The sequence below is a fragment of the Hyla sarda genome, chromosome 4, assembly GCF_029499605.1.
Source record: "Hyla sarda isolate aHylSar1 chromosome 4, aHylSar1.hap1, whole genome shotgun sequence".
NCBI lineage: Eukaryota > Metazoa > Chordata > Amphibia > Anura > Hylidae > Hyla > Hyla sarda.
Window position 1 is genome coordinate 94150236 of NC_079192.1, and position 144179 is coordinate 94294414.

The window sequence follows — 144179 nt, forward strand, 5'->3', positions numbered from 1 at the left end:
TTATTTTGAATGCATTGATGCAAATAAAATGTATAAAAAAATGAATGCACTCTCAAAATATTTACATCCGATTGGATCTGTCCAGACCAATTATATTGGCAAGCCACTGTACTGAAATACATAATGCAATCGTAAAATAGAGTCAAGCCGGGCACTTCTGCAACAGATCAATGCCGTCTCAACTTTTTTGGATCTACCAGACAAGGGAGATATAGAGCCAAACAAATCTGGAGTGCTGCATGCAGGAACTCAGTCTAATGATAAATCTAAAAAAAAGATAGATGAAGCATGGCATTTGCTGTATTGTAACTTGTTTCTTATTATTTGAATTATATGCAGGTATAACAGCAAGCAGGGCATAGGGCGATGGACCTTTTGGGGTGGCGTAGTGAATAGAGACTACAGACGTTTCACGCCACTGAGTGCTTTTTCCTACAAATGGTGTGAAACAGCTGTTGCCTCTATTCACTACACCCCTACAGAGATCCATCACCCTCTTCTCCGCTTGCTGTTGTAGTTGCATATGATTTGTATAATAAAGAAGTAACAATACAGTGAGTGCCACACTTTGTCTATCTTGTTTGAGATTAAATAAGTCAACTTATCCTCTATCCAAAAGATAGGGAGGTCAACTGCTGGGATATCCTGCAGAGCACAGCAACATGCTCGTATGCAGAGTGCTCCAGCCCCCACCCGTGGAGATGAGCCGGAGTGACAGCCTGCTCAGCTATTCACCGGATTTACAATTCTTTTCTCTAATCAATTTAGTGATACAAGCTTCTGCTACAAATAAGAGTTTTGGGGCCCTAATCTGTATACAAATAATTGCAGATATCATTGTATTTTTCATTTTTTCATTATTTAATTTTTTTCATTTTCATTTTGCCCTTTGTTTTATTTTACTATTTTTAAAACCATTTTCAATGAAAACTTTTTATGAAAAACTAAACATGCTTATAATTAGAGATGAGCGAAGTTACAGTTATTCGATTCATCACGAACTTCTCGGCTCATCGGTTGCTGACTTTAGCCTACGCAAATTAGTTCAGCTTTCAGGTGCTCCGGTGGGCTGGAAAAGGTGGATACAGTTCTAGGAGAGAGTCTCCAGCCCACCGGAGCACCTGAAAGCTGAACTAATTTATGCAGGCTAAAGTCAGCAACCGAAGAGCCGCGAGGTTCGTGACAAAACAAATCACTGTAACTTCACTCATGTCTACTTAGAATTGCCCTATTCTAACCCCTACAACTTTTTAGTTTTTTGTTTATGTGGCTGTGTGAGGGCTCATTTTTGCAACTTGATCTGTCATTTTTATTGGTAGAAAATGAAGTATTTCTCACAGAAAAGGATTGCAGTAACACATGTTTTCATATACACATGTTTATTCTCTTTGTGTGTATTGGAACTAAACAAAAAAAGGGAGGAAAAAAAGCAAATTGGACATAATGTCCCACCAAACTCCAAAAATGGGCTGGACAACATTTTTGGCACCCATTACTTAATATTTGTTTGTACACCCTTTGGAAAAAATAACTGAAATCAGTGGCTTCCTATAACCATCAATAAGCTTCTTACACCTCTCAGCCGGATTGTTGGACCACTCTTCCTTTGCAAACTGCTCCAGGTCTCTCTTATTGGAAGGGCGCCTTTTCCCAACAGCAATTTTAAGATCTCTCCACAGGTGATGGGATTTAGATCTGGACTCCTTGCTGGCCACTTCAGAACTCTCCAGCACTTTGTTGCCATCCATTTCTGGGTGCTTTTTGACGTATGTGTGGGGTCATTGTCCTTCTGGAAGACCCAAGATCTCGGACGCAAACCCGGCTTTCTGACACTGGGCTGTACAGTGCAACCCAAAATCCATTGGTAATCCTCAGATTTCATGATGCCTTGCACACATTCAAGGCACCCAGTTCCAGAGGCAGCAAAACAAACCCAAAACATCATTGAACCTCCACCATATTTCACTGCAGGTACTGTGTTCTTTTCTTTGTAGGCCTCATTCCATTTTCGGTAAACAGTAGAATAATGTGCTTTACTAAAAAGCTCTATCTTGGTCTAATCTATCCACAAGACATATTCCCAGAAGGATTTTGGCAAAATGTAGTCTTTTTATGTCTCTGTGTCAGCAGTGGGGTCCTGGGTCTCCTGCCATAGTGTTTCATTTAATTTAAATGTCAACGGATAGTTCGCGCTGACACGGATGCTCCCTGAGCCTGCAGGACAGCTTGAATATCTTTGGAACTTGTTTGGGGCTGCTTATCCACCATCCTGACTATCCTGCGTTGAAACCTTTGATCAATTTTTTACTTCCATCCACGCCCAGGGAGATTAGCTACAGTGCCATTGGTTGCAAACTTCTTGATAATGTTGCGCATTGTGGATAAAGGCAAATCTAGATTTCTGGAAATGGTCTTGTAACCTTGAGATTGTTGATATTTTTTCACGATTTTGGTTCTCAAGTCCTCAGACAGTTCTCTTCTCCTCTTTCTGTTGTCTATGCTTAGTGTGGCACACACACAGACACACAATGCAAAGACTTAGTGAACTTCTCTCCTTTTTATCTGCTTTCAGGTGTGATTTGTATATTGCCCACACCTGTTACTTGCCCCAGGTGAGTTTAAAGGAGCATCACATGCTTGAAACAATCTTATTTTTCCACAGTTTTGAAAGGGGGCCAATAATTTGGTCCAGCCCATTTTTGGAGTTTGGTGTGACATTATGTCCAATTTGCTTTTCTTCCTTCCATTTTTGGTTTAGATCCAATACACACAAAGGGTATAAACATGTGTATAGCAAAACATGTGTTACTGCAATCCTTTTCTGTGAGAAATACTTCATTTTCTAGAAGAATTTCAGGGGTGCCAACATTTACAGCCATGACTGTATATGGTGTGACCAAAACTCAGTAATTGTGGCAGTTCAATTGGTGCCCTGCTTGTACAGTCTATCTGAAGCAGGCTGTATTAGTAGAACTAATATGGCAGGTAGAGAAGCCTTTGGAAGGCCTCCAGCTGTCATAATTGGTACCCTGCTATTGTGTTGCAGCAGGCTCAGCTCCTGAGGTCACTTCATACAATGCATTCGGAAAGTCTTCATACTCTTTTGTTATGTTGCTCCTTTTCTTAAATAAAAAAAAATAAAAAATCAAGTTTTCCCCATCAATCCTATCTCAATAATCCAAGAATGTGAAAACAGAATTTTACAAATCTTTGCTAATTTACTGAAAAGGAAAAACTAATATATTGCCTTGACATAAGTATTCAGACCCTTTACTCAGTTCTTAGTGGATAATTTGGCAGTAATTACAGCCTCCATTCTTTTGGGGATGAGACCACAAGGTTTACACACCTGGATTTGGGGATTTCCTGCCATTATCCTCTGCAGATCCTCTCAAGCTCTGTCAGGTTGGATAGGAAGCACCGGTGAAAGACATTTTCAGGTCTCTCCAGAGATATTCAATTGGGTTCAAGTCAGAACTTTGGCTGGACCACTCAAGGACATAAGCCACTCCTGTGTTGTCCTGGCTGTGTGCGTAGGGTCATTGTCTTGCTCTAAGGTGAATCTTTGGCCCAGTCTGAGGTTTAGAGTACTCTGGATCAGGTTTTCATTCATCTAATTTGCTCAATTCAGCTTTCCCTCAACCGTGACAAGTCTGCTGTCCGAGCCGCTTAAAAACACCCCCACAGCATTATACTGACACCAGCATTTTTCACTGTAGGGTGTTGGGGCAGGTGATGAGCAGTGCTAGGTTTACTCCAGAAATCTTATCCCCTATCCAAAGGATAGGGGATAAGATGTCAGATCGCCGGGGTCCCGCTGCTGGTTCGCTCTGTGCGGAATGACGGGCGATATAGGGGACAGAGAGGCGTGATGTCATGGCTCCTTGTGACATCACGGCCCGCCCCCTTAATGCAAGTCTATGGCAGGGGGCGTGAAGACCGCCACGCCCCCTCCCATAGACTTGTATTGAGGAGGCGGACCGTGATATCACGTGGGGTGGAGCCGTGACATAATGATGCTCCGGCGCCTATATTGCCAGTCATTACGTGCAGAGCGAACTCGCTTCGTGCAGTAATGATAGTGCGGTGCCGCAGCGGCGATCCCGGGGCTCCCCAGCAGTGGGACCCCAGCAATCTGACATCTTATCCCCTATCCTTTGGATAGGGGATAAGATGTTTAGGGGAAGAGTACCCCTTTAATGCCAAAAAGTTAATGTTAGTTTTATTAGACCAGATAATGTTTCTTACAGTCTTAGAATCCTTTAGGTACTTTTTTCCCTCCATACTCCTGTTGGGATTTCATGTTTCTTTTACTATTTTGTCTATTTTTTCCTTTTTATAAATTTTGCAAAAATTTCTAAAATTATGTTATTACTTTGTCATTATGGGGAACTGAGCGCAGAATGATTTTTTTTTATTTTTTTTTATTTTTTTAGTTTAGCACATGGCTCCTAGAAAATGGGAAAAAATGTAAAGGGTCTGAAGAATTTTCAAATGCACTGTTGGTACACATCAGGTATCTGTACATTATGTGTTGGGAAGGGGTCTATGATGTTTTCAATTCAGGTCGTTAGATCCATTGTCAGACAGAACTTCCATCCATAATATGGAATGCAAAAAATTGGCTCCTTTACAGGTGAGCGAATCTACAGTAACTAAGGCCAAGTCCGAATCTAATGGATCAGCTGTTGATTAGTTTAGCCTGACCAAACTAGTTTTGCTTTCGAAGTGCTCTGGTTGCTACGCAAAGTCCAGTATGACTGTCAGAGGTTTCCTAGGACTGTATTAATCTTTTAACCCCTTAACGACCACGGACGTAAATGTACGTCCTGGTTTGGTGGGACTTCCCGCACCAGGACGTACATTTACGTCCTGTGTATGACCACGAGCATCGGAAGGGTGCTTGCGTCATACACGGCAGGTTCCGGCTGCTAGCAGCACCCGGGGACCTGCCGGTAATGGCCGACATCCGCGATCGCGTGGATGTCCGCCATTAACCCCTCTGATGCCGTAATCAATACAGATCACTGCATCTGCGGCATTGCGGCACTTTGATTGGATGATCGGATCGCCCGCAGTGCTGCCGCGGGGATCCGATCATCCAGCATGACAGCCGGAGGTCTCCTTACCTAGCTCCGGCTGTCTCCCAGGGTCTTCTGCTCTGGTCTGCGATCGAGCAGACCAGAGCAGAAGATCACCGATAATACTGAGCAGTGCTGTGTCCTGCATAGCACTGCACAGTATTAGCAATCAAACGATTGCTATAAATAGTTCCCTATGGGGACATAAAAAGTGTAAAAAAAAAAAAAAAAGTTGAAAAATTTAAAAATAAAAAGTGAAAAATCCCCTCCCCCAATAAAAATGAAAATTGTCCGTTTTTCCCATTTTAGCCCCAAAAAGCGTAAAATGTTTTTTTAATAAACATATTTGGTATTGCTGCATGCGTAAATGTCCGAACTATCAAAATATAATGTTAATGATCCCGTACGGTGAATGGCGTAAACGTAAAAAATTCCACAAATGCTGCTTTTTTGTCACATTTTATAAAAAAAAAATTACTAAAAAATTATCTAAAAGTTTTATATATGCAAATGTGGTATCTAAAAAAAAGTACAGATTATGGTGCAAAAAATGAGCCCTCATACCGCCCTATATACAGAAAAATGAAAAAGTTATAGGTGGTCAAAATAGGGAGATTTTAGATTACTGATTTTGTACAAAAAGTTTTAGATTTTTTTTTAAGCGTTACAAAAATATAAAAGTATCTAGCCATGGGTATCATTTTAATCATATTGACCCACAGAATAAAGAACACCTATCATTTTTACCGTAAAGTGTACAGTGTGAAAACAAAACCCTCCAAAATGTTCAAAATTTTGGTTTTCATTTAAATTTCCTCCCTCAAAAAAAAAATTTGGGGGTTCGCCATACATTTTATGGTAAAATGAGAGGTTTCATTACAAAGTACAATTGGTCATGCAAAAAACAAGCCCTTATATGGGTCTGTACATGGAAATATAAAGGAGTTATAGATTTTAGAAGGCAAGGAGGAAAAAACGAAAACACAAAAATAAAATTGGCCTGATCCTTGAGGTGAAAATGGGCTTGGTCATTAAGGGGTTAAAGGAAGCTAGAACACGTTGAAAGTGGAACTAATTTGGCTAATTGACAGCCGATCCATTCGATTTGGATTCTGCTAAAGTTACTGTAGACTGCAAATGCTCTCCTCTGGTCCCCACCAAAACTAGGACAAACTGGATCTGCCAGAGCGCAAGACACTTTTTTTTTCTGTGGGCTTCCATCCCATGAATGAGGTACCCGTGTTTATGATGTCCATATGCCTTAAAGGGGTACTCCAGTGGTCAACATGTTTTTCCGTTTTTGACTTACCCTATTTGTTTTGTTTTATTTCTATACTTGTTGTTTAGCCTACTCTATTTCCGTTCTTTGTTGTCTTTTTATCCCCCACTTTGTTTTCCTATCTTTGCTTCTATTTCCTGTTTCTTGCTGTGCTGAAAACTACAAATCCCAGCATGCCACATGCCTTGCTGGTTTGGGGCGGCTCCTTTTTTGTTTTTTTTGTTTTTTTGTTTGTTTTTCACTGTAGGGTGTTGGGGCAGGTGATGAGCAGTGCTAGGTTTACTCCAGAAATCTTATCCCCTATCCAGATCGCCGGGGTCCCGCTGCTGGTTCGCTCTGTGCGGAATGACGGGCGATATAGGGGACAGAGAGGCGTGATGTCATGGCTCCTTGTGACATCACGGCCCGCCCCCTTAATGCAAGTCTATGGCAGGGGGCGTGAAGACCGCCACGCCCCCTCCCATAGACTTGTATTGAGGAGGCGGACCGTGATATCACGTGGGGTGGAGCCGTGACATAATGATGCTCCGGCGCCTATATTGCCCGTCATTACGTGCAGAGCGAACTCGCTTCGTGCAGTAATGATAGTGCAGTGCCGCAGCGGCGATCCCGGGGCTCCCCAGCAGTGGGACCCCAGCAATCTGACATCTTATCCCCTATCCTTTGGATAGGGGATAAGATGTTTAGGGGAAGAGTACCCCTTTAATGCCAAAAAGTTAATGTTAGTTTTATTAGACCAGATAATGTTTCTTACAGTCTTAGAATCCTTTAGGTACTTTTTTCCCTCCATACTCCTGTTGGGATTTCATGTTTCTTTTACTATTTTGTCTATTTTTTCCTTTTTATAAATTTTGCAAAAATTTCTAAAATTATGTTATTACTTTGTCATTATGGGGAACTGAGCGCAGAATGATTTTTTTTTATTTTTTTTTATTTTTTTAGTTTAGCACATGGCTCCTAGAAAATGGGAAAAAATGTAAAGGGTCTGAAGAATTTTCAAATGCACTGTTGGTACACATCAGGTATCTGTACATTATGTGTTGGGAAGGGGTCTATGATGTTTTCAATTCAGGTCGTTAGATCCATTGTCAGACAGAACTTCCATCCATAATATGGAATGCAAAAAATTGGCTCCTTTACAGGTGAGCGAATCTACAGTAACTAAGGCCAAGTCCGAATCTAATGGATCAGCTGTTGATTAGTTTAGCCTGACCAAACTAGTTTTGCTTTCGAAGTGCTCTGGTTGCTACGCAAAGTCCAGTATGACTGTCAGAGGTTTCCTAGGACTGTATTAATCTTTTAACCCCTTAACGACCACGGACGTAAATGTACGTCCTGGTTTGGTGGGACTTCCCGCACCAGGACGTACATTTACGTCCTGTGTATGACCACGAGCATCGGAAGGGTGCTTGCGTCATACACGGCAGGTTCCGGCTGCTAGCAGCACCCGGGGACCTGCCGGTAATGGCCGACATCCGCGATCGCGTGGATGTCCGCCATTAACCCCTCTGATGCCGTAATCAATACAGATCACTGCATCTGCGGCATTGCGGCACTTTGATTGGATGATCGGATCGCCCGCAGTGCTGCCGCGGGGATCCGATCATCCAGCATGACAGCCGGAGGTCTCCTTACCTAGCTCCGGCTGTCTCCCAGGGTCTTCTGCTCTGGTCTGCGATCGAGCAGACCAGAGCAGAAGATCACCGATAATACTGAGCAGTGCTGTGTCCTGCATAGCACTGCACAGTATTAGCAATCAAACGATTGCTATAAATAGTTCCCTAAAAAAAAAAAAATCCCCTCCCCCAATAAAAATGAAAATTGTCCGTTTTTCCCATTTTAGCCCCAAAAAGCGTAAAATGTTTTTTTAATAAACATATTTGGTATTGCTGCATGCGTAAATGTCCGAACTATCAAAATATAATGTTAATGATCCCGTACGGTGAATGGCGTAAACGTAAAAAATTCCACAAATGCTGCTTTTTTGTCACATTTTATAAAAAAAAAATTACTAAAAAATTATCTAAAAGTTTTATATATGCAAATGTGGTATCTAAAAAAAGTACAGATTATGGTGCAAAAAATGAGCCCTCATACCGCCCTATATACAGAAAAATGAAAAAGTTATAGGTGGTCAAAATAGGGAGATTTTAGATTACTGATTTTGTACAAAAAGTTTTAGATTTTTTTTTAAGCGTTACAAAAATATAAAAGTATCTAGCCATGGGTATCATTTTAATCATATTGACCCACAGAATAAAGAACACCTATCATTTTTACCGTAAAGTGTACAGTGTGAAAACAAAACCCTCCAAAATGTTCAAAATTTTGGTTTTCATTTAAATTTCCTCCCTCAAAAAAAAAATTTGGGGGTTCGCCATACATTTTATGGTAAAATGAGAGGTTTCATTACAAAGTACAATTGGTCATGCAAAAAACAAGCCCTTATATGGGTCTGTACATGGAAATATAAAGGAGTTATAGATTTTAGAAGGCAAGGAGGAAAAAACGAAAACACAAAAATAAAATTGGCCTGATCCTTGAGGTGAAAATGGGCTTGGTCATTAAGGGGTTAAAGGAAGCTAGAACACGTTGAAAGTGGAACTAATTTGGCTAATTGACAGCCGATCCATTCGATTTGGATTCTGCTAAAGTTACTGTAGACTGCAAATGCTCTCCTCTGGTCCCCACCAAAACTAGGACAAACTGGATCTGCCAGAGCGCAAGACACTTTTTTTTTCTGTGGGCTTCCATCCCATGAATGAGGTACCCGTGTTTATGATGTCCATATGCCTTAAAGGGGTACTCCAGTGGTCAACATGTTTTTCCGTTTTTGACTTACCCTATTTGTTTTGTTTCATTTCTATACTTGTTGTTTAGCCTACTCTATTTCCGTTCTTTGTTGTCTTTTTATCCCCCACTTTGTTTTCCTATCTTTGCTTCTATTTCCTGTTTCTTGCTGTGCTGAAAACTACAAATCCCAGCATGCCACATGCCTTGCTGGTTTGGGGCGGCTCCTTTTTTGTTTTTTTTTGTTTTTTTGTTTGTTTGTTCCGCCCTTTACCCACCCTACTATTTTCCCAGGTCAGCCCCCTATACACAGCACACTAATATAATCAGCCTTGGTTGGGATACACTCTCATACACACACAAAAGGGACTACAACTCCCAGCATGTGTCATTCAGGAGTCTACAGTCTGTGGTATAACACCAGCATGCTGGCTCTGTAGTCTCCTGGGGGTTGTAGTTCACCACACCTCTGTAGGGCATACACCAGTGTTTCCCAACCAGGGTGCCTCCAGGTGTTGCAAAACTACAACTCCCAGCATGCCCTGACAGCCTTTGGGCATGCTAGGAGTTGTAGTTTTGCAACAGCTGGAGGCACACTGGTTGGGAAACACTGGGGTAACATGATGTGTATGTTGAATAGGCTAGAACAGTGTTTCCCAACCAGTGTACCTCCAGCTGTTGCAAATCTACAACTCCCAGCATGCCCAAAGTCTGTCAGGGCATGCTGGGAGTTGTAGTTTTGCAACAGCTGGAGGCACACTGGTTTGTAAACACTAGAATACACACACACACTCAAGGACTACAATTCCCAGCATGTGTCAATCAGGAGTCTCCCCTTCACATATAGGGGGAGATTTATCAAAACCTGTGCAGAGGAAAACTTGCCCAGTTGCCCATAGCAACCAATCAGCTTGCTGCTTTCATTTTTAAGAAGGCCTGTGAAAAATTAAAGACGCAATCTGATTGGTTGCTATGGGCAACTGGACAAGTTTTCCTCTGCACAGGTTTTGATAAATCTCCCCCATAGGGATCATTCCCAGTATTTCCCTGCAGTCCATACATCCCCAACCCGTGCACCTTATCATCCTCCCCTTCAGATAACACTTATCTTCTCTGTGAGGTCCTTCTCCTGTTCAGACCTGTGTCCTTAGAATACAGAGCAGGGGGGAGGGGAGGAGCTGTGTACTCAGCTGGATGAGATGAGGGGGCGTGGCTTATTCCTCTCATGCAGATAGAGAAAAAAAAAAGCTGTGACATCTTGTCCACAACAGACTCAGAACTGTGGACAACAGTAAAAGAAAACCCTCTGAACTACAGAACTTCCTGCCCAACAAACAGGTAAGAAAAACACACACATGCTGCCAAAACATATAACACATGTATATTGCAAAAAAACAAAACTTACAAAGAAGATGCCAGATAGTCAAAGAAGTTAAACACCGGAGTACCCCTTTAAGGCTAGGTTCACACTATGGAATTTCCGCCTGCAATTCCGCTTTGAAATTGTAGGCAGAAATTCCACATACTAAAATGTACTGTATAGTGAATGGGTTTCCGTTCACAAATTCATACTTCGGAATATGTGAAGTTGAAAATCCTTTTGAAAATTTCCGCCTGAAGAATGGCGTTGCTCATTCTTCAGGCGGAAATACTTGCGGAATACATTTCAGTCTATTGGAGACTGCAGTGTCCACGCGGTCCTAGCGCCGACTGATTCAGTCAGCGCTGACCGCACTCGGAATCTCCGGGCAGAAATTTTCTGCCCGGAGATTCCTTAGTGTGAACCTAGCCTAAGGGTCTATTCACACGGCAGAATTTCCGCTTGCAGAATTCCGCCTTAAATTAAAGCCCATAGACTTCTATGGGATTCCCCACTCCCATTCACACTTCTGAATTCCGCAAGCGGAAATTCAGTAGTGTGAATGGGAGTGCGGAATCCCAGAGAAGTCTATGGGATTCATTTGAGGCGGATTTCCACAAGTGGAAATTCTGCCGTGTGAATAGAGTACGTGAAACTAGGTTGTCCAGATTGTTGCACCAGTTGCCACATCTCTTTCAAAAGAGGAATGTGAAATTCTCAGACTTTGGACAAATATGGTTATCTGGTATTAGTAAAAGAGATACTTATGTAATACCACCCTTTTCCACTAAAGTTATTAGCCATTTTACTATGTTTAAGGTGATGGGTTCACTTCAAAGTGGTGTTCGTCTAGTTGTGCCTGGATCACCATGTATTACATTGTATATGCACTCCAGCTTTTCTACTGCACAGGATACAAGTAGATGAAACACTCTTTAAACAGTAGGGCTTTTGTAGAGTGAAATTCTAGGGATAGAACTGTTTAAGTCATGAGGAGGATGAAAAAGGCCAGTGTTTATGAGACTGCGGAGGAAGCAAGGAAGGCCCGTCAGCTCATATGGGACTGTGTCCTTTGTTTCTTTATTTCTTTCCATATATTTTTGCACATCCGACTAATCCGGAGCTTTGTAAAGCTATAAATACACCTATTGTGTGCCGAGTGCTGAGCCCTGCTCCTCTGAGAATCAATGAGTGATCATCCTGTGTCCCAGCTGTGGTCAGAACCTGACTTCTTCTGGCGGAGGTCCAGTCATACACACCCAACACGAGGAGAGCAAAGATTAGAATAATAAAAAAGATCATGTACTTGCAAAACAGAAATTATTATTCACTGGATGAGGTGAATACCTCTTTGGAAACAACATCCTGTAATAACAATGGGTTTATAATGTCCTTATTTGCAGGACATAAATGGGAAAAAGGATCATTACTCCGCAGGTTACTATTTAGAAATGATGGTGTTGCCCATAGTGACCATTCACACAACTATCATTTCAAGTATCATTGTAACATGTGCTTATTTTCAGCCTGGATACTACTGTATTGTTTGCTAAAAATGATACAAGAGAAGAAAGATGTCTGTCCCATTTTTTGTACAGACATGATAAAGGGAATCTGACAGTAGGGTAACTTGCACTAGATTGTATATAAAGGCTGATAAATACAGGATCACTGCACTAACACTGCTTACTGGGTGAAAGTCGGTGCAGCCGTTATGGAGATATTGATCTGATTGCTAATATGTTTATTACTTCTTCTGCGCAATAGAGGCGGCTGCTACTGTATGAACAATTCTTTCTCCCGCCCGCAACGACCAATGTCACCGCCCCTGTAATGCAATGAGAGTGAAGTAGGGATGAATATTCATGTCGAGGGTGGTGACATTAGCCAGAGCAGGTAGGAGAAAGCATTGCTCATATTTCAGTGTCCCACCTCCACTGGGTGAAAAAAATACCATATAAGAAACCAAATGAATATCTCCTAAACAGCTGCTCCTATTTCTCCCGGTAAGAAGCTTTAGACCAATGTTTCTCAAGCGCGGTCTTCAAGTCCCCCAACAGGTCATGTTTTCAGGATTTTCTTAGTTTTTCACACGTGATATAACTGTGGTGATGCCGGATTCACTGACTAAAATTATATCACCTGTGAAAGACTAAGGAAATACATGACCTGTTGGGGGACTTGAGGATCGCGCTTGAGAAACAATGCTTTAGAAACAGGGTCACCCACATTCAGGTTAGTTTGGGTGACCTTTAATAAGATTCTGCACCTGAAGGTTTAAAGGGATTATCCACCATAAGGTGATTTTAGTACATACCTGGCAGACGGTAATGGACATGATTAGGAAGGATTTGCACTTGTCTTGGGGCTAACTAGCTGTTATGAGATTACCATAACACTGTGGTTAGCTTTTTGTGAACTTGTATTTAATGTTTGAATTTTCTTTTTTTGACTACAAATCCCATAATTCCATTTTCCTACCTCCCACACATCAGCCACCCCACCCATTGAAACATAAATGAGCTGCATCCATTCAAAAGACCTGTGGTTTTCAATCAGGGTGCCTACAGCTGTTGCATTAGTTGCAGATTGATCTCTCTCCCACCAAGCGATCTCTCTACCCATTGAAGCAGACAGGCTCCCTAACTCTACTCTAATCAAAAAAATGAGTATTGAGCTTCTGTTCTAGTTTAACTCTAATATCCCATCACCCATCACATCTCAGGTGTTCCAACGAAAAGAGACACCTGTGATATATTTTTCCTAACAAAAAGTTTCTCTGTTTTTGACCTTCTGACCCAGCCTTTTATAGAATTCCCTAATTTAATATCTAACATTTAATGTTCCCATACATACATAATTATATTTTAGTAAAAACATGACCAAAGCCACTGACTTCATCTGGACTGTGTAAAGTGTATATGAGCTTTTCGACTCTCCAACAGATGATGTCAGGGAAAAGAAAGAACGGACATGTTGGAATTTGACTGCCCAACCCTAACCTCAGAGAAACCTCGCTGTAGTTTACCTCTTCTCTCTCCAAAGAAAGTGCACTAATGTTTATGTGTATGGGAGATCAGGAAAGCATCTGATAGATATTGAAAGTGTATGGCTACCTTTCCTACTTACCTTACCTACTCACATAGAAACCGCAGAACATCCAAGGTGTGGCTGCAATGTGTTAAAAAACACAATGGAGGACATTTACTAATCTAGTCTATTCTGGGTATGCTTATAGACCAACGTATGTGGTATTCTCCTGTCTATTGTGCTCCTAATTTATCAAAGGTCTCACAGCCCTTGATAAATTCTGTGCTCAGACTTCAGGGTCTACAGCTTAAACTGCATTTAGACCTGCTCCAACATGGTCTGACATTTCAGCGTATTTTGGGCAGATGCGACTTGTCGCACAAAAGTCGCACTTGATAAATTCTGCACCAATGCATTTTCCAATGCATTTCCGTCTAAAATAGACTTGCATGCATCATATTCTAAAAATCCTCTACAGCAAAAGTCGCAGAAAAGTCGCACGTATTTAGACTGCGACTTTCTGTGCGACAAATTTAGACAGGAAAAAACAATCTAAATCCTTTGATAAATCTCCCCCAATGTCATGCATGTTGGCAGAGTCCTGCTTGAGATAAAGTCAATTCAAGAATCCTGTTGACTGGCATATCAGTGCCATTTCAGGCACATTGAAGCCTCCATGTGAAATCCTAGCCTTTAAAGGGTACCTCTCATCAAAAAAACTTTTGATATATTATAGATTAATGTATGCAGAATAACTTAACAATTGCATGTTATTAAAAAATATGCTTCTTTCTATTTAATTTTCCACTTTGAAGAAATGACCACTAGGGGTCTCCCTACCAGTCCTGGCAGCAAGCATTTCAGACTCATGCTGGAGTCCTAAACACCAAGAGCTGCCAGTCTGCTTTGTTCACAAAGGAGCACACTCAGAGCTGCCAGCCTGCTTTGTTCACAGCCTGTTTGGCTGTGAACAAAGCAGGCTGGCAGCTCTGAGTGTTTAGGACTCCAGCATGAGTCAGAAATGCTTGCTGACAGGACTGATCAGGAAAAATACAATAGAAAGAAGCATATTTTTCATTAACATGCTATTGGAAAGTTATTCATTAATCTAAAATATATCAAAAGTTTATTTGATGAGAGGTACCCTATAATGCCCTAAATCAGTTATTTCCAACCCAGGGGTGCCGAGGATGATTATTATTATTATTATTATTATTATTTTTCTAGTACTCCAACCATAAGAAGATGGTGGACGTTTCTTCTTTTTTTCCCTGGCCTCGGCTACTTTACCACTGCCCCCTACCCTCATTCCCCCCCTTCCCTTCACAACCCACCTCTTGTGTGGGGCGTGAATGAAAGCAGTGACAAGGAGAGGGAATGGAAGCAGTGGCGGAGTGGGGTGGAGGGGGAAGCAATAGCAGAGGGTGAATAGAGGAAATAGTGTCTAGTCAGGAGCCAATGTGGGTGGCTAGAGGCAATGTGGGTGGCTGGAAGCAATTTGAGTGGCGGAAAGCAAAGTTGGAGGCAATGTGGGTGGCTGGAGGCAATATGGGGGGTTTGTTGGCTGGAGGCAAAAGGTGTGAGTGGTTGGTTGGCTGGATGCGATAATGGTGGGTGGATGGCTTGGAATCTGGAGGCAATAGTAGTGAGTGGGTGGCTGAGAGTCTGGAGGCGATAGGGGAGTCTGGAGGCAATAGTGGTGGGTTAGTGGCTGGGAGTATGGAGGCAAAAGGGGTGGGTAAGAGGCTTGAGGCAATAGGGGTGGGTGACAATCTGGTCACTTTTGGAGGCTGCTGGAGGCATTGTATGTGCATGAGGCTGCTGGAGGCTTTGTGTGTGTGAGGCTGCTGGAGGCGTGTGCGTGTGTGTGTGTGTGTGTGTGTGAGAGGCTGCTGGAGGTATTGTGTATGTGTATTTCTGAGGCTGATGGAGGCATTGTGTGTGTGAGAGGCTGCTGGAGGCATTGTGTATGTGTGTTTCTGAGGCTGCTGGAGGCATTGTGTGTGTGTGTGTGTTTGTGAGGCTGCTGGAGGCATTGTGTGTGTGTGTGAGGCTGCTAGAGGAATTGTGTATGTGTGTTTGTGAGGCTGGTGGAGGCATTTCGTGTGTGTGTGTGTGTGTGTGAGGCTGCTGGAGGCATTGTGTGTGTGTGTGTGTGTGTGTGAGGCTGCTGGAGGCATTGTGTGTGGTGGCCCAGTGTGGGAGGTGTTACCCTGTACCCTTGCTGCCCTGTCAGGCAGCCTCCCTACAGCAGTGTCCCCGAGGGTGGTATCGAGGATAAACCACACCCTGGTGTGACAAATACAAGGGGCTAATGCCATCTGACCATTGGGTAGTTCCATCTGCCCTTTGCATCACACCCTCTACCACGTGTGTGTGTGTGTGAGAGTGAGAGAAAGAGGCTGATAGAGGCATTGTGTGTGTGTGTGTGTGTGTGTGTGTGTGTGTGTGTGTGTGTGAGGCTGGTGGAGGCATTGTGTGTGTGAGGCTGTTGGAGGCAGTGTGTGTGTGTGTGTGTGTAAGGCTGGTGGAGGCATTGTGTGTGTGTGTGTGTGTGTGTGTGTGAGGCTGCTGGAGGCATTGTGTGTGTGAGGCTGCTGGAGGCAGTGTGTGTGTGTGTGTGTGTGTGAGGCTGCTGGAGGCAGTATGTGTGTGTGAGGCTGGAGGTATTTGTGGGAAAAAAGGAGAGAATGATGCTAATAAAGTGCTGAACCTAATATGTCATATTTTTTTTTTGCAGGTTCAGCGGTAAAGAGTTGTTACTAGAAGAAATTAACACGACAGTCTCAGCCAGATGGAGAAGAAAAAGGAAAGTGATTTACATAGCTAACAGATCTATAGGTATTGTGGATTGCTTCTTTATAGACTTTATTTGTCGCACGTCAAAAATTATTCGGTAGGGGTTCCCCAAAAAAACTTTTTGCGAGGGGTGCCCCAAGCCGAAAAAGATTGGGAACCAATGCCCTAAATAATGACCAATCTCCACATACAAGGCAAAATAGTCCAGAAAGCAGAATAGTGATACAATAGGTGATTGATCAGTCAATAGGTCCAAAAACTATTTCAGAATAAATAAGGTAACCAGCTGTGTATGTATTTATGATAGAGAGTAATGCATTGACAATTCAAAAAGTTTAAAGTATTTAATTGGCATACAAAAATGTTTATTGAAAATGGGGCAGGTCAAATATCGGGTAATGGCACCTGGAAGATCCACAAAGAGCAAGAGAATCCCTTCACCAGGTTAGTCTTCTTTATAAAGGATGATGATAGTGGTCACTTCATAATTATAGCACCAAGTTCCGATGGGGTTTATACAACAATTCACCTCTTAGTGCACTTCAACCTCCATCCACAACAGTGTAAGATACATGGTTGTTTCCATTGCTTTGCTACATATCTGAGTCCCTTACACAAATACACTACAGTCTTTATGCCATATACTCTGCCAAATGACCACAAGTCTTCAGTGCTACACAGACTTGTACAGCACTATTTTCTATGGATTATTCCTTGAGGTATGGTTCACTAGCGCTATGACCACAAGTTCTAGTACAGCCCAGGCTTTTGTGACTAGGAGGCCAGTTCTTGGTTCAGACAGACAGCACCATGGGATGGTTAGAAGTGATGTGTATGGTTGTATATAGCGGTATATGCACTTGCTGACCTATAAATACTTGTAAATGGCAGGTGGAAGACTTCTTATGTTGGATTTGTCACTTTTAAGATCTTCACATTCACAAGTCCTTATTACTCATTTCACTCTTCATTCTGGACGTTTTCAGCAGTGGCACACTCATGTAGCAGAACCCACAACATGAATAGTGCAAAATGCCACAGAAGTAAATAGTACAGGTCAGAAAAGTGGACATTGACTTCTTCTTATCTTAAGGATGCAACATTATTATAGGTTACACCATAGTTGTTTGTAACTAATCCAAAGAAGAAACCTACAGCACCAAGAAGCAGAATTTTATAAGGAGCATCAGATTCCTCCACTGGCCAGCCAGTGAATCATCAATAGTTTTATTTGAGGTCCCTTGAAGACAAAAAGCACCAAAAATCCAAAGACTGCATTTTTGAATAGGATTCCTGCGTACAGGGCAATGGATGTGAAATGTTAAACCATTCGCAGATGCAGTGTTGCTCACCTCTATCCCTTTTAGGATGCAAAAAGGATGCAAAAAAAAAAATCTGCAGGGACGGATCTGTGGACTTTCTTCAGCAGACTTTGAGATAACCAATTACTGTACAGTCATTTGGTTCCTGAGATTAGAGACATGGCTATCATCCTCACCTCCTGGACACCCGCTGGTTACTCTGTTCACGAGAGCTTTGAATATGAGACTGGCAAGTCTGGCAGCATTGAGCTTGGACTGTAGGCAAGGAACAACGGCCAAGGATTCTCAATGTCCGGCAGAAGCTGAATGTGAGACGGTCACGGGTGCACTGAAGACCTGCAAGACAGTAAATGTATTTATTGAAGGAGGGATAGGGCCGCATGCGATATCAATGATATGACCTATATACATTGCAGAAAACAGTGGTGCAATGAAAAAGGTGGAGCAGGTATCCGATAATACCCATTGTATCTACTGCAACCATTTTGTGATTGGAACTAGCAATAATGCTGTGATTTTGCTTCCATCAATTATAAAACCCCAGAGGCTCAAAATCAATTAATTCTTGTTGTATTCCTTGGCTATGGTACCCTAAAGAGCAGCATTTAACTGATCATGGAGGGAACATCTTGCTTTACAGGATCATTAACTCCACAGGTAAGTATTACCTGGGGCCAATTGCAAAACCTGAATTGACCCCTGTCCCACATGACCACCATCAGCATTGAGTGCAGAACAAGACGAGCCTTCTTATATTTTGGTCTCCACAATGCAACCTGTCTTTCCAAATGCAAGAGAACAAAGAAAGGCATTATATCACAAAGGGATGGAGCTACAGCAAATGAATCACGCACACAGTGATGTCACAATAAAATAATGCCTACAGTGACATCAGGTATTTCACTGTGCACATATACCGTATATACTCGAGTATAAGCCGAGTTTTTCAGCACAATTTTTCGTGCTGAAAATGCCCCCCTCCGCTTATACTCGAGTGAACTCTCCGCCTGTCAATTCCTTCTTCAGTGGTCTTCGGGTGTCCGGGCATGCTGGGAGTTGTAGTTTTGAAACATCTGGAGGTCCACAGGTTGAAGACCACTGTGGCCTTCGTCATCATCATAACCCCCGTCATCATCACCCTGTCATTTTTACCCCCCGTTATCATCATCCCGTCATCATCACCCTGTCATCATCCCCCCCTGTCATCATCCAGACCCCCCCTTTAAGTTTTCTACTCACCTCCCCTCGGTGGGAAGGAAGGGTGAGCTGGTCCGGGCCATCTATGCTGCAAGGACCGTCTGGTGGGAGGGTTAGTCGTTCCGGGCTGTCCATCTTCACCGAGAGGCCCTCTTCTCCGGGCCGGCCCCGGACTAGTGACGTTGCCTTGATGACGACGCACAGGGACGTCCGTGCGCAGTAGACGTACCTACGCATGAACGTCCCTGTGCGTCGTCGTCAAGGCAACGTCACTAGTCCGGGGTCGGCCCAGAGCGGAGAAGAGGGCCTCCCGGTGAAGATAGACAGCCCGAAAAGACTAACCCTCCCCACCGGACGGTCCCTGCAGCATAGATGGCCCGGACCAGCTCCCCCTTCCTTCCCACCGAGGGGAGGTGAGTAGAAAACTTAAAGGGGGGGGGGTCTGGATGATGACAGGGGGGGATGATGACAGGGTGATGATGACGGGGTGATGATGATGGGGGGTAAAAATGACAGGGTGATGATGACGGGGGTGATGATGATGGGGGTGTTAATGACGGGGGTCTGGATGATGACAGGGGGGATGATGACATGGGGGGATGATGTATTTCCCACCCTAGGCTTATAGTCGAGTCAATAACTTTTCCTGGGTTTTTGGGGTGAAATTAGGGACCTCGGCTTATATTCGGGTTGGCTTATACTCGAGTATATACGGTAGTTGTCTGCTCCATAGCAGAGAATCACATTAGGGATCGCTACATTTAAGAAATATATAGAAACATTTATAAACAAAAGCGGCATAACATACATGTGCATATTTGATGTAGCAATGCTTTTTTTCCATGCCACTATTGCCCAATGTAAGTGAAAGTACTGCCAAACCCAAGTGCAAACCTAGCCTGAGGGCTTTTCCCCTATGTTGTTTTATTACACACCAAAAGTAAAGACATTTAGTGTAATGATGGAAGTGTCACGTTAGGTGATGCATTTGACATCTGTTACGCGGTATATTCCAGCCCGATGCTCTCTCACCCAGTTTCCCACTGACAAACTTGTCTCTTTCTCTGAATGTAACTTCTACAAACATACACATCTACTGTGGTGATCATGCCTTCCAGCTATGACTGTTAAGACTAGTGGATTTGTTGTAAAATTTCCTGAAGTTACACATGTGGAATTTAAACAAGCATGAAGGTGTTTATGTTTTCACGGTCTAGTGGTGATGTAACATGGTTAGTCTTTTTTAGGAATGTCAAAAAGTGATAGGGACTAACTAGAGAGACATGTGAGTAATGAGCGATAAAGATGGGCCAAGACTTAAATCTTCAAGCAGCATTCGGCAATTTTTTAACAGGATGATGGGTATTAAGAAGGTATATAAACAGTGCAACAAAAACTATGATTATCGGGGTGTGGCTTGACATGCTGGAGGGAAGCCATGTTTAAAAGGGTACGCCGGAGAAGAAAAATAGGTTTTACATCAACTGGTGCCAGGAATTTATACAGATTTGTAAATTACTTTTATTTCAAAATCATAAGCCTTCCAGTATTTATCAGTTGTTGTATGCTCCAGAGGAAGTTTTGTAGTTCTTTCCAGTCTGACCACATTATTTTGGTCCTGCTATGGACAGTTCTTGATACAGACAGAGAGCAATGTAGTCAGAATGGAACAAATTACCCAATTTTCTCTAGAGCAGCTATCCATTTCATACAGCAGCTATTAAGTACTGGAAGGATAAAAGAGGTATTCTGGGATTTTTGGTTCTTTGAATGAAAGACGGGCATAAAAGTTAGCTTAGTTATGTCCCTGATGTGTACTTTACAGCGGTTTTCTCTCCATAGTTACCACAAACTTAACCCCCTCCAAGAGTGAAGCTCTGAATGTCACTCTGATCCCACATCAGAGGTTTGCCATCTTAAAGACACATATTCCCTCACCTGGCAGGCTAAATACTCAAATACTTAGGTGTACAAGTAACCTCACACCTAGCTGACACTTTCCAAGTTAACTTTTGTCCTCTTTTGCCATTCCAGGTGGGAGTGCGGAGATTTCTCGCGGTGGGGGAGGATTAACATTCTAGGGATGGACATTCTGACCAGGCTGCTGTATCTCTTTTCTGAGATTCCAGTTTGCCTGCCTTCCTCTTTCTTCACAGTCTCTTTTTGCTCTTTTCTGGCTTTGTTTGTATGTGAAAACCCCCTAGACTCGCTCAGCACATTCCCATTGGGAGGAAGACTGATTGTGGGCCTGCACTCCCGGACTTTCTTTCACACTACTTGGCTACGGTTTTGACACATCTGCAGGATTCTTTCCAGAAAAGCAGTAAGTAGGCCTTGAGAGCTGTGCTGCCCAAGTTCACCCCTGATCCCTCCTCTGGCTCCCAAAGCAGATACTCACCAAGTCTTACATAACTTCTTTTCTGTCGGTGCCTTCCTTTATTGAACATTCCCACCTCACATACCTGTCCCATTTGCCTCTACTCTCAGCGGATTGTTTTCTGATGCCTGTTTTAGGCAATTTAGATCCCCGCCCCCCCCCCCCCCTGCTTTCTCTTTTCCTGGGTCTCTCGAGTGACTTGCTGCAGACAAGTTGAAACCCTTTTAGTCCGAGATGTCGTTCCTCCCTCCTCCTATTTGTTCCAGTATCTCCAGCTGAAACGTTTCTATGACTCCTCCAGGACCGACTTGCTACTCAACGGCACTTTGTTGCCATTTGAAGACCTCTGGTGTCTCCACATCGCCAGTATTTAGACCTATTAGTGCCCTTTATATGCTACTTCTGGACTCCTTTCATGACTGCCCGCTTTCTTTTCTTGTAAGCTAGGAGAAGGAATGGGTTGCTCTTCCTTGACTGAGGACTGGAGTAAGTTTTTGGCTTTGCCTCTGCTTTACCTCCAGGTTATTTTTCTTGATATGCCATCACCACTGTGTCCAGATTGAGGGGTGTGCTTTCGAATCCCTTTTCTGTAGGAATTGCAGCTGCCATGTATCGTGTGTTACCTTTTGTTCTCCTGTATAAAACTAAATAAACCTTTTAATTTCAAAACAAAAAATGATAACCATTGGAAAATGATGTACATTGCTTATGGATATTGACGAGTTCTTCCAGTGATCTGCCTAAAAACCTTTATAGAATATGCCCATTAGTGTGTAAAATAAGTTTATAATCTATAATAAAAAATAAAAAAATTGTTCTATACTGTTTATTAGCTTCATCTTCTTGCAGTGCAGAGAAGGAAGAGACTTGATTTACTACAGCTCCTTATTTTTTCTCTTCCGATGGAAAGACTTAACTAGAGTTGCAGGAAAAATAACAAGCAGGTATATTTACCTAGCCCACTCCCTGCACCACCAGTTTCCCGAGTGCCTGATACCTACCACAGTCTAGTTCTGGTGATGTTTCATGCGGACAGGCTATGCCAGCTCAGTGGCTAATCTTTATTAATTCTGCCTAGGGACTGATGAGAAGAAGAGGCATCTGATGGGGATCAGATGCTTGAGACACTGGCAGCGGTGTTGGATCAGGGCAGGTAAGTATACAGATTTGTTATTTTCCCTGCAGCCTGGTTAACATATTTAAAAACCCTCCGAGCCCAGACAATCCCTTTAAAGGGTGTTTTACACAGGCCAATTATCGGCGCAATGATTGTTCGCAGAATTGTTTCTACTCAATACTTGATCCATGTAAAAAAGCCACCATTCAGTTGACGAACATGAAAATGCATGTTCATCGGCTGATGAGACCATGTATTCAGGCCTAAAAACCATTGTCTGTCAGCTACACACTGACTGTGCAACCAGGGTATGTGACGTTTACAGTTATGAAATTGAAGGGCTGAACATAAAGCAATAGTTCATGAGGCCCTGCCTGAACACCAATTGAGCCGTGTAAAAGGCTCCTTAAATGAGAGCTGGTCTGTTAGGTTGGCCTGTCTAAAAGACCCTAACTCAAATAGGAAATTACAAGGTATACTAAAAGCTTTTCACCAAACACCAAAAGTAAACAGGCCCTCAACCAGACTATGTGAGAGGATAAAAAAGTGGAGAAACTGCTATGTGTCCTTGCAGGTTTATCGAAACAGTGGCCATGACCGAGCTGGAGCTTCTGACATTGTAGTCAATGATAACAAGTTGTTGGAAGGAGAAGTCTTGCGCACAAGTGGCTCCAAGAGAAATGCTTCATAAAGGTACTGCCCATGGTACCTCAATTCCCATCCTCAAATCTCAAATTAAACCCCAAATAATGATTATATACTTTTTAGTTTACTGCTAAAAGTTCTAACTTCTGTCCTGTCAAGAATAATTTCTGGGGGTCTACAGAATAACAGAAGGCCATTGCTTTAATGGCTCATAGTTTGGAAAGTTCTATTTTCTGTGGAGCTTCTATTAATTCATCTGAATTGGGTTTGTATAAATCCATCAACATACTGCTAAAAAAATTTTTTTAGAAACTTCTGCAACAATTATGCCATGTGTGAACAGGTTATGTGGCAAAGGGGTGCAAGACTCAACAGAGCTGTGCCATTAGAGTGTTTAACAAGTCTATTAATTGTACAATACAGACCATGTAGAGCTCTGCTATAATATAATTAACCATTACCTGGGACTTTGATCTATAATTATGACTATATGTTTTGTTTCTTTTTTGTTATTCTCTCAACAAATGAGACATTTTAACCTTGCCATCTGTAAATGCATTCAAGTCTTAGTTAGGAGCTCAAAGTGAAGACATCCACACATCCCCTGATACCTGGCAGCCTTTACAGAACTCTATTACGACAGAAATGTGCCGTGCCTCGAATGTGTGAAAAGGACCGGATATATTTCCTGTGCTGGGAATCTGAAGTTTACATGGGGAGAGTCTTCAAAGATTTCTAATCCTTCCCATTGTTTTTCTTCATTATTAATGGAAATAATAACTGGGACAATTTTCATTCTAAACAAACACTGAAAACTAGAGTAATTGAAGAACCTTCCCTGTTGTAAGTAATGACGGTCTAAAGGTTCCTACGCATTCCTTTAGTTTTTAAATGTTTATTTTTTTTTTTATGACAAGAATTTAATTATTTTTCATTATATTTGTTAATATGTTTTTCCTAATTTTAGTATTTATACCTGTGCTTTTTTCAGATTTTTAAGTCCTATGGAGTGGCTAATGGAAAAAATACTATAAAAGACAGTGCATGCTGTGTTAAAAAAAATAAATACAAAACCACTGCCCTGCAAAATTCCACAAACCACAACACTTTGGGAGTGTTTCATATGCTGCTCTTAAAAGATGTTCTAAAGTAAGACGCTCCAAATTTGTAAAGGAGGCACTTTATTTATTTATTTTTTTTACAAAAAAGCTTTTTCCGCAAAGCACAGTTGGTAGCAAATATGATAAAATTGGTAATGTATCACATACATATATGTAAGGGAGTACTAATGCTTTTTTGGGTAAAATGACCTACATCCCTGTACTGTTGCAAAGTGACATAAGTGACACAGATGGTAAAAAGTCATAGTTTTTGTATAAAATTCAACTTTTTTCCAATATTTTTCTGCAGACTTTAAAGTAACATATGGTCTAAAAATGCTATGCAAAATACAGTGTATGATCACAGCATCAATGTAATTATTAACATTAAGTAAAGTAAAGCAGTAAGTAAAGCTATTTTAAGCTGCCAAAGTTCCACCAAAGCTTCGCACCAGGTTTAAAATGGTATAATTGTAGGCAAAAGAGTTAAAGCTTTACAAACTACTTTAAATCTGCACAGTTTGAATAAGGCCTCAGAAAGAAGGCTCCCACTTTGAAAGGCTCTGCATGCCAATAAATGACATGGTTGCTCATTGATTTAAATGGATACCATGTGATGCTACATATCATGGCTGGGGAAATAATCAGTTCTCAGCGATAACATTCGCTTACTGGGGAGTGTCAAGAACTAGTCACAGTGATCATTCAATCCCTTGGGTGGTTTGATTTAGAGAGGTTGTATAATTGGAAGACCCACTTTAAGGGGACACTCTGGTAGGAATTGGGCTCCAATATTAATTTCAATGAAGGTTTATTGCCTACAAACCTATTTATTTGTGTTAATCTATGTTCACATCAACGTTGAGCTCCGCTAGTCAAGTCCGGTAAAACTACGGGAGTTGAGTAAAAAAAAATATCAGCATTTCCTAATTTTTTCTGTGCTCAGCTCTTGTGAAAGAACACACCCCAGGCGGAAACCTGATGGTGTCTGTTGTTTGGGAAAGGAACGTATTCTCCAGCGGATCTCAGTTCTGATGTGGACCCAGCCTTATTGGACTTTAAAGTAACTTTGTATGACACTGTGTAAAAATATGTTATCATATTCAGGCTGCTTGTCTGCAGTAATTAGAATGTATTTGTCACGTATGGGCAAGGAAGGAGTGCACACTATTCTTGCCCTCTCCCTTGTCCCTGCCAACTTACGTACCTGCCCTAGACAACAGGTCTGTAACCAAGGTGACAGTCCCTCCCTAGACAAGTGAGGGATGGTCAAAACAATAAACTACAAAACTGACAAAACGTCAGGAAAGGCTGGAGGCTGTGTTTGTTTGTTTTTGTTAATTCCAGGGACAAAAAGAATGGACCTTGAATGTTTTGGACACTCTTCCAACAGTTTGCTGAAATGTCTTTCCCTCGAGAACAAAGGTTATTTTAAATAAATTGACTTTTGACTATTTATAAATGTTGTAGTGATTCCAGAAATGGGAAAATAAATATTTGCAAACAAGCTGATTCTTATTTAAGGCATCATTTATTCATTAATGCTGACAGATAAGGGAGTATTATTACAGCTCCTTGCCCTGTTTGATGCCCTTTCTTCCAAGCCTCCATGCCTCCTTTTCAAAACACAGACAGCACACATTTGCCCCTTAGCTTAGCTTTTTTTTTTTTTGCCTGAAACAGTGGAGCAGTTTTACTATTCCAAATGCAGCAGAATTCTGTAGTTATTTGTACCACCAAAAACTGGCTTACATAACTTTAAAGGGGTATACAAGTGTTATGTTAAAAAAAATAATAATAATATTCTTCTGAGGAGGAATGCCATTACTTCTGGCCCCCTGATCTTCTGTAATCTTCCTGCTTTGGTGCAGGACCTTCCACTAAACCAGTCACTGCTTGAGACACCGCTGCAGCTAGTGATTAGCTGAGCCAGCAGGTCCTGCACCCATCACTTGTCTTGGAAGCAGAAAGAAGAAAGAAAATTGGGGAACTGCAAAAAACAAATGGTAGCTACAGGGGACCAGCAGGATATTAGAGCTAGGTAAGTAATACTTTTTTTTCTATTTTTTCCTTTGCCCCAGCAGCATATTATCTTTAACAAAATGCTGGAATATCCCTTTAAAGGTGCAATTTTCATGTCTTTATTATTTTCAGTACCGATGTTATGCAGTGTTCTGTCTGCTCCTAGTTTCACACTGGATGTGTATTTTGTGAACCCAGAATGCTGCTGTCTCGGGTAGCGTTTATATACTAGCACATCTCACATTTCTTTATTGCCTTCTACTTCTACAGCACATGAGGGGTCTCTTCTACTTTCTGCTGATGGACTGATGCAGAAAAGTGTTTAATTTTACCCCTTCCTTCCCCTGAAGAGTCTGCTGGTGGAGTTCTCTGTGGTGGCCCAGTGCAGGAGTTGTTGCCCTGTACCCTTGCTGCCCTGTCAGGCAGCCTCCTTCAGTGTCCCCAGGGCAGCTTGCACCTGTCCCACCCCCTCCCCCTCCATGTACATATATTCTACAGTGTATTATAAAAATGTGTTGTATCTTTAAGAGTTATGTCATGTGATTGTTACCCAGGAGGTACCAGTGACCAGGTCATCCCAAGAGTGACCTATGGGCTCCCTGCTAGTCTCCCCCATATAAGCCCTGGGTGGAGCTTCTTCCCTCCTCTTAGCTCCTGCTTCCTGCTGAGGTCCAGTGCAGTCGTGCCTAGTGTGTTTGTCCAGAGTGTTGGAGGCCTCAAATTCAAGTCCTGCAGCCACCATCAATTCAAGTAAGATAAAGTCACAGCTTTATGAGTCAAGTTAAGTCAGTCCCTGTCATCTGTCAAGTCAGCGTGGTCTGCATTCAATTGTCCAGTCCTACCACAAGTCCCAGCAAGCCCTTAAGGACTCTGCATCACTGGTCACCTCCTTGGGCCCTGGCTGAACTGTATAGACTGTCACGATGCCGGCTGGCAGGTAGTGGACCCTCTGTGCCAGAGAGGGATTGGCGTGGACCGTGCTAGTGGACCGGTTCTAAGCCACTACTGGTTTTCACCAGAGCCCGCCGCAAAGCGGGATGGTCTTGCTGCGGCGGTAGTGACCAGGTCGTATCCACTAGCAACGGCTCACCTCTCTGGCTGCTGAAGATAGGCGCGGTACAAGGGAGTAGGCAGAAGCAAGGTCGGACGTAGCAGAAGGTCGGGGCAGGCAGCAAGGATCGTAGTCAGGGGCAACGGCAGAAGGTCTGGAAACACAGGCAAGGAACACACAAGGAACGCTTTCACTGGCACTAAGGCAACAAGATCCGGCAAGGGAGTGCAAGGGAAGTGAGGTAATATAGGGAAGTGCACAGGTGAAAACCCTAATTGGAACCACTGCGCCAATCAGCGGCGCAGTGGCCCTTTAAATCGCAGAGACCCGGCGCGCGCGCGCCCTAGGGAGCGGGGCCGCGCGCGCCGGGACAGAACAGACGGGGAGCGAGTCAGGTAGGGGAGCCGGGGTGCGCATCGCGAGCGGGCGCTACCCGCGTCGCGAATCGCATCCCGGCTGGCAGCAGGATCGCAGCGCCCCGGGTCAGAGGACGTGACCGGAGCGCTGCAGCGGAGGGAGTGAAGCGAGCGCTCCGGGGAGGAGCGGGGACCCGGAGCGCTCGGCGTAACAGTACCCCCCCCCTTGGGTCTCCCCCTCTTCTTGGAGCCTGAGAACCTGAGGAGCAGACTTTTGTCAAGGATGTTGTCCTCAGGTTCCCAGGATCTCTCTTCAGGACCACAACCCTCCCAGTCTACTAAAAAAAAATTTTTCCCTCTGACCTTTTTGGCAGCCAAAATTTCCTTGACCGAGAAGACGTCCGAGGAGCCGGAAACAGGAGTGGGAGGAACAGATTTGGGAGAAAAACGGTTGAGGATGAGTGGTTTGAGAAGAGAGACGTGAAAGGCATTAGGGATACGAAGAGAAGGAGGAAGAAGAAGTTTATAAGAGACAGGATTAATTTGACACAAAATTTTGAAAGGACCAAGATAGCGTGGTCCCAACTTGTAGCTAGGGACACGGAAGCGGACATATTTAGCGGAGAGCCATACCTTGTCTCCAGGGGAAAAAACGGGGGGAGCTCTTCTTTTCTTATCCGCGAACCTCTTCATGCGTGAAGAAGCCTGTAAGAGAGAATTTTGGGTCTCTCTCCATATAATGGAAAGGTCACGAGAAATTTCATCCACAGCGGGCAGACCAGAGGGCAAGGGGGTAGGGAGGGGGGGAAGAGGGTGACGGCCGTACACCACGAAAAATGGGGATTTGGAGGAAGATTCAGAGACCCTGAAGTTATACGAAAATTCGGCCCATGGAAGGAGATCTGCCCAGTCATCCTGGCGGGAGGAAACAAAATGTCGCAAATAATCACCCAGGATCTGGTTAATTCTTTCTACTTGTCCATTGGACTGGGGATGATATGCAGAGGAAAAATTTAATTTAATCTTGAGTTGTTTACAGAGAGCCCTCCAGAATTTAGACACGAATTGGACCCCTCTATCCGAGACAATCTGCGTAGGCAACCCGTGAAGACGAAAAATGTGTACAAAAAATTGTTTAGCCAACTGAGGCGCAGAAGGAAGACCAGGAAGAGGGATGAAATGTGCCATTTTGGAGAATCGATCAACGACCACCCAAATAACGGTGTTGCCACGGGAAGGGGGTAAATCAGTAATAAAATCCATACCAATCAGAGACCAAGGCTGTTCGGGGACAGGCAGAGGATGAAGAAAACCAGCGGGCTTCTGGCGAGGAGTCTTATCCCGGGCACAGATAGTGCAGGCTCGCACAAAGTCCCCAACATCCGTCTCCAGAGTCGGCCACCAATAGAAGCGGGAGATGAGTTGCACAGATTTCTTGATGCCCGCATGACCTGCGAGATGGGAGGAGTGACCCCATTTGAGGATTCCGAGGCGTTGGCGTGGAGAAACAAAGGTCTTTCCTGGAGGAGTCTGCCTGATGGAGGCAGGAGAAGTGGAGATCAGGCAGTCAGGTGGAATGATGTGTTGCGGAGGGAGATCAACTTCTGAGGCATCCGAGGAACGAGAGAGAGCATCGGCCCTAATGTTCCTATCGGCAGGACGAAAGTGAATCTCAAAATTAAATCGGGCAAAGAACAGAGACCACCGGGCCTGGCGAGGATTCAGCCGTTGGGCCGACTGGAGGTAGGAGAGGTTCTTGTGGTCGGTGTAGATAATAACAGGAAATCTTGATCCCTCCAGCAGATGCCTCCATTCCTCAAGTGCTAATTTAATGGCTAGAAGCTCTCGATCCCCGATGGAGTAGTTCCTCTCCGCTGGAGAGAAGGTCCTAGAGAAAAAACCACAAGTGACAGCATGCCCGGAAGGATTTTTTTGTAGAAGAACAGCTCCAGCTCCTACTGAGGAGGCATCAACCTCCAATAGGAAGGGTTTGGAAGGGTCAGGTCTGGAGAGCACGGGAGCCGAAGAAAAGGCAGACTTGAGTCGTTTAAAGGAGTCTTCTGCTTGAGGAGGCCAGGACTTGGGATCAGCATTTTTCTTGGTTAAAGCCACGATAGGAGCCACAATGGTAGAAAAATGTGGAATAAATTGCCTGTAATAATTGGCGAACCCCAAAAAGCGTTGGATAGCACGGAGTCCGGAGGGGCGTGGCCAATTTAAGACGGCAGAGAGTTTGTCTGGATCCATCTGTAGTCCCTGGCCAGAGACCAAATATCCTAGAAAAGGAAGAGATTGGCATTCAAACAGACATTTCTCAATTTTGGCATAGAGTTGGTTGTCACGAAGTCTCTGAAGAACCATACGGACATGCTGGCGGTGTTCTTCTAGATTGGCAGAAAAAATTAGGATATCGTCCAGATATACCACAACACAGGAGTATAACAGATCACGAAAAATTTCATTGACAAAGTCTTGGAAGACGGCAGGGGCATTGCACAGTCCAAAGGGCATGACCAGATACTCAAAGTGTCCATCTCTGGTGTTAAATGCCGTTTTCCACTCGTCCCCCTCTCTGATGCGGATGAGGTTATAGGCGCCTCTTAAGTCCAATTTAGTGAAGATGTGGGCACCTTGGAGGCGATCAAAGAGTTCAGAGATGAGGGGTAAGGGGTAGCGGTTCTTAACCGTGATTTTATTAAGACCGCGGTAGTCAATGCAAGGACGTAGGGAGCCATCTTTTTTGGACACAAAGAAAAATCCGGCTCCGGCAGGAGAGGAGGATTTACGGATAAAGCCCTTTTTTAGATTCTCCTGGACGTATTCGGACATGGCAAGAGTCTCTGGGGCAGAGAGAGGATAAATTCTGCCCCGGGGTGGAGTAGTACCCGGGAGGAGGTCGATAGGGCAATCATAAGGCCTGTGAGGAGGTAGAGTCTCAGCTTGTTTTTTGCAGAAAACATCCGCGAAGTCCATATAGGCCTTAGGGAGACCGGTTACTGGAGGAACCACAGAGTTACGGCAAGGGTTACTGGGAACCGGTTTTAGACAGTTCTTGGAACAAGAGGACCCCCAACTCTTGATCTCCCCAGTGGACCAATCCAGGGTTGGGGAATGAAGTTGAAGCCAGGGAAGTCCAAGGAGAATCTCCGAGGTGCAATTGGGGAGGACCAAAAGTTCAATCCTCTCATGATGAGATCCGATGCTCATAAGAAGGGGCTCCGTGCGGAAACGTATGGTACAGTCCAATCTTTCATTATTTACACAATTGATGTAGAGGGGTCTGGCGAGACTGGTCACTGGGATGTTGAACCTGTTGACGAGAGAGGCCAAAATAAAATTTCCTGCAGATCCAGAGTCCAAGAAGGCCACTGTAGAGAAGGAGAAGGCAGAGGCAGACATCCGCACAGGCACAGTAAGACGTGGAGAAGCAGAGTAGACATCAAGGACTGTCTCACCTTTGTGCGGAGTCAGCGTACGTCTTTCCAGGCGGGGAGGACGGATAGGACAATCCCTCAGGAAGTGTTCGGTACTAGCACAGTACAGGCAGAGGTTCTCCATACGGCGTCGTGTCCTCTCTTGAGGTGTCAGGCGAGACCGGTCGACCTGCATAGCCTCCACGGCGGGAGGCACAGGAACAGATTGCAGGGGACCAGAGGAGAGAGGAGCCGAGGAGACGAAACGCCTCGTGCGAACAGAGTCCATATCTTGGCGGAGTTCCTGACGCCTTTCAGAAAAACGCATGTCAATGCGAGTGGCTAGGTGAATAAGTTCATGTAGATTAGCAGGAATTTCTCGTGCGGCCAGAACATCTTTAATGTTGCTGGATAGGCCTTTTTTGAAGGTCGCGCAGAGGGCCTCATTATTCCAGGACAATTCTGAAGCAAGTGTACGGAATTGTACGGCATACTCGCCAACGGAAGAATTACCCTGGACCAGGTTCAACAGGGCAGTCTCAGCAGAAGAGGCTCGGGCAGGTTCCTCAAAGACACTTCGGATTTCCGAGAAGAAGGAGTGTACAGAGGCAGTGACGGGGTCATTGCGGTCCCAGAGCGGTGTGGCCCATGACAGGGCTTTTCCGGACAGAAGACTGACTACGAAAGCCACCTTAGACCTTTCAGTGGGAAACAGGTCCGACATCATCTCCAGATGCAGGGAACATTGGGAAAGAAAGCCACGGCAAAACTTAGAGTCCCCATCAAATTTATCCGGCAAGGATAAGCGTATCCCAGGAGCGGCCACTCGCTGCGGAGGAGGTGCAGGAGCTGGCGGAGGAGATGACTGCTGAAGCTGTGGTAGCAACTGTTGTAGCATAACGGTCAGTTGAGACAGCTGTTGGCCTTGTTGCGCTATCTGTTGTGACTGCTGGGCGACCACCGTGGTGAGGTCAGCGACAACTGGCAGAGGAACTTCAGCGGGATCCATGGCCGGATCTACTGTCACGATGCCGGCTGGCAGGTAGTGGACCCTCTGTGCCAGAGAGGGATTGGCGTGGACCGTGCTAGTGGACCGGTTCTAAGCCACTACTGGTTTTCACCAGAGCCCGCCGCAAAGCGGGATGGTCTTGCTGCGGCGGTAGTGACCAGGTCGTATCCACTAGCAACGGCTCACCTCTCTGGCTGCTGAAGATAGGCGCGGTACAAGGGAGTAGGCAGAAGCAAGGTCGGACGTAGCAGAAGGTCGGGGCAGGCAGCAAGGATCGTAGTCAGGGGCAACGGCAGAAGGTCTGGAAACACAGGCAAGGAACACACAAGGAACGCTTTCACTGGCACTAAGGCAACAAGATCCGGCAAGGGAGTGCAAGGGAAGTGAGGTAATATAGGGAAGTGCACAGGTGAAAACCCTAATTGGAACCACTGCGCCAATCAGCGGCGCAGTGGCCCTTTAAATCGCAGAGACCCGGCGCGCGCGCGCCCTAGGGAGCGGGGCCGCGCGCGCCGGGACAGAACAGACGGGGAGCGAGTCAGGTAGGGGAGCCGGGGTGCGCATCGCGAGCGGGCGCTACCCGCGTCGCGAATCGCATCCCGGCTGGCAGCAGGATCGCAGCGCCCCGGGTCAGAGGACGTGACCGGAGCGCTGCAGCGGAGGGAGTGAAGCGAGCGCTCCGGGGAGGAGCGGGGACCCGGAGCGCTCGGCGTAACATAGACTTTACCAACTGTCTACCCTCAGTAAAGCTACCACTGTCAGTAACTTGGCGTTGGAGTCTTTATTGCCCCCGTGCCTAGCCCAGGATCCAGCAGTATACCTTCGGGTGGTTTTAGGCTAAACCAAGCCCTGGCATCACGAATACAAGGGGTTAATGCCATCTGCCCCTAGGGTAACAACATCTGCCCTCATCACACCCCGCTACCACATCTCTATACTCTAAAATCTCTTGTGCAGTACAGATCAGTGATCTTCCCTTCTGAAAACATCCATGCTTTCCTGCTCTCTAGAAATTCATGGGCTGTCTACAACCTCCCTGCTGGTATTTCTAAGACCAAAAGAAGAGAGATGGCAAGCAATCAGAGCTGACACAACCAAAATCAGTGTGCTGTCAGATCTGTAAGAGGCAGCAAGACAACCCATTATGTGTACTCATTGTACAGACTGTACAGTTTTAAAATCATAGGATATGTTTCAGGAAGCGAGTTGTTTGATTTTCCTTTTAGAATGCAAATGAACAATATAAGGTGTACAGGTGTCTAAATAGGTGTCCAAACCTTTTAAAGGGAACCTGTTATCAGTTGTATGTGCGGTGTCCCGGTACAGGACCTTATCCTGTCCCTGTCTAAAGTCCCCTCAGCTAGAGTCCCTTAATTTCCACAGGGCTCTCCTGGAGGGCTTGCCCCTTGATTGTCTCATATAAATATGTTACTGTCTATTATTTAATGTATATAGAGGTAATTTAAATGTAAAGGACCTTCCTAGGTCATGTGATATGTTATATTGGTTGTACAGATATTTAGGACCTTCCTGGGTCATGTGGTAATGTCATGTGATGTACCCAGAGTTCTCTGGGTTCAGGACTTACAGGCTTTGCAACCAATGGGATTAGTCCAGCCCCCTAGTATATAAGGGGCTGCAGTCTGTAAATTCTCTCTCTTCCTGCCGGACTAGCAAGCAAGCACAATCAGCATATCTTCATTCATCTCAACTAGGCAAAAGCCTAAAGGAACCGCAGCCACTAAAACCGTGAGTTATAAAGCTTAACCTACAAATCCTGTGTGACTACTACTATTCCACTCAAATCTTATAAATAGTAGCACAGTGGCCTGCTTAAAGCTAAAGACTATCAGTGCCAGCAAAGCCTGTCAGGAACCTGCATCCTGGTTACCTCAAGAGACACTGGATACTTGTAAAGACTGTTGCATAAAAGTTCAAGTAAAAGTTTCCAGTTATCTCATAAAATCTGCTGTGGACATTCCGTTTATTATCCCTGCCTTTTGTGGGCCGGTTGGCGGCAGGACCTCTAATGCTAAGAAAATCGCACCCTGGTGTCACAACAAGTAAGGGTTAATACCACCAGACCCTGTAATATCATTGCAACACCCCAGACACCACATATGCTACCCAAACTGCAGGAACCATAACACTGATGCAGACAGCACAATGCTAGGGCTCTATGAATATACTCTGTAATTCTCATAGTTTAAAAATGCCAGGTATCTAGTCATGCGGGTGGGTCCTGGCAGTTGCTCTCCGCCTTGCCAGTTGTGAGTGATGTGTCTCTCCCTATACACAGATAGGGAGAGACACGTCACTCAGGCCAGGCGGAAAGCAGCTGTCGGAATCCACCCCTGTGACTAGATACCTGGCTCCTGGTGCTTGAAATATATGCAAAGCAAAACATACAAAGCGCAACTATGTGCCGTTACTCTGGTGGAGCGGTGGTTGCCACTAGCAACAGAGAAAGAAAGTGCTCACCTTTTGGTGTTATGCTAAGAGCACCACCCGATCCACGGGTGTGATGTCGGGTAGAGAATCGGAGTGCAGCGTGGATCGTGCTCGTTGCTGAAGCTGTTTGGACGGTCAAGGAATCCACACGTAGGAAGTTGCATATGGCAACTCAAAGAAAGGCGATGACAAATAATAACCCAATAAGGTCGCAGATGTAAGGATAATAATAGTACTTTATTGTAAGCGCTTAGACTACCTGTTTCAAGGGGTGGGACCCCGTCTTTATCAGGTCATCTGATTGGTTACAGGTCATACACGTCAGTTATATACAAAAAAAGAACCTCGAAAAAAGCTTATATTGGTTAAAATAAATATCCCATATAAATAGCTTATAAAACATTTTAAATATAAAAGAGTGTAAAAACATCAATAGTGCATATTATATAACTATGAAATTACTAAAAATTAAGTCCTTAGACAAATAGCATATTGCATAGAGACCCCAGTGGTAATAGCTACACACGAAGCATGTGGTGCAACTAATGTCCCAGGGGAAACTAGGAAGGAATGTGCTGAAAAAGACATACATCTCAAGCAGCGGCAGCACAAGTGGATGGGAGACCACCACCCTGTGGAAAAAATCTGTATCCAATGCATGGTGAGTAGTTAACTTATTAATCTCTATGACAAGTAAATAAAATGTGACATAGGACTTTCCAATGTAATATAAGTTGTTTATATAAATAAATATGTAGATATCAGCAGACTAATTCAGTGGCTTCATTTAATCCAAATGGCTGCAGTGAGTGCAAAACAAAAATCCAGTACATTTCCTTGCGGCAAATTGAAATTGAAATTCTTTGCCGCAAGGAAATGTACTGGATTTTTGTTTTGCACTCGCTGCAGCCATTTGGATTAAATGAAGCCACTGAATTAGTCTGCTGATATATAAACAACTTATATTACATTGGAAAGTAAACAACTTACCGTATATACTCGAGTATAGGCCGAGTTTTTCAGCACGATTTTTCGTGCTGAAAACACCCCCCTCGGCTTATACTCGAGTGAACTCCCCCACCCGCAGTGGTCTTCAACCTGCGGACCTCCAGAGGTTTCAAAACTACAACTCCCAGCAAGCCCGGGCAGCCATCGGCTGTCCGGGCTTGCTGGGAGTTGTAGTTTTGAAACCTCCGGAGGTCCGCAGGTTGAAGACCACTGCGGCCTTCAACATCATCCAGCCCCCTCTCACCCCCTTTAGTTCTGAGTACTCACCTCCGCTCGGCGCTGGTCCGGTCCTGCAGGGCTGTCCGGTGAGGAGGTGGTCCGGTGGGATACTGGTTCCGGGCTGCTATCTTCACCGGGGAGGCCTCTTCTAAGCGCTTCGGGCCCGGCCTCAGAATAGTCACGTTGCCTTGACAACGACGCAGATACGTCGTTGTTAAGGCAACGGCTCTATTCCGGGCCGGAAGCGCGGAGAAGAGGCGCCCCCGGTGAAGATAGCAGCCCGGACCACCTCCTCACCGGACCACCTCCTTACCGGACAGCCCTGCAGGACCGGACCAGCGCCGAGCGGAGGTGAGTACTCAGAACTAAAGGGGGTGAGAGGGGGCTGGATGATGTTGAAGGCCGCAGTGGTCTTCAACCTGCGGACCTCCGGAGGTTTCAAAACTACAACTCCCAGCAAGCCCGGACAGCCGATGGCTGCCCGGGCTTGCTGGGAGTTGTAGTTTTGAAACCTCTGGAGGTCCGCATGTTGAAGGCCGCAGTGGTCTTCAACCTGCGGACCTCCGGAGGTTTCAAAACTACAACTCCCAGCAAGCCCGGACAGCCGATGGCTGCCCGGGCTTGCTGGGAGTTGTAGTTTTGAAACCTCTGGAGGTCCGCAGGTTGAAGACCACTGAGGGCGAATGATGAGAAGAGGATGATGAAGGGGGGGGGGGGGATGATGAAGGGGGGGTGTGGGATGATTACAAGGGGATGATGAAGGGGGGATGTGTGGGATGATAAGGGGATGTGTGGGATGATGACAAGGGGATGATGAAGGGGGGATGTGTGGGATGATAAGGGGATGTGTGGGATGATGACAAGGGGATGATGAAGGGGGGATGTGTGGGATGATGACAAGGGGATGATGAAGGGGGGATGTGTGGGATAAGGGGATGTGTGGGATGATGACAAGGGGATGATGAAGGGGGGATGTGTGGGATGATGACAAGGGGATGATGAAGGGGGGATGTGTGGGATGATGATGATGACGGGGGGATGTGTGGGATGATGACAAGGGGATGATGAGGATGTTAATGACGGGTCTGGATGATGACAGGGGGGGATGAGGTATTTCCCACCCTAGGCTTATACTCGAGTCAATAACTTTTCCTGGGATTTTGGGTTGAAATTAGGGGTCTCGGCTTATACTCGGGTCGGCTTATACTCGAGTATATACGGTATATTACATTGAAAAGTCCTATGTCACATTTTATTTACTTGTCATAGAGATTAATAAGTTAACTACTTACCATGCGTTGGATACAGATTTTTTCCACAGGGTGGTGGTCTCCCATCCACTTGTGCTGCTGCTTGAGATGTATGTCTTTTTCAGCACATTCTTTTCTCGTTTCCCCTGGGACATTAGTTGCACCACATGCTCCATGTGTAGCTATTACCATTGGGGTCTCTATGCAATATGCGATTCACACCAGATGCTATTTGTCTAAGGACTTAGTTTTTAGTAATTTCATAGTTATATAATATACACTATTGATGTTTTTACACTCTTTTATATTTAAAATGTTTTATAAGCTATTTATATGGGATATTTCTTTTAACCAATACCATACCGCCAAAACTTTTTTTGCGGTTCTTTTTTTGTATATTACTGATGTGTATGACCTGTAACCAATCAGATGACCTGATGAAGAGGGGGTTCCACCCCTTGAAACGCGTAGTCTAAGCGCTTACAATAAAGTACTATTATTATCCTTACATCTGCGACCTTATTGGATTATTATTTGTCATTGGATGATCGCCTTTCTTTGAGTTGCCATCTGCAACTTCCTACATGTGGGATACCTGGCTCCTGGTGGCATTTTTAAACTATTATTACACTGAAACCCCTAAGTGTATCAGAGTAATTCATAGTGTCCCAGCATCGTGGTGGTTACATTTGCTTTATGGTGCCCACGGCTTGGGCAGCATAAAACTGATGGCAGGTTCCCTTTAAGGAAAACTCTGGAAACAATAAAAATATATTAATTAAGAAGTCTTTAAAGTGATTTACTATGTTTCTTAGTTATTCTGTTTGGCAAGGAGTTCTTAGTATTATCAGTAATAAACAGAAGGGTTGGTGGTACAGAGGAATACCCGCTACCAACACTTACTGTCTCTTCTGCCATTGGAGGATCACGAAGACCAAGGGCTGGATGATCATGATCATCACAGTCTTGTGATAGAAAGATGGAGGATGTACAGGGTGACAGCAGAGACTTTACTCCCAGAGGTTTACGAAACTGGAGATTCAGCACCCGAGGGAGATCGGGGGGGTCTCAGCAGCGGGCCCCCCACAATCAGACATCTTACCCCCTATCCTTTGGATAGGGAATAAAATGTTTTTGTCCGGAATACCCCTTTAACCCTTGATCTGGCTAATGTATTTTACTACCTGCAGTAGCTCAATTGTTTTTAACAAACAGAAGTAGAGTGTGCCCTCTTTACTGATCCTGTAATCTGCTACTGCAAAAAAAAAAAAAAAAAAAAACTAGGTCACAGTTCATGTGTTAACAATTTAGGTATAAACATTAACTATACCGTAATATTGGCCACTCAAGCAACAGCAGGCACTTGAGTCAGAGAATACAATCTCTATTTTCCCTTGGTTTGCTGCATGACTTTTAGAAATGCTAATACTGTACACAAAATCAAGCCCAGAAGGACAAATACTGCTGCTATGAGCACAACATAAGCACGCCAAGCATTGCCACACTGTGCCCACACATTACATTATCTGTATCCTCAGGTCACCTTCTGCCTACTCCATTATGGCCTACTCAGCATGGGACTAGACCGTACTGAATGTCATAAATTTTCTCCATGTAGCTAAAGTCTTTGAATTCATTTTATTAAAGGGAAAGTAACACGTGAGTATAAACAGTATGCTTTAAGTGTGACTATGAAGGCTCAGTGGCTATGTATTACTGAATCACTGCCAATGTGAGAGGTGGAATTGCAAAAATAAATTAGGTTAGTTCCAGGCAATGTGGTTGCCCACAATTTTAGAACTACTACTTATAATGTACTGTAAAACGTACAGCCTGCAGCCTTCATTAGCATATTAATGATTGTGGCGGATGGAGAATATGGAGAAGGCAGGGGAGCTGGGTGAGCCAGTGTGAGCCCCGTGCAAACTTGCTTCTGCTCCTCTCCTCAGCTCTCCGAAGATTTCCGAAGCTAGATCTGGGGGGAGGGCAGAGTGAAGACAGAGCAGGGGGAGAGAGGACGTACACGCCTCCCTCATCTCCCCTCCCTCTGCTCCGCCTGCCTTCGGGGAACGCAGGTTTGCATGGGCATAGCTAAGGCAGAGCAGGGGGAGAGAGGAGGTACATGTGACTCCCTCCTCATCTCCCCTTCTTAGCCCCAGCCCGTGCAGTTTGTTTTACACAGACCACTTATAGAAATCAGACCCAGCCCCTGGAATTTGTCCTCCCCCTGGCAGCCCATGCAAGCCTGCTTTCAGAGAACGCAGGAGGGGCTGAGAAGGGAGATGAGGAAGGAGCCATATGTTCTTCCGTTCTCCCCCTTTATCAGCTACTGTATGCTCCACAGGAAGTTCTTTTATTTTTGAATTTCTTTTCTGTCTGACCACAGTGCTCTCTGCTGACACATCTGTCCCTTTTAGGAACTGTCCAGAGTACAAGCAAATCCCCATAGAAAACCTATCCTGCTTTTGACAGGTCCTAAAATAGACAGAGGCGTCAGCAGAGAGCACCATGGTCAAACAGAAAGGAAATAAAAAAAATAAAAAAAGAACTTCCTGTGGAGCATATAGCAGCTGATAAGTACTGGAAGGATTAAGATTTTTTAATAGAAGTAATTTACAAATTTGTTACCTTTCTGGCAGCAGTTGATTTAAAACAACATTTTCCAGTGGAGTAACTCTTTCAATAGATTTGTAAAGTACTTCTATTAAAAAATCTTAATCCTTCCAGTACTTATCAGCTGCTGTATACTACAGAGGAAGTTGAGTTGTTCTTCTCTGTCTGACCACAGTGCTCTCTACTGACGCCTCTGTCCATGTCAGGAACTGTCAAGAGTAGGGGCAAATCCCCATAGCAAACCTCTCCTGCTCTGGATAGTTCCTGACATGGACAGAGGTGTCAGCAGAGAGCACTGTGGTCAGACAGAAAAGAACAACTCAACATCCTCTGGAGCATACAGCAGCTGATAAGTACTGGAAGGATTAAGATTTTTTTTTAATAGAAGTAATTTACAAATCTGTTTAACTTTCTGGCACCAGTTGACTCGAAATAAATTTGTTTCCCACCGGAGTACCCCTGTAAGCACTTGTACTTTTTTGTCATTCTGCTCATTTATGTATTCTGTGCTTTACGCTGCACTATTCTGTTAGGATTTTTGACGGAGCCTGCCCTTAAAGACTATTTGACGCAGATATGGACAGATTTACTGTGGTAATTTCTTAGTACAGTCCAATATTTGTAGTTGTTAGGACACCTAAAAGCTCTTCTTCCATATTACTTATATGCCGACTCTTTATGGCTATCGTGGTCATAGTACTCTCATGTTAAGCTAACATTTCATCTATTTTTATAGGTGCTCTGGAGATACGTCAGGTTGGACTGCTGAAAAGTATTTGTAGTTATCATTAACAGATGTGGAAAATATACATTGCGAACATGCTACAAAGTGATCTACTCACACATTAGTCCAAGATAAGCGTACAATATCACTAGTTATACATTTCAGTGTAAGTTTCCCATTTTGAGTTTGGTAAAATAGAATATTATTTGTGCAGAATGTTTGCATCCATATTTGAAAAAGCACCATAATTAATTAAATCGACACATTATCATTACTATTCATGTATTGATATACAGTGGGGGGGAAAAAAAAAAAAGTATTTAGTCAGCCACCAATTGTGCAAGTTCTCCCACTTAAAAAGATGAGAGGCCTGTAATTTTCATCATAGGTATACCTAAAATACATAACATCACATTGTCTGATTTTTCAAGAATTTATATGCAAATTATGGTGGAAAATAAGTATTTGGTCACCTACAAACAAGCAAGATTTCTGGCTCTCACAGACCTGTGACTTCTTCTTTAATAGTCTCCTCTGTCCTCCACTCGTTACCTGTATTAATGGCACCTGTTTAACTTGTTATCAGTATAAAAGACACCTGTCCACAACCTCAAACAGTCACAATCCAAACTCCACTATGGCCAAGACCAAAGAGCTGGTGAAGGACACCAGAAACAAAATTGTAGACCTGCACCAGGCTGGGAAGACTGAATCTACAATAGGTAAGCAGCTTGGTGTGAAGAAATCAACTGTGGGAGCAATTATTAGAAAATGGAAGACATACAAGACCACTGATAATCTCCCTTGATCTGGTGCTCTACGCAAGATCTTACCCTGTGATGTCAAAATGATCACAAGAAAAGTGAGCAAAAATACCAGAACCACACGGGGGGACATAGTGAATGACCTGCAGAGAGCTGGGACCAAAGTAACAAAGGCTACCATCAGTAACACACTACGCTGCCAGGGACTCAAATCCTGCAGTACCAGACGTGTCCCCCTGCTTAAACCAGTACATGTCCGGGCCCGTCTGAAGTTTGCTAGAGAGCATTTGGATGATCCAGAAGAGTATTGGGAGAATGTCATATGGTAAGATGAAATCAAAGTAGAAAGTTTTGGTAAAAACTCAACTCGTCATGTTTTGAGGAGAAAGAATGCTGATTTGCATCCAAAGAACACCATACCTACTGTGAAGCATGGTGGTGGAAACATCATGCTTTGGGGCTGTTTTTATGCTAAGGGACCAGGACGACTGATCCATGTAAGGGAAAGAATGAATGGGGCCATGTATCATGAGATTTTGTGTGAAAACCTCCTTCCTTCAGCAAGGGTATTGAAGATGAAACGTGGCTGCATGACAATGATCCCAAACACACTGCCCTGGCAACAAAGGAGTGGCTTTGTAATAAGCATTTCAAGGTCCTGGAGTGGCATAGCCAGTCTCCAAATCTCAACCCCAAAGAAAACCTTTGGAGGGAGTTGAAAGTCCATGTCCAGCGACAGCCCCAAAACATCACTGCTCTAGAGGAGATCTGCATGGAGGAATGGGCCAAAATACCAGGTGTGAAAACCTTGTGAAGACTTACAGAAAACATTTGAACTCTGTCATTGCCAACAAAGGGTATATAACAAAGTATTTAGATGAACTTTTGTTATAGATCCAAATATTTATTTTCCACCATAATTTGCAAATAAATTCTTTAAAAATCAGACAATGTGATTTTATGGATTTTTATGGATTTTTTTTTTTTTTTGTCTCTCATAGTTGAGGTATACCTATGATGAAAATTACAGGCCTCTCTCATCTTTTTAAGTGGGAGAACTTGCACAATTGGTGGCTGACTAAATACTTTTTTGCCCCACTGTAGTATTTACAGATGTGGACAAAATTGTTTGTGCCCTTCCATTAAAGAAAAAAAAAAAAAAACACAGAACACAGAAAGTAATAATTAATTAAAATTTACTAAAAATTATCTAATGAAAATTGTCTAAAAGACATTGCTTTTAGATACCCCCTCCCCCCAATAAAAGTTGAAATCACCCCCCTTTTCCCATTGTCTGAGCTATTAATTATGGCATTCCTTATCGTGCAAAGTAAACGGCGTAAACGCAAAAAAATTCCAAACGCCAAAAAAATGACATTTTTTGGTTACATCACACCCCAGAAAAAATGTCATAAAAAGTTATCAAAAAGGTATATATATGCAAAAGTGGAAAAACTACAGCTCATGGAGCAAAAAAGTTTTTTTTCTTTTTCAAGCTATCAATTTTTTTAAAATCCAAGTTTCATATCATTCTAATCATACTGACCCATAGAATAAAAATAGCATGTCAGATTTCCCGTGTTGGGAACCCTAAAAAATTATTGACCACAAAATTGCGCAATTACATATTTTTTCCAATTTTGCCTTACACATATTTTCTTCTGGCTCCATAATACATAATATGACAAAAATAAAGTGCGCCAATGAAAAGTCCAAAACAAAATAAAATAAAATAAGCTCTAATACAACTTTGTCAGTAAAAAAATCGTGAGCCAAAAAACTAAATCACTGGGTCATAAAATTCTGGGGTCCATTTTAACTGCGTTTTTATTGCATTGATTGCACTCACATACAACTTGCATTGAAGTCAATGATGGCGAAGTCACGTGCGACCTGCATTCAAAAATCCATTTGCAACTGTCGCATCGCAGTCATGCTATGTGACATGTGACACCATTCACTAACATTATGTGCGACATTGCAGTGCAACACTCTGATCTTCATCTTGTACAACCAGAAGTCACCATGTAGCCCTAGTCTAATGAATGAGCACCTCAGGATGCCATTGGATTCCAGTGGAAGTCTTTCTCTCTCTAAAACCCTAAAATCTTTATATACATAGTCACAGCTTTAGCTGGAAGAGGGTAGTCTGGCACAGTAGACCTTCTATATTGGTATACCATTATTAATTAATGGGAAGGCAAACAAGATGAAAGCCAGCTCACCCCGCCCCGGACAGTAGAGCGCGGATCCAGGTGCTGGACGGCACCAGCCAATGGTAAGAAAATGAAGGAGATCGGATCCAGCTCAATGCAGATAAAATATGGTTTAATCCATAGGACAAGGAAGGAACAAGTAACGCGTTTCAAGCGCTATAGGCGCTCCTTGTCCTATGGATTAAACCATATTTTATCTGCATTGAGCTGGATCCGATCTCCTTCATTTTCTTATTATTAATTAATGTGGCATAGGCAGAGGAATTGCATATAGCCCTTGGACCCCAGTGCAAGATCTGTACTTCACCCATTAGCAGCTTTTTTTTGTTGTTGTAAATTTTTACAATTTGTAGGATCTAGAATTTATCATTGGTTTTACTCTGTTTTTTATTTGTTATTTCGTCACAGAATTTGTCTCAGTTGCTGTTTAGAGATTTTTCATTGCGACTTTTGTTTTAAAAGCCTTTTCTACAGCTATGTAGCTCTGCCGAATACTGGTTAACTTTTAGCAGGGGTCATGAATTCATCATAGCAATTTGTCACACAATTTTTCGCAAGTCCCTCAGTTTGTCGCAAATCTACACCAGCCCTGACCTGGCTTGCACATATTTTGTCACACGGTTAAAAAGTCGCAGAGGATGCATCATACAAAGTGGAGTACTGAAGTAAAAATGTTTACCAGTCCCATATTTATCACATGACTTGTACCATTTAATAAATATGGCGCATGTATACATTTTCCACCACACAAATTAAAGGGGTATAAAGAGGTTTACCTACACCACTCTTTTTTTTCCCCAATATGTTTTGAAATTGAGATACTCATTGTAACATAGCTTTATCTACAAACATAACATTACTGTAAAACTGTAATGAAGCACCATTACCCTTCTGTTATTAACTTTTATATTGCTGATCTATTAGATGGTAGACTGGCAACTGGGCCATCACTCAACCACCACACACCCTATAGCAGTGTTTCCCAACCAATGTGCTTCCAGCTGTTCCAAAACTGCAACTTCCAGCATGCTGGGAGTTGTAGTTTTGAAACAGCTGGAGGCACATTGCTGAGAAACACTGCCATATAATTCTGACCAACAACTCTATTAAAGGGGTTCACCAACACAAGGTGTCAGCCAGTAATAGACATCCTTACCAAAGATCCGTGCTTGTGTTGGTAGTAAATGGCCATGTCCTGTGTCTCCCATCACATGCTGGCTTGTTTGTATGAACTGGCTATTTCCTGTTTCTGTGCCCTCAAACTACAATTCCTTGTTTCCAGATTGGAGGGGACTTATTTCCTTCCCACACATCAACCACCCCACCATTGCAGCACGGCTAGGCTCCCTTCCATGCAAGCTGTGCTTGAAACTACAAATCCCTGAGGCCCTGTGGAGAATGATCACTTTCCCACCCAGCGGTTGCTCCACCCACTGAAGCACAGACATGCTCCCTTTAAACACCTGACTAGTGATGTAATGTCTTGGGTCGCACTGAAACCAGGGAAAAGCCTCAGACAACATTCATTTTGTATGCTGCTAAAAATGAACATACGGGGCAAAGACCACATAAGAATTGCGAGACCAGCCATCAAACACTGATACAGACACTACATTACTTTACAGCCCCTGCAGCACAGTAAAAAAAAAATCCCAGAATACCCCATTAAATAACAGTGATTTTGTTTTATCTGCTTTATACTTGGGAACATTCTTTTTATTTCAGTAGTATTCACCCAGATATTCATGTGACACATCCAGCTTGAAGTGACACTTACAGATATGTCCTCAGCACATACTGTCTGGCAATCATTGGTGTAGGCTATTACTATATTAGACTTGACAGTGATGCCAGTCTAAGATTGTTGCAACAGTAATTTGTCTTGTCACAGAAACATTGGCAAAAGGGTATAGCCAAATTAGGAGTGATTCAGATGCCAGCTGGCCAGCTTGACATCTGTTACAATATTAATAATTATTGTCTGGAAATAATTGTAGACATTTTGCAAACTATAAAAAATCACTCTGTCTCAGTGTTCTTGTACTCTTTAGCCTCATTTCTTTCTTATATTAATTTTCATATAAAAATCGTGCTGGTTTGGTATCTTACCCTTAAACTAATACTATGCAAAAAAACATTTCTATCACAAAACAGTAGAAGAACATCAAAACTAGTGTCAACACATTTATTATCTAAAGCTACATATAGTTGTAAGGTAGTGTAATATTGGAGTTTATATGTATGGATTACTGCAGCTTAGCTTTTTTTCACTTCAAAAGAGGCCTAAGCTGCAGTAACCCAGCCCGCCACTAGTCAATGTATGGAGCTGTCTGCCACCAGCCACTGTGCATGCCGGAACCCCAACTCAGGTAATGAGCATATCAGTAGGGTAGCTGGGTTTTGGCACCCACATTTATTGTTCAGAATGCCCGGAGCCGGAGGCCGTGATCGTGATGTCATGACCACGTCCTCTTGTGACGTTACACCATGCCCCCTCCATTCATGTCTATGGGAGCGGGCGTGTCGTTCGACACGCCCCCTCCCATAGACATGAATGGAGGGGGCATGGCCGTGACAGCACAAGTGGGCATGGCCCTGACGTCACTACCACTGCGGCAGGAAATCGTGGAGGGCCCCAGTAGTGGGCCCCCCCCACAATCAGACATCTTATCTCCTCTCCTTTGGAGTACCCCTTTAATGCTATTCAATTATATGTATGTAAATGTCGTTGGAGTTTTTCTAAAAATTGCTGAGGATCCTTCACTTCTATCCTGTCTTTCCTACCTTAATGATTTCCCCTTCTCCCATACACTACATCTTGTTTCCTTTGTATAATGTACATCTATCACTACAAACAATAGTTCCTTCTGTGCACAGGACCACAAGGCTTAATGTTTCCTGCTCAGGATTATACTTGTTAGGAGGAATGTGTTAGGAGGGAATAAGGACGTCTCAGAAATAAGGGGAACTTACTGGAATTGTTTTGCTGGCAGTCCTGTGGGTTACATTTCTGGAGGTTTTCAGGCCACGGCTCGTGGTCACACAGATTATTATCTTCCTCAGCAGCCCCAGTTCTTTTGTTCACGCATTTCACCTGACGACGCTGGATACCTCCTCCGCAGGAAGCTGTGCACTGTATGCAGCCAAAGCGTGAAGACAGCCCAAACAGTAAAAGTGAGCATAAAAGGACTATAATGGACACGTGCATGCCCCCAAATGCAATGTATCATGAAAGAAGTTGGTTAGTACAGCAGCCTTTTGATAGAAGGTTAATATGGGGAAGTATGGCATCAGTATTCCAATGCCTTGCTGACTTCCCCATCAGTAAAGTAAGAATAAAAAAAGTTTGTGGCACTTACCTGACCCCAGGGCCCCACAGCCCATGTAGTACATGGATGATCATTGCAAGAACGGGTGTTGTTAGGCTTTAGACGTTCTTCACAGTGACCGGCCAGGGGACACGTGACCAACCTCTGCTGCAGGCCCCCACCACACTCCTCTGAACACTAAAATGACAAATAATATTATGTTTAGTGCCACGTGACACTGTAGGCCACAAGTTCATGTATCCTATTTTCTACTAGTGATTAGGGACATGATAAGCTAGCTTTGTACATAGTACTTCTGGTTATTTTGTAATATCTGAGCTGTATGTCTGTCTAGCTTTGTCCTTTCCCCGAGAACTTACCTCCCGCCAAGACGAAACATACCACTCCATACACTTCTGCTCGTGACAAACCATCTGGACCCGTGGTTTGTAGACAGTACTCTGACAATGGAACGGCCTCAGCTGCCTCTTGTCCCTTGTGTCCACACACTGGACATCTCTCAGACGAACTCCAGTCCCACAACTACTTGAGCACTATAGAAATGAATGTGATTTTAATCTGTGTTTACATAAGTAATATTTGGGGGGGAAAAAATATTAATTTAAAAATTATTTATTTGAGACACCCAAGAATAATATTCACTTAAGTATAGTTAGGTAAACGTAAAGTAAATAGATTTGTTCCATGACTTTGTTAATAAATCTTTTTGCTGTGCTACTGTATACAACTGTAAAGCCCTTAAATGAGCACTGTCAGATCCAAAAGCCTGAAAATCCCACCACTAGGGGTCCCTATACCTACCTGGACACTAACCAGCAGCATCAGCTTGTCCATGAGTCATAGACAAGAGATGACTGATGGACAAGGCTGCATGAGCAGATGCACCAATCACCTCCCACCACAAGGGAGGGACACATCCCCTTCCCCAGAGAGGATTTCTAACACTATGAGCTAATGAAAAAGGGGATTTTTATAATAAATATAGGTAATAGGGGCATAAAAACTAGATGTACATGGTCAGGATTAGGTACTGGGTAACATTTTTTTTTTTTGTGGGATCAGGTACGCTTTAAGAACAACCATTTTTAAGTACAAAAAGAAAATGTAATTTGGTTTATTTACAAACCTTTGTTCAATCTCCACTGCATGGATGTAAATGTATGGTATCCGTAGGTGGCAATTACTTATTGGCAAGTTTTCACAGTGTAATATGCTGTTCATTGTATCAGGTTAGTTACCTTGCTCCAGTTTCCCACTGTCCAGTATGCACATGGCCGTAGATGGCAGCGCCGAGCAGGGGCTGGCTTGGTTTTGATATCACATGTACCATTGTCATATTCTCTACATATAACCGTACGCCACATGGCACCAAGACCACAAGAGGTAGAACACTACAAGACACAGACAGAGTACATAGTGAATGTAATAAAACATATCAGGCCAGATGTCTGCATGCAGTATAGGAGTTACTTGCCAATGCATCTATGTTTGGCCCCAATTATATAGTCAAGCATGTGTATTTGTAGGATTATAATAGCATCAACTGCAGAGTTCAAAGTTTTCCTATTGCATCATGAAGCGTAGGGTGTTCCCCCCCCCCCCTTTTGAATACATTTGATGATTTAAAGGAGAACTGTGGCAAAAATTTACTTATAGGGAATAAGTAGCTGATTTCAGGGTGTCCGACCGCTGGGACGGGACCCGACGCTCAGTGAGGAGCGTGTGCTGCAGATGGCACGCGCTCCATTTATTTCTATGGGAGCACTGAAAAGATCCGAGATCACGGGGGGTCCTGTGGATAGGGGATAAGTTAACTTTCGCTGGAGTACTCCATTAATGTTCAGCATATTAATTTGCACATGCCAAAAACACAACAGTATTTCATTGGTTTTAGGTAAAATGATAGTTGGCATGCATTTTTTCCAAACTTTTTCTATAGGGTGAACCATTCTAAATCTTATTAGAATATCCTGACACAAAAAGTAATATTTTAGAATCACGATTTTGCATCAAATTCATTTCAGTAATAAAATGATCTGCTTGTTCGTATTTCATATAGTGTAGCCTTGACGCAACATTCTCCATAATACTAAATAATTGTGAACATCAACCGGCCAAAGCAGTGTTGCCAAATAAACCACTGACAGCTATGGGACATGGAATGGTGTGGTCCAATGTCAAGAGACTACTGTCTGGGATTAACATTTTTCAATTACTGCAAAGCTTTGTTTATTCCAAGAAGCAACCCTTAAAATGTGGAGTAACACTGGTATATACTGGCTCTAGCCATCTGATTCCAATACAAGCCATGGAAAGAACTCCTGTTTGTTTCTTCTTATAGTGGAAACTTGTGTTTGTGTGGTTTGGTATACATTAGCAAAGAATGACTAAAAGTGTGTAACTACAATATGGAGGAAGTTCACTATAAACTACTCATACACTATCATGCTATGTTAACCAAACACACAAAGGTAAGCCACCTGGCCATAATAAAATAGTAATATAATACAATATACTATTACACAAATATATTAGGACACATTACAGTGCAGACAGTGACTCATCAGTGGACAAATAGTCTTAAAAGATAGGCAGACTTGCCTTATACACATGACACAGATATAGGGTCCCCCTTAGCCCTAAAAGGTAGTTCTCACCATTAAATGGTGTCAAATCTACGTGTACCATGTTATAGAGAAGAAGTTGAGAAAAAGTTCAGTGGGCAGTCCGCATCAATGACAGACAGTTATCTGTCTATTTATCCTTATGCAGGAAATCTGTCAGTCATTAAGTAATACCGCCCACTGAGCATAATAAAAGCAAGGATTTCAATAAATGAGTTGCAAGTAAATTTTTTTTACATACAAATATATATATATATATATATATATATATATTTGTATGTAAAAAAAATATACTTGCAACTAATTTATTGAAATCCCTGCTTTTATTATGCTCAGTGGGCGGTATTACTTAATGACTGACAGATTTCCTGCATAAGGATAAATAGACAGATAACTGTCTGTCATTAATGCGGACTGCCCACTGAACTTTTATACAAGTTATACTAAATATTTTCCCACAACACTGCATGTCAATTTACTATTTATCAATTTACCCAGCTCTTTCTGCTCATTAATATGGTGGCAGATCAGACTGCTTGTTCAATATGACAGGTTCCATTTAATAATTTAAAAGGTTCATTATATACTCAAGTTATTACTTCTTGTATGGTATAGTAAACTCTAATGATGTTTTAAAGCCTGGGAAAGTTTAGCCAGTGGACTAATAGCCATTTGGGCATGCCAGAGGGCTCATGGACAGTTGAGTAGACCTTTATGACTTAATTCTAATATATGTCCTATATGTTTGATAGGTTGAGGTCCCATTGTTGTGACCTCACCTCCCATGTAAAAACAGGTGTTTGGGAACCCTTGCTCTGCCTTTGGCAAAACCTGTCGTAATTCCATTTTCTATTAAGGGTAAGGTCACGCATAGCATTTGCAGTGGGTTTCCTGTAGCTGAAGTTCCGCTTGTTAATCTTCCGCTGCAGACTTCTGCATGCAGATCCGCAAGCGTATTATGGTGCTACCCACTAAAATCACTAACCACAATTTCAGTTGTGGGACACTCACTGTGCATGTGCTACATGTGACCCTACCCTTAGAGTCTCTCCATTAGAATTCAGTTTGTTGACCCAACCCAACTACATCATGGCTCTAGTGGTTGGAAAGGGGCCCATGACCTTTATTGTCTGGGGCCCAGATCATTTTTATTCAACCCTTGCCTTCTGTATTAGGTTTCCTCAGGGATGGCTCCGCCTATAGGCTAAGGAGGCAGCCGCCTATAGCGCACTTTTGATGGAGGAGCACTGCCCGCCGTAACAAAGTTTCTGCAGTGTCACATGAGCACTCCTGCATAGAGCACTAAGACATCAACCTACCCCAGTAGTAATGAGATTACATGAGGAGGTTTGATACAGTGTGTCAATCCAGTAGTAAGGTAATTACATGAGGAGGAGTTTGTTATAGTGTGTCACCACAGTAGTAAGGAGATTACATGAGGAGTGTTACGCCGAGCGCTCCGGGTCCCCGTTCCTCCCCGGAGCGCTCGCCTCATCCTCGTTGCTGCAGCGCCCCGGTCAGATCCACTGACCGGGTGCGCTGCGGTACCGCCTCCAGCCGGGATGCGATTCGCGATGCGGGTGGCGCCCGCTCGCGATGCGCACCCCGGTCCCCGTACCTGACTCGCTCTCCGTCGGTCCTGTCCCGGCGCGCGCGGCCCCGCTCCCTAGGGCGCGCGCGCGCCGGGTCTCTGCAATTTAAAGGGCCAGTGCACCAATGTTGGTGCCTGGCCCAATCTTCCCAATTACCAATTAGTGTGATCACCTGTGTACTTCCCTATATTACCTCACTTCCCCTGCACTCCCTTGCCGGATCTTGTTGCCTTAGTGCCTAGTGAAAGCGTTCCCTTGTCTGTTCCTAGCCCGTGTTCCTGACCTCCTGCCGTTGCCCCTGACTACGATCCTTGCTGCCTGCCTCGACCTTCTGCTACGTCCGACCTTGCTTCTGCCTACTCCCTTGTACCTCGCCTATCTTCAGTATCTTCAGCAGTCAGAGAGGTGAGCCGTTGCTAGTGGATACGACCTGGTCACTACCGCCGCAGCAAGACCATCCCGCTTTGCGGCGGGCTCTGGTGAAAACCTGTAGTGGCTTAGAACCGGTCCACTAGCGCGCTCCTCGCCAATCCCTCTCTGGCACAGAGGATCCACCTCCTGCCAGCCGGCATCGTGACAGTAGATCCGGCCATGGATCCCGCTGAAGATCCTACACTGGTCGCCCAGCTAGCCCTAAAGATCGCCCAACGAGATCAACAGCTGGCATACTTGACCTCCGAGGCACTGCGTATTCAGTCACAGATACAGCAGCTGCAGATACAGCAACAGCTACAGCTGCAACTACCATCTCCTCCGCCGGCTCCTGCAACTCCTCCGCAGCAACCGGCCGTTCCTAACCCCTGCTTGTCCCTGCCGGACAAATTTGGCGTAAAGATCGCCCAACGAGATCAACAGCTGGCATACTTGATCTCCGAGACACAGCGTCTTCAGTCACAGTTACAGCAGCTGCTGCCGCAGATACAGCAACTTCAGTCACAGCAGCTGCTGCCGCAGATACAGCAACTTCAGTCACAGCTACAGCTGCAACAACCATCTCCTCCGCCGGCTCCTGCAACTCCTCCGCAGCAACCGGCCGTTCTTAACCCCTGCTTGTCCCTGCCGGACAAGTTTGATGGGGACCGCAATGATTCTGCCACAGTCACAGTCCAGTCCTTCTTCGCTGAGGTCCGTGGTGTCTTCGAGGAGCCTGCCCGAGCTTCTTCTGCCGAGATTGCCCTGCTGAACCTGGAACAGGGTGTTTCTTCCATTGGCGAGTACGCCATTCAGTTCCGTGCTCTTGCTTACGAGTTGTCCTGGAATAGTGAGGTTCTCTGCGCGACCTTTAAAAAAGGCCTATCCAGCAACATTAAAGATGTTCTGGCCGCACGAGAGACTCCTGCTGACCTACATGAACTCATTCATCTTGCCACTCGCATTGACATGCGTTCTTCCGGATGGCGTCTGGAGCTCCGCCTGGATATGGACTTTGTTCGCACGAAGCGTTTTTTCTCCCCGGCTCCTCTCTCCTCTGGTCCTCTGCAATCCGTTCCTGTGCTTCCCGCCGCGGAGGCTATGCAAGTTGACCGGTCTCGCTTGACACCTCAAGAGAGGACACGACGCCGCATGGAGAATCTTTGCCTGTACTATGCCGGTACCGAACACTTCCTGAAGGATTGTCCTATCCGTCCTCCCCGCCTGGAAAGACGTACGCTGACTCCGCACAAAGGTGACACAGTTCTTGATGTCAACTCTGCTTCTCCACGCCTTACTGTGCCTGTGCGGATATCTGCCTCTACCTTCTCCTTCTCTACTATGGTCTCCTTGGATTCCGGATCTGCAGGAAAATTTTTTTTGGCCTCTCTTATCAACAGGTTCTACGTCCCTGTGACCAGTCTCGCCAGACCCCTCTACATCTATTGTATTAACAATAAAAGATTGGACTGTCTCATGCGTTTCCGCACAGAACCCCTCCTAATGTGCATCGGACCTCATCACGGAAAAATTGACTTTTTTTTCCTCAGGTTCTTTGGCCCCAAGAAGAGGGGGAGACCCAAGGGGGGGGGTACTGTTACGCCGAGCGCTCCGGGTCCCCGTTCCTCCCCGGAGCGCTCGCCTCATCCTCGTTGCTGCAGCGCCCCGGTCAGATCCACTGACCGGGTGCGCTGCGGTACCGCCTCCAGCCGGGATGCGATTCGCGATGCGGGTGGCGCCCGCTCGCGATGCGCACCCCGGTCCCCGTACCTGACTCGCTCTCCGTCGGTCCTGTCCCGGCGCGCGCGGCCCCGCTCCCTAGGGCGCGCGCGCGCCGGGTCTCTGCAATTTAAAGGGCCAGTGCACCAATGTTGGTGCCTGGCCCAATCTTCCCAATTACCAATTAGTGTGATCACCTGTGTACTTCCCTATATTACCTCACTTCCCCTGCACTCCCTTGCCGGATCTTGTTGCCTTAGTGCCTAGTGAAAGCGTTCCCTTGTCTGTTCCTAGCCCGTGTTCCTGACCTCCTGCCGTTGCCCCTGACTACGATCCTTGCTGCCTGCCTCGACCTTCTGCTACGTCCGACCTTGCTTCTGCCTACTCCCTTGTACCTCGCCTATCTTCAGTATCTTCAGCAGTCAGAGAGGTGAGCCGTTGCTAGTGGATACGACCTGGTCACTACCGCCGCAGCAAGACCATCCCGCTTTGCGGCGGGCTCTGGTGAAAACCTGTAGTGGCTTAGAACCGGTCCACTAGCGCGCTCCTCGCCAATCCCTCTCTGGCACAGAGGATCCACCTCCTGCCAGCCGGCATCGTGACAAGGAGGGGGTTTGTTACAGTGTGTCACCCCAGTAGTAAGGAGATTACATGAGGAGGAGATTTGTTACAGTGTGTCACCTGAGTAGTAAGGTGATTACATGAGGAGATTTGATACAATGTGTCACCACAGTAGTAAGGAGATTACATGAGGAGGGGGATTGTTACAGTGTGTCACCCCAGTAGTAAGGAGATTACATGAGGAGGAGATTTGTTACAGTGTGTCACCCCAGTAGTAAGGAGATTACTTGAAGAGGGACCCGGTTTGTTACAGTGTGTCACGCCAGTAGTAAGAAAATTACATAAGTAAGGCAGGGCTTGTCAAAGGGTGGAGCCAATGAGCGGAGTCAAGGGACGGCATAATTAGCTTTTGCCTAGAGTGGCAAAACTCCTTGCACCAGCCAGGTTTCCTTAAATGAACAGATGTATATGTAAAAACAGTGAAACAGGTCTATGTCTTAAGAATAAGTCTGTGTATCTTAGCGCTTTCTTTATAAGGTTTACAATAAGTATTTGTTCTGCTATTCACTAAAATTAATAGTCTTACCTCAGTCCAGTTTCCAACTTCCCAGTGACTTCTCACTAGTTTGTCACCTCCATGAGATAAGGAGAGATTGTAAAGAGGTGTGACAGAATCTCCTGATACTTCCTCCTTGAGATGAGGATAAGTGCTTCCTCCAGGATAATGGTCTGGAATGTGTGTTGTGACAGACATCAGGATGTTTCTCAGGTTTGGGGTTGTCCAAGTGGGTGAAGATGTGGTAACTTGAGGACTGCTATAGGTTATATAGTCATTTGTTTCATGCAAGGTGGACTTTACAGTAAGTACAGGATCAACAGAAGTTGACATTGGAGCAGTCGATGAGAAATCCTCAGCCTCCAGTAAAGTAGTTAATATCCCATTCAGCAAAAAATTATTCAGTGAATTGCTTCTCTCTTGTTTAGATGGTAGATCTGTTTCAGATGATTCAAGATCCTCTAATGTTTGGTCTGTAAATGTTTCCAACTGATTGGGTGTGACTGGATTTTCAGAACTTTTGTAAGCTGGGTCTGGTAAAGAAGTAGAAGAAAATGGTGCTTCATTTTGTGTGGTATCTAAAACCGAAAAGTAAGAAGAGGTATAAGGTGACAGGAATGATGTAACTATTTCTGGTGCACCTGTAGGCTGTTGTGTAACAAGATGAGGTAGAGTTGGATGTATGTTGCTTGGCAATCCTTTAACCATGGTCAGGGTTAAAGCTGAGGTTTCGTCTGGCATGTCAGCTGTTGGTATTATGTGATCTGGATATCTTGAATCACTGATGGTATGTCTTTCCTGTATGTCACTGGATGATGGGGTGTATTGGTCCATTAAGAAGGATTGTTTTGTAGTTGTAGGTGATTCTTCAGGGGCACTGACATCAGTTTGGTCTTCTACTGATATAACAGGGTTTTCTGAAGTCCTCCAACTCTCACTAGAAATTGTGGTGAGATATGGATTATGTTTTGACTGAATATTTTCAGTACCCTGCTTTTCGTTTCCTATTCCCAGATAAGAAGGATGTGTTGGGAGGTACTCTGGCTCTAATTCTTCCCCTCCATTAAAATTATTGTCTTCTACATGTTCATATGTCAAATCCTCATGAAAATTTATAAAGTTGTAATCATAATAGAAGTCATCAACAAATGTCCTTCCAACTTTTCCCTGACTGCCATCTCCGGCACTGGAAAAGTCTCCTTCAGAGATAGAGTTGTCTTCCAATGAATGCTGGTTGCCATTAGAAGATCTTGGAAGACCTGGGAATATTTTGTTCAAAATCTCTTTGCTGAACCCTCCACTTCCAGACAAGTCAAATGGGTTCAAACCAGGAAAACATAATGGCATCACACATACTCGCTTGCTGATAGGACGCTCTAAAGGATTACAGGTGCCACCTTCGATATCATTATCACAATACACATCTCGATACTGGAACCCATCTCCACACGAGACAGAGCACTAGGTCACAAAAAAACAAAATGGAAATAACATAAATACTTTTTTTTTATAAGTCACCATTTTGACTGATCCCTCTATTTTGTTGCTGTTTGAACATTTTTCCTTCCTGACTAACCTGACTCCAGTTTCCATGGTGCCAGACAGCAGGGCAAGGTTCACGGTGGTTGCAGGTAATACTGGGTTCAGGTTTAGGAAGGTGCTGGCAGTCTGACGGTAGCAATGCACGTTGTTCATCCAGTCCCACTCGCTGAATACATAAAACTGTTCTCTTCTGTACACCTCCCATCCCACACGTGATAGAGCACTGCTGCCACTCTCCCACCCACCATCTGTGAAAATACATGTATGGCTTGCATGATTAAAATGAGCTGTTAGCTCATAAAAAATTAATTAAAAAAAAGACTATTATTATTTGTAAAGGATCATAAAGAAGTAACTGAATGGATCAGAATCTAGTGCAATATGTATTTGTTTAAAAAAGCAAGAGCTAAACGGAGGTCTAGGTCACCTTGGAGGACAAGGATCCTCATTGCAGTTCCTCTGTCTGTCATCCGGTCGTGTTAGTGAATCACAATACCTTTCTTCCACAAGACCGGCAACTTTTTCAACACAGTGAACTAGCTGTCTTTGTACCCCTAAAATAAAAATATAAAATTAAAAACTTATGCATTTATTTCTGTAAGACCAATGATATGCTCCAAGTAATGGACACTATACATTTCTTGCAAGTGCTCATATGCTTGTCCCTGCTGCAGCTCCATACAAATTATAGGCAGCCATTATATTCTAAATGTAGACGTAAATAGGACCCTTCTGTACTTTTATATGTTTCCAATTTCATACAAAAACATACAGAAGCCATGAGGGCAATATCACCATAATACATTGTGGTAAGTAGGCACCACATGGCAGTACACAACTTTGCTATATGGAGCCACCGGGACTGTGTGGTGCTATACAGTTTCTTAAGGGGATCAAAAATTATGGAAGGAAAAAAAGGTCATAAACGCTATAGGAATATAAGCTTTCACCGCTAATCCTCTTACCAGTGCCACAAGTGGCAGAGCATTCAGACCATGCGCCATATCTCCATGAGAAATCTGGTGGTTGAATCTCATTGCTGCCATCTAGATCCCTCCTGATGGTATACTGGTACCGGACTCCAGGATTCTTCTCCTGGAACAGGAGCTAAAATCACAAAAGAATACTTTGGTTTGTCTATGAAATTCATGATTGTTTATAGTTTTTATGGGAGTTTCTGTATATTGTTAAATGTCTGGAGATATCATGACTGTACCCATACCTGTCAGATCCAACAACATTTTTTTTTTTTTTAATATATCACTCAGTATCTAATCCTGACCATGTAGATTAAATTTTTATGAGTCTAGCACCTTTATGAATTTTTTTATTCCACTTTTAATTTAGCTCACTAGTCTGAATTCCTCTCAAAGGGAGGGGTGTGGCCTCACTGTGCAGGTCTCCGCCCCCTCCCTCAGTATGCTGTCTGCTCACATCTCCCCTAGCATTAGCAAAACTACAACTCCCAGCTTGTCCTCACTGACAGTATAGGGATACAAGCTGACAGTGGGAGGATTTTTCCTCCAGCTGTGAGCCCTGTACTCACAGCTGTCAATCAAGGAAGTGTGTCCATGACATAGGTGATGATGCATGGACACAGCAGGACTAGTATGTGTCCAAGCAGGCATGAGGGGCAGTTGTTTGACTGGCTTTTTCAGTATGAAATACTGAAAATTTCCTAATGAAAGCGATTGCAAAACCTATTTGTTGTGCATGCTTTACAACATATCAAAAGTTTTTGATCAAAAGCTCTATGCAAATCAAATTTTAAGTGCTACCTGCACCTTATTTCTCCCTATTATCAGCCCATGAGAGGTTGACTATTGTGTTCTTTAATGGGGTGACTGCCCAGAAATCTTAAAAAAGGTATATTCCTAAGATCACTACTGTATCTGCCATATCTCTAGTTTTCAGGCCATCATGTCACATGACACTGATATAAGCAGCCTGTTTTAAAACCTGCCTTTTATAAGTTTATTGCATGCTCAGCGAATCTCTCAGAAGGTAATCCATTAGGGATCAGTATGAAGCCCGACCATTAAGCTGTCTATCCAAATATAAGTATATGATATCAATATGGATATATGTATTGCTGATTATATTACCTGTATCCACACAGGCTCATATGTGGGTCCAGGTGCAGTAAGGTTTTCCAGGTTGCCAGTGCGAGTATAGGTGAAGGTTGTCCCTGCAGCTTGATAATCTCCATTCCACTGAATGGTCCATTTGCCATTTAGGAAATATTTCTCTGGATCTTCACTTCGTAACGCTAAGAAGTTTCCTGCCTCAGCTACTTCCTCAATCTGGATCTCACGAGCACCCGGTGGGATCAGACCAATGTCAACATACCCTGAAAGAAAACCGATGCTATAAAGAACAGATGATGTATGATGATTCCAGGCAGTAATCCTGACTATCCATATTTATGTCCCTCACCTTGTCAATCTGTCTAAAAAATAAACATCAAAGTCTGCTGCACCTAAAAGCACCTACGTATCTTACACTGTGTTGAAGAGTATTTACTCCCTTGGATGTTAAATTTAGTGTTTTTGGTACTGTTTACTGTTGACATAAAAGGTAAAAACAAATACCTACCATGTGATCTATGATCTTTCCTAAACTTGAATGATCCAGCGGAAGGCAGAAAAAACTTTATTAAGATGTGCAATAATCTAACCCTTTTTTAAGGAATCTATTCTTTCTGCTATGGCTGTGTGGTAGAATATCACAAAGCTTCACTGCCTCAAGCTACAGTTCTCTCGTAGATGACAGGTGTTTGTCAAGGATTTACATACATATTACTGAATTCATTTTATAGTCTACACAAGCCTTCAAGGGTCTACAGCAAAGACTAATCCCCACAGTGTAATGGATAAACCAGCAGCCCTTACATACAGGCTGGTGTGTTGTTGGCAGTGCATAATGGTTAAAGGTTTTTCTATGGTCATAAATCTTTTTCTCATCTAACTACAGAAACTGTTCACCTCCAAACTATAGTAGAGGAGTCATATAAGGGCTTTTTCAGCAATGGCTTATTCTTTAATACCCTCAAAGCACTGTGAAGCACTCAACCAATAAATGTTTAATACCGAGTTATACCATGTCAAGTGTGTAACATAATATAGGAACTTTGGGGAACATTTATTATGAAGGAGTTTTGGGTGCAACAAGATTCAATTTTTTTCACTTGTTTCACGCATTTTGCATCTGGCAAATGTTCTTACGTTTTTTAAACACATGGGAAATTTTAACGGAAATGTTAACCACGTGATGTCCCTCACTTTCCCTCTGTGCCTGCAATAAGCTGATTCACTGCTCCATCAGCACACCTCCTCTCTGCCTCTCTTACAGCAGAGAATCTAGGCAGGGAAGGGGGCTTAGGTTAGGTTACTAAGGTGTACATTACTAATCTAGGGCTTAGCGTAAAAGGGCTTTAGCTAACCCCTCTTTTTATTACCCCAGTAACCAATGCCACCAGGGGTACCAGAAAGAGCCAGAAACATAAAATATGTATGGTCTGGGGCTGGATGGTAGCAGGCTGGCATTATTTAGGTTGGGGGGCCAAAATAACTGTCCCTTGCCACCCTTGTAAAGCTAGCCTGCTAATGCTTGTTTTATATCTGGCTGGTTATAATAAATAGGGGGACCCCACAATTTTTTTTATTATAAATAAATGTAAAAAAAAAATGCATGGGGTCCCCCCTATTTTTCATGAACAGCCAGATACAAAACAACTATAAGCTGGATACAGAGCTCTCAGTGGGGAAGGGGGGATGAAAGTAAGCAGCCATCTATACAGATCGCTGTTTACCATTGTTCCCAAAAGAATTATGTAGCAATGCACTGCATCACCACTTGACTCCTTTCTGGCTGGGCAGGAGGCATGCCATATATACCCCCTGTTTAAGTTAAGTTGTGCCCGCAGCTGCATAGCCGCCGGAACAGCTCAGCCATGTGGAGCACAAGGACTCTCGTCAGTAAAGTTAAGTGAGTGTGGGCTCCTGTGCAGTATATAGCGGTGCACTCTGTACTGCCAACAGAGATAAGTAGTGCTGCTATGCATCACTACTTATCCAGTAACAATCAGTGAGCCGGGCATGTGGCACCTGACCCACTGAGTGACACATGTGGTGTGGAGTTTATAGCTAGCATGATACAATGAGCTGTGTCTGGTCCCGGCTGGTGTGGCCTTTGCGCAAGTGTTTGAATTTTGTCAACATCACATGTCATACATGAGGAAAAATGAAATTATTTCTGCTCACTGACGAAAAACTCACCCTGTCCATTACTATCCTCAAATGTTTTCTGCACAGTGTGACACGAAGAAGAGTCCCCATGGCAGACACCGCAGCGATCCTCCACTGCATTTGAGTCAATCTCATGGTCACAGCCAATGTTCTGAAATCAAAGATACACAATGTAAATTAAAATGTGTTATCAAGAAGGAAATATTCAGTTACCACTTACCTAACAAAACTGGTAGATGGGGCATTTCAGGAGTTTTGTATCACAGGTTAACATCATCTTGAAATTTCTTCTCTTTATCAAGTTTGTTTAAGATTTATATTTGAATTACTAATTTGCAACAGAAATGTGATGTATAAGAAATGTATCACTAAATCCCTAATGCTTCTCTATGAGATGTTGATTCAATTTCAATCTAGACAGATATACCTAACTACTACATACAGTAAGTAATAATGAGAAGAGGAAGAGTAGAAATAGTAAAGATGTATGGTGTCTATCACATAATTCATACCTTACAAATGCCATTGATGCACATATCTCGGCTTGTATTCCCTTCATAACATGGTGTTCCATCAATCACTGCATCTCGCAACTTCTCAGCAAAGAACAAAGTATCTGACTGGCAGTGAAGTTCACATGGATTTACTTTAAGGAAAAGGAGATATACATCACCAGGGGCATAAATGGTGGCCTTGGGGCACACAGCAATACGTAAAGCAGACCTAGAAGCAAATACACTATACATATAATTGGGTTCCTGGGAATTTTGATGTGCGCCCCCTGGAGACAGGGGTCTGATTGATATGATTACAACCATTGTACAATGCCACAGAATAAATATGAGTTTGCTGCATCAGAATTTTTACAGTGATTATAAAGTTATTAAGCTTTATTCATTTGAAACAAGAAATCCACTTCAATAAGGGTGCCTGTTGTGATCCCCTAAATCTCCTGGTTCTATTTTATATGCCCTAGTGCACAGCTGAACATTTATTTTAGGGTATGTAGGTATACCATTCCTAGTATATTTGGCGGTTTCTTGGCCTAGGGCAGTGGTCTCCAGACTGTGGACCTTCAGCTGTTGGCTGTCCGGGCATTTTGGGAATGGTAGTTTTTCAACATTTGGAGGTCCACAGTTTAGAGACTATTGGCCTAGGGTCTTACCTAAACAAAAGATGATATGATGTCAAAGTATGTGCAAAGCGGATTTCTGGTGCCACCTTTTGTAACCATTTGTCCCTTCAAAAGTGGCTCTAGAGAGCTGCTTTGCATATTCTTGTCCCCAGAAGAATACGTCTTCATCGACTTTTATGGTGCTATCCTCAAAGAGAAACATTACCCCTAAGGTCCAGTAATGTCATAGTGTAATTTCCTGTGTATGTGTATTGTAATTTCCTCATGTTAAATAATTTAGCCAATAGTATACAATATAAATACACTGTACACAAATAAAGTGCAACTTGTCCTGCATGTACTGCAGAATACAGAATGAAATAGTGTTTATAACTACTTACTTGCCATTAACACTGGACTCCAGATATGCAGCTTTCCTTTGTAAGGAACTGAATCGAACAGGGAGCACTGCATCTGCCTGAAGGAAGGGACTCCTTGGGCACAGGGCAGAACATTGCACACACGGTATCTTTTTCTTTCTCCGAGACAGTATTTCCCTCCATATCTTGGCCTGATGGGCAAAGAAAAACATGAAGTCAATTCCATTAAATTGGCAAATATGCACCCATTCCCTTATGTGATGCTGTTATCCGTGTTGACCTTGTTTATCAGTGCCAACTAGGCCACATTCTGTAATGGCCAACAGCACATACATGCATGTGTGTGTGTGTTTGTTTCATCCCTTAAAACAACCCCGAGCCCTATTTCCAAATCTTGTCTCCATGCCATGCATACTAGACTAGGAAAAAGATTTGGAAACAGGGCTCGGCTTCCAGCTGACTGTCACTCAAGAAAGGATAAGGATAGGAGTGGTAGAGGCAAGGTGTTCCAGGTGTTTCCAGGATATTGGAAAGCACCTCTATTACACTTAATGCAACAGAATAAAAACATTTTTGTACATTATGAAAAAGTAAAGACTGATATCTAAAAGGTACCACATTATTCCATACTGTTACAACTATCTAACAGTGTCAGCAATTTTGAACATGAATTACAGAAGACGGTGTTGCACTCCTCTTTGAGAACACAGATCCTGTTCCAGCGGTCGGGCCCCCCGTGATCAGATACATAATCCCTATCCAGATAAGATAGTTTTCACAGGACAAGCCCTTTAAGTATTTATTATCTGACAAACAACTCCACCTTCAGTTTGTGGCTACACATCTGGCACCACCCTCCTACACATATCAAAGTATCTATAAATTAAAGAACCAGGAACACTTCAGGTCATATGTTTGCGCTGATTCTTCTTAATCTTTTTCATGGCATTCCTTTTATATGTGTAAGCCTCCATTTGGTTCTACTGAACCAAATTTATATCACTATAAAGTTCGTTGGCGATCAAGGTTTGGTTCCAGAGAGCCGCCCATGTTTTGACTAATCTTGAAATGGCCCTGGAGGTGTCCTGTGGGAAGTCCTACACGTTACAGCTAAATATGCTTGTCGATAAAGGAGAATTATGGCAACTGAACAGCTTTTACGTCCCAGTACCAACATGCAACATGTGACACTTTTAAGTTAATGCTGTAAATCTATACAACACATGGCTCTGTTTATAATAGATATACATTTAATCCCGTTCTGTCTATAATTTAGATAAACACAGTTCTTTATAGAGATACAAAACTATGCAAACTGGATTACATGAAATGCTCACTAGAAGAAGCAGATATCACTTAATCTTTGTGAGTATTTGCTAATTTCAGTTCTTGGTGTGGCCCGCACACGTACGCCCTATATCCATTACTTCCCTAGTGTGTATATTACATAGATACCCAGATATGAGGCCTTTGATCATTCTCCAGCCACTTAATCAGTTCTCACTTTTTACTAGTATAATCGGCAGAACACAGACTCTCTCATTCCTTCGCACTAATTACTCTAATGATACCCGTCTGATGGAACCCACATTCACCCAAACAATAGCAGCTTTCAAGGCACAACTTGGCGCATTCATGAAAGATGGTGTAATTCAATAATAGAGCACAGTGTCGTTTTGACAGCAAGCAGCCGGATACAATTATAGCACTTGATACCGAAAAGCTGTAGCAACTTCAGGCATTCTTCATGACATTTCCAGTGTTGGGTGACGTAAAACACAATTATTTACCTCATAACTTGTCAACCATATGTACAATACCATGTTCACAGATAAACTCACCATCTAGTTTATGTGCTTTATTTAGATAACAGTGGATATGTTTCCTCACTCTCTGATCTAAGAGATTTACAGCCCCAGATCCCAAGTATATGAGGCCTATTTACAAGAAACATTAGTGAAACTGGGCACAGAAAAAAATTGTTTAAGGGCAGAATGATGTAGTGTTTCAGCATCACAATAGCTGGATCTTCCAACATAGAACAATTTAGGCCTTCTATAAGTACCTCAAGATAGGGTACCCTTTCGGCCTCTGCAAGTGGTAAAATTGTTACTTTCCAAAAATAAAAAACAATCCAAATGGATGAAACTTTTTGTGACGGTCATCTATAGCACTGTTCTCCATAAGGACAAATTCACAATAATACCATGACCTGTGGGCAACCAAAAGGTTTAGGGACTAGACCTATATACAAATTACTAATATAACTCACAAGATTGATTCACATAGAGGGACATTTATCAATGTTTGCTTATGTATTCCTTTTTTAAGTAATTTTTTCCTTACTTTTTTTTTTGCTTATGTGTGACTTATTTATCAACTGGTTTCAGCCTGTTGATGATTTTCTTTCACGTAAGCAATTTTTCCTTTCTTACTTTGGTAGTAGCTTTTTCTGCTCCATGTTTGAGCTGGAGTAAATTTAATCAATTTTTAACCCTGTTGCGACTTTTTTTTGCGCAGTTGCGACTGTCGCAGTTAATAAATACCTGACTACCTGTAGTCCATTTTAAAATTATTACTACGTAGTTAATTTTTGGAAAACTTGCTTTTCTCGCTTTTCAGTCAAAATGTCACATGAAAAATTGTGTAGTCGCAGTTGCGACAAATTTGCGACAATTATAGTAAAGAAAACCTTACTAAACCCGTTGATAAATGTCCATAATAGTGTCTAGATTCCTCACTCTGGGCTTCTGATCCACAAAGAATACTTTGTTAAAAATGAAAGAAGCGATCTGATTGGTTGCTATTTGCAACTAGGCAACTTTTCCTCTGCACAGGTTTTGATAAATCTCCCCCTATATGCACAGATAATGTTGCTTTATACCGTAAACCTAAATAATGCTGCCATATACTGTACACATAAATAATGCCTCCACATACTGGAGATATTGTTACCATTAACCTTCATATATGTGAATTATGCCACCATAATCTCTATACAGTATGTTAATAAGGTCAGTTACACAAGATTGTTAGAATATAAATAATACTATCTGTGACTAGACAATCAATAAAAAATAAGTTTTCCACATAGCGAGGATCTAGTGTGGTGACTGGGTGGTGCAAGTAATAGTGTAGGGTATGTTGGTATTCAACCCTTAATTGTCGTGACACCAGGGTGAGGTTTCCTCAATGTAATAGTCCTACCGCCAACCGTACCACACACGGCAGGGAGAAATAACGGAATGTCCACAGCAGATTTTCTGAAGTAAACTTGAAGAAACTTTACTGTATATTTTATGCAACTGCAGATAACACAACAGTCTTTGTATAGAGGACCGTAGTTCAGGTTCCTCACAGGTTTGCTTGGACTTCTAAGAACAATAAGCTTTGGTTTGCTAGCCACTGTGCTACTGATTTGAAGATAATTGAGTTGCAGTAGTCACACAGGATTTTAGTAGTTTTGAGCTGGATGACTCACGGTTTAGTGGCTGCGGAAGATAAGGCTTCAGGCCTATGAGTTGTGCTTTCTCTGATAGTCTGGAACTAAAGAGAGCGAATTAAGTGGCAGCAGCCCCTTGTATATTAAGGGGGAGGGACAAAGCTCATTGGTCAGCAGAACCTATCAGTCCTGACCTCTGGAACTCTGGGTATATCACATGACCCAAAGGTCCTTAAACCATAGCATAACATAAATTAAAGGCACGTGACCTCTAAGGTCCTATACAGAGGTATTCTACATTAATTAAATATATAAATATATACATTGAATATCAACATTTTTAGAGGCGACTAGGGGTTAGCCCTTCAGGAGAGTCCATTAGCATGGAGGGACTCTGGCGGAGGGGACTCCAGACAAAAGGGACAGGACATGTCCTGTACCGGGACACCACACTAGGATATAGACCGTCACTTGTTTCTCTGTAATACCAGAACCTGGTTAGGAATGGAACTGTTTTTGGGATTCCGAATTTAGTTGGAGGAATTGGGTGGATGAGAATTTGATGTTGTAGTTTACTTTGTCTTTTTCAGCAAAAAATGGTCTAAATAAAATTAAAAAAATCACATTACCAGGCCAGAAATGAGTCATGGAGACATTTTCCTAATCCTAAAGGAGAGCTACACCCAGTAAAGAGTTTGTATGGAATTATTAGTTATACATTCTTAGTTTCCTCACAACCTGAAGTTGGCTCTAAAGATATATTAACAGGACATCAAACCAGAATACATATTCTCCCATCAGCCATAAGGGTTTACACGGACAGCTTCACCAAACAGAATGTCAGTTCTTTTCTGCATGATTTCATTGAAGTCAATAGGAGCAGGGCTTCAGATGTCACACTGTTTGGTTTTTGCTGCAGAAACTAGCTCGGTTTCCATTGCAAAAAATAAATACACTAATATTTGCTGTTTGAACTTGCCCTGATATGAAGCAGAGAGGGGCTACAAAGAGCACTTCTGCCCATCGTAGGCTATGTTCCCACTCTCATTTCGAGCCTCAAATAAAAAAAAAAAAAACAGAAAATGTCTTTTTGCATTTGGGCTGTTTTAAAACTTTATGTTGGCCATATTTTCAGCCGTACTTTTGGGCTACAAAAAAAATTGTTGCTTTCAAGGAAGACATTTTCGGAGATTTATAAGTGCCATAATAAGGGCATATTTTGGTAAATGGACAAAAAGAATCCCTGGCACCTAATTTTAGAGGATTACCAATTGCGGCCATAAAATTGAACTGGCTGTTGTCATAGAGCTGTTTTCTTGTTAAATTAAAAAGAGATCAATGGTAAAAATACAGTGATATTTTTCTAGATTTTTTTTTTTTTTAGAAGTAGAAAGGCAGTTTTTGACCTATTTTACATTGCAAAAAAATGGCCAAAAAACATAGAGGGAACACAGCCAAAGACCTGGGATAGTAATTGTTGTGGGAGTTATGAGATGTACCCACTTTTATTTGTTTTAAGATTAAATTTTTTCACTGCGTAGTTATAATGACAAAATGGCGCTTGAATCCTGTACACACCCTGTTAAATCGAAACTAGCAAGTGGCCTTGAAGGTATTGAAGCCTGAATGTACTGGGTTGCTGAGCAAACAATAAAGTTCTTGACCAATGAGCTGACAGCATTACCCACTTATCAGTTATGATGTCATCTGCTTGCTTGCTATGATAAAAGATGCGGAATGCCTTAGCTCAGTGGGATTCTTCACTTGACTTTCTCTATGTAAGGATCGCCCATACATCGATTTATCTACTGTATTTTTCGCCGTATAAGACGCACTTTTTCTTCCCCAAAACTGGGGGGAAAAAGTCGGTGCGTCTTATACGGCGAATACACACCTATCGCGGCGGTCCCTGCGGCCATCAACGGCCGGGACCCGCGGCTAATACAGGACATCACCGATCGCGGTGATGCCCTGTATAAACCCTTCAGACACGGCGATCAAAGCTGACCGCCGCGTCTGAAGGGAAAGTGACACTAACCCGGCTGTTCAGTCGGGCTGTTCGGGACCGCCGCAGTGAAATCGCGGCGGTCCCGAACAGCCCGACTGAACAGCCGGGTTAGTGCTTACAGGACACCGGGAGGGACCTTACCTGCCTCCTCGGTGTCTTCTCCGTTCAGGGATCCCCTGTATGGCCGGCGCTCTCCTTTCTCGTCATCACGTCGTCGCGTACGTGCGTTGCGTAAGTAACGACATGATGGCGGCGACGGAGAGCGAGGATACCCGGCCAGCAGCAGAGATGTTCTGGAGCGACGGCGACAGCGATGGAGCAACATCCAGGGCATCGGTGACGGGTCCGGAGCGGCGGGGACACTTGAGTATTACCTCCTATGCAGTGGTCTTCAATCTGCAGATCTCCAGATGTTGCAAAACTACAACTCCCAGCATGCCCGGACAGCCAACGGTTGAAGACCACTGCTGCTGGCCGGGTATCCTCGCTCTCCGTCGCCGCCATCACGTCGTTACGCACGCAACGCACGTACGCGACGATGTGATGACGAGGAAGGAGAGCGCCGGCCATACAGGGGATCCCTGAACTGAGAAGACACCGAGGAGGCAGGTAAGGTCCCTCCCGGTGTCCTGTAAGCACTAACCCGGCTGTTCAGTCGGGCTGTTCGGGACCGCCGCGATTTCACCGCGACTGTCCGGGCATGCTGGGAGTTGTAGTTTTGCAACATCTGGAGGTCCGCAGGTTGAAGACCACTATTGGGTTAAAAATCTTTATTTTTTTAGATTTTGCACCTATAAATTGGGTGCGTCTTATACGCCGGTGCGTCCTATAGGACGAAAAATACGGTAATTAACCTATTACCTTGACGATATCGGGAGTCTGACTGATCTCTGGGAGACTGTTTCCTGTCAGTAATGCATTACACAGGCTGCTAGGTAGACTGTCAAATACCATGTTGTAATGCTTCATTTCCTCTACAAGGGTATAAAACACTTGCTGCCATGTGGATGTGGCTTTATGATAACTTGAAACAGTTGTAATTTCTACAACAAACTATGTCATAGATGGAGAGGAAAAATAAGCACAATATACTACACTAATCCTGGTCACACCTGACAAAATAAAATAGACAAAAAACGACATATTAATGTTCTATACCAGGCAGAGACCCTGTAAGTGAAGGTCTATCAGTGAGTCACATCATGGCTTTAATATCCTGGGAACAGCTTAAATAAGAGGGAGCATAAACCCTATATCACGGATGTAATTCATCTTAATTGTGAGCAGATGTTCAGCAATAGTATCTGTATGTGGGATCCTATTTTCAATTACTTAAAATGACATTTCTGACCAATGAACTGCAGCCCTTCATTTCCCTTCATCCTGAGAAATAACAACTACTTCATGAGATTTTTTCTACAGTATACATAATGCTTAGTTACCATGTTGTACCAACTATTAATGTATTTTTGTATATATGTTTATGTTTTCTATATTAATGCCACTGTTTATTTTTTAAAGAAATTATTTCAGTTTAAGTCATTAAAATTTCTGTATATTAGGAAGGCTGTGACCTAACAATGGTGGAGTAGAAAGGTGTTCTTGCAGGAAGCTTACTTGCTTGTTTCACCCCCTTTTACCTGCTGATTTATGGCTCTATGCACACAAAAAGAAGAACTCTTTCCCCAGTGCCCGATGCTTGTAGTCTTTAGCTCAACAGGGCAGATTGGATGGTTTTATCCACTTGGGTCTCCAGTGGGGCCCTGCGAAGCCTGCGCAAGCTGTTTTTCCTCACACTGTTTCTCAAGAAGGAGACTTCCTGCATCCACGAGCCAGAGCACTGGAGACAGCTCCCCTGTTGGTGCTACTGTGCTGTGGTGTTCTTTACCTGGTAAAGCTCACAGCACGAGTCTACCATCTGGTCAGTCTCTTCAGGCTTCCCAGTTCAGACTGCTCCCGATACCTCTCTGACACCATGCCTGCTACTTCTTCCTAAATGCCCGATGTCTTGGGCTCTGCCACAGCTCCTAATGTCGATGAGCTTGCTTTTGTGTGCCAGGCCTGGGACTGGTAGGCATACATAAAACTACTTCCCACTTGCCAGGAAATAATGAGGTTTGTGCATAGACTGGAGAATTCTTATGAACTTAACAGTTTTATTAAGTCTTCAGTGCAAGTGGTGGAGACCAAATTGGAGTATTTATCCTCTGACCATTCAGCCCTCTCTAAGGTGGATGACTTAACTACTCGATTGTAATCCCAATACTATAGTGCCCTGTCTCTGGTCAATTTGAAATAGACACCTGACTGATTTGCCCACTTAGCCTTCCATTGTAGACGAGGGGTAATACTTAGTGGGCCTGCTTGCTATTGAGTTCTAATCTACCTGCAAGAGCGAGTTTAGCAACTCAACTGGAACTACCTACTTCTAATGCTGTTCTTACTGGTATAATTGTTGTGGTCTGACATTTGTTTCCTGATGTTGGGGGGGATTTAGTTGGAAACTGCTCGTGTTTGTTTATTTTCTGAGCCTTCATGACTGAGGAGTTGGGAGGTAAATTGACTCCTATGGGTCTATGTGTACCTCAGAGTAGGAATCTGTGAGATTTCTGTGCTCAGGTTGTTTTTCTTCCTTTTTCAGTTCGTCTGTTGGTTTCTCTAGCTTTCTTTCTTTTTCCATCATGGTCTCTCTCCACTTCTATTTTCCCTCTTTGCCCGCTATATCTCCTTTTTTGCCTCTCTCCAGTAATATGAATTGTCAGCAAATTAATGGAGGGAAGTATTAAAGCCCAATTGGTCTTAAAAGCAAGGATAAATAAACATCAGACCTCTCTGTCCTAGGTACGCCCCTTTAGAACAATAGTGCAGTATAAAACTCTACTGGAGGGCAACATAAGTGTCATAAAACTGTGCAGAGCGGCTCTCCTACACTCTACATTGTGACCATTTTTAATAAATAGCAGACTTTCTTAATCAGAAGCCCTAGCAATATCATATACATCACAACAGAAAAAGAGATTGGAGACACTTATAAATGATAAAAATTATATAATTTTATTAGGTATGCATTAAAAAGTTAATTTTAAAATTACATATAGGGAGAAACATCCACAAAGTGGAGAGACAAAGGCATTGCTCACAGACAGATCCACATTAGTAAATTACATAAGGAAAAGTGACATGGTGCATAGTCACACATGTGTGCATGTAACAGCACATATATAGGCAATATAATGCTCTAACTGTCATACAGTACAATGCACACAGTGAAGACAATAGGCATACAAGGCTATAACATCCAATTCCTATCAGGGTCTGCTGGAGCAACGCCACCCCAACGCACGTTTCGGCGAGTCCTTCGTCCTGGGGGTGGCGTTTACTCAGCAAGCAATCATATTTAAGGTTATGTCCACCAATCAAAATGTGTCATAAAATTACCTTGGGGGGAACACCTGTCTGTCTGCCATAATCGGCGCATGAAGTGCAGCCTCGGCCGAGCGCCGCCACTTCCTGAATCTGCGTCACACGCCGAGTCACATGACGCAGTCACATGACCGCATCACATGATCGGCCCTACAGACACAGATCCGGAAGGACGCCGTCCACCGGACCGCGCTCATGCACACAGCAGACATAAAAGTACTAGGTTTATTGGTCGGCATTAACCCCGACGGCTCCAAACCCATTATTGGGCGGAGTCGTCGTGTCCAGGCAAACCAAGAGACCCAGCACATAATAGACTTAAACTTCATATATACCAGTAAAGGGACTGACACTAGGGGTATATAATATTCATTAGAAAATAAGAAGGTTATCATTATATGCTGTCATGATTGATTGATAAATAAATACTGTAAGAAATTAATACATGTATACTTATTATACATAAAAAAATTATTAATAAAAAATCAAACTGTGCATAATATATAATATTAATAAAAAATATAAAAAAGATAATTAATGATAATGTGAGTGAATGGTGTGTTCACTCACATTATCATTAATTATCTTTTTTATTAATATTATATATTATGTACAGTTTCATTTTTTATTACGGTATGTTAATTTTCGCATACGCGAATATTCGCATATGCGAAAATAAAACGCAAATATAACGAATATTCGAATATTCGCGAATATATGATGAATATTCGTCCATATATTAGCAAATATTCGCGAATTCGAATATGGCCTATGCCGCTCAACACTAGTTATAGCCTGGTATGCCTATTGTCTTCACTGTGTGCATTGTACTGTATGACAGTTAGAGCATTATATTGCCTATATATGTGCTGTTACATGCACACATGTGTGACTATGCACCATGTCACTTTTCCTTATGTAATTTACTAATGTGGATCTGTCTGTGAGCAATGCCTTTGTCTCTCCACTTTGTGGATGTTTCTCCCTATATGTAATTTTAAAATTAACTTTTTAATGCATACCTAATAAAATTATATAATTTTTATCATTTATAAGTGTCTCCAATCTCTTTTTCTGTTGTGATACATTTGTGTAGGAATACACAATAGGTTAATTGTAATAAGCACTAGCTTGATATATTGATACAAAGTCGTGTTTGCTGCTTTGTCAATATCATATACAGTAGATGTGATATAACATCCATGTGTAGTTGCTTTTGTTATGGAAACGTGAGAGTCTATAGCCAGGCCCAGGGGTCATCGGATACATCATTTACTTTGATGTCTCGGACCATGCTGTCAGTAAAGGGCCAACATCTACCTTTGCTTTCTGTTAAATGAAGAATTGTTCAAAGTTATACAACATCTGCTGTAAAAAGGAGACAGTCCACTTGATGGATGGTCTATTGCCAACATCTGGTTTTCCCTGTTATCAAAGACAGCTTCAGGCTCAATGTGAAGACTGCATCCTCTCCAGTAATTTTTATACTTTCTGCCATCTGAACATCTGCAAAGGCTCATTCCGTGTCTTACACAGGCTTTAGTACTACTGCTTCTGTGAGGTGGTTAGAAAGTCCTTGTGATCCTGAGGAATCCTGGGTCCATTCTGTTCTAGTCCCCTGCATGTATTAACAAGAATTAAGCCCACACTTTCCCAGACTTTCTCTAGATAATCATGTTGTCCAATTTTTCACTGATGAGGTGTTTCCATATAATGTTCCATGTGTGGTCCTTTCAAGATCTTGTTCATCTATAAATAATTCTACTTTCATCTTTCTTGTGACACTTTGAAAAAATATTTGTGCTCAACCTTCAAGAAATGTGAGGGCTGAGCAAAAAAGGCAACCAATAGACATTGTTCTAAAATGTCTGCACCATTTTCTACAACGTTCTATGAATAGGACCTTCCACCTATTATTTGCCATTCATAATACTTGTGTCTTGTTATGTGACAGCGGACCCACTATAGGCACTAGGATCCATCTGCATTTGCCTAATACCCCAATGGATAGACCCCTGTGTAGTTACACATGTCTTTAGTTTGCCAATTACCCAGGGAGTGCCATTCAACATCCTTACACTAACATACAAAGTCCCCTCCAACTCAGTTCATCTCTACATCTCTAGGTACTAAGCTCTGCTTGTTACAAGACATATTTTCCTCCTTGACCTCTTTATTGTGTTATGAAAATTCACTTTTAGGTAGTACTCATGTTCCACAATATATCCCCAATATTTTTTCAATTCAATGCCATCGTTCCAGAGATTATTCATTGTCCTCTAAAGCTGAAGCTATCACAAATGAGTAACCCTGGCATACTACACAGTAAAACATAGGAAAGTTAGTAATTATGGAATTCAGGTAACAAGAACCTTAAGGAGATGTAGAGCTCCATGGGTTTATTCCAAAGCTGAATATTCATTTTGAGTTTCATGCCCCTAAGACAACACCTATGCCTCTCCGTTCCTTCTGAACTCTCTTCAATGGCCTTGTACTACCGTAACATTTATTTACCTCCTCCTCTATCTTAAAATGTGGATACCTTCAGAAATTCTTAAGGCAGCTTGTGGAACCCCTACTTTCTCCTGCTATATCTTTCTATTCTAGTTTCTATTCTAGTTGTAGTTATAGATCTGTTTGTATAAAACAATATCCCTATGTCTTTAAGAAAAAAAACTTATATATAACATATAGAATTACTCTTAAAGGGGTTATCCAGGAAAAAACCTTTTTATATATATCAACTGGCTCCAGAAAGTAAAGCAGATTTGTAAATTACTTCTATTAAAAAATCTTAATCCTTTCAGTACTTATGAGCTGCTGAAGTTGAGCTGTTTTTTTTCTGTCTAAGTGCTCTCTGATGACACGTGTCTCGGGAACCGCCCAGTTTAGAAGCAAATCCCCATAGCAAACCTCTTCTACTCTGCTCTCTGCTGACATCTCTGCTTGTCTCGGGAACTGCACACTGTTGCCAGACAGAAAACAACAACTCAACTTCAGCAGTTGATAATTATTGAAAGAATTAAGATTTTTTAATAGAATTAATTTACAAATCTGTTTAACTTTCTGGAGCCAGCTGATATATAAAAAAAAGTTTTTTCTTGGAATACCCCTTTAAACTTTCTTGCTATGCTTTAATAATTGCTACTGATTTCTAAAACTATGAATTCCAAAAACTTTCCATTTTGCTTCTTCTTTTTTTGTCAAAACCCCATTGATTGTAGTTGAATGCGCCAACTGATACTGTGATCCTTTATTAAAGAAACACATGTTCCTTCTTCACATCTGATATAACCACTGACTGAGTGTCTGCTATTTTACTAACTCTTCTGTATAATACAGTGCAGCAGATTAACAATAAACATTCACGGGACATTTCATCAAGATGCCAAAAGAATCCATTTCATGTATGAATAAACCATCTGTCGAAACTCTACTTGTGCCCAAATGGGAAGTATGGAAAAGTAAGTGCCCTATTATTTGCTGACAAGTCCACCCACCAGCAGGAACTACTAGGTTCCAGCTGACACAGGCAACACAAACAAGAGGAATGATCATTGGCTGACTGTACATCTTCCATACCCATAAACTATACCCAGTAAGCTGGCCGCAGTGGTGTGCGCAAGGAGTGTGCATCATCAACTAAATTATGGCACTAGGAATACATGCTAGACAGAGTTATCATGCACACTTCTGACAATGAGGGTGCCAGAAATTGGGTTCCTGCCAATCTGATAATGATGGTCTCACTATAGACCATCACAATCTGGTTGAAGGGAATCTGATCCCCGGCACTCCCGCTAACCACCTTAATGAACAAGTCATAGTTCTCTAGAAATGGGTTGCTGCTGTACATGGTACATTCAAGTGAATTGGACTAAGCTGTTGCGAGCTGCAGTACCAAACATAGCCACAACCAATTTTACGGTGCTGTTCCAGGCTATGCAATGAACAAAAGGCATTACAGTGGTCCCTCAAGTTACAATATTAATTGGTTCCAGGATGACCATTGTATGTTGAAACCATTGTATGTTGAGACCATAACTCTATGGAAACCTGGTAATTGGTTCTAAAGGCACCAAAATGTCATCCACAAATAGGAAAAAGTGAGGATTAAACAAAAATAAGGAGATAACTAATATAGATAAAGCAAGTCCTTACATATAAAAGTAAGAAAGAGGTGCTGTGAGCTGTAAAACACTGTCTATGTCAGTGTTTCCCAAGCAGGGAGCCTCCAGCTGTTGCAAAACTACAACTCCCAGCATACCCGGACAGCCTTTGGCTGTCCGGGCATGCTGGGAGTTGTAGTTTTTCAACAGCTGGAGGCTCCCTGCTTGGGAAACACTGGTCTATGTAGAGGACAGGAGCTTCTTCAGGGTCCTGTACAGTACACGCAATGTCCTAAAAAAGTAAAATGGAGCTGCCCTCACCTGGTGTCCAAAGGAGCAGGTAACCCTGGTACAGGTAAAGAGTACAGAACATGTAATACCTCTCTGTACTGTAGGGGGCGCTACCAGACATCAGTCAGTGCATACACTTCAGTAATACAGGGGTTTTACCAGTGAATGCCCATTCTGATCTTCCAGCCATTGTAATGTTTCACAGATCTGCACTGTCTGTACATTGTATGTTGAGTCTGGTTTCAACTTACGATGGTCCCGAAAAGACCATTGTATGTTGAATCTATTGTATGTTGAGGCCATTGTAAGTTGAGGGATCACTGTACTTGCAAGTATGCTGAGGCTTCTTCATTTAAGTGATTGGTGGGAGCACTGGTAGTTGGAAACATATCAATCTGATATTCATGTCTTATCTGTAGGATAGTCAGCCAATGTTCAAGGCTCAGAAAAAAAACTTGTCTAAAGAAGTAACAAAAATTATAGTTCCATGATGGAGCCTTCTTAAACAAAGGACTGGGTACTGACAGTCTCTCATCACCTTATTAATAAAAAGGTAGTTTCAATTACAGTACATTTCATTTTGATGTATCCAAATAGTTTTTGTAGCATTCATTTTTAGCATCTGTTAATGTGTACTTTTTTCCTTTTGATGTACGGTATATAAAACATATATGTTAAATGGAAACAGAAACTTATTGTGAAACTACCTTTACTGTAATACAATCAAACTGGTTCTTTGTCATAATATAAAATGGTTGCATTGGTACACTAAGGATGATGTAATATATTCATTATATCATTTTTAGTTGTGTTTTAGTAATGTTTCTTTTTTTTTTTTTTAGCTCTGGTGAACTTATCCTAGGTAAATGATGAAGTAGTTCACTATATTTGCATCACAACTATAACTCTAGTTACCAATAATAAGAAAACAAGCTAAGTTAACACTATGTTTATATCCCATATGTCACAAAATGCAGATTTACACTGTGGTGTACTGCAATTGACCCAATTCATTTCAATGTAATCACCTACTAACTATGTTTAGGCTGCTTTTCATTGGTATACACTAAGTTAATGGTACTCAAAGCATGGTCTGCTGGTCTGAGTCCCATTAAATTGGTGTAAAAAAGCAGAAAGCAGCTTGAACGGTATCACTTGGTGACTACAGTAGGGCCATTGAAATAAATAGGGCCTGCTCCAGTGTGCCAGTATCTCCCGGCCTCCCCATACATGGTCAGCACTTCCAAATATTAATGTTTTCTCTGTGGGGAAGGGTAAGCCGCAGCCAGACAACTATATACCTCCTAGAACATTATGGTCGGGCGGTGAAAATTCAACACGCCTGACCATTTTCTCCACTAATATCATCTGTTGGTGAAGAAACATTGCCAGACACTCTAGACAGTTAGCTGGACCTGCCGAAAGCTGACTTTAGTCTAAGGTGTATGGGCACCTTTACAGAGATGACAAATGATATTGAGCCAGCACTATGACAAATTATATTGAAAAAGCACAAATATTTACATACGATGGATTACTGCAATGCCGCTCTGCATTCTGCACACCAGCTCCACAGCTTCTCGTACAAGATGACCATGAACTCCAGGATCCCCATGCTCCATCTACAGCAGCTGGACGCTGTCCAACTGGGATGCATTCACCACCAAAGCACCACTGCAAACCAGACAGATATGTATGAAAAACAGAGACCAAAATGCTGTGAACCCAGTGTCTGATTCTGTGTGTCCACTTCATACCTTATTGTCCCCACAGGTGGTTCCATCCACGGCAGCGTCCAGTTTAGAGTGACATGTTGTTCCCACAGAGCACCAGAGTGAGTTACACACATTCTGTAAGAGTAAGATAGGATAGTCAATATAAAGACATTATTGCTTTTAGTCAGAGCTTAAAAGACAATTGACAGGTAATCATAATCTGTATGTGTTGAGATGCCAACTATGCCACAACTGTTACCCTGTCATACCGGTAATATCCAAAAAATGGTATCAATGAATGATCAAATGAATGTTATGTATTTATTCAACACAGATATTGGAGAAAGGTTTCTTACCCAGGGTAAAAAGATGCTACAGATGGCACTCCCCTCGTAGTACTAAAGTGAAAGTAACCGGCACACACGGACTGGTTAAAATAACCAACAGAAAAGTTTAATATCCATAATGTTACACACAGACAATGCTATTCTAGGGGCGGGCCTCCTCTTTGTCAGGTCCTCTCAAAGGACCTGATGAAGAGGGGGTTCCGCCCCTCGAAACGCATTGTCTGTGTGTAACTTTATGGATATTAAACTTTCCTGTTGGTTATTTTAACCAGTCCGTGTGTGCCGGTTACTGTTACTCTTACTTTTACTTTAGCACTATGAGGGGAGTGTCATCTGTAGCATCTTTTTCCCTGGGTAAGAAACCTTTCTCCCATCTTTCTTCTCTAACAATATTGGTATATTATAAAGGATAACTGCGCTTTGATCTATTCTGCTTTTTTTTTTTTTGTGCCTGATGTATCCATTAAAAAAATATATATAGCTGACTATCAATATCTATCTTACATCAATGTCTTGACAGAAGGTGGAACCAGATCCATATTGTAATCGACACTGGTGTCCAACATCATACAGGACTCCTGGAGGCACAGAAGGAAAATCCAGCAACTCTTTACTAGGTGGATCATCCAAGCAAAGACCCCATCCACGACTATTGAAGTAAATTCAGAGAAACACAAAGAAAATTAGAAGACGTCATACCAACATAATCGTATTAAGTGACTAAAGGGTGCAGTGGCCATTCTCAAATACCTCCCACAGGTCATGTATAAAGTATTTTTAGAGAGAACTGCTGTGGTAATGAATGACAGTAATTATATACCTGAACAATCTTAAAGTAATCCTCAATACATGACCTGCAGAGGGTACTTAAGGATTAAAACTAGGAAATAGATATCAAACCTGTGCGGATAATAATAATCGTGTCTTACACTCTGACTCTGGTGGGGGTGAGACTGACGGAGACCCTGCGATATCCAGAACAGGGGCCCAACTCTTCCCACTACATGGAGGGGTAGATGGCATATGCTAAATGCACCATTTGTAACAATCGTACCTGGCCTGGCTGTGCATGTTATGCTCTGGTCAGGTAAGAGTTTCAGTCGCGGACCAATCAGCAGCTGAGGAGGGGTATTTAAATCCTCCCCAGCCTTCTAGCTTGGCTCTTGTTTTTCAGTTCTACTCTGATTGAGTTCAGATTTAATGTCACCCCTGTCTGTGTTTATTTATACATGTAACTTTGTTTTAACCGTGGCCTTTGTAGTTTTGATTCATTTATTTAGCTTTTAGCCTAGTTCTGTTTGTCCAGTTATTCTGTATGTGCTATGGTCGGTTTAGCCCTGTCTAGTTTGGTATCTGTATTAGTAACTTGTTTCTTGACTCATATTTATATCTGTTTGTGTTTCGGATCCCTCCATAGTTAGGTTCTGATCCATTACGTTGCTTTGCCCCTGGCCTGGTGTCTGGTTTTGATCTTGCATCCTGTAACCTGAACATGTATCTTGACTCGCATTCAGACCTGTTTGTCTTTGTGCTTAGTCTTGTGATCCAGTACCTGTCAGTCCTGATCTATATGGTTATTATTTTGACTTTGACTTTAGTTCAGCAGAGGGGCTGGAGCCCAGTTGTAGAGCTGCTGCTTAGGGTGGTTATGCAAGTAGGCAGGGAAAATGGGTTCATGGTAAGCTCAGGGCACACTGTGTTAGTCCTAGGTAACATGACACCGTCTATGGGAGTACCGGAGAGTCAAGACCCTGTTCTGGAGATTGCAGGGTTCCCAGCGGCCAAATGGTTATCTGGATTAGCATTTCCCAACCCCATGCATCTTGTACACTAAAAAGGTTATGTATCCAGATTTTGATAATATTGCACAGGGGATATGATTATTGTCAGTGTCTAAGGGTGCAATGACATGTTGCAGCTACCACATGTGGATGAATCCACAACCACATACAGAGGTCAGCTGCTGTATGATCTTGTCAGTTCAACTGAACCGGGGTATTAACAGCAAAATTGTGCAGCCATTGGCCACTGCATGTGGGTTTGACTTCATCTGCATATGGTAACATTGTGGGACTGGGACCATACTCTATAGCTGGCCATACACATTAAAAATGTGTCAACCAAACCAACAGATTACCAACCAGTTAATCTAATGTTTATGGTTGTCTCCTAAGAAGGCTCAAGCATGTTGGATTTCAATTGGATAATATGTTTATTCTTAAGGAGATGAGCAGCCACCATAAGGTTACGTTCACATGTACAGGATCCTGCGCAGATTTGATGCGCAGGATTTGTGACTGCAGATTAGAAGCTGTGCTCAGTCATTTAGCTTACATTGAAATCTGCAGCAGAAAATCATGTGCATTAAATCCTGCGCATCAAATCTGCGTACGTGTGAACGTACCCTAAGAGTATAGAAGCCGCATACCCCAAACTGGGTTTGGCATGTGTATGGGGGCAAGATCGGGAGAGACTGCTGTCTGTCTGATAAGCATGTGGCCAATGGCTATCTTAAGATATATGGCCAGCATAAAGTGTTACTGTCATTTGGTTAAACTTTTAAAATATTGTCTAGACATGTCAAAAGTTTAGATCGCACTGATCACATCTTATAAGTCAGTCATCCAGCAGTTCCGACCTTTTCACTCCATAGCCTTATGCAGTGAAGAGGTCAGATTTGATTGACAGCTGGAGAGTGCACTGCCACACCCATCACAGGGCTGTAACTCCTGATCCCAGCGGGTTTCTGGAATAATACAATCTAAACTTTTGATATGTCGACAGTGATAACAGTGACGATTCAAGGCATAAGCGCCAGTTCAATAATACTGTTGCTTAAATATTCAATAACTCTTCTAATACATGTTTCACTTGTTTTATATCTACACATGGATAACATAATAGAGACACAACATGACTGTCAGTGTCAAAATCTGTTTGAAGCAAATAAACTAAAGAGATCTACAACTCAGCAAGCACATGGAGAGAAGACTGATGAACCACTGCACAAGGCGGAGGATTAACCCCTCAGCATCGTGACACAGCGGGCCTATTCTATCATGGTGATCTTTATTTTTCCAGGCTATATTTCACAGTTATCTATGATTGTGATGTGGCAGGAAGTGGCTGATCTTCTTGTTTGTGTTTGGAAACTTTAGAGGAAGCAAGAAGGAGGGAGGCAGAGGGGAGAGAAGCAGGGGCAGCTATTGTCCGGACGGTTTTCAGGGGTGCGTAGCCTACTCACTAAAGATTTATATCCAAGTAAATCAAATAAAAAAGCATATGGCTGGAAATCAACAGAAAATAAGCTGAATGCTATTGAGTTCACATCCCGGATGCATAACTTTATTCAGAATGTGACAAGTCCTAGAAAACAGGAGTATGTTTCCTAAAAAGCACAATCATCCCATAGGATCACGACTGCTTGCTGAGCAGGAACATTTCACATATTCATAGTTAGATATTACAGTAGTGTCACAATGCAGAGAAGTAAAGAAATGAAGTACAACACTCACCATTCCTGATCCGACTTCTCTATTCAAGTGAACTCAGCAGGTGCATAGGTCAGTTAAACAGGGGCGCCTCAAAGAGGCGCCCCTGTTTAATTCACCTGGTCTACATCTATGTGCCGAGCACCACCAGCAGACAGCTACAGGAACATGTTCACCTTATCTAGTGTGCTGTTTAAAGGGACAGTACACCTACAGGTAAAACTCGAAAAATTTGAATATCGTGCAAAGTTCATTTATTTCAGTAATGCAACATAAAAGGTGAAATACACTGCTCAAAAAAAATAAAGGAAACACTAAGATAACACATCCTAGATCTGAAGGAATGAACTAATCGTATGAAATACTTTCGTCTTTACATAGTTGAATGTGCTGACAACAAAATCACACAAAAATTATCAATGGAAATCAAATTTATCACCCCATAGAGGTCTGGATATGGAGTCACACTCAAAATCAAAGTGGAAAACCACACTACAGGCTTTGATCCAACTTGATGTAATGCCCTTAAAACAAATCAAAATCAGGCTCAGTAGTGTGTGTGGCCACCATGTGCCCGTATGACCCCCATACGATGCCTGGGCATGCTCCTGGCCGATGGTCTCCTGAGGGATGTCCTCCCCAGACCTGGACTAAAGCGTCCGCCAACTCCTGAACAGTCTGTGGTGCAAGGTGGCATAGGTGGATGGAGCGAGACATGATGTCCCAGATGTGCTCAATCAGATTCAGGTCTGGGGAACGGGAGGGCCAGTCCATAGCATCAATGCCTTCCTCTTGCAGGAACTGCTGAAACACTCCAGCTACATGAGGTCTAGCATTATCTTGCATTAGGAAGAACCCCAGGGCCTACCGCACCAGCATATGGTCTCACAAGGGGTCTGCAGATCTCATCTCGGTACTTAATGGCTACCTCTGGCAAGCACATGGAGGGCTGTGCGGCCACCCAAAGAAATGCCACCCCACACCATTACTGACCCACCGCCAATCTGGTAATGATGGAGGATGTTGGAGACAGCAGAACGTTCTCCATGGTGTCTCCAGCGTTCTCCACGGCGTTCATCTGTGAAGAGCACAGGGCGCCAGTGGCAAATTTGCCAATCTTGGTGTTCTCTGGCAAATGCCAAATCTCCTGCACGGTGTTGGGCTGTAAGCACAATCCCCACCTGTGGACATCAGGCCCTCATACCACCCTCATGGTGTCTGTTTCTGGACACATACACATTTGTGGCCTACTGGAGGTCATTTTGCAGGGCTCTAACAGTGCTCCTCCTTGTCCTCCTTGCATAAATGCAGAGGTAGTCGTCCTGCTGCAGGTTTGTTGCCCTCCTACAGCCTCCTCCACGTCTCCTGATGTACTGGCCTGTCTCCTGGTAGCGCTACCATGCTCTGGACACTACGCTGACAGACACAGCATACCTTCTTGCCACATCTCGCATTGATGTGCCATCCTGGATGAGCTGCACTAACTGAGCTACTTGTGTGGGTTGTAGACTCCATCTCATGCTACTACTAGAGTGAAAGCACTGCCAGCATTCAAAAGTGACCAAAACATCAGCCAGGAAGAATAGGAACTGAAAAGTGGTCTGTGGTTACCACCTGCAGAATCACTCCTTTATTGGGGGTGTATTGCTAATTGCCTATAATTTCCACCTGTTGTGAAATTGATTGTCAATCAGTGTTGCTTCCTGAGTGGACAGTGTGATTTCACAGAAGTGTGATTGACTTGGAGTTACATTGTGTTGTTTAAGTGTTCCCCTTATTTTTTTGAGCAGTGTATATAAGAGACTCATTACATGCAAAGCAAGATAGTTCAAACCGTGATTTGTCATAATTATGATGATTATGGCTTACAACTCTTGAAAACCCCAAATACCCAATATATGATATTATTTGGGGAGCCATGTCATCTGCTGGTGTTGGTCCACTGTGCTTTATTAAGTCCAGGGTCAACACATCCGTTAGAGATTAGCGGAGTTACAGTGATTCGATTTGTCACGAATTTCTCGGCTCTGCGTTTGCTGACTTTAGCCTGCATAAATGAGTTCAGCTTTCATTTGCTCCGGTGGGCTGGAGACTCTCTCCTAGGACTGTATCCACTTTTTCCAGCCCCCCGGAGCACCTGAAAGCTGAACTCATTTATGCAGGCTAAAGTCAGCAACTGCCGAGCCGAGAAGTTCGTGACGAATCGACTCACTGTAACTTCATGCTTGTTTTCCTTTTAAGTTGCATTACTGAAATACAATGGACTTTTGCACAATATTCAAATTGTTTTTGTTTCACCTGTATATTGAAGTGCCAGCCATTAATCTCCTATATGCAGATATTAAAGTAGGGTTTCTGAAATTAAGAATCTAGTGATCAGTTTTTGGGAAGATATACCATAAGTTGTGTCCATCTATGGAGTATTATCATCTCTGACACTTATATATCCATATACACGGCCACCTCTCTTTCATTTCTTTTTAGCCTAAATTCAGTGGCCGGAAGGTGGCAGGGGTTATGGGAACCTTGTTCCTGACTTAAGTCCAAGTCCTAGTGGTGGGACCTGCATCTATTCGACAGTTATGACATATGTGAGATGTGAATGTCCCTGTGATTTCACCATGAAATCTAAGGTCCTCCAGTAGGAAAAGCTATTGAACATGTGTTCCCCTCTAGTACCTTGAAAGCTATGCCCACTGTTGCAACCATTCTTTCTATATCATACTGCTGTAATTCATCTACTGTTAAAACATGAAAGGGGTACTCCCGTGGAATACTTTTTTTTATTTTTATTTTTTTTTAAATCAACTGGTGCCAGAAAGTTAAACAGATTTGTAAAATACTTCTATTAAAAATTCTTAATCCTTCCAGTACTTATTAGCTGCTGAATACTACAGAGGAAATGGTTTTCTTTATGGAACACAGAGCTCTCTGCTGACATCATGACCACAGTGCTCTCTGCTGAGATCTCTGTCCATTTTAAGAACTGTCCAGAGTAGGAGAAAATACCCATAGCAAACATATGCTGCTCTGGACAGTTTCTAAAATGGACAGAGATGTCAGCAGAGAGCACTGTGCTCATGATGTCAACAAAGAGCTCTGTGTTCCAAAAAGAAAACCATTTCCTCTGTTGTATTCAGCAGCTAATAAGTACTGGAAAGATTAAGATTTTTTAATAAAAGTAATTTACAAATCTGTTTAACTTTCTGGCACAAGTTGATTTAAAAAAAAAAAAAAAGTTTTCCATGGGAGTACCCCAAGTAGCTTTGGCAAAACATATTTTGCCATTTTGTGCATGATAGCCCATTAATATCTTATTGGTGGGGTCCCACACCCAGCACCCTTGCCAAAAAGCTGATTAAGGAGGCCTTTTTACTTCTTACTGGGGACATATAACTTTATACATTTGGTATAAAATTATACATGTTATGAAAGACAGCCCATCATTTTAAAGTGAATGGGATGAGCTGCACTACCAGGTACAGCTGCTGAGGTCCAATGTACCAATAGGAACTGGAGAAGCCACAGTGCATGAGCATCAGATGGTTGATGAGAGTGTCAGGAGTCGGACCGCCATCGATCTGATATTGATGACCGATCTTAAGGCTATGCCATCAATATAAAGTCTGGGAATACCCTATAAGGCATCATATGGTAGCCTCGGCAACTAAACTGATGATGCCACAACTTTTCTCTGCCGTAATGTCTTATGCATTTGTATTATGCTGATGATACTTGTATGGACATAGAAAATATAATTATTATTAATGTTTACAAGTCATATGTATTCACCACAGGAGACCATGAAGCAATTACAACTTCATTTTTTATAGCAATACTAGAACCTATGTAATAAGGACACATCATACCCTACTTAGCTGACTTGCCTCCATAACACCTTTTCACTGCACTCTGCAGCATATGTAATAACATTCTTTATACTAAGCCAATAATCGGTTATCATTCTCTGTATTTACTGTAATATCAGGAACATACAGGCACTTAAAAAGTAAAGGCTACCACACATTAGAGAAAAGTCAACCAAATCCAATTTCCACTTATGTGTAAGGAGGCCTCCCAGGTCCTCCGACAGATGATGGTTGAAAGATCAGGCATGTTAAATTTCAATGCCCAATCCTTTTGTTCACTGTAGAATTAAGCCACTACCAGAGGAGTCTGTTTGTAGTTTTCCCCCTATCCATAAAAAATACATGAACTCATACACGTGTATCAGGGAATTGGAAGGAATAGTTGTTCGGTCCACAGCTATTACTCTAGATAGACCGGTACAAGAGTGTATATATATATATATATATATATATATATATATATATTAGTTGTCCAGATATACTTCAAATGGCCCTTGTTTGTGAATTTTAAAAGCTGCAGAGCACAAACCACAGCCTTAGGAAGGCCACAGATTTCTGTTTTTCGCTCACAATCATGTACAACAAACTTTAGGTCAATCTCATAATGTAATCATTACAATGTTTTTCACCTTGCTTAAACAAACTACAAGTACACAGGGTTAACATATAACACAAATGTAGATGCTGGATCTGGTGTATAATTATCAGAATTCTAGACACTTTTTATAGATAATAAACAAAATTACACAGAATGGATAAAAATCCTGATGAAATGAATGTTTAAATATCTTTATATAGAAGGTGTCAGCAACCTTGTTAGTTAAATATTACATGTTCTGTATAGGAGATCACCGTCGTGTAACTAATGAACCACATGACCTCCATAACACTAAGAATACTAAGCGCTGAAACCATCCATGCAGCCATGTAAGTAAGTAGTAGCAGAAATTATTAACCCTCACGCTATAGACCGTCATGTTGGCAAGTAAAAATGGCAACTCCTGTAAATCTTTAAAGATGTTGCTAAGACATAACAAGAGGCATAACCAGAGGAGGTGTATAGGTGACAGTCTCACCAGGGGCGCCATAAGACACCTCTTTCCCATAAGGACACACTTACTTTATAAATGGCATATGGTAGACATGGGGCCTTGTTATATATCTTCCATTGCTGCACAGAATCTACAAGTTGTACCTCTGGTTAGGACCCAAAAATGTTTTGTGTATGGGCTCAGGCCGGCATAAAAAAAAAAAAAATAATAATATATATATATATATATATATATATATATATATATATACTCACATGCCCCATTCACCCTAATAGTGCCCGCTCCCGGGTGAGCCACACTTCCTGCTTTAATTTTGAGACATAGGAAACGCTTTCTCAGTCATTTGTGTAGTGTTTATATGCATCTTATATGCATTCTTGGCCAAAGAAGAAATTGTTTGACCCTGGTCCATTGCTTAAAGTGCCTACATAATATCAGTATCAGAGCTGAACCATGGGGCAATGAAAAAAGGTGGCCTAAAAGAAGCATGTGTTCCACTTGACTGGTGAAGATATGGCACTGAGATGCTATATGTGAAGGAGGCAAGTTTTCCTAGGTATCTAAACAATGTTGGTTCTGGCAGTCAAGTTGTTGTTACTTTCACTCATACCACATGCCACACCTCATGCCAGCAGTATTTCCTTATGGAAGTGGCTGGCTTCAGAAGGATGACACCCCCACCACAATGCTAATGGTTTGAAGAACAAGGAAAAAGAGTAAAATAAGGTTGAAAAAAAAAAGAGTCCACCAAGTTCAACCTAAAACCCTACTGTGTTGATCCAGAGGAAGGCAAAACCACACTATAAAGCTGAAAAATTCCTTCCCGACACCGATAGAGCAATCAAAATAAATCCCTGGATCAATGTTCTATCCCCATAAATCTACAATCCATAATTTGTTATAGTATTTTTTTTCCCAAAAAAAAAAAAACATCCAGGCCCCCCTTGAACTTGTTTATTGAGTCAAACATCACAACATCATGTGGCAGAGAGTTCCATAGTCTCACTGCTCTTACAGTAAAGAATCTCTGTCTGTGATGATGGTAAAACCTTCTTTCCTCTAGACATAGACGATGCCCCTTGTCATGTTTACTGCCCTAGGTATAAAAGGTCCACCTAAGAAAACCCAAACATTTGTTCCGGTGTTTTTAGCAATTAGCTGTAACCTGTAGCACTACAATAAGATTACTCTCACCAGCAGACTGGGAAATAGCTGATGACACATCTTGGCATTAATAAGAAAATCAACCAGATAACAAACTCATTATTGCTACATTGACAAACTTTATTTCTATTTCTGTCCAGGAACACAGTGATTTGCAGATGAAGCAATAAACTCTTGATAAAAAAAAAAAACAATTTAAATCAAAGTCTGGGATGAAATGACTAAGCAGTCTAGAATGAAAACAAATCAGTAAAGAAAGGAAAATAAAACATTGTTACATGATATGAAGATACAGAGGAACGTTTAAATAAGGGGAAGGTTTTTAAAACTTACTCCAAGAAGCGGGTGATATAGTCTCTGCTGCAGCGGGACCAGGTTAGCGGAGATGTGTCATACAACAACTGTGGTGACATAATGTGAGGTCTCTTTCCTTTGGCTTCGCAGTCATTTCCAATGCCATCATGTTGTACCCCAAAACTAGGTCACAATGGGATACAAGTCATTTAAAGTGGCTGAACTAAGAGAGAAAAGTGCAGTTTGCTGTTTACAGATTTTATACATACTGTATATCTTCTATACCAAAATTAAAGCGGACCTGTCAGCAGCTAAAAGGGTAGAATTAAATTCAAAACTAGATTTTCATTAGGATTCCGGACCTAACTTTTTCTCTCCACAGTTCTTTCCAGCTCCGAGATATATGCCATTCTGTTAACATGAAAGAAAGGCTTAAGTGCCAAGGGGGCATGTACCAGCATGGCAAGAGCCCAGGGTTAGCCAGACCCTCTCCGCTAAATCACAGCCTTGCCTATGAGATGAATTGGGTAACCTTGGGCTCTTATCGTCCTGGGGAACGCCCCCCCCCCCCCTCCCCTTGGATATATCTGAGCCTTATTTCATATTTAAAAAATGGCTTTTATTTCAACAATGTAATGAACTATGGAGATTTAAAATAAAAAAGAAAATCCTGATGAGAAGCCCTATCTGACCATGGGAGTTTTTGTCCCCTATTTAGCTGCTGACAGGCCCACTTAAACAAAAGACATTGAACATTACAGACTAAATACAGCGGTCCCTCAAGTTACAATATTAATTGGTTCCAGGACGGCCATTGTATGTTGAAACCATTGTATGTTGAGACCATAAGTCTATGGAAACCTGGTAATTGGTTCTGAAGCCACCAAAATGTCATCCAAAAATAGGAAAAGGTGAGGATTAACCCCTTAAGGACAATGGACGTACTCCTACGCCCCCGTTTCCGAGTCCTTAAGGACCGAGGACGTAGGAGTACGTCCTGTCCATTCCCGGCCCCCCGCCGCTAGCCGGAGGGGAGCCGGTGCCCAATGCCTGCTGAAATCGTTCAGCAGGCATCGCGGCATATCGCCCAGGGGGGTCATTATGCCCCCCCATGTCGGCGATGGCCACAGATCGCTGGACAATTCAGTCCAGCGATCTGCGGCGATTCCGGGTCAATCGGGTCTCCAGTGACCCGGAATTACTGGCTGATCGGGGCCGTCAGAGACGGCCCCGAACAGCCAGAGCCTGCAGGGGTGAGGTGGCACTGGTGCCACCTCACGATCGCCCTGATTCGTCGGCCGGATTCCCGGCCGACCAATCAGGGCGCCTGCTGCGGGTGTCACTCCCGCACCCGCTCCGCCCCTCTTCCGGAGGACGTGAGCGGGTGCGGGACGTGCACCCCTGGTGCTGGGGACCCCGATCCCCGGCGTTAATGTTGGGATCGGGGCCCCAGGAGAGACGACGGCGGCGGAGGCGGGACTGACCTGTGCGGCGATCAAGCAGCAGCAGGAGGTGAGTGACAGCCTCCTGCTGTTGCTTAGCAACAGCTCCCAGCATGCAAAAAGGGCATGCTGGGAGCTGTAGTTATGCAACAGGAGGAGGCAGACCACCACAACTCCCAGCATGCACTTATGGGCATACTGGGACTTATGGTTTTGCAACAGCTGGAGGCACATTCTTTCTATGGAAAAGTGTACCTTCAGCTGTTGTGTAACTACAACTCCCAGCTTGCACAAACAGCTAAAGTGCATGCTGGGAGTTGTAGTGGTGCATCTGCTGGTTGCATAACTACAACTCCCAGCATGCCCGTTGGCTGTCGGTGACTGCTGAGAGTTGTAGTTTTGCAACAGCTGAAGGCACACTGAGTTAAGTAGCAAACCAGTGTGTCTCCAGCTGTTGCATAACTACAATCCCCAGCATCCCCAGCCAAAGTAGTATGCCTCCCGCTGTTGCATAACTACAACACCCAGCATGCCCTTCCGCTGTCCGTACATGCTGGGGGTTGTAGCTTTTGCAACAGCTGAAGGCACACTGGTTGCAAAACGCTGAGTTTTGCCAGGGGGGGGTGCCTCCAGCTGTTGCAAAACTACAACTCCCAGCATGCACTTATAGACCCTACATGCTGGGAGTTGTAGTTTTGCAACAGCTGGATGTTTCCCCCCCCCCCCAATGTGAACGTACAGGGTACACTCACATGGGCGGAGGATTACAGTAAGTATCCGGCTGCAAGTTTGAGCTGCGGCAAATTTTCTGCCGCTGCTCAAACTGCCAGCGAGAAATTACTGTGAACCCCCTGCCCGTGCGACTGTACCCTAAAAACACTACACTACCACAAAATAAAATAAAAAGTAAAAAACACTACATATGCACATTCCCCTACACAGCCCCCCCCTCCCCTCCCCAATAAAAATGAAAAACGTCTGGTACGCCACTGTTTCCAAAACGGAGCCTCCAGCTGTTGCAAAACAACTACTCCCAGTATTTCCAGACAGCCACTGACTGTCCAGGCATGCTGGGACTTTTACAACAGCTGGAGGCACCCTATTTGGGAATCACTGGCGTAGAATACCCCTATGTCCACCCCTATGCAAGTCCCTAATTCAGGCCTCAAATGCGCATGGCGCTCTCACTTTGGAGCCCTGTCGTATTTCAAGGCAACAGTTTAGGGCCACATATGGGGTATCGCCGTACTCGGGAGAAATTGTGTTACAAATTATGGGGGGTATTTTCTGCTATTACCCTTTTTAAAAATCAAAAATTTTTGGGAAACCAACATTTTAGGTAAAAATTTTTATTTTTTTTTACATATGCAAAAGTTGCGAATCACCTGTGGGGTATTAAGGTTCACATTACCCCTTGTTACGTTCCCCGAGGGGTCTAGTTTCCAAAATAGTATGCCATGTGGGTTTTTTTTTGCTGTCCTGGCACCATAGGGGCTTCCTAAATGCGGCATGCCCCCAGAGCAAAATTTGCTTTCAAAAAGCCAAATGTGACTCCTTCTCTTCTGAGACCTGTAGTGCGCCAGCAGAGCACTTCTCACCCCCATCTGGGGTGTTTTCTGAATCGGGAGAAATTGAGCTTCAAATTTTGGGGGGTATTTTCTGCTATTACCCTTTTAAAAAATGTAAAAATTTTGGGAAACCAAGCATTTTAGGTAAAAAAAAATGTTTTTTTTTACATATGCAAAAGTCGTGAAACACCTGTAGGGTATTAAGGTTCACATTACCCCTTGTTACGTTCCACGAGGGGTCTAGTTTCCAAAATGGTATGCCATGTGTTTTTTTTTTGCTGTTCTGGCACCATAGGGGCTTCCTAAATGCGGCATGCCCCCAGAGCAAAATTTGCTTTCAAAAAGCCAAATGTGACTCTTTCTCTTCTGAGACCTGTAGTGCGCCAGCAGAGCACTTCTCACCCCCATATGGGGTGTTTTCTGAATCGGGAGAAATTGGGCTTCAAATTTTGGGGGGTATTTTCTGCTATTACCCTTTTTAAAAATGTAAAAATTTTGGGAAACCAAGCATTTGAGAAAAAAAAATTTTTTTTTACATATGCAAAAGTCGTGAAACACCTGTAGGGTATTAAGGTTCACTTTACCCCTTTTTACGTTCCCCGAGGGGTCTGGTTTCCAAAATGGTATGCCATGTGTTTTTTTTTTGCGGTTCTGGCACCATAGGGGCTTCCTAAATGCGGCATGCCCCCAGAGCAAAATTTGCTTTCAAAAAGCCAAATGTGACTCCTTCTCTTCTGAGACCTGTAGTGCGCCAGCAGAGCACTTTTCACCCCCATATGGGGTGTTTTCTGAATCTGGAGAAATTGGGCTTCAAATTTTGGGGGGTATTTTCTGCTATTACCCTTTTTAAAAATGTAACATTTTTGGGAAACCAAGCATTTTCCCAATCACCTGTGGGGTATTAAGGTTCACTTTACCCCTTGTTACGTTCCCCGAGGGGTCTAGTTTCCAAAATGGTATGCCATGTGGGTTTTTTTTTGCTGTCCTGGCACCATAGGGGCTTCCTAAAGGTGACATGCCCCCCAAAAACCATTTGTCGCTCCTTCCCTTCTGAGCCCTCTACTGCGCCCGCCGAACAATTAACATAGACATATGAGGTATGTGCTTACTCGAGAGAAATTGGGTTTCAAATACAAATAAAAATTTTCTCCTTTTTACCCCTTGCAAAATTCAAAAATTGGGTCTACAAGAACATGCGAGTGTAAAAAATGAAGATTGTGAATTTTCTCCTTCACTTTTCTGCTATTCCTGTGAAACACCTAAAGGGTTAATACACTTATTGAATGTCATTTTGAATACTTTGGGGGGTGTAGTTTTTATAATGGGGTCATTTATGGGGTATTTCTAATATGAAGACCCTTCAAATCCACTTCAAACCTGAACTGGTCCATAAAAAATAGCGAGTTTGAAAATTTTATGAAAAATTTCCAAATTGCTGCTGAACTTTGAAGCCCTCTGGTGTCTTCCAAAAGTAAAAACTCATAAATTTTATGATGCAAACATAAAGTAGACATATTGTATATGTGAACCCAAAAATGTTTTATTTTGAATATCCATTTTCCTTACAAGCAGAGAGCTTCAAAGTTAGAAAAATGCAAAATTTAGAAAAATGCAAAATTTTCATTTTTTTCATCAAATTTTGGGATTTTTCACCAAGAAAGGATGCAAGTTACCATAAAATTTTACCACTAAGTTAAAGTAGAATATGTCACGAAAAAACAATCTCAGAATCAGAATGATAACTAAAAGCATTCCAGAGTTATTAATGTTTAAAGTGACAGTGGTCAGAATTTCAAAAAACGCTCTGGTCCTTAAGGTGTAAAATGGCCTGGTCCTTAAGGGGTTAAAGAAAAATAAGTAGATAACTAATACAGATCAAGCAAATCCTTACATATAAAAGTAAAAAAGATCTGCTGGAAGCTGTAAATCACTGTCTATGTCAGTGTTTCCCAACCAGGGTGCCTCCAGCTGTTGCAAAACTACAACTCCCAGCATGCCCAGACAGCCGCTGGCTGTCTGGGCATGCTGGGAGTTGTAGTTTTGCAACAGCTGGAGGCACCCTGGTTGGGAAACAATAGTTTATGTAGAGGACAGGAGCTTCTTCAGGGTCCTGTACAGTACACACAGTGGGGGAGATTTATCAAACTGTGAGAGAAAAAATAGAGAAATTTTTCCACGGCAACCAATCACAGCTCAGGTTTCACTTTACCTCAGCTCGTTAGCTGAGCTGTGATTGGCGGCTGTGGGAAAATCTCTATATTTTCTCTCACACAGTTTGATAAATCTGGGCCAGTGTCCCAAATGGAGCCACCCTTACTTGATGTCCAAAAGGAGCAGCTAACCCCGGCACAGGTACGGAGTAGTACAGAACTTGTAGTTCCTCCCTGTACTGTAGGGGGTGCTACCAGACAGCCAGTCAGTGCATGTACTTCATTAATAGAGGTGATTTACCAGTAAAATGCCCATTCTGATTGGTCAGTTCTTCCAGTTGTGACACGTTTCGCAGATCTGGACTGTCTGTACATTGTATGTTGAGTCTGGTTTCAAGTTACAATGGTCCAGAAAAGACTTTTAACTGCAGACAAAGAAGTGTATAGTCCAGCTCACTCCCTCAGCCCGTCGCGCCAGGACAGGCGTGGGCAACACCGACTGGAACTGACAAGTAAAAGCAAAATGTCCAGCGCGAATATGAAGGAACTGGATGTTTATTCCAATAGCCAAAAAGACAAGGAGAACATGACAAGGTGACGCGTTTCGGTCCTAAGGCTGGACCTTAGTCATACCAACTGACTAAGGTCCAGCCTTAGGACCGAAACGCGTCACCTTGTCATGTTCTCCTTGTCTTTTTGGCTATTGGAATAAACATCCAGTTCCTTCATATTCGCGCTGGACATTTTGCTTTTACTAGAAAAGACTTTTGTATGTTGAGGCCATTGCAAGTTGAGGGATCACTGTAGATGATGTTAGATGTAGGTTGTAAGTCTTTGCTCTCAATCAAAATCTAAATGAAATGTTACCTGTGTCCTAATTCATGGGTGACAGTGAAGGCGGTTGGCAGACCTGTGTCTTCATTTATGTTACAACTGCGGTGTGGTTGGCACATTCCAGACACATGGGAAAGACCAAGAGTTTCACATGGACGATTCATGGAAGCACATATGTCTCTTCTGCAATTAAAATATAATTAAATAGTAAGTATAGTACTGAATACATATTTATGGATACATATATGCCCTATGAATGTGTACGTGGTGAGAATATACTAGGGGGTGTTGATAAGTATTGAGCCTTACCCAGAAAACATTGTGCTAGGAACTTATAAAGTGCAGGATGTAAAGGTCAATTTGTTTTTTTTTTATTCAATGGCGCAAAAATCAACGACCTATGATTTTAAATTATCTTTACTTTCCTAGTCCAAAGTGAACATGGCAGCACCTCCAGAAGAAGAGCATATGACCATAACCAAGTTCCTGTTTCTCCAAGGGAAAAGTGTGAAGCAGATCCATAATGAAATGTCACTAACGTTGGGTGACAGCAGCCCTTCATGTGCAACAGTAAAACATGTTGTCAATTTTAAAACTGGCCATTTCGGTGTTGAAAGTGAGAAACCCAGAGAAAGGCCTGTTTCTGTCTCTGTGTCTCCAAATGGGAAAGCTATCCAATATATGATCATGGAGGACTGCTGAATATCAGCCAAAGATATTGCTACATATCTGGGAATTTTTAGTAAGAGAGAGTTGGTGTTATTATCCACAATGACTTGGATTGGAGAAAGTCTACAGCAAAATGGATCCCAAAACTTTTGACAATGGAAAAAAAAAGAGGATAATGCCTTGTCACACACTGCAGGGGAAACAATGACAAAACCAACCTTCTTAGGCTTTCAAGGGATGTCCCATTTACCCTAATTGCCCGACATAGGTCCATGTCTTTGATCTGCTCCCCAATCTCAAAAAACACATAAAGGGACAACGTTTAGGGAGTGTTCCGGAGGCAACTAATGCTGCAAATGAGTGGTTATATCAGCATCATGGGGGACAAGATGTCTGATCGTGAGGGGTCAGGCCAGTGGAACTCCCATGATCTCTGGGCTGGCACCCTGGCGTTCTGAACATTTATGTTCAGAACAGCGGCTTCGGGCGGCCATGGTTGTGACATCAAGCCACGCCCCCTCTATTCATGTCTATAGGAGGAGGCGAGACAAGCATTAACATTTGGTTTATGCTGTGTTAGGTCACCAATTGGGTAATGTACTTTTGTTGTGATATACTATATGACTGAACACTGATGTTCACTCTGCTGTGGTAAATAATGTCATCTAGTGACCTGGTAAGAAGAACAGCAACATCATGATGTAAAGGATGCTCTTCACTTTTCATGTTCATGGCCTTCTGCCATTTGCAAAAACTGCGTAGAGAGTTGTCAGCATGATGGGAAACCTTCAGTTCCTCCTTAGGGATGAGAAGACCATGTCATATTAAAATCAAGAAGACCAGCCAACCTCTCCTTCCCACCTCTACTTCACTTTGGACAAATATATTTCATTCTACAGGTTTCTACAGTACCCTCGGCCTTCACTTCATTTCTTCAATCATATCACTTTTTACCCTTCCATCTTACACATTCTTGCAGCTACTCGACTACTCTCATCTCTCCAATGTTTACCTCCCTTTATTATCTTGTTCCACAGACCCAAAGGTGGTTGCATGTCAATAGGCTGTCTCTCCTTGTTACCTCATCGCTTTCCAGTAGAATCAGACGCACAACAACGATGTTTATCCTGTTCCCAATACTAGCATCATGGAAAAGCCCAGCTACCTATTAAAAAGGAATCAGTCAAGGGATATACATGTAAGATATATATATATATATATATATATGTATATATATATATATATATATATATATATATATATATATAGCAAGTTTTAAATAAACCATGGCTGAGACTCAGATATACCGTAGAAATAAAAGTTATATATATATTCAATTATCCTCACCATATTCATAATAGTCAGTACGTAGTTCTCTACATTGTTTTTTCCATGATATTCCACCATCTTGGGGTCAGCCACAACCAGGGTTTCCACCCACTTTTCCTTACTAATGGATCGTCGAGATATAGGTCGCTCTCTTCTTGCTCTTGCCTTTGTCTGCTCCCAGCGTTCCCTTCTTCTCTCCCACTTATCATGGCTGTCTGGATACTCTATAGTAACATGGATTGTAGATATTTATCAGTATTTTCCTATAATCATCATGTCTGACATTGTCAGAAATTGACAAGTTTAATATGCATTAAAGTATACAGGCAGCAGGTTTTTAGGGTATAAAGTAAGAGCATGGCTGTATAGGGCCCTTTCATCAGTTTCTAACTGGTGAAGGGCCAAAACTTTGCTGGGCTCTAGCAGCCAAGGGGAATGCCCAGAGGACTCCAAAGCCTAATTTGCATATATATCTAATATCTTGGCATTGAGGTGTCAATTAAACAATGAGAGGTATAAACTGATACAGGGTCAACGGCCATATACAGCCATGCCCTTACTGTATACCCTAAAAACCTGCGGACAGTAACATTTAACTGTGTAAAATCCCAATGTGAAGAGCCTATTGTACATGAACAAAGAATAAAGTTAGGATCTCTTAAGTTTTCTCACCCTTGACACCGCAGCTGTTGTACCCTGACTCCTGTCCATCAGCCAAGTGACGACGATAGATCCGATGAGGCATTCCTTCTTCTAAAGAGGGCACTTCTGTTGTCACTGGTTCTATCAGGAAATCCTCATGTTCCAACTGGAAGACACCTCTCTTACAAAAACAATTTAAGATTAAAAAAAAACACAAGGTTATATAGAACATTAAGTATTGTTATGGTCATTGCCGTAATCAACGGGTAATATATTTTTTTTTCCTGGGGGGCAAGGACTGATCTCTAGACCTGATCAATGACATGACAACATAAACAGATGTTTCAATGTGTCAGACCCAGAACACCTGGCAGCTTAGTCAGCCCTTAAACACTTTGTCTGACCTTGCACACCTGGGATTAGACATCCCTCACACATGTCAGACACTGCACACCTGGGAAACCCCTATCAGACACAGCAAATCCCATTCACTCAGGTATATAACTAACAATGAGATGCTGTGCAAAAAAATAGTTACCAGAACTTCTCATTTTGCCAATAGATTCCAAACATTTTTCAAAAAAGAAAAAAAAGATCCAATGACCACACAGCAATGAATACAATGGTTCTCCACTTACCAGACCGCTGCAGATACTGATGGCAGCATTTCCAACTTGATGGTGGTGGGTCTGTACCTCGCCCTGCATATGGCATGAGCTGGAAGGTTTACTGACAATACTTGACTCCCGGATGCCTCCATTACGCCACTCACTAACAAAGCCTGGGGCCAGCAGCTGGTGGTTCTGACTAAGGTTGAAAGTCAACTCAACTCCTTTGTACTTGATCCCATAGTAGGTAGAGGAACCAGTGCTTGAAGAAAGTCCCCTCTTCTGTAGATTTCGAGGAGTTAGGTCATAGGTTAGAAAACTACCATGTTCATCTACTCGGACAGGATGCACGATGTCTGCATCCAGGGAAAAGCTGAGAGGAATATCTGAGAAGACAAAAGTCGAGTCGATCATGATAATATTCAGTTTTTGTGTAATGCCCCATTTAATATTGTTATGTAATTACTTGTTATGTACTTTCATTATATCATCTTTACTGTGATCAATACCAACTGGCTGGGTAACCACCCCATTTTTTTATTGATTATTTCAACAAGTTAATGTAAAGTTAAGCTGTGTTTTCTTGTTTTTTTGCATATTAGGAATCTTTATTCTATAATATTTGAAAATGTGAACCTATGCCTGGTCACTAAATGTTCAAGACAAACCTAAAGTACGAATGTCTAATAAGGTGTAAAAAATATATGGTTTTGAGGGGATAGGTGAGAAAAACCATACAAATCTGACAAGTCATTTCCACCTTGATTCATTTTCCTACCAGACACCAGACATAAACTGGGTGTGGATTTGCATGAACAGTATTGTTACGCCGAGCGCTCCGGGTCCCCGCTCCTCCCCGGAGCGCTCGCTACACTCTCGCTACTGCAGCGCTCCGGTCAGATCCACTGACCCGGTGCGCTGCGATACCGCCTCCAGCCGGGATGCGATTCGCGATGCGGGTGGCGCCCGCTCGCGATGCGCACCCCGGCTCCCGTACCTGACTCGCTCTCCGTCGGTCCTGTCCCGGCGCGCGCGGCCCCGCTCCCTAGGGCGCGCGCGCGCCGGGTCTCTGCGATTTAAAGGGCCACTGCGCCGCTGATTGGCGCAAGTGGTTCTAATTAGTGTGTTCACCTGTGCACTCCCTATGTATACCTCACTTCCCCTGCACTCCCTCGCCGGATCTTGTTGCCATTGTGCCAGTGAAAGCGTTTCCTTGTGTGTTCCTAGCCTGTGTTCCAGACCTCCTGCCGTTGCCCCTGACTACGATCCTTGCTGCCTGCCCCGACCTTCTGCTACGTCCGACTTTGCTTCTGTCTACTCCCTTGTACCGCGCCTATCTTCAGCAGTCAGAGAGGTTGAGCCGTTGCTAGTGGATACGACCTGGTCACTACCGCCGCAGCAAGACCATCCCGCTTTGCGGCGGGCTCTGGTGAAAACCAGTAGTGACTTAGAACCGATCCACTAGCACGGTCCACGCCAATCCCTCTCTGGCACAGAGGATCCACCTCCTGCCAGCCGGCATCGTGACAAGTATATTGTTGGTATAGCTGGCCAGAAAAGGTGGAAATATATAAAAAATCGATTCTCTGTGTGAACAAGTATAATGGGGTCAAGATTACTTAAAGGAAATGTGTCATCAGAAGATGAATCGAAATTTTAGAATATTTTGGTGATTGGTGATTTTTTTTTTTTTTTTAATTTTCCATTTAACTATTTATGTTATAAAATAATCCTAAATTATCAATTTTTTTGTCTGGCCACTAAACCTAATAATAAGATGATACTTCCTGTTCTGTAAAGATCATTTTTCAGCATAATCCTCCTTATCATCACAGATAGGATTACAGTAAGAGATAACACAAGTATATAGATAAGATGGGATCAGGCCATTCACAATGGCCTCTGCACCTGTCAAAACTTTTTTTTTTTTAAATGATAGGGACACTTTAACAATACAAAACATTTCAGGGACAGGAAGACAAAGGGAAAGTTAGAATATCTCTCCAATGGCAAGACACTAAGTTAGTGGTACTGGGGGTTACTTTCATTCACCCTTAAATTTTCAGAAGACAGGTTGGAACTCCTGCTTGATAGTAGCTACCATTTCCTGCACTGATTGCAGCCCGATTACTTAGTAGTGATGCCTCAGCAACACAATAAAATAACCTCAAAGATCAATAGCTCTATTGGAACTCAGGGAGGGCACTAAGTCTGAATCTATGTCAGGTCTTTGTATAAAGTAGTATTTGCCGAAGACACTACTACAATATTTATTCATCTTGGCAATAAAGCTGTTTCTGTTCTCACTGGGATTGCCTAAAACTATTTTCTATGACTCATGACAAGAGAGGAGATTACTGGGGCTTCCTCACATTATGTAACCTTCGTCGTGAGGCTTTGGTGATCCAGGATTTATAGCCACTGTTTTTGCGTATCATGAGCCATAAAGTTCTTCCCTAATAAATCCCATGATCTTTTTTCCTATTTTTCCCAAGAGAGGCTTTAAAAAAATTGTCCTGCAACCTTTTGTAGTCTGTGTATTCCCATCTCTGGGATCCTGTGGGACTGCTCAGTCCTCCCTTCCCCCTCAGGCACTAATCGGAGTCCACAACAATCCAAGTCCCATGTACAGCTGCCGCACAGCTGGTCTGAGAAGAGCCAGCTGACCATCTACATCTATGGCCCAAATGTGGACTATTAGGAATAAACAATAACAAACAGAAAGAATGCATCATACATAACCCCTGTGCACCCTTTGACTAGTCTTGGGAGGTAAAGATACTTCATATATTAGGGGTTGTTATATTCAATCTAAGCACATATATCTAAATTCTGTTTTCCACCAGTATGCACCTGTTTCTTGCAAAATTTTGAAACTAAAGTTTGTCCCCAGAGTCAGCTGTATGGAAACCAATGTGATTCCACAGATATTGGCTGGGGGCATCTAAAGAAATCTTTCTTCTAGTTTTAGTGTTTAGTTCGACACACACTTATACTACAACCATGGAAACCCCTTCATAACTGAGACATTCCTGAGGGATACTCCTCTTCTAGTGACCGTGTATTACTGGATACAAGATAAAAGCTCCATAATGGAAAAAAATATGCTGGCAAAAGTATTGATAAAGCAGTGGTAGATATGTACATAACTGGTAAGGATGGTGATAATGAAAGTTGGTGTAAATAACAAGTGCGAAAGACCAATAAACTCATTACACATTAAGTCACTTACCAACTATCCACAGGATAAGGAATAAGTCTCAGATCGTGGGTCTGACCCCCGGGACCTCCAGGATCTTGAGAATTGAGACCTATGTTGAACATCTGAATGGAGAATACCTGCTACAGCTCCATTTATTGTATATGGAGCTGCCAAAGATAACCGAATGTTGTACTCACTCGCAACGCCATTCCAAAGAGCAACTCAGGTCCCCTTTCTTTAGATCCTGGAGGTCCCAGCGGTCAGACCCCTGATGTGAAACTTATTTCCTATCCTGTGAATAAATGTTTTAACTTGGAATACCCCTTTAGCCCATTGATATCAGGTTGAAGGGCTATTCTAGCAGGGCAAAATTTGTTAAAATGGAATCAAGGTGTTTAGAATTAAAATACAAAGCATACATATCTACTCCAAACCTCTGCAGCAGCCTTTCCTATTACACATGTCTAACCCCCATAAAAATGAGCTAAACACATAAATGCCATACAGCACTTTTTTCCTACAACAGTTGATCCACAACTTATCCCTAATACTCTTTTTTTTATTGTCCGTTTGTGACTGTAGCCCTATGAGGTTAGTTTCTGCCCATATTTGCTAATGTGGTTAAAACTTTTTTTTTTTTTTTTTTTTACTTTTGTAAGATTTATATAGTCTTTCCTTCTATTACTGTTGCAGCTGACCTTTTCGTTTTGTTTTTCCCAATCTCTCTCACATGAACAACCAGCTTTTGTACACATCCAGGCCTGATGGAATTTGAAGCAGTCTACTCAAAGATACATCCGCAAATGCAAAGATTCTGCAATTGTCTTAAAGGGGTACTCCGGTGGAAAACTTTTTTTCTTCTTCTTTCAAATCAACTGGTGTTAGAAAGCTAAAAAGATTTGTAAATCTTAATCTGTCCAGTACTTATCAGCTGTTGTATGCTCCAGAGGAAGTTGTATAGTTCTTTTTAATCTGTTCTTTTCAGTGCTCTCTGCTGACACCTCTGTCCGTGTCAGGAACTGTCTGGAGCAGAAGAAGTTTGCTATAGGAATTTGTTCCTACTCTGGACAGTTCCTGACATGGAAAGGGTGTCAGCAGAGAGCACTGTGGTCAGACTGAAAAGAACAACTCAACTTCCTGTGGAGCATACAGTAGCTGATAAGTACTGGAAGGATTAAGATTTTTTTAATAGACGTAATTTAGAAATCTGTTTAACTTTCTGGAACCAGTTGACTTGAAAAAAATTGTTTTTCACTGGAGAACCTCTTCAGGCTAAGTTTCCACTTGGTTTTTTTCTGGCAGTTTTTGGAATACTGCCACTGCAGTTTTCGAGCCAAAGTCAGAAGTGAATCCATAAGGGAGGAGAAGTGTAAGTCCTTCCTTTATACGTCCTATTCCTTTTGAATACACGTCTGACTTTGGCTCGAAAACTGCAGTGGCAGTATTCCAAAAACTGCCAGAAAAAAAAAACAGGTGGAAACTTAGCCTTAGGGTGCATTCACACGGGCGTATTTGTCAGCGGATCCGCAGCTGCGGATCCGCTGACAAAGGCCCCTAAAGTGCTGCCCTCTTTGTGCCAATAGCGGCAATCTGCCGCTATCAGCAGACACACTGTGATGTGCGAGTTACCCTGCAGTGTACTCGCACACATCGCGCCCGCTCTCTGTGTAGCTCAGGGAGCCGGGGGAGCGGCCACGATGTGCGGATACACTACAACTCGCACTTCACAGTGTGTCTGCTGGTAGCGGGGGATTGCCGCAATTAGCAGGCACAAAGAGGGCAGCACTTTAGGGGCCTTTGTCAGCGGATCTGCAGCTGCAGATCCACTGACAAATACGCCCGTGTGAATGCATCCTTAAGCTTTACTACTTAAGCTTTACTAGAAGCCTTTTCAAAAACCACAGCGGCTCATCACTTTTTGCCACATTTGAACTGTTGATATATATTAAGATATTAGTAAAGACAAAGTGTAATAGTCAAAAATAATAGACACAAGAAGAATTATCTAAAATGATAAATCAATAAATAATGATGATGATGTTAACAATAATGAACATGTGCTGCTATCTTTAGATACTATGGCCAAGATTTACTATGGCTGCATTGTCAAACCTTTTGTCCCCAATGCACCAAAATTGGAGAGACACATTTATTTTTTATTTCGCAGAGCGCTAAAGAGAATAGCTGCTTGACAAGAGATCATGGCTCAAGAAAGGAAAATAATTGGTCTTAACTTACACTAGACACCAGATCCCAATAACCAGGTCCAAGAGTTGGAGCCTTGGGTTATGTTCACATATTTTTTTAATCTGATACTGAGGTCTTAAGAAAGGGCTTCTTTTTCAAAAGACCACTCCCCACCTTATTCCTCTCTTAACACCTCTTTAACCTCTTAAAGGGTTATCCAGTTATTTAAAACTTATCCTGTGGATAGGGTACAAGTATCCGACTGCAGGAGGTCCAACTGCTGAGACCCCTGGCTCTTCCTACAGGTGGGGCAACAATGCAGCTGGTAATTGACTGAGTGGGCCTAGTGCTGAGACTAGTAAGTCTTGTGAGGTGGGAGTTGGCGCACTCATCGGGGAGAGCCAAGCCCCATACTAAAGATCCCGGGGGTGCCATCAGTTGGACCCCCATGATCGGACAGTGATCACTGTTTTTATGAATGGATAAACCCTAGACAGGCCATGGATTGTTTTTGCAGGACAAAATATACTGTTCAGATGCACTCTTCACCATATATTGTAATGCAAAACAAAAAAATATTTGTGGGGTTAAATAGAAAAAAAACTATAGAATTCAAAACCTCTCATTAACTTGATAAATTGTATAATCCTCCAAGTTCACTCCCCCCATCATGATAAACCACCCCTGCCTTTATTTTTTAGTTTTCTATTGCTCTGTATTTTCTGCTCAGCCTCTGGTTTAGGTTCACAGACCGAGAAGGGGTGTTATCCATCAGGTGTGACATCATCTGAAGCCATACTGGGAAGAACTTCCTCCATTAGGCTAGGTTTCCACACAGGTTTTTCTTTAGCGTTTTTTGGAAAACTGCCACTGCATTTTTTGAGCCAAAGCCAGAAGTGGATCCAGTAGCAGGGAGAAGTACACACCCTTCCTTATATTTTCCATTTCTTTTTTTATACATTTCTGACTTTGGCTCAAAGACTGCAGCGGCAGTTTCCAAAAAACACCAAAGAAAAACCTGTGTGGAAACCTAGCCTTACTCTGCTACCAATTGCCAGTGTGCAGTTTAGTGTGAGAGGAGCTATGGCTGGATAAAGCTGGACACACTCCTCTCAGCACTCTAGGCTGCATTTCCTGTGTTTGGACTTCTGCCAGGCCAGCAGGAGTCCAAAGTATGTTGAAAAGATGGGGGGAAATGTGCTCTGGAGAAGTAGGGAGACACCTAGTGGCAGGTTTTTTAAACACAAATAAAACATAGAAATTTTTATTTTTTTTAAACAAAGTACATTAGAAAGATTTTTTTTATTTACCATAAGGAGTGCAATAGCAAAAATTAGTTTTAATGAGAGTGCCCATTTAAGCAGGGGAAGAGCTCAGGGCAACTTTCTGTTAATGTAGTATGCTGCTAGTGGTAAAGTATGGTGCCAATATTGACTAAATATGTTTTTCTGCCTGTTGGCAATTTATCAGGTGGGACAGGGGGCAGGACCAATTGCTATTCCTGCTAGGCCCTCCCACCACAGTGGCCCCATAGCAGCTGCATGGTCTACCTTCTTAGGCAGTATGTCACTGATGGGAAAAGGTCTGCCATCTCACATGTAGTTTACTATCATGGCCATGATTGTACCAGCTATAAAATTAGGTGCAAATGAATTGATCTGGGCCATTTATGTACCAAAAATGGCAGTTTTTGCCGTTAGCAGTAGGGAATGCAGAGGTAGCAGGTGCAGCTACATCCCTGTGTCTGTAGAAACCTCTCCCCCATATAAGAAGACACCGGTATTATAAATTTAGTTAGATGTTTTTTCCAATTCTTATTACATGGTGAAACCTTTTTTGGTAATAGCCATTTTGGTTTTCTTTTTACTACCATTAGTTTTATGATCACTAAAAAAAATCTGACATTTACTATTCTGTCATTTACAAGGGTCATCTTTATTTCAAGTAAGAAAAAGCTAAGAGTCTAAAGAATCTAAAAATATCTCCCGCATATATAGGACACACCTGAGTTCTTGGGACTGCTACTTTTTCCCACTAGAATTCTTTATTTTACCTTACTTCCTCTCTCAGAACAGATATTCCTTAAAGGGGTTATCCAATGAACAAAATAAAAAATAAAAAAACTCAGATCAGCTACATGCAGAAAAATGTATACGTTTAAAATTGTCATCTTTTGACCCCTATAACTTTTTTATTTTACTGTGTATCGGGCGGTATGAGAGCAAATTTTTTGCGCCGTGATCTGAAGTTTTTAGTGGCACCATTTTTGTATTGATTGGACTTTTGATTGCATTTTTATTCATTATTTTATTATATAAAAAGTGACCAAAAATATATTATTTTGGACTTTGGATTTTTTTTTTTTGCGCGTACGCCATTGACCGTGCGGTTTAATTAATTATATATTTTTATAGTTCGGACATTTAGGCACGCAGCGATACCACATAGGTTTATATTTATATATATTTACGTTTTTATGGGCAAAGGGGGGTGATTTGGATTTTACACTTTTTTTTTGCAGTGTTATAGCTCCCATAGGGGGCTATAACACTGCACAAACTGGTTTTATACACTGTTCACTGCAAAGCCATAGCTTTGCATTGATCAGTGTTATCGGGGGTTGATTGCTCAAGCCTGTTTCTCAGGCTTGGAGCAATCAATCGCTGAACGGAAGGTAAGAGGACCTCCACTCGCGTCCCAGCTGATCGGGACACCGCATTTTCACTGCCGTGGTCCCGATCAGCCCCACTGAGCAGCCGGGAAGCTTTTAATTTCGTTTTAGACGCGGCGTTCAACTTTAAACGCTGTGTAAAGGGTTAATAGCAGGCAGCACCGCAATCGCTGCCACACGCTATTAGCCCCAGGTCCTGGCTTCAGTTACATGCCGGGACCGACCCGATATAACACGGGGTCACCTTGCGTTATATTGCGTTATATTGCCGGCCACTCTATGCTCACTTCCTCCTAACTGCCATTTTCTTCCCCAATCCCTTGGCCCCAACCCTCAGAGTGTTACTAAGCAACCATTCTCATCCTGCTTCCATCTTCTGTACTATATAGCAATGGTTCACAAAATGGGTGCCTCCATCTGTTGCAAAACTAAAACTCTCAGCATTCCCAAAAAGTCCATCTGTAAACCCCCTCACTTCCTCAGAGTAATCAGATCTTTCTTGTGTGCCGTTGCTTCTTGGGGCGTGGCTTACATTGACTCAGAGACCGCATAAAAGTCACATGACTCTGTCTCCAAGGGTGGGGGCCAGAGGCAGTTAGGGGAAGAAAGCCGAGACAAAGTGGACGCAGTATGGCTCATTTTCCTGCATTTCGCACATTTTGTGCTTCATATAGTTCTGCAATGGAGCATTACTTTTAAATACTTGCTTAGGAAGATATATTTATCATTACATGAGGGAATTAAATAAATGATATTTTACTTAACTGAACTACCCCTTTAGACTACAGCAATATTCACTGGAGTGAGTGTTAGATAATTTTAACTCCAGCATTGAGGAGCAACAATTATTAATATAATATAGTAAAAAACTGTTAAAAGTAATACTACTAAAGCATACCAATGCTAGCTCTCATTCTTTTCCATTTTGTAAGTTTTAACCAAATAGATGTAAAAAATTTTTTCACTAGGAATGTAATAATGATGGCCTATCCTTAGGATCAGTATCTGATAGGAGAGGGTCTGACTTACCTCCCTGACTGCCCATCAGCTGAATAAGGGGACTGCAGACTCCAGGGAGCATTGCCAGCCTTAGCTACATGCAACCCATGCAGTCACACAGGGTGCCAGCTGTGGGAGGGGCAAATACAGGTTGGGTGCAACTTACTATACCCACTATCAGGGCTGCCATCTGAAATTTTGGCCTTACCCCCCCCCCCCCCCCGACCTCTCCCCACCTGTGCGCCATCCCCCCCCCACCCCCCCCCTGGTCCAAGAAAAACTAAAGCCCTTTAGTTCAATGAGGAAGGAAGGAGGAAATATTATCACCATACTTATTACCATCATACTGTTACTGACCAAATCCTGTAAACTGAGATTAATATTACCAATAATACCACTATACAAGGAGGAATATTATCACCATATATATTATAACATGTAATCACCATATATATTATAACATGTAATCAACCGATCAGTTGGCAAGGAGGCCGGTTAAGGGCCCTCCCGCCATCCACTTAGCTGATCGGGACTTTTGCCGTGGATATCCCGATCAGCTCCACTGAGCTACCGACACTGTTAACTCCAGAATTTAAACATTTTGAATATGGCATCTAAAGGGTTAATGCTGCGCATCAGCCCATTTGGGGATGCCCTGCATTAACCAGGGGTCCTGACTGCTGATAGCAGTCAGGACCTACTGGGTATGAAGTGTGCTCAGCTCGTGAGTGCGCTTCAAACTGGGGGAGTAGGACCAGGGCGTACAGGTATGGCCTTGGTTCCTAACAGGTTATGCAATATATGTTATATTTTAGTCGGTCGGTGTTGTTTCATATTGTTTGGGTAGGCCCCACTGTTAAAGGAGTACTCTAGTGCCGACTATTCCTCCTCCGTTGTGCCCGAACTGAAAACTAAAATTAAAATAAACTTTCACTCACCTTCCTCCGTTCCTCTGGACAGTCCTCCGGTCCCTGATCAGCTGATCAGTCCTCCGGTGCCATCTTCTTCCTTCTTCCTGTGTACAGATTGTCACACGGCGCTCAGCCTATCACTTGCCGCAGCGATGTTCCACCTCGGCCGGTGATAGACTGAGCGCCGTGTGACAATCCGTGCACAGGAAGAAGGTTGAGACCGGAAGACCAATCAGCTGTAGCAGCGCTCAGGCGGAAAGGGAGAAGGTGAGTGAAAGTTTTTTTTGTTTTTGTTTTTCAGCCTGTGCACAACGGAGGAGGAATAGTTGGCACTAGAGTACTCCTTTAATAGTTGCCCCCATTAAGGAGGCAACTATTAACAGAGGGGCACACCTAAACTTTATGGGGGTAGCTATTAGAAGAGGGGCCTACCCAAACTTTATGGGGGCCCCATATAGTTTGGGTAGGCCCCCATGTTTAAGTTGCCCCCATATAGTTGTTGTAGGCCCTTCTTAAAGGGGCCTACAACTATATGAGGGGGCAACTATTAGCAAAAAAAGGCCTACAAAAACTATATGGGGGCAACTTGCCCCCATATAGTTGTTGTAGGCCCCTTTCTGCTGCTAATTCTTGCCCCTATATAGTTGTAGGCCTCAGTCCTTGCCCCCCAGACTGCAGGCCACACCAGATAGTTCTCTCCCAGCTCCAGTCATCTATTTTTTTTATCCTTTATTTTACTTAATAACATCTGCTCTGTGCAACTGTGCTGGCTCACCATCCGCCTCAGGGCAGGCTCTTCCTTTGCGCTTCTCCGCTCTGTCAGACAGACTGCTGCTGCACACCGCTGCGCTGGACTCCTCTTTAGGACTCTGCCACAGCGCTTCTGCGGTCACGTGACGTCAGGGCCGGCGTCAGCTGCTGCTGTTTTAAAGAGACAGTGGCTGCCAGCCCCGGAGGTGCGTCACCGCTGCCGTGTGTGATCTGTGACAGAGTACAGTCAGTCAATCAGTCAGTGTACAATGTGTCGGCCCAAGCAGTCAGTGAGTGACAATCACTCACTGACATTGAAAAAAACTCCGGTCCGGGCCCCTTACAGGGGTATCGGTTGTACCCCCTTGATGGTGCCCTGCCCACTGCCCTCTATGCCCTGCATCTGCCGGAGACAACAAACTTACTGTAAGGGCGCGTTCCCACCTGGCGTATACGCAGCGTATTTCATGCTGTGCAAAACTTATGGCAGCAGCGGGAAATACGCTGAGTATTCCTCGCTCACACAGGGCTTTCCGGCGGCAGCCCTATGTGTGCAGTGAGTTTTGGAGGCGGAGCCGCGCATCGGAGTCAAGTCGGCACTAACTCACTACACGCATAAGGCTGCCGCCGGAAAGCCCTGTGTGTATAGTGAGCGAGGAATACGCAGTGTATTTCCCGCTGCTGCCATAAATTTTGTGCAGCTTGAAATATGCTGCGTATATGCCAGGTGGTAATGCACCCTAAAAGGGGATAGTTCACTCCAGATCTTGGGAAAGATTAATCAACATTTGTGTAGATGAAGAGTGATGCAGTTGCCCATAGCAAGCAATTAGATTTAATTTTTCAGAGGCCTTTTTAGGGTAGGGTCACACGTAACGGATCCGCAGCGTATTTCAAACTGCGGATCTGCCGATGACCCAACCCTATAGTGTGCCTCCAGCTGTGTCCCCCTTTGTCGTGCTCACAGCCACACGGGCCTGCGAGTCGACCACGCGGAGCGACCGCGATTTCTGAGTACACTGCACCTGCGTCTATATTAACATTAAGAAGTCAGGACAAACTTTAGTGTGTGATGGCACTGGGGCATCACAAACACACACTGCTGATTCACTAGTACAAAACCCAGCAGGCAGCAGGTCATCTCATTTTGGGATTTAATTCATTAAATTGGGGCACCGAGGCATTGACCTTAATAGGGCAATAAATGACAAATTGGCATAGAATCCAGTGCCTTCCTAGTGCCCATGCCATGTATTTCCCCTTCAGTATTCTTTTGTTTGGGACCACCTCCCCTTATACCTATTTGCCATTAATTGTCTTTTTAGCCGTTGTTCACATCATGTTAATGAACTCATTAAAAGCTCCCCTTGCACACATTACAGCTTTGTTAATACTACGGTCACAAGCCCCTAGACCACAAGGGATACTGACACTAACACCTTTACTGCGATAGACCACTAGGGATACTGGCATTCACTGCACTAGGCCACTGGTGAAATAGACATTAAAGGAGTAGTCCAGTGGTGACTCAGTGGTGAGCAACTTATCCCCTATCCTAAGGATAGGGGATAAGTTGCAGATCGCAGGGGGTCCGACCGCTGGGGCCCCCTGCGATCTCCTGTACAGAGCCCCGACAGCCCGAGGGAAGGGGGCGTGTTGACCTCCGCACGAGGCGGCGGCCGACACGCCCCCTCAATACAACTCTATGGCAGAGCCGAAGCGCTGCCTTCGGCAATCTCCGGCTCTGCCATAGAGATGTATTGAGGGGGCGTGTTGGCCGCCGCCTCGTGCGGGGGTCGACACCCGCTATCTCGGCGGAGAGCCGGGGGCCCCGTACAGAGAGATCGCAGGGGGCCCCAGCGGTCGGACCCCCGCGATCTCAAACTTATCCCCTATCCTTAGGATAGGGGATAAGTTTTTCACCACTGGACTACCCCTTTAAAGGGAACCTGTCATCAGTTTTATGCTGCCCAAACCACAGGCAGCATAAAACTGCCCTGTGACTTGTTACCCGGGTCTTGGGGCATTTTTCTGCATTTTTATACCCTGAAACCTTTTCTAATTACACTCTGCCATTATAGCTTTCCATCAAAAGTATACACTGGAGCTTCACAATGAAAAAGAATGGGGGGAACCCAAAGGGTATTTTGCACAGGGTACCATACAGCCTAAGGCCAGCCCTAGTTGTGTCCCCTTCATTGTTTACCAGACATTGTACACTACAGTAGATTTAATTGTGGTTGTTCCAAAAGAACTGAGTAAAGGACCAGGCACCACCACTACCAAAACTACACACGGATTGAGCCATGTGAAGGATCTTTGAACGAGTGCTAAACGCTGTGATCCTGTCAGACCATGTACAAAGGCTTTTAAATAGAGGCACAGAATATGGGATTAGGAGATGATCGAGTGTTTTCTCTATAGTCAGCCGATCACTGGCACTTTTATACAGGCAATTATGAGGAATGAGTATTCCCATAAATGCTCATTCTCCCTATAACTTGCCCATGTAAAAGGACCTTTCCCTTTGCCATAGGAATGCTCAGGAAAGAGTTTTTCAATGTGTGTGACCAAATGCAACTCCAACGTAGCAAGCACCAAAAACCAGAACTACTGAAATAGGATTCTTGCATGACTATAATGGTTAAGTGATATTTTCTTATCACTGTTCATGAGTACGGTTTAAAAAAAAACTGCACTAAAATAGAACAACAAATTGAGTTTGACATCTCTATAGACACCGCACAAGTAACCCTGTAGCCTGGGTCTCCTGGAGGATCTGTAGGCCCTGTACATTCATGATCATACAGTTTGGGGGAGATTTATCAAAACCTGTCCTGAGAAAAAGTTGTTCAGTTGCCCATAGCAACCAATCAGATCGCTTCTTTCATTTTGCAGAGACCTTGTTAAAAATGAAAGAAGCCATCTGATTGGTTGCTATGGGCAACTGGGCAACTTTTCCTCTGGTCAGGTTTTGATAAATTTCCCCCTATATGTTCCTGGCATCATCATATCTGTAAATTTATAACCACAAACATCATAAGGACAACAGGAGTATAGCTATAAAAAAAAGGGTGCATGGGTAGCCAATGTGCCTAGCATATGGTAAATGGGGCACATTATTACAGATATTGCATTGGGAGCCAGGAGCTTTTAAGTTCCCTCTATGCTATAAGGTGAATGCTGAGTGGACACTTACGCTGATATTTATCATTGTCTTTAGACTGCTTTTTGTATCTAGAAAAGGCGCAAAAAAGGCACAAGTTAATTTGCGCCTTTTTGGCTCCTTTTGGTTTACACATTTCTGCTGAATTTGGGTTGCAATCCCCTGATTTTGGCAATACACGTGATATTGAAGGGTTTTATGAACTGCGCCCTTTTGTGAAAATGCGCAAAAAAAGGTGCAAAATCACTGAAAAGTCTCTAAAACTACACCAGCCCAGACTTAGCTTAGCTTTTTGGTGTATGTAAAGAGAGAAATTTCAGAAAATGTGACCTGCACAAAATGTATAAAATGCTCGGAGACCAGTTAATAAATTTGGCGCTCCTACACATTACAGCACACAAAAAAAAAAAGGTGTGAAAAATAAACATTAGAATTTAAAGGAGAACTCCAGAATATAAAAATTGTCCTCCATACTGCCGGCAGTAAAAAAAATAAAGATGTACATACATTCCTTCGCTCCCGCTGGGCATCCGGTAACCGGCTCTGGTCTCCGCCGCGATCCTCTTTCTGGTTGCTGGTGGTCGGCAAGTCATACTGCACTCAGCCAATCACCGGCCAGAGTGAAGTCCCGAATCGGCCAGCGATAGGCTGAGCAGTGTGACTTTTTCAGCTCCGGCAGCAGGTGCCGGTGTAGTGAAGAATTGTGTGTCTTGAAGCGTTCTCACACTGCCGCTCCGCCTATCGCCATCAAGTCAGGACTTCGCTGCGGCCGGTGATTGGCTGAGCACAGTATGATTCTCCGACCACCAGCAACCAGGAAGAGGATCGCAGCGGAGACCAGAGCCGGTTACCGGAGGCCCCGGGGGAGCGAAGGAAGGTATGTACATCTTTATTTATTTACTGTTGGCAGTATGGGGGACAATTTTTATATTCTGGAGTTCTCCTTTAAGAAAGCTACCCTTGCAAAGATCCACCATCCACTAGGCAAGATAGGAACATAAGACTTGGCATACTGTATTATTTTACTGGCTACTGCATTATTACAATATTCTACGTCCTTCTCTGAACTATTCCACCATCCACCTTGGGCAGGGGATCACTATTTCACTCCCACAGTGATGTCACTCATTTGGTTGCCAATAGTGTTTTTCCTATAGATAACATGCCATCACACACACGTAAAAAGAGATATGGTAGGGGACCGGAACAGTGACAGTGGGAAATTCTGTAGGAATTCTGCAAGTATATTGAGAAACATTTTGAGCAAGCTGTACAACAATACACACCATTGCATGTTCCAGTGTTTCCCAACCAGGGTGCCTCCAGCTGTTGCAAAACTACAACTCCCAGCATGCCTGGACAGCCGAAGGCTGTCCAGGCATGCTGGGAGTTGTAGTTTTGCAACAGCCGGAGGCAACCTGGTTGGGAAATACTGGCATGTGCATATATAACTAGTGATGAGCCGGATTGCCCATATTCGAATTCGCAATATTTCGCGAATATATAGATGAATATATTCACGAATTTCACGTATTCGTTATATTCGCATATGTGAATATTCGCATATTCAAGGAAGAAAACAGTGAGGGGGTGGGCAACTTTACTATTGGTTGCGAGGGATGTTGTTGATAACCTCTGACAAGTGTATTTGCATCATTCTAATTGGCCCAAAGTGAAAAGAAGGAATATGCAAATATTCACATATGCGGAAAAAAAGTGAATATTCGGAATTTCGAATATATAGCGAATATATTCGCAATATTCGCGAATTCGCAAATTTGCGATAAAAATTCGAAATGCGAATATTCGCGCCCAACACTAAATATAACCTGCAACTATATCTCACCAGCTGGGAGGTCCCAGTTGCTGGAATACTATGGGATGTTATTTTGGCACACACATTTGTGGCATTTGCAATAACATTTGTTCTGTAGGAACAAAATAGTGTAACACAGACAAATGTTATTGACAAACTGAAAAGAAGTATATACTTATCCTGTATATATATATATATATATATATATATATATATATATATATATATATATACATACATACTATGACATTTACCATTCACCAATTAAATTAAGCTCATAAGATCTATAGTTCTGTGACTATTGTGGAAGTTTAACTCCCTCTGTATCATACTAACCACTGGCTTACAGGAGCAAAAGCAGATGGGGTTTCCTTGTTGTAGAGAAGATATCTAGGATATGCACTTTCATCATTTTCTGCACTTTCATCATTTTCTGCGCTTTCATCATTTTCTGTGTATGGTAAGTGCCATACAGTCCACAGCTGAGTTTACACACAGCAATGTTGCACCATAATCAGAGGAACTGTATTTATACACAGATCTTTTATACCAATCTTGGAGAATTTTTTTTCTTAAATATTATAATTGTTGGGAAATTAAAAAGAAACAGAAATATTTTTTTGTATTTTTGGATATTTTTGGAATCGTGTCCGGCTGTTTAGATAAGTTATAAAAGCACATCAACCATAAGTAAGTACCAAAATGTGCAATTTTGCAGGATTGCATTGTCGTCACAATGTTATTTTTCAACTTTGCCGATAAATAATATTATAATAAAAATAATATTCCTAATCTCTGATTCAGACTGTCAAACAAGACCTGTGTTTCTTCAGGCGATGATAACTGATAGGGTTAATGGAGTAGAGTCCCTAGCAGTGTGTGGGCAGAGCCATGATGTACAAGGAGACCCTGCTAATGTTTAACCCTTCTTTGAACAATTACTATTACGGTTACTTTTCCTCCATATTATTTCATTTGACCTGACAACAATTCTAGGTTCTGTTAGTACAGATACAGTACTCAAGACCTTGTCATTCTTGTCAGAAGAGCTAACACTCCAATCTTTGAAGAATGTCCTGCAGAAGGAATCAATCAAACCTTCACCAAACTATGAAAATACTAACCTGGAACAAGTAGGGTGACCTCTTGCACAACTGAGCAGAGCAGGAGCAGGAGGAGATGAAGCATCTTGAGGTTGCAGGTTGGTGCTTTTATCAATGGATGGTTTGGGACAGCATGGTACTGTAGTGGTCCAGATGTCAGGGCAGAGTTCCAGTATGTGTGTGTGGATACAATGTGTGATAGATTGGATGTTTGTACTTATGTGTCTGTGCTGGAATGTTTACAGTGCTTTGTGATCTTCTATTTATACATGTGCTCTTTGTTAGTGTGATGTGCAGGGTAATGTTTGCATTGGGCAATGGGAGGGATCATTTCTTGCTAGGTCCCTGTCTCTTGCACCAATGCATCTGGGTATCTTCTCTGTCCTCTGGTGACACAATGTATCCAACATCCAGGAGATTCTCCTACTCTTTTGTCTCTTGTCATCTGTTTTTTGTCTAAGTCTCTCAAGTTCACAGACCCTCCTCCTGTAGCCCAATCTCCCCTCCTCTTGCACTGCCTCTTCTCCCTTGTCCTTCCCACACTCCTAGCTTTTCTTGTCCTTCATCTGCCCCTCTCTGCTGCCCCCTTTTCATCATACAGTTTCTTTGTGATTGCTAATAGTATACATGCCATGCACTATTAACTCATTTTCTTTATCTACCATGCTAAGTGCAAGTTCTCCAACTGACTAGTATAAAAATCAAAGATAATAGCTGATAAATTACTATTCTCTTCCTTTTTGGAAACATCAGTCCTGCCATAGTAGCTGACAGATGCTTCAGTCCTGTACTCTGCTGCCATCTAGTGTTAGTTTATGGAAAAATCTCTACTGCTTGATAAAATGCGTAAGGATAGGTTCACACTACGGAATTTCCGCCTGCAATTCTGCTTTGAAATTACAGACAGAAATTCCACTTACTAAAATGTACTGTATAGTGAATGGGATTCCGTTCCCAAATTCACACTTTGGAATTTGTGAAGCAGAATTTGTGAACAGAAAATCCGCTTGAACATTTCCGCCTGAAGAATGGCGTTGCTCATTCTTCAGGCAGAAATACTCGCGGAACACATTGCAGTCTATTGGAGACTGCAGTGCCCACGCGGTCCTAGCGCCGACTGATTCAGTCGGTGCTGGCCACACTCGGAATCTCCGGGCAGAGATTTTTTGCCCGGGGATTACACAGTGTGAACCTAGCCTCAGGGTCTATTCACACAGCAGAATCTCCACTTGCAGAATTCTGCCTCAAATTAAAGCCCATAGACAAGCGGAAATTCAGAAGTGTGAATGGGAGTGCCGAATCCCATAGAAGTCTATGGGCTTTAATTTGAGACGGAATTTCCGCAAGCTGAAATTCTGCCATTAGGCTAGGTTCACACTGTGGAAGCTCCAGGCAGAAAATTGCCGCACGGAGATTCCGGGTATGGCCAGCTCCAATAGACTGCAATGTGTTCCGAGAGTATGTCCGCCTGAAGAATGAGCAACGCCATTCTTCAGGCGGAAATTTTCAAGCGCATTTTCCGTTCACAAATTCCGCTTCACAAATTCCGAAGTGTGAATTTGTGAACGGAAACCCATTCACTATACAGTACATTTTAGTAAGCAGAATGATGTGTACTGTGTAAAAAAAAAAAAAGTGATCATCCCTCCCTGCTTCCAGCTTGTGGTCCAAAGAAAGCTCCAATATTATTTACTGTGTGAGTCAGTGTGGAGCGCAGATATTCTGTTTATGCGAATATGTAAATGTTCGATAATATCGGCATTTCCAGAGGACACTGATCCCTCCCTTCTTTTAGGTGAAAGATATAATCACGCATGCGCACTATGTGAATTTCATTACGAATTTTTGCATGGGAAAAAAAGGGAACAAACAGAGCAAATATGCAAATTTCGCGAACATAGGACAAATATATGTCCATATATTCGCAAAATATCACGAATTCGAATATGGACTCTGCCGCTCATCACTAATTATCACCAGTAGATATCTTATGGCAGCTCAAAGCCCCCTTCTCATTTTACCCAGATTTGTATACTGCAATTGTTATAGTAATTATACACCTCCCCTGAGACTGTGTTCACACGTTGCCTATCTTACAGCTATTGCACAAATTACTAAAACAGATGTCATTTTAACCAGGATTATGAAAAATCACAGCAATAATACGGACAAAACATCATATTAGGGCAAAATATTTATCTAAATAATGCACTTTGAATAAGAAACACATTAAAACTGCACATGGTGTAAACTGACCCCAACCCATTTATGAGTCTCAGCAGTGTTAGGCTTCTAGTTGCTGGAGTTTAGCCAAGAGATAGATAGATATATATATAGCAACAGGAGAATACAGCAGCACACTGCTAGCACAAAGATATAGATAAAACATGAGTATATTGATACAACATGAGAAGCTATTCAGCTATGGTGCAGTAATGAAATAGTGAGATACTTAGCCCAGCAGCCTGCACCTGTAAGCCAGAGCCGTATAATAGCTTGGAATCAATAGTGCTGGCCAACTTATTCTTTGTTTTTATTCTTTGTTTATATATATATATATAGATACAGTGATCCCCGACCTACGATGGCCCCGACAAACGATCATTTCCTCATACGATGATCTCTCAGAGGCCATCGCATGTTGAAGGCAGCATCAACATGTGATGCTTTTGTATGTAGGGGCCATCGCATAAACGGCTATCCGGCAGCGCAGACTGCTTCAGCTGCCACTGGATAGCCGTTTAGTGTGCTCCGGTGAGTGTCACTCACATGCCCTCGACACTCCGGACCATCCTCTTCATGCTCTGCTGCATGGCCGTCGCTCTCCTTTGATGTCACCACGTTGCCGCGCACGCCGTCCCGTCATCCAATAGGAGCGGCGTGTGCCGCAACATGATGACGGCGATGGAAAGTGACGATCCAGGGCAGCGGTGACAGTCTGGAGCGGTGGGGACACGTGAGTATAACTTTGTCTATTATTATTGCACAGATTGCACTAATGTTAATGTTATTGCACAACATGCGATAAATTCAAGTAACAATGGTTCATTTGGAACGTATTACCATCGTATGTTGAGGGATCACTGTAGATAGATAGATAGATAGATAGATAGATAGATAGATCATGTGGTGATCTCATTAGGGGATCTGCAGTGATGAGGCTCAAACCCCTCTGTAAAACCAGAGGATTCATGGGAAATGTAGGCAGCATTAGAAATCAGTGGAGAAATACAAATCAATATGGCTGACAACCCATGAATGACACATTAGCTAAAACAAGTAAGGACAAATCATACAAAGAATCTTCACATTATTTTCTAAAAATAACCAATGTTGCTATTAGCAAATAGATAAGTAAATACATTTCCAGAGTACTCCTTTAACATGACAGCAGGCCATTAGATCACACGTTTTACGTTCCAGCATCTCCCATCATGAATAAAAATTGCAGCATAGTCCTATTCTACAGCTGCCATGTTGTATCACGCATAGATCAGCCTACTGCAAGTTGACCCCTCCACATGTAAATTACTGTAGGTAGGTGCTTTATACAATCTGTGGCTGGGTTCACACATTATTTTTGGTCAGTATTTGGAACTCATTTTGATTAGTATTTTTACAAAAACCAGAAGTGCAATCAACACAGAAAAACCATATTCGTACCTAGTTCTTCTCGTGCCCCTGGTGAGGGGGCCCCCAATGTCATATACATACAGTTAAATGACTAAATGAAGTGACTCACAATTGACATCTCTGATTTCATTTGTCCGCTTTCCTTTTCTTCTCCATCAGGCTCAGACTACCATGGCGACTTCTGACAGCCAAAACTCATCTTTCTAGCATCTGCAGGAGAAACATCTTAGGCTGCAAATTTTCCCAGTGCCCTCCCCAAATCTGCACAAATTTCCGAATCTATAGGCCCCCAAACTATAATAATGACCCCTCCCCCCCACAGTAGTTAGATAGTTCCCTTATTAGGGAGCCCCCCCATAGGCAGGTATATCTTTAGGTAGGTACACAACCCCCCCTCCAATAGCTAAATACATCTTTAAGTAGTTAGATTGATCTTGGCGGCCCACTTAGAAAAATTTGCACCTTTTTTGTTTTGGACCCACTCCTGGTTTTGGTAAAAATACAGACCAAAATGAGGACCGAATACTGACTAAAAGGGTCTGCTTAAAAAGCAGGGCATAACTAAACAGATATCTCATTAACATGCAGAAACATACAAATGTTGGTAAGCTTTGGTTCAAAGTTAAAGTGATTCTTCCAACAGTGTTCTCTTCTTTGCGGCATCAGAGAGTTTAAATGCCGCCGGCTGTGACTGGTCATACATTCACAGCAAGTGAACACAGTCAACTCTCTGTGCCCCCTCCACTCAGGTTATCACTCGCCACTGTCTGGGGGTGCTAGAGGGCATGGCAATCTGACTGTCCCCGCTCGCCATGACTGTATAAGCATCATCGCTGGCAGGGCCAGATTAAGGCTGCCTAGAAGACGGAGCACTTCATTATGATGCCCCCCCCCCCCCCGACAGTTCCCCCACATTAGGTGCAGTATAGTTCCCCCACATTAGGTGCAGTATAGTTCTCCACATTAGGTGCAGTGAAGTTCCCCCACATTAGGTGCAGTATAGTTCTCCACATTAGGTGCAGTGAAGTTCCCCCACATTATGTGCAGTACAGTTCCCCCACATTAGGTGCAGTATAGTTCCCACCATATTAGGTGCAGTATAGTTCCCCACATTAGGTGCAGTATAGTTCCCCCACATTAGGTGCCGTATAGTTCCCCCACATTAGTTGCAGTATAGTTCCCCCACATTAGGTGCAGTATAGTTCCCCACATTAGGTGTTACATAGTTACATAGTTAGTACGGTCGAAAAAAAGACATATGTCCATCAAGTTCAACCAGGGAATTAAGGGGTAGGGGTGTGGCGCGATATTGGGGAAGGGATGGGATTTTATATTTCTTCATAAGCATTAATGTTATTTTGTTCCATAAATGTATCTAATCCTGTTTTAAAGCTGTTAATTGTTCCTACTGTGACCAGTTCCTGAGGTAGACCGTTCCATAAATTCACAATCCTCACGGTAAAGAAGGCGTGTCGCCCCTTGAGACTAAACTTTTTCTTCTCCAGACGGAGGGAATGTCCCCTCGTCCTTTGGGGGGGTTTAACCTGGAACAGTTTTTCTCCATATTTTTTGTATGGGCCATTAATATACTTATATACGTTTATCATATCCCCCCTTAAACGTCTCTTCTCAAGACTAAACAATTGTAACTCCTTTAATCGCTCCTCATAGCTAAGATGTTCCATGCCCCATATTAGTTTATTTGCGCGTCTCTGCACCCTTTCCAACTCCGCAGTGTCCCTTTTATGGACAGGTGCCCAAAACTGAACAGCATATTCCAGGTGAGGCCGTACCAATGCTTTATAAAGGGGGAGTATTATGTCCCTGTCCCTTGAGTCCATGCCTCTTTTTATACATGACAATATCCTGCCGGCTTTGGAAGCAGCAGCCTGACATTGCATGCTATTCTGTAGTCTGTGATCTACAAGTACACCCAGATCCTTCTCTACCAGTGACTCTGCCAGTTTAATCCCCCCTAAGACATATGACGCATGCAGGTTATTAGTACCCAGATGCATAACTTTACATTTATCCACATTGAACCTCATTTGCCAAGTGGATGCCCAGACACTTAGTCTATCCAAGTCATCTTGTAACTTATGCACATCCTCTATAGACTGTACCGTGCTACAAAGCTTGGTGTCATCTGCAAAGATAGAAACAGAGCTGTTAATACCATCCTCTATATCATTGATAAATAAATTAAACAACAGCGGGCCCAGTACTGAACCTTGGGGTACACCACTAATTACCGGGGACCAATCAGAGTACGAATCATTGACCACCACTCTCTGGGTACGATCCATGAGCCAGTGTTCAATCCAGTTACAAACTAAAGTTTCCAAGCCCAAGGACCTTAACTTACCTGTCAGACGTCTGTGAGGGACAGTATCAAACGCTTTGGCAAAATCCAGAAACACTATATCCACAGCCGTTCCTCTGTCAAGGCTTCTACTCACCTCTTCATAAAAGCAAATTAGATTGGTTTGACAACTTCTATCCTTAGTAAACCCATGCTGGTTATCACTTATAATACTATTATCCCCTATGTATTCCTGTATGTAATCCCTTATAAGTCCTTCAAACAATTTACCCACAATGCACGTTAAACTTACCGGTCTATAGTTTCCTGGGGAAGACCTAGAGCCCTTCTTGAAGATTGGCACCACATTCGCCTTGCGCCAGTCCCTTGGCACAATACCAGACACTAGAGAATCTCTAAATATCATGAACAGGGGTACAGATATTACTGAACTTACCTCTCTAAGAACTCTTGGGTGTAGTCCATCCGGCCCTGGGGATTTGCTTACATTTATATCACTTAACTTACCTTGTACCATCTCTACATTAAGCCAGTTCAGTACATTACATGATGTGTTACCAGCACTGACCTGGCCAATGTCAGCTCCTTTTTCCCTAGTATATACAGAACTAAAGAACCCATTCAGTAGCTCCGCCTTCTCTTGATCGCCTGTGACAACCTCCCCATTATCATTATTAAGGGGTCCTACATGCTCTGTCCTTTTTTTTTTTTTTGCATTTATATATCTAAAAAAATATTTAGGATTAGTTTTGCTTTCTTTGGCCACCTGTCTCTCATTTTGAATTTTTGCTGTTTTTATTACATTTTTACAGATTTTATTAAGCTCTTTGTACTGTTTAAATGTTATCGCTGACCCATCAGATTTGTATTTTTTTAAGGCAATTTTTTTGTTGTTTATTGCTCTTTTAACATCATGTGTCAGCCATGTAGGATTTAGTTTTAATCGTTTATATTTGTTCCCCTTTGGTATATATTTAGATGTATAGTTATTTAGAGTTGATTTAAAGATGTCCCATTTACCTTCTGTATCAGTATTTGAGAACACCTCCCCCCAGTCTATGTCCTGTAGTGCAGCCCTCAGCCCAGGGAAGTTTGCCTTTTTAAAGTTATATGTTTTTGCCTTCCCCGTCTGTCTTTGTTTTCTACATTTTAAGTCAAAAGTAACTATATTGTGGTCGCTATTACCAAGGTTTTCCCGCACAGTTACATTACCAATCAGCTCTGCGTTGTTGGAAATGATCAGATCCAACAAGGCATCACTTCTTGTTGGGTCCTCCACAAACTGGCCCATAAAATTATCCTGCAATAAATTTAGGAATTGTCGCCCCTTTGTAGTTTTAGCCAACCCCGGACCCCAATCTATATCTGGATAGTTAAAATCTCCCATTATTACCACTGTACCTGCCCGGGCGGCCCTCTCTATTTGTTTATGCAGCCGAACATCTATCTCTTCAGTGATATTAGGGGGTCTGTAGATTACACTAAGTATTATTTTTTCAGTATTTCCCTCCTTTTGTAATTCTACCCACAGTGATTCCACCTCCTCAAAATCATCACACACTATGGCATCGTTCACACTGACTTTCATACCACTTCTTACATACAGACAGACTCCACCACCTTTTCTGTTCATTCTATCTTTGCGAAACAATGTAAACCCCTGCAGATTGACAGCCCAGTCATGCGAGGAGTCCAGCCATGTCTCAGTGACCCCAACTATATCAATATGTTCCTCCACATTAGGTGCAGTATAGTTCCCCCACATTAGGTGCAGTATAGTTCCCCACATTAGGTGCAGTATAGTTCTCCACATTAGGTGCAGTATAGTTCCTCCACATTAGGTGCAGTATAGTTCCCCCACATTAGTTGCAGTATAGTCCCTCCACATTAGGTGCAGTATAGTCCTCCACATTAGGTGCAGTATAGTTCCCCCACATTAGGTGCTGTATAGTTCCCCCACATTAGGTGCAGTATAGTTCCCCCACATTAGGTGCAGTATAGTTCCCCCACATTAGGTGCAGTATAGTCCTCCACATTAGGTGCAGTATAGTTCCTCCACATTAGGTGCAGTATAGTTCCCCCACATTAGGTGTAGTATAGTTCCCCCACATTAGGTGCAGTACAGTTCCCCCACAGACATACAGCCTTCAGCCATATACAGTGTATGGCTGGAGGCTGTATGCCTGTTAACTGCCCCACTTCAGTGTTCCGGCCACCGCTCCACCAGTCCGGGGACCTCTATGGGCCATAGCAGTAGGTCCCGGGACCGTAGGAGCGGAGGTCGGAAAACTGAAGAGGACTTGCCGCTGGTAACTTACCATGCGCGTGCGTCTTCCTCGATGCTCCGCTCTGCTTTTCTCGTATGGGCGCACTACCTCCCGGCGTCCCCTGCGTTTTTAAAGTTAACGTGGAGGCCGCCGCAGAGAGGTAACCGCCGGGACATCCTTGTGACCTGAAAAGATTTTTCGGGACACAGGGATGTCCCGAATGTGACAGGGGCCCCCTGCGGGCCAGGAGCAGGCGCTCCATGAGCACCAATGATGATCCGGCCCTGGCCGCTGGCAGGAATTAAGCTTAGTTTTCAGCTCTCTGCAGCATTGAATACAGCTGTCAGGTCCCAAAGCCTGTGTGTGAGGACCCAGAGACATGACAGGTTCCCATTAAAGTGGAATCATTGCCCATGGCAACCAATCAGATTCAATCTCTTATGTCCACCAGTATCTCAATATCTTCCAAAGCAAATTATGTTTTCCATTTGTCTGCAAATTCTAATGTGTGCCTGTAGTGTATATATTTGCAGTAACCACTGGAGGAACTATGTTAATCTCCTGTTATGGAAATAGTAAATCCCATAAATTGAAAGTTACCGCTTCAGTAACCTCCGATTGTTGACCTGAGTCCAAGTTATTGTACTTGGAAACTAAGAAGTGGCGGAGCAGACGGATGGGTCACAGTGGTGATTTGTAAATTCCTTCTTCCCTTGGAGTGCACACTCTTTGTCTATTTAGGATTACTATCTCTCTGGGGAGTCAAGTGGTACATGCACTGTTACCACGGTTTCTGCATGGCTGGGTAGGATCACTGGGATTTCTGCGCAGACATAGTTTTCCATGGAGACTGTGGTATGTGAAACCAGCAGCACCACAAACACTTTGCCTTTTGTGAGATGATCTTAGGATCCCATGTACACCAAGCCAGCAGCAATACCCGCATAAGTATGAAGCTATGTAACAATGTGGTTGCTACACAGAACAGATATTTAACATCCTTGGTTGTCAAATGTTGGCATGTCTGTGCCCCACATGTCTGAATCCAAAAAGGAGAAGAGTGTTCATCTTATCCTCCCCTTTGGAGCCCCTCCTAGTTTAGGATAATACTGTAAAAAGACACATCAAACTTCTCTGTGTGAACCTGGGATAAAGACTCAGGGAGTTTGGGCATTATTCATAATCACAGAAACTTTTACTTATTGCAAACTTTAGTGCCAACATGTTTGTTTTTTTATTTAAATTTTTTGCTTTAGAGCCATGTGAAAAACATTTTCAGGATTGTTTCTTTTTAAATGCACATGTGCCACCATGGGAAATGACACATAGCGGGGGAAATATATTAAATATAATAGTTTATAGTTCCCAACTGTTTTACATGGTACAAGCACTGCAGAGAGAGATGTGGTGGCCCAGTACCGGAGTTGCACCCCTGTACCCTTGCTGCCCTGTCAGGCAGACTCTATTCAGTGACCCCTGAACCCCCCCCCCCCTGTACCTATGTTCTGTGAATAGTATTCAGTGTCTATGGTCTATGATAATTAATGTAAAGTGCATATAGTGTTATGTACCATAATGTTGCTATGCATTGTAACCAAGGAAGGTACTAGTGACCTTGTGACCTATAGGGTGACCTATGGGACCTCTCCTGAGTCTAAACCCTGTGTGGAGCTAGTTCAGACTTTTTGAGTTTTTGCTGACATTCAGTAGTCACGTCCTGTGAGAGAGTGTCTGGAGTCCTGAGGAGGCCTAAAGCCTACCACGTAGCCACAAGTCCAAAACCCCACAGGTGAACGTCAAAACCTGGTTAGCTACAAACGGGGTGAAGTCTGTCTAGTCAGTCCGAGTCAAGTCAGTCAAGATTAATCTGTGTCAAATCAGCGTGACCCTGCATCAAATTGTCCAAGTCCACTACAAGTCCCAGCAAGCTCTAAAGTCTCTGAAGTCACTGGTCACCTCTTTGGGCCTGGCTAAGCTGTTAAGACTGTTACACCTGTCTATCTCAGTAAAGCTGCCGTTTTTCCGTAACTTGGCGTCAGAGTCATTATTTGCCCCCATGCCTAGCCCAGGATCAAGCGGTATACCTTCGGGTGGTGTAGAGGTTAAACCCCGCCCTGGCATCATGAACACAAGGGGTTAATGCCATCTGCCCCAGGATAATTCCATCTGCCCTCATCACACCCTCTCCTCAACTTTTGGCATCCTACGAACAGGCTACGGGTGTGCGCCTTATGCAGAAAGTACCCCCCAGTCTGAACTGTGTCCAGTATTGCAGAGTAAAATGCAACAGTGTGCGTCAAAAATTACGGCAGAAAGTGTACGGGACTTTATCAGTGAAAAATGTTTATTCCGAGGAGCTTGTGAAATAGAGGGGGAGGTGAAGAAAAGTCTGTTATTTGCCATTTTGAACTGCGTGCGAGTGGTCGCAGCTCTGCCCCTGTCAGTTCCCTGCAATGACATCTCTTCAGTCCAGCAAGGAGAAACCAAAGGACCGCCCTGTGTTCCACAGGGGAAGATTTTTCTGACCGGACCTAAACAGGAAGTTTGCAAACACCACCAATCACCAATACAAAGTCTAGGGTACCTGAATTTATCACTACTGTATGTTGATTGTTTGCAAGTCTGGTCGCAAGGCTGCTTATTACAGGGTACCAGCAAAATAGAGGGGGAGTGTGCACTGTAGTACCCCCATCAGTCAAACTGAAGCCGCTGCAGAATCTCATCAGCTCTCTTAACCCCTTAAGGACAATGGACGTACTCCTACGCCCCCATTTCCAAGTCCTTAAGGACCGAGGACGTAGGAGTACGTCCTGTCCATTCCCGGCCCCCCGCCGCTAGCCGGAGGGGAGCCGGTGCCCGATGCCTGCTGAAATGATGACCCCCCATGTCGGTGATGGCCGCAGATCGCTGGACAATTCAGCCCAGCGATCTGCGGCGATTCAGGGTCAATCGGGTCTCCAGTGACCCGGAATTACTGGCTGATCGGGGCCGTCAGAGACGGCCCCGAACATCCATAGCCAGCAGGGGTGAGGTGGCACTGGTGCCACCTCACGATCGCCCTGATTCGTCGGCCGATTTACCGGCCGACCAATCAGGGCACCTGCTGCGGGTGTCACTCCCGCAACCCGCTCCGCCCCTCTTCCGGAGGACGTGAGCGGGTGCGGGAAGAAGACCCTGGGAGCTGGGGACCCCGATCCCCTGCGTCAATGTTGGGATCGGGGCCCCAGGAGCAGCGGCGGCAGCGGCGAGGGACTGACCTGTGTCCCGGAGCAGCAGCAGGAGGTGAGTGACAGCCTCCTGCTGTTGCTTAGCAACAGCTCCCAGCATGCAAAAAGGGCATGCTGGGAGCTGTAGTTATGCAACAGCAGGAGGCAGACCACCACAACTCCCAGCATTCCCTTATGGGCATGCTGGGACTTATAGTTTTGCAACAGCTGGAGGCACATTTTTTCTATGGAAAAGTGTACCTTCAGCTGTTGTATAACTACAACTCCCAGCTTGCACAATCAGCTAAAGTGCATGCTGGGAGTTGTAGTGGTGAATCTGCTGGTTGCATAACTACAACTCCCAGCATGCCCGTTGGCTGTCGGTGACTGCTGAGAGTTGTAGTTTTGCCACAGCTGAAGGCACACTGAGTTAAGTAGCAAACCCGTGTGTCTCCAGCTGTTGCCTAACTACAATCCCCAGCATCCCCAGCCAAAGTAGTATGCCTCCAGCTGTTGCATAACTACAAGACCCAGCATGCCCTTCCGATGTCCGTACATGCTGGGGGTTGTAGCTTTTTCAACAGCTGAAGGCACACTGGTTGCAAAACACTGAGTTTGTTACCAAACTCGGTGTTTCACAACAAGTGTGCCTCCAGCTGTTGCAAAACTACAACTCCCAGCATGCACTGATAGACCGTACATGCTGGGAGATTACAGAAAAAAATCAATATCCATTGCCTCTAATTCCAGATTTCTTTAATCAAATACAGGGGGCATGTTGGTTCTCTAAACTGAACCTTCGAGGGGCTTATAACTTAATCAGAATAAAAGAGGGTGATGAATGGAAAACTGCTTTTAATACCCCTGAGGGTATTTTGGTCTCAGTAATATCCCAGCAGTTTTTCAGAATTTGGTCAACGTGAATTTTTCGGTAAATTCCTAATAGTTTCTGTAGATGATATTCTGATTTTCTTTTGAGATTGGTCATCTCATGTTGACCACGTGCGTTCTGTTCTTCAGGTATTCCGTCAAAAAAATTTTTTGTTAAACAGAAGTGTGTCTTTGGTGTCATAGAGGTACAATTTTTGGGGTACATCTTTACTCTGGGACATTTTAAAATGGATCCTGAGAAGGTTAAAACTGTTTCTGACTTGGTGTGCCCTAGTTCTTTAAAGGCACTACAACAGTTTTTGGGCTTTGCGAAATACGCCCCTCACTTTTCTAGGGGCCACAGTTACAGACCCGTCACCTAGGACGGGTACGTAAGTAGGCAGAGATAGGGAAGTGGGTGAGAATAGTGTGCCCTCCTTCCCTGCCCATATGTGACAGCCCTGCTTGTCCTCAGTGCACAGAGCCCTGCTTGTCCTCAGTATACAGAGCCCTGCTTGTCCTCAGTATACAGAGCCCTGCTTGTCCTCAGTGCACAGAGCCCTGCTTGTCCTCAGTGCACAGAGCCCTGCTTGTCCTCAGTATACAGAGCCCTGCTTGTCCTCAGTGTACAGAGCCGTGCTTGTCCTCAGTGCACAGAGCCCTGCTTGTCCTCAGTGTACAGAGCCCTGCTTGTCCTCACTGTACAGAGCCCTGCTTGTCCTCAGTGCACAGAGCCCTGCTTGTCCTCAGTGCACAGAGCCCTGCTTGTCCTCAGTGTACAGAGCCCTGCTTTTCCTCAGTGTACAGAGCCCTGCTTTTCCTCAGTGTACAGAGCCCTGCTTGTCCTCAGTGTACAGAGCCCTGCTTGTTCTTAGTGTACAGAGCCCTGCTTGTCCTTAGTATACAGAGCCCAGCTTGTCCCCAGTATACAGAGCCCTGCTTGTCCTCACTGCACAGAGCCCTGCTTGTCCTCAGTGTACAGAGCCCTGCTTGTCCTCAGTGTACAGAGCCCTGCTTGTCCTCAGTGTACAGAGCCCTGCTTGTCCTCAGTGTACAGAGCCCTGCTTGTCCTCAGTGTACAGAGCCCTGCTTGTCCTCAGTGTACAGAGCCCTGCTTGTCCTCAGTGTACAGAGCCCTGCTTGTCCTCAGTATACACAGCCCTGCTTGTCCTCACTGCACAGAGCCCCGCTTGTCCCCAGTGCAGAGAGCCCTGCTTGTCCTGCCCACACTTCCTGTATTGTGTCTCTGCACATAGACACACAGACAAAACCTGCAGGGACAGAATTATTTCACCCAAAAATATACACAATTTTAGCCAACAAATATGCATATAATGTTATTATGAACAGTATATTAAAAGTTTTTGCAAATGACAGGTATGCTTTAAAGAATATCCTATTTTTAATTAATAAAGTGATCTACAAATATGTAATAAATCATATTATGTAGCAAATGTAGTTTTTAACCCCTTAAGGACCAAGCCCATTTTGACCTTAAGGACCAGGCCAATTTTATTTTTGCATTTTAGTTTTTTTAGGGAGGAAATTTAAATGAAAACCACAATTTTGCACATTTTGGAAGGTTTCATTTTCACACTGTACACTTTACGCTAAAAATGACATGTGTTCTTTATTCTGTGGGTCAATATGATTAAAATGATACCTATGGCTAGATAATTTTCTATTTTTGTACCGCTTAATAAAATCTCAAACTTTTTGTACAAAATCAGTAATATAAAATCGCCCTATTTTGACCAACTATAACTTTTTTATTTTTCCATATATGGGGTGGAATAAGTGCTCCTTTTTTTGCGCCGTCACCTGTACTTTTTATTGATACCACATTTGCATATCTAAAACTTTTAGATCACTTTTTATGAAAAATTTTTTGGATAAAATGTGACAAAAAAAAGCTGCATTTTTGGACTCCGTTCACCGTACGGGATCATTTACATTATATTTTGATAGTTCGGACATTTTGCAGGAGGCAATACGAAATATGTATTAAAAAATTACGCTTTTTGGGGGTAAAATGGGAAAAGGGACAATTTTTGTTTCTATTGGGGGAGGGGATTTTTCACTTTTTTCACTTTTTATTTTTAAATTTTTTACATTTTTTTTTACACTTATGTCCCCATAGGGGGCTATCAATAGCAATCAGTAGATTGCTAATACTGTTCAGTGCTATGTATAGGACATAGCACTGATCAGTATTATCGGCTATCTTCTGCTCTGGTATGCTCGATCTCAGACCAGAGCAGAAGACACCGAGAGACGTCCAGATGCAGGTGAGGGGAACTCCAGCCACCATTACAGATGATCAGATCCCCGCGGCAGCGCTGCGGGTGATCCGATCATCTATTTTAACATACACATTGCCCCAGATGCCGTGATCTGTATTGATCACGGCATCTGAGGGGTTAATGGCAGACATCTACGTGATCGCGGGTGTCGGCCATTACCGGCGGGTCCCCAGCTGCTGATAGCAGCTGGGATCTGCAGTGTATGACGCGAGCATCGGAACGGTCATACACAGGATGTAAGTGTACGTCCTGATGCACGTAAGTGTACGTCCTGATGAAGTACCTCCACACCAGGACATACATTTACGGCCGTGGTCGTTAAGGGGTTAAAACATCCGTGCCTATATAAGTGGTGTCTCTCTAATGCAGCAAAAAGAAAAAGTCTCACATTGCCTCATAGATGGCGTGTCCCAGCTGTGTCGTCAAGTGCTAGGCAGAGATCCTTAAAGTAAGGACCTATTCATATCACATTTAGATATCCTTTTCAAATGTTGTTTTGATTTATTTGTTACCTTTTGTACAGCATCCTTAACAGATCCATAGGTTTTCAATGAGGCTTCCATTATAGTTATAAGTGTCTATTTGTTTCCGTCAGGATCAGTAATTTTTACTGGACAGACAAAATGTGCATGCCCACCATGGTTTCTTTGCCATACCCCATTGATTTCTATGAGCTGACCAGAGTCCACTAGTTAATCCAGTTGTGTCATTTTCAAACCGCATCTGTTTTTTCTTTCAGACAAAAATCCGTGGTTAACAACAACCCCCCCCCCCCCCCCCCCCCAAAAAAAATGCATACAGTCTAAAAATGACCCGAACTGAGTCAGTAGCTTACTTTGGTTGGTTCACTTAAAATGAATGGGGTATGGCAAGGGTCTAGCAGAGATATGGCAGTTGTCGGTTTTCAGATTTTTTTTTCCCCCAGATCCCGTTGTCGTATGCCCAAACTGTGTTGTGCATGCACTCAAAGTGAGATGACTGAGTTTTCTGTCATGTTTAAAAATACGATCTTTATGGATGCAGGTTTATGGAACATTATGCTACCTGATTCTGTTGCACCATCCTATTTGACATGTTAATATATATATATATATATATACATATATATATATATATATATATATATATATATATATATATATAGCAAACAAAAAACTAAAAATGATTGGATCCTTTTTCAAACTGCTCCATCAGAAAAACAGATAGCTGATCTTAAAAATCTTCCTTTTGTTTTCTGTACAAAAAATTACATTTACGTTTTCAAAGGTTTAAAAAGGACAATATAAAAGTGTAATATGAACTTAGCCTAAGTCAGACAGGGGTCAGCCCATAGAGTGTGTTAGCCAGCTGTCAACCATAATGCCCCATGTTTTAATAAAAGAAACAAGAGGATGTAACATATGAATGAGAGAGATACCCCCATTTCGCAACATGTTTGGGAAAAACATGGTGGGGATACATAAGCTATATCATTCTGTGTTATTGAAGTAGTGAGAAAGTCCCCTAGAGGAGGTATGTGGGACGGACGGATTCTGCAAAGAGAAGCCGAGGGGATATTCAGAATACACAGTGTAGCCCCTTTTGGCCTTAATGAACGCCTTACCTTTAGTTGTTTTGTGTAACATGGTTACCTCTGTTCAAAAATATGTATAATGCAGTAAAATTGAAAATTAAATTTGATGTATATTAGCATTATTCTGCTTCTGAAAACACATTAAAATTGCTCTTTTCCACCTTTTGACTTCCATGCCTGTGATCATTTTCCAGATCGCAGCGCTGGTTGTCATATATATATGTATACCCTAATTTTTATCCTAGCGAGAAAGCTACTTTTTGAATCGGCTCAAATGAGCAATATATAATATGTTATCTGTTCACTTTGTGGTTTGGTCGACACTTAGTGAGAAACCCTGTAATTTTTTACAATATTGTATGACATACATTTTGTCAATGATATATTGGATATTTTTTCCTTTATTCTTTTTCTCTTTCTTTTTCTTATTGATTATATTTTTCAACATGACCATTATTTAACCAGTTGAAAAGTATTTTTTCATTTTTTATTATTTTTCTATTGTTCTTCTAGTGTTTGAAAATTCTCCTGGTGAACCCCTGAGTAGAACCTAGTTCACACGTGGTTATGGTATCTTTCCCTAGTTCAAGAGATGCTGCGCTATGGGGCTAGTACTACGGCATTCCAAACCTAACAGTATTAGGTGAAATAAGGTAACAGCGGGTACCATAGTAACAAGACGCTATGTCATTACCTCTGTAGATCGGAAGTTACATAGTTACATAGTTAGTAGTTAGTATGGTTGAAAAAAGACATATGTCCATCAAGTCCAACCAGGGAATTGAAGGGAAGGGTGTAAGGGGATAAGGGAAAGGGATGTAGTTTTATAATTCTGCATAAGCATTAATGTTATTTTGTTCCAGGAATGTATCTAACCCTGTTTTAAAGCTGTTAATTGTTCCTGCTGTGACCAGTTCCTGAGGTAGACCGTTCCATAAATTCACAGTCCTCACGGTAAAGAAGGCGTGTCGCCACATTAGACTAAACCTTTTCTTCTCCAGACGGAAGGAGTGCCCCCTCGTCCTTTGGGGGGGTTTAACCTGGAACAGTTTTTCTCCATATTTTTTGTATGGGCCATTTATATACTTATATACGTTTATCATATCCCCCCTTAAATGTCTCTTCTCAAGACTAAACAATTGTAACTCCTTTAATCGCTCCTCATAGCTAAGATGTTCCATGCCCCATATTAGTTTAGTCGCTCGTCTCTGCACCCTTTCCAACTCTGCAGTGTCCCTTTTATGAACAGGCGACCAAAACTGAACAGCATATTCCAGGTGAGGCCGTACCAATGCTTTATAAAGGGGGAGTATTATGTCCCTGCCCCTCGAGTCCATGCCTCTTTTTATACATGACAATATCCTGCCGGCTTTGGAAGCAGCAGCCTGACATTGCATGCTATTTTGTAGTCTGTGATCTACAAGTACACCCAGATCCTTCTCTACCAGTGACTCTGCCAGTTTAATCCCCCCCTAAGACATACGACGCATGCAGGTTATTAGTACCCAGATGCATAACTTTACATTTATCCACATTGAACCTCATTTGCCAAGTGGATGCCCAGACACTTAGTCTATCCAAGTCATCTTGTAACTTATGCACATCCTCTATAGACTGTACCGTGCTACATAGCTTGGTGTCATCTGCAAAGATAGAAACAGAGCTGTTAATACCATCCTCTATATCATTGATAAATAAATTAAACAGCAGCGGGCCCAGTACTGAACCTTGGGGTACACCACTAATAACCGGGGACCAATCAGAGTACGAATCATTGACCACCACTCTCTGGGTACGATCCATGAGCCAGTGTTCAATCCACTTACAAACTAAAGTTTCCAAGCCCAAGGACCTTAACTTACCTATCAGACGTCTATGAGGGACAGTATCAAACGCTTTATCAAAATCCAGAAACACTATATCCACAGCCGTTCCTCTGTCAAGGCTTCTACTCACCTCTTCATAAAAGCAAATTAGATTGGTTTGACAACTTCTATCCTTAGTAAACCCATGCTGGCTATCACTTATAATACTATTATCCCCTATGTATTCCTGTATGTAATCCCTTATAAGTCCTTCAAACAATTTACCCACAATGCACGTTAGACTTACCGGTATAATTGCCTGGCGAAGACCTAGAGCCCTTTTTGAAGATTGGCACCACATTCGCCCTGCGCCAGTCCCCTGACACAATACCAGACACCAGAGAATCTCTAAATATCATGAACAGGGGTACAGATATTACTGTCAATGTTGATGTCAATAGCCCCATACCGGCACAGTGCAGGCGGCTGCTGTAATAGGCAGTATAATTATTTTGGGTACACTAGAGGAGCACACCTTTAATATCGATATAGGATAAAATGTAACGTACCTGACATCTGTTGTATCGTTCTTGATGCAGCGATTATGTGATCTGCTGCACGAAACCGGAAGTGACGCATGTGGCGCCTTCACCATGCTTGCTGGAATGGGGATAAAAGACCGCTTAGTAAGTACCTACAGCCTGGATCGGCGGCTATTGCATCGTATATCTTCAGTCTTTGTGGATCAGGGGTAAGGAGCTTAAAGGGGTACTCCGCTCCTAGACATCTTATCCCCAATCCAAAGGATAGGGGATAAGATGTCAGATCGCTGGGGTCCCGCTCTGCACGTAATGACGGGCAATAAAGGGGCCGGAGCATCATTACGTCACGGCTCCGCCCCTTGAAACGTCATGGCCCGCCCCCTCAATACAAGTCTATGGGAGGGGGCGTGGGCTCATCACGCCCCCACCATAGACTTGCATTAAGGGGGCGGATCATGATGTCATGAGGGGCGGAGCCTTGACGTCACGCTGCACCGTCCCCTGTATCGCCCGTCATTATGCACAGAGCCAACCCACTCTGTGCAGTAATGATAGCGCGGTGCCACAGCGGCGATCCCGGGTGTCCCCAGCTGCGGGACCCCGGCGATATGACATCTTATACCCTATCCTTTGGATAGGGGATAAGATGGCTAGGGGCGGAGTACCCCTTTAAGATTTTTAGGATGTCTGTTGGACTTTTTCAGAATATCTTATTTGATGTTTTAGGAGGCTAGTATTATCTTTAGGCCGGGTCTCCACTGAGTAATTTTTCGCAAAAACGCTGTTAAAAATGCCCATTTTGCCGCATGGCGTTTTTTTTTCGAAAAAACGCTGCGGCCAGATGTTAGCTGTAAGTCTATAGGAAACTGCAGTTTTTTAATCCTTTTGGCGTTTTTTTAGTGATTTTGGTCAAAAACGCTGGATTTCAAAAACGTCTGCTTGCTGAAGGTCTGGCATTTTTTTCGCAAAAACGTTGCGTTTTTCCCACATAGAAGTCTATGGGAGTGAAAAAACGCAAAGAAAAACGCTATGTGGGTTTTAACTTTGGCGTTTTTGCAGGCGGTTTTTAATCTTTTTTGGACTTTAGCGATCCAAAAAAGTGAGGGAGATACCTTTTTTATTTAAATTTCATAGGGTAACATAAGAAAAATTATAAAAAATATACATTAGTGTTAGAAAAAATTGTATCTAACGAAATGTATATTTTTTTTTATAAAGAAATTTTATTTAATTTAGAAACAGTAAGCAATTTATGTGAGCGGGCAGGGCACTAAAATGTATCCGACAATTATAAAAATATAGTGTATGTGAGTGTCTTTAACTTTTTTATTCATTTTTAGGTAGTACTACTACTCCCAGTATGGACCACACTGTTCCATGATAGGAGTAGTAGTACTTTGACTCACTGTCAGATTGCCCCGGCTGTCACATTTGTCAGCCGCAGCGATCCTCCAGTATACTGTATAGGCTGGCCGCTCTCCTCTGGTCCCCTGTACTGCCGTATATTTACAAATATTCATATTTCCCGCTGAGATGTGATTGGCCAGAGGGTTCTAGCCCATCACAAATGACTGGGAAATATGAATATTAGGACATATACGGCAGGGACCTTAGAAGAGTGGCCGGCCGGATCTATACTTTAAACAGGATGATCGCAGCTGATGTCTAGAGTGACATCAGCTGTGATCATTTCTACTACTACCCCCAACATGGAGCACACACTGCTCCATGATAGGAGCTGTAGTACCTGCATTAATAGATCGCAACAAGCGTCACCTCTGACACCTGTTGCGATCTGTAAAAGTACTACAGCTCCCATCATGGAGCACAGTGTGCTCCATGTTGGGAGTCGTAGTAGAAATGATCACAGCTGATGTCACTCTAGACATCAGCTGATGTCCCTCTAGACATCAGCTGCGATCATCCTGTATAAAGTATAGATGCAGCGGCCGGACGCTCTTCTAAGGTCCCTGCCGTATATGTCCTAATATTCATATTTCCCAGAAATAGGGCTAGAACCTTCTGACCAATCACATCTCAGTGGGAAATATGAATATTAGTAAATATACGGCAATACAGGGGACCAGAGAAGAGCGGCCAGCCTATACAGTATACAGGAGGATCGCCATGGCTGACAAATGTGACAGCCGGGCGATCTGACAGTGAGTCAAAGTACTGCTACTCCTATCATGGAACAGTGTGTTCCATGATGGGAGTAGTAGTACTACCTAAAAATGTTAAAAATAAAGGTTAAAACACAAATTCACTTTATTAAACACATTATTAAAAACATACTTTTTTTTTTTTACATCCCTACAGCATCCTTTTTTTTTTTTTTTTTTTTTTTTGGTACCCAACAAAGGGTGCCAAAAAAACGCCAAAGTGCAAAAAAAAGATATTTCCACATAAAGCCTCAAACGCAAGAAAAAACGCCAGAAAAAAAGCCAAGAACGCAGGGCAGTTTTTCTGGAGTTTTTTCTGGAGTTTTTTCTGGAGTTTTTTTGGACAAAAACAAACCACTGCAAAAAACTCAGTGGAGACCCAGCCTTAACTAGTTTTGGTAAGGAACTGCTTTTGTGGTGATGGTGGATAAACTGATAGTTTGGCGGAACATCAAGAGAGCATATAACCTGATACTATTATCCTTAATATACTGTAGGTGTGGATATAAATCTTGGACACTAATATTAACTATATCGTTTAAGGGATATTTGCATGCCTTTGAGGAACATTGATTCCCTTAAGGTTTACACCTCTTGTGGTTTAGGGTGCGTTCCCACAGGGCGTATACGCAGCGTATTTGACGCTGCGCAAAATTTATGGCAGCAGCGGGAAATACGCTGCGTATCCCTTGCTCACTATACACACAGGGCTTTCCGGCGGCAGCCCTATGTGTGTAGTGAGTTTTGGAGGCGGAGCCGCGCGTCACAGACACGCCGGCATATGGCTCCGCCTCCAAAACTCGCTACACACATAGGGCTGCCGCCGGAAAGCCCTGTGTGTATAGTGACCAAGGGATACGCAGCTTATTTCCCGCTGCTGCCATAAATTTTGCGCAGCGTCAAATACGCTGCGTATACGCCCTGTGGGAATGCACCCTTAGGCACAATTGTTGGAGCCTGTGATAACAATCTAGCTGAGGTAGGAGATACATATTCCCTTGAAGTCTCATTGTAGATATTGGGTCAGTTAGTGATATTATAATCTCATTGTAGATACTTGGTCAGTGTGGATTAAGCGATTTATACCAGGATAATATCATCCAATAGTCCTACATAGTATCCAAAGGTAAATGATACCCACCTTTCCCTTTATAACATTGGAGGAATCTCTGGGGTTCACCAGGTGTTCTCCGGTAGGGGAATTATTTATTATCTATTTTGGGTTCCCTTCTTTTCCTCTTTTTTTCTATCTATTAATATCAGTTCTTTGGTGTTGTCTGTTATTGGGAGAATATATATATTTCTTTAGATATTTTAGTACCAATTTAGTTAATTACTCCTTCTGCTTCTTACTCTTGCATGTGGTGTTTCTTTTCTGTGTTCCATGTTTCTAGATCTCTGTGTATGTAGCATATGTGTTAAATGTATTGCATGATGAATCTTTACATGTGCTGATATGCTTTAGTAATTGTATTTCTGTGATTTCTATGTGGTTTGTCTATTTCTTTTTGCCACAGGATTCACAGTCAGATTATACTACAAGCAAAACTCCAAGGCCCTAATTTAGGGACACACCACCTGCTTCATGTTATGCTATGTCTGTCTAGCTACTGTTAATGTCTGCATATTCTGCTAAATTCATGTTTTTCATCTATACTTAGCTCCATATATTGTCATATTGCTTACATTATCCCTGATCTTATAGTATTATCTTTTTTGTATATGGAAATCCCCTGATGAACCGCTGTATGTTATTTGATACACGGGGAAATGCGTAGGGATATACAGGTGTTCATCATCGGATAATTATACTGTCTTTTTAATTTATGCAACTGGTGTTTTGAATATTATGTTGCTATAAGGTTTTTTAGACTTTAATAAATTATTAAAATTTAGCTTCTTAAGTGTTGTTTATGGTCTGATAAATTGAAGCTATCGATACGTTGTGTCGAGTTGTCAGTGATAGTGACATATGAATGACCAGCAAGTGTCTGCTCACAGGTCAGTACCCCTTAGCTCTGACCTCTATGAGATGACATCTGTGCTGAATAGAGAGGCTATGTTCACACCAATTCCACATCTAACGCACAGATTCAAGCCCCATAGACATCAATAGGATTCCACATTAGAATTCCGCGCAAATTTAGGACATGCGGAATGCGGAATTTCCACATCAGAAAGACCGATGCGGAAATTCTGGACTTGTGCACAGCGCAGCAGAATCCCATTGAATACAATGGGACTCAACTGCTCTGCATGGAAATTCCTGATGTGTGAACATAGCCTTACTGACTGCTCCTTCCTGACCTCAGGACTCCTGCCTGATCTCTGGACTCCTGCCTGCCTAACCTGCCTGCTCTCCTGGGAGTGTACGAGGTAAATCTGTATAGATAAATATTTTATTAATGAACATAAATCTGTGAATAGAAATAACCCTAATGCATAAAAGAATACTACAGAGACACTCAAGTGACATAGACATGATGTTTTGGCAACTCACAGACCGTAAAGAGTGATTACCGTATTTTTTGCCATATAGGACGCTCCGGCTTATAAGACGCACCCAATTTTAAAGGAGGAAAATCTAGAATACAATGTAAAGTATAGGACAGTGATCTTCAACCAGCGGACCTCCAGATGTTGCAAAACTACAACTCCCAGCATGCCCGGACAGCCGTTGGCTGTCCGGGCATGCCAGGAGTTGTAGTTTTGCAACATCTGGAGGTCTGCAGGTTGATGACCACTGGTATAGGAGGTAATACTCACGTGTCCCCGCCGCTCCGGACCCTTTACCGCTCGTCACTGCTGCCCTGGATGTCGCCCTCCATCGCTGTTGCCACGTCCCCGGGGTGTCCCCGTCGCTCCAGAACGTCTCTGTTGCTAGGTATCCTCGCTGTCCGTCGCCGCCATCACACCGCTACGCACACCACTCCCATTGGATGACGAGCGCGACGACGTGATGACGAGGAAGGAGAGCGCCGGCCATGCAGGGGATCCCGGCACGGTGCAGACACCGAGGAGGCAGGTAAGGTCCCTCTCGATGCAGCCGGGTTAGTGTCAGCTTTGATCGCCACGTCTGAAGGGTTAATACAGGGCAACACCGCGATCGGTGATGTCCTGTATTAGCCGCGGGTCCCGGCTGTTGTTAGCCGCAGGGACTGCCACGATAGGACAGGGTTGTAATGTGTATTCGCCGTATAAGACGCACCAACTTTTCCCCCCCAGTTTTGGGGAAGAAAAAGTGCGTCTTTTGCTTCAGACGCGGCGGTCAGCTTTGATCGCCACGTCTGAAGGGTTAATACAGGGCATCACCGCGATCGGTGATGTCCTGTATTAGCCACGGGTCCCGGCTGTTGTTGGCCGCAGGGACTGCCACGATAGAACAGGGTTGTAATGTGTATTCGCCGTATAAGACGCGCACCAACTTTTCCCCCCCAGTTTTGGGGAAGAAAAAGTGCGTCTTATACAGCGAAAAATATGGTAATTCATAGGAAACTTGGCAGTTGGCACTAAAGAAAATAATATAAAAACAAGGAAAAGCAATGCCATAAATAGGAAAACAGGAAAAACTTAAATTATAAGCATAGAAATATATCCATTCCTAAAATAACGTGTTCAAGAGTACCACAAACAACACAACTGTGCCAACATTGAAGCAGAGATGGGGAGATGTAGTATTGAGCATGTTCAGCTGCTATCATCAGATGGTAAGGCTATGTTCACATGGCAGAATTTCCAAGCAGAATATTTCTGCAGAATTCCACTCAGAAATTCTGCCATGTGATTTCAATGGGATTCTGCTGCACCGTGCACATGGCAGAATTTGTAGCAGAAAAACATCTGTCGCAGAAATTCTGATTTCAGTGTCCACAGAAACAATACACATTGTTTCTCCAGATTCCACTCAGAAATTCATTGTCATCTATGGAGACGGTGCTTTTTTTTCTCTGTGTAAACATATCCTGAGTGGCTTACCATGACAAGCACATTTAAAGACGAATGCACACAACACTTTTACCACACCTGATAACCACATATGGCTTCCTTGCACTTTATCTGTAGTTGCTGCAAATCCTTGGTAGTTCACGGTACAATAGCTGAACATTGGATTACATTAAGATAGATATTAAGAGACTTAATATACTTGGTATAGGTATATGGACTATCTAAACTTAATTGCATAGGTTTTTGTACAAGGTAGCCAGGGGGCTAATGGGGCTATAGCCCCGGGTGTGGCCTTGAGTCTGGCTCCGGCCCGCTCGCTTATGGGAATCCAGGACACTTGTCCTGGATCCCCAAGTGAGGGAGCGCCTCTTTCAGCTGTATGCGCGGCTCACGCACATACCGCTGAAAGCTCCCTATCAGTGTAAGCCGCACGCCTGCTTGGACTTTGGGTGAGTATCTGTGTTGTTGTACTTTTTTTTTAACTTTATTTACAACTTGGCACAATGGGAGGGAGAAAGGAAGGGGGGAGGGGATGTGAAGAGGGCACAAGTATGTAGGGATTCCCAACCAGGGTGTCTCCAGAAGTTGCAAAACTACAGCTCCCAGCATGCTCGGACAGCCAGAGGCTGTCTGGACATGCTGGGAGTTATAGTTTTGTAACAGCTGGAGGCACCCTGGTTAGGAAACAGTGACCTTCCTATATACCTGGCAACCTAACTACCTACCGCAGTGTTTCCCAACCAAGGCTTTGAGAAGTTGCAAAACTACAACTCCCAGCATGCCAAGACAGCCAGAGGCCGTCTGGGCATGCTGAGAGTTGTAGTTTTGCAAAAGCTGGAGGCATCCTGGTTGGGAAACAGTGACCTACCTACAGATGCAAGAAAAAGTAGTTGAACCCTTTGAATTATATGGATTTCTGCACAAATTGGTCATAAAATGTGATCTGATCTTCATCTAAGTCACAACAATAGACAATCACAGTTTGCTTAAACTAATAACACACAAAGAATTAAATGTTACCATGTTTTTATTGAACACACCATGTAAACATTCACAGAGCAGGTGGAAAAAGTATGTGAACCCTTGGATTTAATAACTGGTTGAACCTCCTTTGGCAGCAATAACTTCAACCAAACCTTTCCTGTAGTTGCAGATCAGACATGCACAACAGGTCAGGAGTCATTCTTGACCATTACTCTTTACAGAACAGTTTCAGTTCAGCAATATTCTTGGGATGTCTGGTGTGAATCGCTTTCTTGAGGTCATGCCACAGCATCTCAATCGGGTTGAGGTCAGGACTGACTGGGCCAATCCAGAAGGCATATTTTCTTCTGTTTAAGCCATTCTGTTGTTGATTTACTTCTATGCTTTGGGTCATTGTCCTGTTGAAACACCGATCTTCTGTTGAGCTTCAGCTGGTGGACAGATGGCCTTAAGTTCTCCTGCAAAATGTCTTGATAAACTTGGGAATTCATTTTTCCTTCGAAGATAGCAATCTGTCCAGGCCCTGACACAGCAAAGCAGCTCCAAACCATGATGCCCCCACCACCATACTTCACAGTTGGGATGAGGTTTAGATGTTGGTGTGCTGTGCCTCCTTTTCTCCACACATAGGCCCTCATTTACTATTCTAAACCCGACCTCTTTTGTCGGGTTTTTTTGTCGCATCTTTGTCTGCGCCATGTCGCAGACATCGTGCGCCAGTCTGCGACACGATGCGACATTTTTTCCCGACGGACCCGATGTGGATTCTCCCAAACCCGAAAAAGGGGCGTTACCCGACATTTCTGAGCTTTCCCACGTATTTATTAAGGTTTCCAACCCGAATTTGTTGTATTGTTGTGGATTTTTTCCCGAGAGCTCAGAGGAGTTGGAAACCAAAACCAACAAAACCCACGTGCGACAAACAGGATGCGACATAACAATAAATACCAGGGGAAAAAAGCAGTCGGGCAAGAAAGCAAGATAGACTTACAACCCGATTTTCTGAGTAAATGAGGGCCATAGTGTTTTGTGTTTCTTCCAAACAACTCAACTTTGGTTTCATCTGTCCACAGAATATTTTGCCAGTACTGCTGTGGAACATCCAGGTGCTCTTGTGCAAATTGGAAACGTGCAGCAATGTTTATTTTTTTGGGACAGTAGTGGCTTCCTCTGTCCTATCCTCCCATGAAATCCATTCTTGTTTAGTGTTTTATGTATCATAGATTCGCTAACAGGGATGTTAGAATATGCCAGAGACTTTTGTAAGTCTTTAGCAGACACTCTAGGCTTCTTCTTCACCTCATTGAGCAGTCTGCGCTGTGCTCTTGCAGTCATCTTTACAGGACAGGGAGAGTAGCAGCAGTGCTGAACTTTCTCCATTTATAAACAATTTGTCTTACCGTGGACTGATGAACAGCAAGGCTTTTGGAGATACTTTTATAACCCTTTCCAGCTTTATGCAAGTCAACAATACTTAATCGTAGGTCTTCTGAGAGCTCTTTTGTGCGAGGCATCACTCACATCAGGCAATGCTTCTTGTGAAAAGCAAACCCAGAACTGGTGGGTGTTTTTTATGGGGCAGGACAGCTGTAACCAACACCTCCAATCTCATCTCATTGATTGGACTCCAGCTGTATGACACCTCACTTCAATTAGCTCTTGAAGATGTCATTAGTCTAGGGGTTCACATACTTTTATCACCTGCACTTTGAATGTTTACATGGTGTGTTCAATAAATACATGATAATATTTAATTATTTGTGTGTTATTAGACTGTGATTGTCTAATGTTGTGACTTAGATGAAGATCAGATCACATTTTATGACCAATTTGTGCAGAAATCCATATAATTCCAAAGGGTTCATGTACTTTTTCTTGTAACTGTACATGCCTGGCAACCTAACTACCTACAGCAGTGTTTCCCAACCAGGGTGCCTCCAGAAGTTGCAAAACTAGAGCTCCCAGCATGCCTGGACAGCCAAAGGCTGTCTGTGCATGCTGGGAGTTGTAGTTTTGCAACAGCTGGAGGCACCCTGGTTGGAAAACAGTGACCTTCCTACATACCTGGCAACCTAACTATCTACCGCAGTGTTTTCCAACTGTCTGGGCATGCTGGGAGTTGTAGTTTTGAAACAGCTGGAGGCACCCTGGTTAGTAAACAGTGACCTACCTATGTACCTGGGAACCTAACTAACTACCGCAGTGTTAGTGAACAGTGTCTCCAGAAGTTGTAAAACTACAACTCCCAGTATCCCCAGATGACCAGAGGCTGTCCAGGTATTTTAGGAGTTTTAGTTTTACAACAGCTGGAGGCTCCCTTGTTGGGAAACACTGACCTAGCTACATACTTGCCTATCTAACTACCTACATACCTAGCTACTTAGCTACATAACTGTCTTCCTAACTACTTACCTGAAAACTGGCTACCTACATACTTGGCTAATTAACTAGCTACCTAAATACCTGTCTACCGACCTACATACCTTTCAACCTAGAATATAGATATTTGACACCTGATGCTCCCGTTACTCCCACGTTCTATGCACTGCCAAAAATTCACAAGGGCACTTCTCCGCTCAAAGGGCGCACGATCGTCTCGGGGATTGGTGGCATTTCGCAGAACGTGGGAGTTTATGTTTACAAGGTTCTTAGACATTTCGTCACTGCCCTTCCTTCGTTTACACGAGATACGATGGACCTCATGTCAAAATTAGAGGGCATTGTAGTGGATAAGGATGTTTTGTTGGGGGGAATAGATGTCGAGGCATTATATTCATCCATCCCACACGAACAGGGGATGAAGGCTGTGACGTATTATCTCTCTACTAGGGGAATTTACCTACATAACCATAACAATCTTATCATCAGACTGATGGAGTTCATATTATCACATAATTACTTTCTCTTCGACGGACACTTCTACCACCAACTAAAAGGGACTGCCATGGGCAGTCCCTGTGCGCCAACTTATGCTAACATCTTTTTAGGTTGGTGGGAGACCACTGTAGCATTCGTCGAAGAGAGAGAAAGGTACCTGAAGCATGTCCCTCTCTGGACACGATATATAGACGACGTGTTCGTCCTATGGACAGGTACAGAACAAGACTTTAAACAATTCATGGACTCCATCAATAATAATGAGGTAGGTCTCAAATTTACCTATACCTTGAGCCCCTCACATTTAGACTTTCTGGATGTTACTATCTAAAAGGATGATTCAGGTGGTTTGACTACTAATGTGTTCTGTAAAGCCACTGCAACGAACAGCCTCCTGAGGTGGGAGAGTTGCCACCCGGGCCCCCTTAAAAAGGGGATCCCTAAAGGGCAATATCTCCGCCTCAGGAGGAAGTGTTTGGAGGAGCGGGAGTTTTTGGCACAGGCGAGGGATCGAAGGGAAAGGTTTAGGGAACGAGGGTACCCTGACCAGGTACTTATTCCAGCCTTCCAGCATGCTATATCCACCCCGAGGCAGGAATTATTGGTACCTAGGGTTCACACTGCAAAATCACAGACTTGTAGGATCATCAGTACCTATGACAATATGTCCCAGCCAGTCCGTGATATTCTCCAGAGACACTGGAGCATCCTTTTGATGGATAAGGATATTGCACCTATTGTGGGAGGGTATCCCCAAATCACTTATAGGAAGGGGAGAAGTATAGGGGATACCATTACACAAAGCCATCTTGCACCTCCTATACCTCCCAAGACTTGGCTGGGAACTAATGCCATCAATGGGTCCCACAAATGTGGCCACTGCAAAGCTTGCCCCCATATGAGAAAAATGGAAAGCATTTCCATTAAAACTACAGGAAGAACCTTTAAGATCAAGGGGATGATTAACTGTAGTACCAGGGCTGTCGTTTATGTGACCATGTGCTCCTGCTACCTACTCTATGTAGGAAAGACAATCAGAGAACTGCGTCGTAGGGTGCTGGAGCATATGGGAGACATTCGCAATATAAGAGACACTGCGATTGCCAAGCACATGAACGAAGTCCATGGGGGGGACCCATCACATATCCAGTTCTTTGGTCTCGAAAAAATGCGCCCGTCTCCAAGAGGGGGCAACCTTGATCAAATGCTTCTACAGCGTGAGACACGCTGGATATACATCTTAGATACAGTGGCTCCTAAGGGGCTTAATGAGCAGCTCATTTTTACCAGTTTTTTTTATAATGGATGTATACCGCTGGGGATACCCTTGGGGTGTAGGCTAGGTAGTCAGGGTGGGCTGTAGTCAGCCCACGAGTTAGCACACCCCCTAAATAGGGAGTAGAAGGGATTAATAGACTAGGTTCCAGTGCGGGACCGCCCTTATTAGGGCGGCCACCCCGCCTAGGCTTAGGGACCAGTGACATGGCTTAATAGGGACAACATAGGCTCACTAGGCCCCTGCTTTATTTCCCCTCCCCCCCCCCTTCCATTAGGGTTGCGCCCCATCTTCCCCGGCGGTAACCGTTGTAATATACTTTAAATAATGTGATCCTGTGAGTTGATAGCATTTGATCATATTGTTTTATTTAAAATTATACATTCATTAATGGCTGTTCTTGTGTAGCCCCCATTATTTAACTAATATACCTTCCCGATTTTTGTTCCCTGGTCTGTGCCAGCTCTACGCTCCTTTCTTTGGTCCCTTTGGGTCTGGGGCTATAGGGGACCAAGTCCTGCTCTAGATGCCAATAGGTTATATTTATTTAATATTTTGTTATACCGAGTTAATCATGCGCACACCACTGCCCCATTAGCTCAGTCCCTAGGGTGTGATCCGGATTTAGTCAATAAAGCTGTACTTACTCTGTGGGTCAGATTACCTTTTGACTCACAGTGTCCTTCCTTATCCACGGGGCGATTAGGGTTAATATTTCTCCGCTTACCTCCTCGCGAGATTAGCGAGGTTGGGTTGACGCCCTCCTGCTTCGGCGTTGGTATGGAGATGGCGTCTGGGCGGAGTCTCCACCCACAGCCCCGGAAGCGGATAAGGAGTCAGACGCCGTCCGCTCAGGAGACATGTGTGAGCAGCCGGCTAACAGTTCGGCTTCCCGCCACTGCGGGTAACACATGTCCCTGGAGCTTTCTATTCGCAATTAGGACGCCGTAACTGTGTGTGTTGTTCCTTTTGTTTACAGGCATGTGCACCGTGACTTAGGAGATAGCCAGAACAAACGGCATTTTCTTTCCTTTTTTTTTTTTTCACAGGTGTCGTACTATGCTTCTGATAGAACTGTGAGTGCATGCATATATTTGTTACAGGCACCGTACAGCCAGGACATGGCATACTAAACGGTATTTTTCTTTATGTGTTTATTTGCAGGTGGACCCGGTCTATTGGGTTAAGGAAGAACTCCATCTTTTGAGCCCCAATGCTTGGTGGCTCATATACTTTTATTGTTTACTATTATGAGATATGTACCACTTGTTTAGCCCCTGAGGAGGTCACATGTTACAGTGTGCCGAAACGCGTAGGGCATTGTGGTTTTTCTGAACATAGATAGCTGTGTACGGGCATCTATGTACTGTTGTGTACATTATCCTAATATTGTGGGAGTTTTCTCCCCATCTGTTATATTTTAGCAGATTATATCAGGCGTTCATTTGGTTTGTGCACCTCTCATCTGAGTGCTACAAACAATAGTATTGCATCACATGCACTATATTTCTTAATAACTACTATTAAAAGCTAAGTTTTATATGCACCTCCCCCCCCCCCCCCCCCTCTTTACTATATTTAGTTTGGGAGATCACATATACGGGTTAGTAGATACCCCTACAAATCTATTACTTATCCTATACCTTTCAACCTACCAACATACCTGGCTACCTAACTAACTACCCATTGTACCTACATATTTGGCTACCTATCTAGTTACATAGCTGACTACCTAGCTAGCTACCTACATACCTGGCTAGTTACCTACCTACATACCCAACTACCTGGCTAGTTACATACATACATACCTGACTACTTAACTACCTAGTTAGCTACATACCTGCCCACTTTTACTGAGCGGGACACCAAAAGGGGCATTATTATAGTTTGGGG

General features: G+C 43.1%; 1 protein-coding gene and 1 long non-coding RNA gene across 3 annotated transcripts; one reads left to right on the forward strand and one right to left on the reverse strand.

Moving 5' to 3' along the window:
* Positions 1-16631: 16631 nt before the first annotated feature.
* On the reverse strand, positions 16632-113082 carry ADAMTS7 (ADAM metallopeptidase with thrombospondin type 1 motif 7). Of its 2 annotated transcripts, XM_056571575.1 has the most exons (24): positions 112542-113055; positions 95746-96101; positions 95138-95288; positions 94484-94689; positions 94218-94301; positions 93810-93934; positions 92501-92650; positions 86513-86656; positions 77108-77252; positions 76299-76391; positions 76070-76215; positions 61290-61459; positions 60287-60420; positions 59805-59925; positions 57633-57877; positions 56493-56634; positions 55955-56081; positions 55562-55775; positions 54016-55446; positions 47761-47913; positions 46882-47055; positions 46553-46699; positions 46167-46326; positions 16634-17997 (listed from the first exon to the last, which is right to left on the reverse strand). In XM_056571575.1, the coding sequence occupies exons 1-24, from the start codon at positions 112603-112605 to the stop codon at positions 17834-17836; spliced, it is 5046 nt and encodes a 1681-aa protein (XP_056427550.1). In that variant the 5' UTR covers positions 112606-113055; the 3' UTR covers positions 16634-17833. The 2 variants fall into 2 exon arrangements, with proteins under 2 accessions (XP_056427551.1, XP_056427550.1); XM_056571576.1 differs by lacking the exon at positions 46167-46326 and having other exon boundaries at positions 16632-17997; positions 112542-113082.
* On the forward strand, positions 77139-79893 carry LOC130368250 (uncharacterized). The gene is made up of 3 exons (XR_008892388.1): positions 77139-77260; positions 79508-79665; positions 79762-79893. It is a non-coding gene; the product is annotated as an uncharacterized LOC130368250 (long non-coding RNA).
* Positions 113083-144179: the final 31097 nt, after the last annotated feature.

Excerpts from the sequence above, each read along its gene's own strand:
- ADAMTS7 (XM_056571575.1), bottom strand. The coding sequence starts at position 112,605 with ATGCTTCATCTCCTCCTGCTCCTGCTCTGCTCAGTTGTGCAAGAGGTC. Across the intron at positions 96,102-112,541 it reads GGTCACCCTACTTGTTCCAG|ATATTCCTCTCAGCTTTTCC; the intron begins GTTAGTATTTTC and ends TTGTCTTCTCAG. Across the intron at positions 95,289-95,745 it reads TCAGTATCTGCAGCGGTCTG|AGAGGTGTCTTCCAGTTGGA; the intron begins GTAAGTGGAGAA and ends TGTTTTTGTAAG.